Source organism: Drosophila virilis, chromosome 2 (genome assembly GCF_030788295.1).
Source record: "Drosophila virilis strain 15010-1051.87 chromosome 2, Dvir_AGI_RSII-ME, whole genome shotgun sequence".
Lineage (NCBI taxonomy): Eukaryota > Metazoa > Arthropoda > Insecta > Diptera > Drosophilidae > Drosophila > Drosophila virilis.
Window position 1 is genome coordinate 18343682 of NC_091544.1, and position 144179 is coordinate 18487860.

The window sequence follows — 144179 nt, forward strand, 5'->3', positions numbered from 1 at the left end:
CATGTATGCTACTATTGCAGTCGTTGCTGCTGTTTCAGTTGTTGTTGAGCTTTGGCAACTGACACAGCGGCGACAAGTTGTTGAGAGGGTGCAACGTAGAATGAGAAAGCGAGCAAAGCCAGCCAAGAGCAATTGCAACTGTTTTGGCAACAGCACAAAGAAAAAGTAATTATTTACGTTTTCAACAGACGGCGATGGCGGCGGCGACAACAACTTCCGGTCTTGCTGGTCTAGTTGTTGTTGTTGGTATCGTTGTTGTCAGCGATGGCGTCGCGTCAACAGCAATTTATTTGAGTGTGAAAAAGATGAATTAATTTTACAGCATTGTGCAGCACAATTAAAAATTATTTGCTCTACTCCTCTCATCCGACCGCCCAATGGCCGACCATAGCTTAATTGCTGCAAAGTTGCTGTGGCTTAGCGAGGTCCTTGTATCACAGGATTGCCTATGCTGCCACCGTTTCTACTGCTGCTGCTGCTGTTGCTGTCGCTGTTGCTGCGGCTGCTGCTGTTGCCCTGCAGCAATTTATGTTTGCCAACTGGCCCGAGGGGGCGCTTTTGGACTCCACTTGGAGGCATGGTTTTTGGTGTTTTTTTTTTTCATTGTTGGCCGGCTGCTGCTGATGCTGTCCCTTCGCCTGCTATTGTTGGCTTTTGTTTGTGGTTGATGATGAGAAAAGTTTTTGCCTGCTGGCAGCTGAAGTGTTGGCGACGTTGACGTCGACGTCGGCATGTTTTATGCATTTTCTTATGACTTTACTTTTGGCGTAGATTTGTGCGTTTTCTCCCCTAAATAAAAACCCCAAAAATCCCACTCACTTTTGTGGCGAGCAAGGGAGCGGAAGAGCGTGTGAATTATTATGTACATTTGAAATGTGTGCAACTCGCCAACAGCAACAGCAACAACAACAATAATAGCTAAAGCAATAACAACAATAACGAGAACAACTAAAAGCAACGCCGTAAATTTGTTTTGCTGCCAAGTGTACAAAAAGAGGGGCACACAAGAGTGTCTAGGGACAACCGTAGGGTCGGGGTACGGTGGTGCGTTAAGCAAAGTGAATCCCCAAATAAAAACTATGACCTGTTCGCAATGTTGTGAACTTTTTGGGTAGGCGGTTGCCGGGACATTTGTCATTTTGGAGCAGCAAATGAGTATGGCAGGGGGCAGGGGGTCACATAAGTTAATTAAAGTAAATGTGTTCGTGAACATAAGAAGTTGTAATTAGTTGGGTGTTTCCAGAGTGTTTATTAAAAACTCGAGTTCAAATTGTCAAAAAGCCCGACTTTGATTCCTATTGCATTGAAAACACAATAACAAATTACTGTAATAAATGGAAAAGAGGCTTAGCTTGAGCAGCTAATTAGTTGAAGATTACAAGATTGCTCGCCCACTTAAGCAGATTGCACAAGCTTGGATGATATTGTTAAGTGCTTAAATTTGTATCTGGCATTGCTTGCGATAAAGTACTTCATTTGCTTAAGCGCTTATATAATAAAACATCATAATTACCAATGCTTCCGTAAATAAATAATAAAGGATCCCGATATTCACAAGAATTGTATACAATTAAAATCTTATATGAGAATCTGCAAGAATTTTTTTTTAGATTTTCTGGATGATATAACACGTTATACTTGGATACAATTAAATTTCCCAGTTGGCTGAAGGAAAATCACAGTTGGTTTATTTATCAATCGATAGAAAACAAGTAGGAGGTTCTAGTCGGGAGCTCCCGACTAGGGGATACCCTGAACCCCCTTCTTACAATATCAAATGCATATATATATTCCATTTTAGAGGATATATGTTAAGTTTGGTGACTCTAGCTCTTATTATTTACCAAAATTGCCCAAGAAACAGGATATCGATATCGATTTTTATTGATTGCTTGGAAACAGAGTAAGTTATCGATTATTGGAAACAAATTCGATCTGCGCAGGCACTAGGAGCACCTATATCTAAAGTCTCTACATTTCAAGTCTCTAGCTCTTATAGGATCTGTGATCCTTGCGTTCATACATACGGATAGACGGACGGACAGACAGACGGACAGACGGACAGACGGACAGACGGACATGGCTAGATCGACTCGGCTATTGATGCTGATCAAGAATATATATACTTTATGGGGTCGGAGATGCTTCCTTCTGCCTGTTACATACATTAGGATTTTGCACAAATACAAACAAATATCCATTTTTAATGGGTATAGCGTATTAAAACAATGGTGGTCAGCCTAATCAGCTGAATTTGACACTGACCTGAGTGTATTTAAGTAATATAAATTAAATAATACAAAATATGCATTATTTTATTTGAAATGCAGCTAGCGAAAAATTTAAAACATAAATTAATTAAATATTATACAATCGTAGGCTATATGATATAAATTCTGGCATACAATTAAATTGAAAGCTTCTTCAGATATGGAAACATACTTTCCGAGTACTTCTCTAGATAGTTGTCTGCCCACTGGTTGATTGGTTCATTAACTTCATTGTCGCCGCTTCCTTAATAACTTATGCATTATGTCTGCTTCTCTTTCGTGAGGGGGCGACTTCATAAGAAATGCTACACACTTCCGCTTCCAGGACAAGACTCAAAGCTCCAGCGGGGCTCGCCGGTCGGCACATAGTTGTTGCTGTCTGGCGGGCTTTTGTTTGCCAGTTTATAGATTAAATTCTGTAGCAGAAGAAACTAACGTTAAGATGTTGAGCTACAAATTATGAGTGAGACAGGTCGCCCACTGAATATCCTACCGCTGCACAGTGCTCATTTCCTTTTAGGAAGCGGCTACAATGTCACGAAAGGCAAAGTTATTTATTTCATTTCAGTCAGTGTAATTTTTCGAAGTTACTTTCGTTTATTCGTTTTTTTTTCAGCAGCTCTATTTTTTTTTATTTTGCTTGTTGCGTTCAAGTTGACTTCCTTTGCACTTTGGAAACAAGTTTTGAAAAACAGGATTTAACAACGGAAAATTACATTTAGCAGCAGACTTGCTGCGTGGGGCTAGCGACGCGAAGAAGCGCTGCCCAAAAGCAAAAGCGAAGAGCCCAGGGACGACGGACACGAGCTGGCCGCCAGGAAGGTCCAAGAAAACATGAATAAATGAAATGCGCTAACTTTACGGGCCTCAACAAAGGAGAACTAAATGCGGGTGTAAATGCCCAGTTGCAGTGGGAAAAACTTGGTCCAGGCTTTGAGAAATAAAAGAGAGAGAGAGAGAGAGACGGAGTGAACGGGGAAGAGAGAGGGAGAGATAGATATAGGGTAAAAAACGAACATCAGTTCGCTTCCGCTTCCGGTATGCGTTGATTGAGCTCTTTAATAATGCATTCAAGTCGTGTTGCAAATGTTAATTGAAAGTAAACAAATGAGTTGAGCCCTTACAGCTTCAAGAACACAAGCCACAACAACACACAGCTCCGATACACACTCCAAACAGACACACACACACGCACACACCAAAATCTGTGAACCGCAATAAGAGATTGTTGCGTTGAATAGTTTTTAAAACTAGTTAAAATTAATGAATGAACCGTGACACATTAAGAACGTTTAGCTGACAGCATAAAAACAACGCGTGGCCAAGCAAAAACCGCTCAGCATGTGTGAGTGAGAGTTTATTTATGTGTGTGTGTTTGTGTGTGTGTAAGTCTGTGTGATATGGGGACTCACATTGAGCGCATTAAAAAATTATAGCATTGTAAAACATGAAAATGTTATCATTATAAAGTAGACAAAGGGCGCAACGACGCATTGACTAGAGTCAAGGGACCTAAATTGGCGGGGGCTGCTTTCGGCTTGCCAGGGTTGTCATGAATTAGCAGAAATTTTGTTATGCCAGACAATCTACTTCGTAGCACAATGAAGTTGTTAACATGTGTGTGCTTGTGCGTGCACGCCGTATAAATGCTGTGAATATTATTTTTATATATTAAGTCCAAAGTTGCAGACACACATCGCATATAAATTGTGTGTACATGCAGGCAAAAAAGTGTCAAGTCATTAAGTTTATATTATTCATAATATTTATATATATATATATTTATATATGTATATATAGTTAAAGTACAAATAAGCGCAACCCACATGAATGCTGGTGCCCAACCACATGTTAAAATTCCGTTGCGCAAAAATGTTGCTAAAGGGCCAATGGAAAATTTAGTAAGAGGCTACAAAGGGTGGGAGAGACTACACAGATAAAACTGATTAATGGTATTTTTAAGTGATTTATGATATTTTATTTTTACTTTTTTTGTTGACAGTTAAGGCAAAGTAAAGACATAAATGTTGCCTCAGTTTACTTTTGAATTGATATTTAAATATTGCTGGTATTGAATTCAATTCTATTTGTTGCTAGATCATGAACACAATCTTGCCTAAGGGGTGTACTCGTGTTAAGAAATCGACTTAACACTTAATAATTTTTTTCTTTCGAATTTGGCTGATAGTATTTACATGTGAATTACATGTAAAATTACTATCATAGGTCTTTCCTTTCCCGCACTATGTTTTTAATTAATTATTTAACTTCGTTACATTTTTATTTATTGTATTATTTCTAAAGAATACGAACGGATATCCAGTTTAGTTTATTTCTCTTTGCTTTCACCTGATTTTCACATGTCCACACTGAAATGTTGCAGTCAATTTGCTAGCGGGTCTCATGCAGACATTCATTGTACATTATGGCGCAAGTGTGTGTTTGTGGGAACCAGCACGTCAAGCTAAACGTTATTTCACACGCCTCTTGTTTTAAAGCACCAGCACGGTGCCCAGAACCCTTTCCCAAGTCAAGCAGTTACCCTGTGGCACACCCCTCTCCTGTCTAGCGAGACGCTTGCCTTGCCTTTGGCAGCTGCTTGGTGCTTGTTGCTCCCCGCTAACCGCTATTCGCAGCTGCTATGTTAAGCAAAACAAATGAGTTAAAGGGCTTTTACTTGCTGTGTGTTGGCAGCTAACTGGTTACGCCCCCGTGGCCTACAACTGACTCATTGTGCACGGTCTGGTGGGCAACTGCCCCTTCCCAACACAAATACCCCAATCCTTTGCTTACTCTGCCTTTGGCTTCAGTAAAGGCAGCTCGCATAATGTGCCTCAACATAATGTGCACATTAGTGTTCACACATTTATAGACGTGTGTCTATGTGTCTGTGAGACTCTCCTCGTGCATGGGTATGTGGTGTTTTGTGTGCATGTGTGTGTTCGAGTTGCATGTTTATGGGCGTCGCCTTGTGAGCGTAAAGAGCAGCAGCAGAGCCGAATGAAAAAAAATCACATACAAAATATGTGGCAGAGAATCAGGGCATATGTGCAACAGCAACGACAACAACCACAACAACAACAGAAACAACAATATCAACAACAACAACAACAGTCGTAGCAGCTTCCACAGCATCCGCCGCATTTGAGAGCTAATGACATTATAAACATGAAAACTCCATTAATATTTTTTGCTGATTATGATGTTACTGCTTGGCATATGTTGTTGTTGTTGCTGTTGCTATTTTTTATGCTGTTAGTACACTGCTGCTGTTGCTGCTTCTGCTACTGCTCTTTCATTCTGTTTTTTCTCTGCAGCTGCCTGGTTGGCAACAAAATTTTACTCTTTTTGAGCAGCGCATATGAATAGGCCAGCGGCAAGCGCTGGCTGCAACCAAGCGACAAATGTCATTTCTCTCACTTTACTTTACCTTTTCCCTTCCATAATTTATTTGATTTATTTGCACGCACAGCACGCGAATTCTGACAGCCCGTTGGCGGGGTTTGGCTACGATTTCTACTCCTTGAACGCCTTGCGAGTCTATCCTGTCCGCAGCCTGCAGAGCTCTAAAAGTATTTTGATGCTTGACAATATTTTCAAATTAAAAAAGCACGTTTTTTCTGCTGTTACTCAAGACACGTCGTAAGCTTAATTTTTGTCGTAGGCTTCACGTGTAAGTGCTCTGTAGTGTTCCATATATGCGCTGGAGCGTACCAAATACGCGCTTAAATACTTAAAATGCTTGTGTTGCTTAAGTATTTTATTTAAAAATACAATTTTTGGCCAATTAAAAATATAATTTTGGCGAATAGAGAATCAATGATCAGAGACTCTGTTCGCAGCAACAAAAATGTAGCCAGACCTTAGCCATATTAGATTTGATTGATAGCTGGAGCCATTTTCATTTTTATTTACTAATACTTTGGTAGGCAGATAAAAAAAAAATGTTGAACTATTTACTTAAGCCATGCAAATCCCTGGTTTTATTTTTTCAATAAGGTCACATATTTTATGAGTTATGGTTCGGGCTTAAACGTATTAGCAAGGATTCTTATGTTTCATAATTTCGATTTCCACCGATTTTTCGCATAAATGGCAATAGCGGATCATATGTTAGGTGAAAACAAGTTTGCTATTTATCTTGAAGTTTGTCACACCAAGAATGTCTCAGCTTAAAACGTAAATTTTAGATGGGAAGGAACTTTAAAGATGAGTACGTATGCTCGAAAAAATTCAAATTTTTAAATTCATTTCAGCACCCTAACTGAGCCGCAAGCTTGGCTAAAAACAATTGAACTAAGCCATTTAGTATATTATTTAAAAGAAATAATAGTTCTTATGCACATTTAGCAAGTGTAGCTTAAATTTAATGGCTAGCCATTGGCTTAGTTTCAAAAATTGAAACTAAGGCAAGCCAGGCAGGCAGTTAGGCGGCAGGCAGCTAAATTTGTGAAGTGCATTTCATTCGACTACAAATTGAAACTTCCACTCCCACTTGGCTGATGTGTTGGGCTGTGCCATTGGATTGCAAAATGATTGGGACTTGGGATCTGCCTGCCATTCGCTTCGGGCTCAAATCTCTAGTTAGTGGCTCTGTCATGCGTCTGAGAGGGGAGTGACGGTGATAGCGGGGCCCCGGCTGCCTATTGATATTTGAGTTGAGGCCTTCGTTCGTTTGTTGCTTTTGATATCAATGAAAATTTCGGCAATGAGGGCTGCACGAAAATTTCATTGGCGTTTTCATTACATTTTCATTGCATTTCCGCAAATTTGCACATTCAAAGAGACGGGCAGAAATGGATTTCACCCCGGGAAATCTCCAAAATGCACAGGCAATAAGCTGCACTCCATTACGCGGTTTTTAATATAAAAAGCACGAAAGAGCAAATCAGAGATAGACGGGGAAAGAGACAGGGATAGTGAAAGAGAGCGAGTGAGAAGAACGGTCTTGGGGATTTGCAGCATTTCCTTAAGGAAAAAGGCAATTTACTATTTTGAAAAGGCAGCAGCAATGCAGCAGTTGCAGTTGCTGTTGTTGCAGTTGTTGCTGTTGTTATTTTGTGCGTTGTCGATAATAGCAATTGAGTGTTGCATTCGCTTTGATTTGCATTTGGGTTGCTCGAATTTCGCATTTGCCATTTTATTTGTGTGTTGGTGTGTGTGTGTGTTTGTGTATGTATTTTTTTTATTGTGTTGCTCCTGTTGCAAAGCTTTTGTTTGCTTTGCTTGGCTTGCCTTGGCTCGGCTCGGCTTGGCTTGGCTTGTGGCTGTTAGCGGCTTATGCGGCTTGGCCTCGCCTTGCAACGCATTGCCTCGCATCGCCTAGCTCTATGGCAGTGTTTGAGAAATGTTATAGCGACTTGGGGATTTGTGGTTTGTGCTGCTGGCAGGGAGTGCTGCCTGTGTAGCTTTTGTCAATTTACTCCTCTGCGATTCGGCATTTGCCAAAGCCACATTAGGCATACGCACTATTGCCGCGCCACAAAATGAAGGAATTTGAACTGTAACAATTTGCTTTTTTGGCTGATAGCTTTTTGCCCCACAACTCTATACTGTTTGAGAAGTCAGCAGCTGATTTGCTTTTAAATTATTTGACAATGACAGATATTGTATTGTTTGCTATTGCTATTGCAAATTCAAGTGCAGTTGGGACATAGTCTTGCAACATCTTCAACTGGTAATTAATTGACTTAAGGCATAAATTGAATAAATGTACATTAACTTAAGCTCAATAGAAAGTGTCTAAATCAAGCAAGATATACCCTCATAGGCACATTGGTGAGTAAAGTTATATTTATTCATTGTGGCACAGACTCCACAGTCTTGTGTCTGAGCAAGATTCTCTACAAATATTACAAATATGCAATCTCTAAATTGGACGACTCATAGTTAATACAATTCGCACATAAGCCGCACACGCATTGTTGCCGCATTCCACATTACGTATACGCATTTTGGCACAATGAACTGGTATCGAAAGTAGCTGACAGCGGTTGCTGCTACTTTTCACGCTTAATGCAACCCTTCATATTTGACAGTTACTATGTTGCCTTCAGGTGCGCCTTTAATCGGACCGCAATCACGCCTATAATAACTAAGACGCATTGCGTCAGCCACAATCATTAATACCCTTGGAGCTGTGGTATTTTGGCTTTAACGTTGTTGTTTCTGTTGCTGCTGCTGCTGCTGCATTTGTATGTGCGGTCAGGGCATGGCAAGTGCAGCAGTTGCTGCAATAATTGTTATCGCTGCAGCAAGCTGAAGTTATGTCTTGGCTTTAGTTTTTATGTGGCGTTCACTGCTCCAAAATGCTCAACAATTTGTTTGTGATTGTCCTTTTCGCTTTTATAGTATGTGTGATTGCCTATATATCTGCGTGTGTGGGTGTGTGCGCTCTGAGTTACTCACGCGGTCTCTGCGTTGATGGGGCAGCTATTGGAATTCGTTTTTCTGACTGATATGCGAGCAGCATGATAAGTTTGTGTGCTGTTGGTCAGTGGTATTTACCATGGTGATGGCATTGAAAACGAAATAGTTCTGAATAAGTAAAAGGATTGCAATTGCAGTTCATAAATCATGATGGATATTACGTGATTTTTGTATTTATCCAAGTCATTTTTAAACAGCCAATTCAAAATCAAAGCTCTGTTTTATTATATAATATAAATTTGCCATGCTTCTAAAGTTGGTCATTATGATAAAATTGTTTTAAATTATGCTTGCTCAGCAACAAAAATCTAGATGAAAACTCCTGAACATTCTTGTCAGCGAATTGAACGGGGTTTCCATTGTCACTTTATTACAGCCTGCTTGTGAGACATAAATGGCTTTAAAATTCTTAGTAGTGCGTCTTTCCCCAGTTAAATGCATGAAAACTGAATCTAAATCAAAAGCTACTTCATAAAGAGGCCAAGTGACCAAGTTATCTGCACCTACAACTACACCCTGCAGCAGGTCAATTGAGCCTTTCCGCCCTACTTTCTATGCTCGTCCTCAACGCGAGCTGTGGGTGCTCAGTCGCCTTTTATATATATATACATATTTATATACATATATATATATATATATTAATATGTATGTGTGACAGGACTAAATGCTGGACAACACATTTCATTGTGTGGTATGTCCCGCTGGTAGCTGGTGCCAGCCTTTATACAATATCATGCACATCCAACTCCACGCCGCCCACCATCCACAACGAACATTTTTGTTTTTGGTCATACCATTTTATTTATGATTGTGTGGGTATATGTGTGTGTGTGTGTGTGTAAATCTGTGTGTCTTTAATTTTTTTTGACCGCCCTTCTGGCGTTTTGACCATTTTTGATCTGCTGCTTGAGCTGCGGCTCGCTTTGGTTTGCAGCCGTTTTGGTTTTATTGCGCGCTTTTATTTTTGTTTTTCTTTTTTATATATATATTTACAGAGCTTATCTTTGACCACACGTATGTTGGCAGAGCAAAATTGTTTTTGAAATTGAAAAATTGCAATACAAGCTGAGCTCTGGGGTCAGCTATAGAGTCGCTGTAATACAAAATAATGCGACTATCCTGGCCTGTGCAACACTGTCCCGCGACCCCCTTTTTCTCACTCTCTCTCTTTCTCATTCTCGCAAACTCAGCTGCGGCATTTTTCTTTTAGTATTTTGCCTTGCGCTCGTTTTTCGTGGCGGCTTCCACTTTTATATTCTTTGTTTAGCATTTTCATTTTTTGGAAGCGAGCGCAGCGTTTATATTTTTATGGTAGCGTATAGTATGGCATATATAGTATATGTGAGATATGCAGTTGGTGGCTGGGTCGGGTTTTGGCCATAGAGAGGACTGTACTGAGAATGCTTTGTGCGCTGTGCTGGCACTTTCAAGGATCTGCTGCAGGTGCTCAAAAAGCTGCCGCTGCATGCCTTTCTTGCCAGGAAGTTATGCACATATTTAAATTAAGTGCACTGAAAAATATATATACGCATACATATATATATATATAAACACCTATGCAAATATATGTATATATATATACATACAGATAAAGCTAGAACCATAAATAAAAAATAGCTTCAAGCGCAACACTAAAGTGTTATTAGTCGTTTAATGGAAATAAGCACCCTCTACACAAATAAGCCTTACAATTGTTGCCAGTATTGCGTTCTACATTGTGGCTCGGCCATTTCTTGTTGTCGATTTTGGTTATGTTAAGCATTTTGTTGGTAACAAAAAAAAATAAGAGGCTAAGTGCTAGGAAGCTGATATTTTCCTTTTGTATCCAAAGTAAGCACTTAGTTTCATATACCATGATGTTTACTTATTTATTAAGAGCAGAATAAGTATGAAAGTGTTTGTTGGATGATACCGACTGCACAGTACTCTATTTTACGTGTAGGTACATGCAAGCCTTAAAGCAGCGTTTTGAAATAATATATATTTTTTCTTATGAACTTGATGCTACTGTCAGCTGCTAAAACAAATATTTTTATAATTATATACTACAAAGATATTAAAATGAAAACTAAACTTTGTAACATGGGCAAGTTGTACAGTAAGTTGCGATTTCAAATAGATTTTTTTATGACTATTAACGCTTACAAGTTGCTTAGCTTCTCGATTCGAACCAAACAAGTACCCAAAACACGGCCACAATCTCATCACCACACGAAGCGGTCGAGTTGTGCGTTCACCTGCGCAGATAGATCGGGAGCATTGCAGGAAGCAATGTATTGTAAATAAAGACGAGTGGATGCTTGACAACATGAGTTGTGGGAGTAGTCAAAAGGACCAGACGACATCTCGTTTACTCATCTATCTAGATTTAAGTGAACATGCGGCTGTTGTACACTGTGAACCAGCATCTGCAGCTATAGTTGATGAAGATGTTGAGCTGAGAAAATGTCTTGATAAGTTTCTGGGATTAACCGATGCACGTCGTCCACTATACAATCCGAAGGAATCTCTTGAGGCAACGGAACCGTCTGCGCACACTGATCAATGGCTTCCTAAAGCAGTGCAGCCACAGCCAGAGCCCGAGCCAAAGACAAGGCGTAAGCAGCTGCCACGAGTAGAGTTGATGCTATTTGAATTGCTGAAGCAGAAACTATTTGAAGAAAATGTGCTGCGCATCAATGCCAACTACTTTGAGCAGCAAACGCCGCAACAGTTCAAGGAGCCTATCGAACTGAGCGCCCTGCCTAGCGAGGCGAAACGAGCCCGTATTTGCGGCTGGCATAAGAGGCTGGTGCAACAAATCCAGGAGCAACAGATGTGCTACTATAGCTTCCTGAGCTCGCTAAATCGTGAGTAGCTTGTTAATCTGCAATCGGCATAGCTTAGATTATCTCTGTAGCGGACACGCCTCTTGCCCTTTGTCATCCCTTTGCGCTCAGCTATCGCCAGGAGAGCTTTGACAGCTGTAAAGCGCGTTTGACCAAGTCTTTATTTAGCCTGTTTAACCATGTGATTTTCTATTGTGGTCTGCGGCAGTGCATCGAGTGGCAGCAAAACAAGAAGAAACCCAGTAGCTGTGTCCTGAGCCTTGCGTCTGACAGGCAGCGTTGCGCACGCTTTCTGCTCTCGGCAAATATTCGAGAGTCCAGCATGCTTATTGAGACACTGCTACATCAGATGTGCCACGCGGCTGCCTATGTATACAATGGCGAAACTGCACATGGCCACAACACACAGAAGTGGTAAGTGCAACAGTATCATATCCTGATCCGCTGCAGCGAACATTTACGCAGGGCCTATCGCGCCAAGTCCTTGCTGCCGCAGCTGCCTCTGCTAGCTGACTGCGCAGCTAGCTACAAGTACAGCTGCGTCCTGTGCCGCCGCAGCTCCTATGGCAACATTCGGTTTCAGGGCAAGTTAAAGCAGCTGTGCTGCTACCACTGCCAATTCGAGCTGGCCGTGAGTGCCTGTAGCGCTGACAGTACACACGAGCTGCCGCTTAGCGAACAGCAGGAGACGTCCTACATGATCTTTATACGCGCCCACTACTTGAAGTGTGAACAGACCGGGCACAGCTCCAAGATGCGCGCACTCAATGCCGAGTACTTCCAACTGTATAAACTGTAAAGGACATGGCCTAAACGATTTTCATAATCCCATATTTTTTATTTATTTATTTTATTTTTTTTAAGAGCATGTGTATTAAAAATTGACGTTTTTAAATTTATCTGGCTTGGCTAAAAATTCATTTCGCAATTATCAGCGGAAAATAACTCAATTCGTATTAAATATTCTTTCAATCAACTTATTCGCAAAATTCTCTTGTTTAAGTTAGATTAAGTTTATACTCCCACGAAGATTGAAAAAAAATGTGACAAGCCGGACTGAACTTATGTTGATGAGCAAAACGAATTTAACGAATTTTTTATATTTTTGGCTTTGCCCTAAATGCGTATTTTCATAAATGTGTTAGTATTGGGCAAGTTATTTTCAGGCAAATGTCAACGGAAAATTTTAGTTCAAATATAATTGACTATTACCAGTTCAGCGCAAAATTAATTAAATTTTTAAAACAGAAATTTACGTAAAACTCGTTTTTGTAATCGTCCAAATTGTAATGCTTCATGATTTAAAGTCGCTCTAATCGCATCACGTACCACCACATACCCATATACACACACGTAAATACACGTACACACACACACACGCACACATATAGAGATTTGTATGCAGCGAATTCATAGCCTCCTCATCTCCCTTATCAAATATATACCAAATATAGGAAGCCACACGCATTTCGGCTTTAGTGTAAACACGAATATTCACAGCATAAATTTTGGGTAGGGGGTAAAAACGAGGGAAATCAATTCAATAAATGAACGCAAACGCTGACAATTTGTTGATGGTTTTTCGGGTGTGCCGACCATAGCTTAAAATTAATTTCCAATGTTATGTCAATGCTTTTATGCCTGAACCAAATGTATCTGTAATTTGATGTGTGTGTGTGCGTGTAAATTAAAATAATTTAAATTACGACTGCGCAAAAAATCGCGAATTGCAACATCGCGACATGCAACGTGAAACGCCCATAATTATGCAATGATTATTCGATGCGCACATCCGCCAGGTTTGAGGAGCGACCTGAATTCGCATTATTTTCTAAGCCCCGACATTTTAGCAAATTGTAACACTGCCTGTGCGTGTGCATGTGTTTACGTGTGTGTGTGTGTGTGTGTGTGTGTGTGTGTGTCCGAGATAACCATTGACATGTCAAAGGCGACAAAGCATAACGAAATTAATTGTGCGCATTAAAAGGGATTGTGCAAACATTAAAAGGGATTGCACACACAAAAAAAAAAAATGTAACTGCCACACACAAACCAAATGTGATAATAAGCGTTTCTATTTTAGACTGATTTTAAGCCCCTTTTTTGTATTTTGGATCTCTGGATTTGTAATATTATTAAATATGTAGTTAGCAACTTAAGTAATTAATTCAGTTGGTTTTAAATATTAGATTTAAATGTCACAATCTGTTTTATCAACATATTCGATGCTAGCATTTTTATTCTGCAAATCTAATGTTAGTGCCTAGAAGCATATAATGGACTTCAGGGGAATCTTGATACTCTCGCAGCTTTGTGCTCATGATGGAATTTGTATGTTTACCCACTCAAATCAATAAACCCATGTTTCACTCTCTAAAAGCGAATGCATACCCATATCCAATCCAGAGTTACCTTGGCGCCGCCACAAGTTAAATATCTTGGCATCACCTTGGACAAGGGTCTTAGCTTTGGGCCACACCTCAAAGCTACGGTAAAAAATGTCGTCAAAGTCCGCGGTGGCTCAACAATAAAAGGAGGACCTTGCCGCTGAGATGCAAAAGAGCTAATATGGCTTTATAGAGTGCAGATTTTGGGATAGCAGAATCAGGTACTATGACAGATAACCAACTCTCCTTGATAGGTACGTGGTTCTACACTCCATAAAGACCTCAAAGTGCATATAGTTAATGAACAGATTGGAAGGCACTCAAGCAGATACAGCGAAGGATTTCTGAGACACCACAGCCCGCTCGAAAGAGGACTACTCCCTGCTTGGGCTTCAGTATGGGGCTCGGCTCTAAATTACATTTTTTCATCCATGTGTTGTTAAGGTACTAAATTATGATTGTGCAGGTTCTATTCTTAATAATATTATCAAAAAAAACCTAATGTTAAATATATTGACATGGTACCATGTTTTCAGTAGACAACAAGGTTCCCACCTTGCAGACAATAAACTTTCAGTTTGATGAAATAAATGCTTTAAAGTAACAAGTCATCACATTTAATTCTACTTCAGTCCAATAATTTTATATTGACATTGTTTTTGACTTTCTTGTTAAGTCCTTGTTAAAGTTACCAGACAAAAATTCAGTTCAATTATTGATAGTGACTCTAAACCTTTACATCACAATTTATAAGCCAGCTTCACTGTATTCGCTTCCGTAAGTGGTAGACCTGACAACAAGCTCTCACGACTCGTTGATTCCTTGAACATTTGTAATTGTATCTTTCTCTATGGCGGTGAGTTGAGTATCGATTTCGGAAGCTGCCTAAACATCAGTTATCATTCATAGTCAAAAATGGATTATCTTTACATTAACTCTGTTGAAACATAAAGGATTGTAAATGATATTCAACAAGGGTGCACAGTTATTGCTCGAATAGCATAATTGCATGCTGCATTCGCCTGCGGCTACGCAACAGTTGCTTTTGTTCAAACAACAGTGAGGCGATGTGAAAAGGATGCGCCCAGCCGTGGCATATCATGGCCATCGGGAAGGACATAGAGTGCCAACTATAAATGTGAATGGCAGTTGAAACAATGTAAACGTCGGCATTGCAAGACAGCGGCCTGTGGCATAGCCTGCGCTATCCTGGCTTGTGCCCGGCAGGACGCCTTCTGCTGCGTGGTCTGACAATTGGGGCGTGGCCGCCAATTAACGCATTGCAATGCTTCCACTTGCAGTATAATGTGCGCTCACGTCTCAGTATCTCTCTGTGTGCGTTTGTGTGTGCGCATACTATCTGCATTTCTGTGTGCATGTCTCTCTGTATATGCGTGTGTAGACGCCACGCATTGTGTTTTCACAAGAGAATGCAATTTAAATTGCGTTAAAATTGATTGAATTCATGGAACGCAGCTACCACGCATCCTGTCAATGTGTACGCGTGTGTGCTAGCATTATGTGACTGTATGTGTGCCTGTGCGTGAGACGCATGTGCCCATGCGTGGTGCATGTTTGTTTTGTACACCGTTAAGTGGGCAAGCGGTTTTAAAAGGTTGCCCATGCACGTGAGCACACTTCACTTATGTGATGCTAACGAAAAAACCTGAAAGTGGAACCTATTAAAAGTAGCTGCATTCAATTTTGATTATAGGTATCTAGCAACACATTATGTATAATGTATCTTTCATAATGCAAAAAAGATTTGGGTTTCCCAAGCAAATGATTTATATTGCTTACTAGAAGAATGACTTAAACAGAATGATTCAAGTCAATTCTAATTACTGCACGTAGCTCTTAAATTTCCAATATTTTGCTTTCAGGCCTAATGACATTATGGTCATGGTTTATCCTTTGATTCGATCATCAACATAACAAAAGTGAATATTATATGTTAAACTAAATGATCTTACTTGCGGGTAGATTAAATTTATCATTTAACGACATTCTTTGTTTCTTTAATATATATGCATATATCCTTGTTCAATAAGGGCATTCAAATCGATGTTGCAACTTTGTAGCTTTTCGTATATTTGACTATTTTTATTTCTGTCCATTTGTAATAGCAACAGATTTGAAATATTCAAGTCAGAAATTCGCTATTTTTCTTTTATTTAAAATGCTTCTCACGTAGAGAAGGAAACAACAATCTTAGGCCAAAGCTGATGGGTGCATGCCGATCGCAGCATGCGACAATTAAATGAACGCAGCTTAAATACATAACTCTTTATATAAAACTGTTTGTCCTGACTGAATGGCTGACTGACTGACAGACTGATTGGTGATCAAGGTACAGCCTAAACTGTAAGAGCTAAGAAGATGAAATTTTCATTGTAGTCATCTTATGTAATGTGGGTGCACTTTAAGACGGGGTTTCAGGAAATTCTTCCCGCAAGTGTAAAAAAAATAAGCGAAAAACGTTTGTATGCAATTTTTTTGTTTACCATCCGATCGCCATTAAACTAATTTTTAAAGATCTTAGTTCAAATTCATTTGAGGGGTGCTTCGCTCTTTTTGGAAAATCCATCCCTCCTACGGAGAAAGGGGTTTCAAATATTTGGTGGGTGACCTTTCGCCCATTTTATTTTCATTTCCAAAGATCTATATGAAAAATCATTTCAGATGTGTTTCTCACACAGAATTCAGAATCTTCGGAAGAAATGGGATTCAATGATTTTTTGGGCGATGCGAAATATGTGTGTCAGCAAAATCGCTGATCCCATATGGGAAATTTCGCCAGTAGCAAAATTGGCGGAAAATGTTTGTATGTTTGTATCCGTGCCCGCTAGTATATATATGTATAAATATATACTTGACTATATATATAAGTATATACATGTACATATTTATATATATATATATATATATATATATATGCAATACTTTCATGCAATTACTCTCAGAGTACAAAATTGCACGGCTGATAAAATCGAAAATAAAAAAATCAATTGCAATGCATATTAACGGCTCTCTCATAAATTTGCTACTCTAGTAATATAATTTTTTTACCACAACAAAAGCTGCAATTAATTTGCAGGCGTTTGGTTGGATTACAGGTTGATTGGCAAAGGGGTTAATCGGCCAAATGGTTGGAGAGGAGGAGGGGGTCGTTGTCAGCTGTAGAGCCAATAAGCATAAAGCATTTATTTGCTGCTATTCGTTGTGGGTTTTTGATTTTGCTGCTGCAGCGCGACAATTAATGCGCATTAATGAATTATTAATTTGTATGTGGGATTGCATCGGCGCCCGAAAGTATGCAATTAAATTCTATTTGTTAATTTATGGCTCCGCCAAATATGCATTGATTATGCAAATGGAATTGGTCCTGATGACATCGATTGCCGCGTCTGTCCGGTAAATTCGCCATTCCGCAGATCGGCATCGGTCTTAACCAGGCCTTAATCAGCTCATACTTACACGTGAACACTCCTGTATCTGTGTTTGCCTGGCTTTATATTATGTTTTAAGCTTTTTGGATAAACTGTTAATAGTTAATTGCACCTTTGATGATTGTGCCATGCCGAGGCTGCACTTCACTCGCCTCAATGGCCAAAGTGACGTTGCATTTAATTCATTATAATTAGAGTTAATCTCGCGTTTAATTACATTTGATTGCCTTTGTTGCTTCTGCTACTGCTGCACTTGGCCAGCAACAAGATAATTAAGCCTAATGAATAAATAGCCAGTTGATTGGGTGACAATTCGATAACAGCCACAAAGCAAGGGACCCCTTACCAGTAATACAAATTGTTATTGATTTGGTGTTGGATGTACGATATAACAAACAGGAATTTTCGAAATGAAACATGATCTTAATCAGAAACCCTAAATATATAATTGGTTGTATATAATTAATTGTGTCCACATTATTATTAAGCCTTTTTATGCCCCACAATTTTCGCTTTGGTTCTTTGAGTTGAAAAATTGTGCTATCATTCGATCCTTTTTATACCCCCGCACCATATGCAAATGTATACAAAGTGTAAATGTGACTAAAATATTATATATATTCTTTGTTCACATTCATTTGAGGGGTGTTTCGGACGTTTTGGGAAATCCATCCCTCTATGTTGGAAGTGGGGGTCAAAGATTTGGTAAGTGACGTTTTTGAGAACATATATTTAATACGTGTCCCGGGCAAGGCCAGGTTATATCCGCTAGTGATTTAATATATATTTGAGACATAGCTAACTAGATACTTAGCTTGTGGATTCTCGTACAAAATAACACTGATTAAATATATAATTTTAAGTAGGCAATTCGTTAGAATTTCTGATGATATTTTGATTATATTTTTGTTGTCTATCCCATTTTGGTATCTATAGTGTAGCCAGAAATTATAAAAATATTTTAAAAAAGGTTTTGTTTGTATTCATTAGCATAAAAGTGTATTTAAAGTGAGAGACAAGTTCATAATGCTCCGTTTCGATGCTGAATCTCCCTTACAGTAGCTTGGTCCTGGTTAAACCATTAGCTTTTAAGGCGATAATCTTTTTGCAAATAGAAGTAAGCGCAAGTTAGAAAGTTTTTCCGCTAGAGTTGTATCTTTGGGGTGGTTATAAGCTGACACTCTTAAGTGCAACATCGATAACTTCTAGCCAGAGTTTTTAGCTCCTTTTGTCGTCAACGTGGCGACCATAAAACTCTGCCAGCTGCACTGGCCAACTAAAAAGTTCTTCGGTGTTAAAATATTTGTAGGTGTAGCCGGCGTGTCCAATGTTTCTTCTGCAGCTGCTGCTTCTTCGGCTAAGTTACATGTGGTCCGATATATCTACGTATCTCTCATTCGCATGGCCACATTGAAATTGTAAATTCGTTGTTGCTGTTATTCGAGGGAAAACGAAAAACGAGCAGAAAAATCAACAAACATAAGGCAAATTCATGTACATGTTGCTGTTGCATATATCTTTGTGTGTGTGTCTGTGTGTCTGTGTGTTTTTTTTTGTTTTTTTTTGTTTTCGCTGCTGCTGCTTCTTGTTTTCATTGTTGGCCCAACAAAACGGTTACTTGTTTTTTTAGGCTATCGTTTTGCTTATTTTGGGCTTAGCATACACCTACACCTACACCTACAAAAATACGCGCGCCCACACACATGTATTTATAAGGCAAGCATGAACAAGAAAGCAACAGCACAGCAAAGATGGATCATCCAGCTCTCTCTTTTTCTCTGTCGCTCTGCAACTCTCTTCCTTGTTTTATATCTGCCTGGATAATGGCAGCAGCGCGGAACGCCGACTCCTTCACAAAATATATGCTATCCCTATTTGTTTATACAAATTTAATGAATACACATATTGAGATACGTGCATGTATTGCTGATAGATGGCCCTTATTTGTGTGCATGTGTATGAGTGCTGGCCGTTGTGGTGGCAGCGTATTGTACAATGAGTATCAGTACGAATACCCTTGTTCCTTTGCATATTTACAATTCTTAACTGCGAATTCCTGCTGGTCATTTTCGAGCAATTCTAGAGTTATATTTTACTCAAGTGTGTTTGTTGTCTCCCATTTGATGTTTTTCATATTAAACATCGCCTTTCAATGGATTGCCTTACACTTATTGCTTTTTAATTTTTATAATAAATTTAATTTTTTGAGATTTATATTGTTTCAATGGCTAAAATATTTTTTTACTGCAGTTTTGCAGCAGTTTTGGTTAGCCGAAAGACATGGCATAATTTTTCGTTAATTTTCCAAACACGTTTTGTGGCAAGGGCAAAAGAACTAAAAATGTTGCAAGAAAAAACAAATAAAAAGTTGTGGCAGGAAAAAAAAGTAGTAGTAGTAACTAAGAGCGTAGTTTGTTTATGTTAAATGAGCGTCGCAGTTGAATGTGTGTGAGCGTGTGTGGGTGTGACAAAACTTTGTTGCCTGTGCGCAGTTGTTGTTGCAGTGTCCTCGCTTTGTTGCAGCTTTTCTTGCCTTAAACAAAGACCGCAGGCGAATCGAGTTGACTGACAGCCAACTGCCAACTGCGCGCAGCGTGTTGCAAGTTGCGAGAAGCCAGATGAAACTTTGCGTTTTGCTTAAGTGACGACGTGTGACAAGGGGCAAGCCTGGCCTTGCCAAGTATTTGTTTCCTATTTTTTATTTTTTTGGCCAGCTGCTGTTGCTGCCTGGACTTTTAATATTTAAGCAAGCCAGTCACCCAGCCCAGCGAACAGCGAATGAGTCTGTCCGACTAACTGCTAACAGCAATAGCAACACCAACAGCAGTAGAATACACACGTGTGCCAAAAACTTTTTTTGTGGCACTGCAACAACTTGCTACACCTCGTGCATGGATGGATCGCCTGGCAGACTCGGTGTGCGAACAAGGAGTTGCTAGTTGCTGTTGCTTTTTTAAGCCAAGTTGCCACCACCCCAGCTGGCCCCGGGCGACGGAGTTGTCCTCTGCTGTTGCTGCTGTTTCTTTACGGTCCAGCTCACTTGTCCTGTCTATCGAGCAATGCTTTGCTGGCTGCATTGGCCAAGGATATGATTACAAAGCTATACAAATTGCACAATGCCAATATTTCTGGTATTTTGGCAACTGTGTACACTTGAATATCTATGAGTGAAAATAATATATATTTGAATAATTATTCTTTAGTCGGATTGAATTGCATTATAAACAATTGAAATATACTTTTTGTTGCTCAGATTCCATTGAAGTTTTGTCTATTTTTTTGTTGAATTTTAATAGAATTAACGGAATACTTAGCATCAAAAATTTGTTCATTTCTTCAGTATAAAAGTATCTTAATTTTCAGCCACAAGAAAATAGCATCAGGACAAAAGAAAAGGATATGCTTCCGCTGTGCTGGCCAAAAGAAAAACCCCTCCCATACACATACACAACAGCCTCTGTGCGTGTGTGTGTCTAGGTGTGCGTAAGTAAGTTATTTTCTAAGCTGCACATAAATAACTTTCAATAGATGCCTGATAATTAAATTATAACTTCCTTTGAGGTTGTCTGTGTTCTGGCTTTGCCCCAAAAAGTACGAATGGTGGGAGTGCTTGTTCAGTCCAGTGTCTTGGCCAGTTTGATGTGTTGCGGTTGCCATTTGTAGTTTGATTAATTAATGAATGCGGTCAGTGAAAAATGGTAAGTTGAAAAGTGGCGTTATGGTCAAAGGGTTTACCGACTTGAAATATGAGATAGGAAAACAATATTTTGATTTTCAACATGTATATCAAGGATATATAATGCTTGAAGTAATAGCACTTCATCAACAAACTAAAAGCATTTTGGTCGACTTAAGAGCCAATTGTTCCAATTTAACGTTGGTTTAATTGAGTGTTTGATTTAATTATGGACCATTTAAATTCCGCGGTACGCTATGCTGTTGCTGTTGCATCATTAAGCATTGATTACGCAAGTTGATTAATTGGTTGCCAGCCCCACTTTCACACACATGCACACAGACACTTATACACCTGGACAGCAACACACGTGTCTCCTATGTTAGTGCTGCAAGGTGCGTACAATTATATAATTGTTTGTTTGGTATTTAAATTTTAGCAAGAGTTCATGGTTGGGTCTTTCTCGACTAGGAGATGCCATATACGAATCGTAAAGGAAACCCGAAGAAAAGATAAATAGTTACTTAAGCAAGTGATTTTTTCAATTAGCTAAGCCATATTGAATTAAGAAATAAGAAAGGAAAAAGAAAGAACATGTATAAATTGCCTTTAGATTTTAAATAATTTTCTTTTCCTTATACCGAATCGCAAGATAATAGGGTATCTTATTTAAAATTAACATTAACGACCTTACAGGGTATTAAGTATATAGTACTTTGCGCATTTGCAACGCAGTTTATAAGGCACATAGCATGTGAATCGAGTCAACTTTTAATGATAACATGCCTAACAGCGCTTAGCCATTAACTTTCTCCACTTGTCAAATAGTCAATCCTTCAGTCAGTTTGTCAGTCATTCATTTTATCAGTGTGTGCGTGCGTCAGTCGCTGGCCACGAAAACCGCCGCCTCATGATTTAAATTTAATGTAACTTTTGCTTTACAGCCAAACTGTCGCTGGCAATGGCAACAACAACATCCACAGCAGCAACAGCTAACGTAAAAGCTATAAAGTCATGTGCAACAGCAGCGCCACATCCGGCGGTTCGGGACTCAGGAGTCAGGACTTTTGCCAGCTATTTGGTCACTGCACTTAGTGCACTTCCTTTGCTCACACCAGCAACAACAACTCATCGCATTGCTGGTGTTTCAGCGGGGTTTCGGTTGGGATGTGTCTGGCGGGGAGAGTAGGGGGTTTTTTTTTGGGTTTTCTGATGAAATGCCATGCTTAGCGGTTGAGCGTTGAGATTTTCCAGCAGCTGAAGCCCTTGGACACATCAGTCACCACACGACGTGGGATGTAACCATGGGTGCCATATACTCTATATCCATTTGTGTGGGTCTATCTATGTATGTGTGTGTGTGTGTGGAATTTTGGTTAGTTGTACTTAATGTTTAGGCATGAGCACATCTTTTTGTGCGAAGTATACCAAATTAGAGCTCAAAGTAAATTCTTTTGGGGCAGCTAGGGTGCCTATTTTCTTGATTAGCTAACTGTGCTCTTCAATTTTTTATTGTTTCTCCGTGAACAGGGCCTGCAACCGAACGACGGAAAGGTTAAAGGCTAATCAAACCAAATACTAAGAAGAAAAATAACTCAAACGACCGACGCAGTTGAGCTTATCTGAGTGGTATAAGAGCAAAACCGTTACGTAGCGCTCCTAAGTTAAAGTTCAAAATGAATACAATCCACAAAGTTGGCATCCACAGTAGAATATGAGGCGCATGTGCGAGTTCGAAAATGCAGCGAGAGTGCTCGTGGGAACGTTCGGCTCGCAGTGGCTTCGGCTCTTCTTATCGGGCCTTTTGTAAGCCGTACACGCGCTCATTGCCGTAACGGTGGCCAGTCGGAATTACATAGTACAGTAAATGTCCTTTTTTCGCGTACCATTTCGAATAAGCATAAAGAAAATCTTATTAATGAATAGGTGTCTTAGTAGCGCGAACGCCCCAGGTGACAAAAGGAGGTGCTGCAGGGAAGGGTAATATATTAACTGGAGATGTAAGAGATTTAAGTTTAGAGATTGAAGAGTCTAGAGGTTCAGAGAATCTAAAAAAAAAAATACTGAGTTATTGAGTAGCAAAACTGATCAGATTTAATTTAGGCCCAATAAAATAAAATTAAATACAGGTCAGTTTCAAACGTTTTTTAACTCTAAGCTGGCCAATAAAAAAGGTTTTATTTTTTGTCAACAAATTAAAATGCCCATATGCCCGATATTTACACACTGCTCTTGGGTAAGGTCGTGTTCCTATGTGCACGCAATGTTAAGGGCTCGCTTTGATGTCATTTTTGGCGCAGCATGCAATATAATTTTCGACTTATGCACAGACAAGCTTCAGCTGCCGAGTGATATGTTTTCTCTTGGTGCGCGACAGTGAGCGTAAATCCAGAGACTCGTGATAGTGAGAGTCTGTAACATCATTGTGCGTTGTAATAGGTTCCACTTGAATTGTTTCATGTATTGCAATATGAGAACAAATTTTGAATTGAGATAGGCTAGAATTTAACCCAAACAGGCTCGCCGAAACAACTTAGCTAGGCTAACAACTAACCCAAGCTAACTGTGTTAATATAAAAATGCATGCTATTTTTGATTGAATACAATAAGCATTAAAAAAAAAAGGCTAGAATTTAGATATCCGAGATTATAAGAAAATTAAGCCTAGCTAAACCAATAATTTTTGACTTTTTGATAAGGTGATTACTTATTAATAGAAAAGAAAATAAAATATTTATTTTTGAATTTGTATAGAGCATACGCTCAGTAATTAAAACTATGAATTTTACAGAGCTAAGAATAGTTTGTTGCATGGCATTAACAAAATGCCTTAGATTATACATTTTCAAATGCATCTCAAAATTGGTCTTTCAAAAAGTTGAATTATTTGCTAACTTGACACATTTTTTTATTTAAAGGATAATTCTTATAGTTTCTTCTCAAAAATATATGGTTTCAGAGCTTTACTTTATGGCATACCTCTGGGTCTTTTATATTGAACATTATTTTAAGCTTATTTTTAGATCTTTACTTTGAATCGCATTTTCATCATGCACTCAACGCTGTGAAGGACAACTCAACTACAACAACTCAAACTAAAGCTTACATTCCACAAACAACGCTCACTCAACACTTTTTACGGCGGGGTGCTCAAAGTTTCGTCAAGTTGCAATGTAAAGCGTGGCACACTTACAAGCGCCCCACTATGGGAGTGCTAGCAGTACCCACCCGCACACTGAATGCTCTCTCCCGTTACACGATGCGATTCGCAACGTCGCTTGGTCGTGCTTTTCGAACTTGTGCGCGACCCGATGTCGATTGCGAGTCGGGCGAGGGCCACAGGCAGCGGCATACCCAAAGCCGCGCGTCGGCCGCTCGAATTGTACGAATGGCAATGAATGAAAGTCGCTTTAGTACTAAAAAGGTCGTGGATTTGTGTAGTTGTCGTGTGCGCTGCGTAGCGCTGTGTTTGTCGTGCCGTGTTCAACACTCACAAAAGCACACACAGAGACTCCGTGTCAAAACTGTCGTCGCGTCTTTTTACCGTTAAAGCGTTAATCGCTGTACGGAGCTCTGGCCAATAGCCACAGAGTAATTTGTAAGTCGAGTGTGCGGAATCAGTGTTGCACAATCTCAAATAACCATAGTGATTAATTGTTGCATGTGTGTGTGTGTGTGTGTGTGCGAGTGTGTGCACGTGAGTGCCCGTGTCCCTGTGTCGTAGCAAGTGCACGTGCTAAAGCCAAACATTTCCTTCTTTCTTACACTTTTTCTCCGTGCTGTTATGCAAATAGCGTCTGTCGTTTCAGGCAACAATAATAACTGACTGTGCGTGCGACAGTGTATGTGTGAGTGGGTGTGTGAGTGTGAGTGTGGGGCGCGCCCACAATGCATAAATCAAAATACACATTATTGAGTCATAAATAAAGTTCGCATCGCTTGCGCTTCGCTACTTTAAATAAAGCCGAGGGCAACGCACGCCCCAACCCGTAACGCCCCTCCATCGCTCGTGGCCGCCAAAGACTTTGCCATATTTTTTGCTCAATTGTTTGCTATTGATGCTCTACCACGCCGCCTCGCATCCGCGCTCCAACCGACCCATTTGCCTCGCCTGGCCAATTGATGATGCGTGCGTCTCGTTTGTTGCATAAAACTTGCTCAATGCTTACACGCCCTCAAAAGCAGCAGTAACAACAGCAGCACCAAGCATAATAACAACAACAACAACAACTACGCGCAACACACGAGTCCCTCGGGCTGGTTTTATTACAAAGGCCGTAAAAAGCGCCCAAAAACAAAAATAAAAAAAAAAATAAACAAACAAAAAATAAGCGGAGTAAACGCCACTGAAGGGATACAACGCGGCTTATAGTGTAAGTGCATGCATTCAGCAGACACACATATACATACATATATATATATTATATATATATATATATACATTTATTTATGTACATATGCTTAGCTACTTTAGTATTCCAATTTATCCCATCTTTACCATATCGACAATGCTTCCGAATACGAATGTAGCATACATTCTAAAGTTTAATATAGACTAAAAGATATTAGCTGCAAATTGAGTGTTGAAAATCCCTAAAACATAAAGTGCGCGACTTTTGGTCTTGCACAAATCCTTAATACATTTTATGTACCAAATATTGTGCAGCACTTTGAGATTGTTGTGATATACGATCTATCTATGATCTTGAGCAATACAGTCTGCGCATCTGTACGTTTCTTTTGAACTCTCTTAATGTTAAATATATGATGACAAAACAATGCAAATATACGTATTTCTAATGCAGGTAGTGATTATATCGGAGTCGTACCGATTTAAATAGTATATCATTCACACAAGCTCTGAACAAATAGATTAAAGTGCTAAAGTACTATATCATTTATATATATTTGTTTTTATAAAAATTTGAATGTTTAAAAGTTTTTTAACTTAGCCAAAACACACTTATATGTTATTCTACCATATAGAAAAAGTTAAATTACATCACATATCATATGTATAATTTATAAAAATAATAAGCTGTTAATTCATTATCAATGCTAAGATAAGTGTTACTTAATTTTTATTCGGGTTGCGATCGCACGTTAGTGTTTTTTCTGAGCCTCTGGATGTCTGGATGCTGTTGCAAGGATATATATATATATAGCATATGTACCCTAGTACATCATTTAATGATATTATTAAAAATAGATATTGCAAATATTTTATGAAATTTTGTGTGATTACTCGATTTCAGCCATGGCTTTAATCATCTTTATGACTGCGCACACTTGGCGTATGCGCTATTTGTGTGGGTTTCTGTGTCAGTCAGTCACTGAATCGAATGGAGTCGAGGCGAGCGAATTTGTGACAGATATTTTATTTAAATGCGTGAATCGCGAACTGCGAGTCGTAAGTCGTCTGGACGAAAAAGTAAGCCATGAAAATCATATTAAAATGCTCTCGGTGCACAGTCCTACTTTTTTTATAGCTGCTGTATGCAAGTTTTGGTCTGGCTGTGGCTGGTGCTCTCCATAGATTGTTGCTATTTCACTTTTGCTGAGCACACACCCTAAAATACACATACACTACACAAGTTTGCATTGCTGCAGGCGCTTGCCAAATGCGCTTTGTGCTGGCGCCATTGTCAACATGCTAGGGATATTTTTTGCATTTTATTTTTTTTTGGGGCTCAATCAGCGAAACGTGGCTTGGCAGGCGGCCAGCGTCAGTGCCAGCACATGCAGGACATGCGTTGCAACGTCTCTGATTTTGCTGCTTAAATTATTAAAATAGCGCTGGAACTTGCACATAAATCACATAACTGGCCAACGGGAGAACCTGGCGTGTGCGCAACTTTAATACAAAGCTCGGCCAGAGGGTGGCGGGGGAGCTCGAGGCTTAAACTTTGTACCGAAGCGGGGCCCATAACTTCAGAGCAAGTTTAATGCAGCATGTAAATATTGTCGTGGCACACGAAAACTTTCACTTTGCTTGCCTTTTGTTGACAAGCCTCGAGGACGAGGATGAGCACAGTCAAGATGTGTGGTACAGTGAGAGGGTGTAAGAGAGAGAGTGGAAATATATAAGCGTTCGGATATGTCGACACGTGTGCTGACCGAGAATGAAAAGTTTTACAATTAATTTGAATATCTGATGAGCCATGCGAGTGGACGCTATTTAAATCGATAGCCAAACAAAACAGTTGATGAGTCGCCATTCTGCCAGCTGCTTAGCCACTTGACTGCTTAACTACTTAACGGTCTTGGCTATAAGCAACTGAGAGTGCTTTCATAGTCAATTAATTGCCGAGATTATCATATTACACAGAGCCAGATACCAATGACCAAATAATAAAAACAAGTAATTGGTTATATGTAGTCTAGATTTTCCAACAGCAAATGCAACTCGAGCTTCGCGCTCGTCTGTAGTAAAATTGATAAATTAAAAAAATGTTTCTTTGGCAGAGTTCGAACTCGCAAATGACCGCATTACTAGCTGACGACCCTACTCAACAGTCACACCAGCCAAAAAATAAAAGCTTCCCCGGTTAGGTTTGAACTGGACGCCGTCTCTACTTAACAGCCACACCAATATTTGAGTCTCAACAAAAAAAGAACGAATTAAAATAGCAGCACAAAAAAAAAAAACAATACAATCGCAATTGCCATGCTCTTATTAGAATTAAAAACAGATGTGCATGAATATGTGTGTGTACATGTATACAGAAATTCTGCCTGGTACATGTAATTGCACATAAACGTTATACCCTTTTTATCCATTTTCAATAGGTTCAGCGTGTAACAAGTAAGGAGTATGCCAGAAACTTACCTAGCTGAATACTCTGTATCTTTGCCGTAGCACTTCGATTAAGAAGCACATTCGATTAAGAAAACTATTTTCTCGCGTAACTCCTGTATTTATTTCCGAAAAGGGTTTAAATTAGATAGGGCATAAATCATAGTATATATAGAAAATATGCATTACTCAAATATCAAGCCTGTAACTCTTCATCCGATCCAGTTCTAAATTGTTGTAAATTGTTGTCTAATATTGTAGTAATCGCCTGCAAAAAAATATATTAATTGTCGAAGCACTTGTATAAGAAGTTCTGATATTATTTAAGGAATATCAATTAATAACACAAAGTTATCGATTTGATTTTGTCGGTGGGAGCAATCGAGAAGCTTAAGGAGTTTTAGTTGAATTTGTTCTCCGTTTATAACCTGTAGATCTGTTAAGAGGGCGCTTATGGAACGATTGCCATTGTGGGCTGAGCGGATTATCATGGTTAGGAACGATATCTATACAAAATGTATTTTAAAACTAAATTAAAGCAGTTTGCTTGTACAGGGTGTAACAAAAAAAGAAAAAACCAACAAAGAACACCAATAGAAATCAAAGTGGCAGCAGTAAGCAAATAATCCATCAAGTGGCATTTACTTGAAACAATAAATTTCCCACAGCTGCCGTGCGCTTCCCACGTGGGCGTCTACAAAATATGGGCGAGGCAATTGGCTTACTCACTTGCTCGCTTACTCACTTGCTGGATAACTCGCTCAAGCCTTCGCCAAGCTCCTGCAACCTCAACCAGACAACACTTGAAGTGCTTGCCTAATCAGGTTTCAAATGCCTCGGCACACATACCCACACACACACGCACACAGAGTCACAATAAATCCAACACACACACAGTTAAGTATCAGGTGCGACTAGGGAGGTTGGTTGAGGCTTATGTGCGGGTTTTTCGGATTGGTAATCAAAGCTGCTCGGGGCTTAAAATCTGCGCTTTGATTGTAGTTTCGTTTATAATGAGGAAAGTCGTTGGCTTCTCTGTCGGCACTTTTTATTGCCGCATTTGCTTTTTAGTCTAGACAGTTCGCATGTTCTTTATTTCTATAAAAAATGTTTTTTTGAGCTCGAGCTCGAGTTTCCGTTTAATAAAAGTTTCTATTGGCTCTTGAACTTAACAAATTTAAGGGGCGAGAAATGCAGAGGGATTGACATTGAGTCAGTTGGAGGTTTTTTGTTTGAGTTGAACGATCGTATAATATTTTAACATATCCTTATGTAAATATATCATGATTTACTTTTCATGCAGACTGATTGCCAATAACTCGTATTTTTTTCCCACTTACGATCATAACATTTTAGGCATCAATTTGAATTATTGTCAATGGCTACCAGCTTTCTTAAGTAAATAAGACTTATTTGTAAATAAATACCATTAGCAAATTGTTGTAAATATGATTTGCGTTTAGCTGATAATGTTGACGATTAATTATCGATACAAACGACATTCTACAACAAAACTAACTCAAGTGAAAGCAACTGTTAAGATACTCTCAGTTTCTTATTGCTGTTCTTTGAGCATCTCTGTGCAGTTCTCAGTACATGACATGCTTGGCATCGGTTGCTCCTGCTGTAATTCCCGAAATTGTTGCTCACTTTATACACATTTCGCCCCTCGCATTTTTGTGCTTCGATTTCACATGGATTAGCAGTAATAGCTTGTCATTGCCCTAATTTGAAGCAAAAAGAGAGGCAAACGATTCGTCCAGCTGGTCGGTGGTAATACGAATGCTTTCTATACTTGCCAATCAACAATCAACTGGGCTGCGAGGCCTTGGGAAATTAAAGCGTACCACCTGCTCTCACTGCCCTCGCCAAAAGGTTGCTCTATTCTTAATGTTGACCCAGGCAAAGAAAATTGCAACAACAACAACAGGAACATAAAATAAAGTGCAAATAATATGAATTAAAGAGAGAAAAAGGCCGACAGGAGCAGTCAGCCCACAGTCGCACTAGCAGCGGCAACGGCAGCAGCAACTGTAAAATGTGAGCTCATTCAGATACTCGACCCAAATCTCCGCTCAACAACCAAAACAACAAAATACAGAAGAAATACCACAGCACCAACACAAAAACTTAGCCAGCAGGCCACTCTTAAAAAGCTTTCAGTCCAAGTTTGGTAACCAACTTTACTGGTCAGCCGCATTTATACGTATATACATTTGTACCTGATTTCTCGCGAGGGGTATATTAGATGAAGTTGAAGCTAAACTCTTGTGCAATAAGCCTCAGGACAGAGCGTCTTCTTTTTAAACATGTTTTACACTACAGTAAAAAAAGCATTAAAATACTCTTTAAGTCTCATGTAAGCTCTGGAGAATATTTACATATAGCTTCATTAAAACTAAAAGCTTTAAGATTTACTTAAGGAACAGCTAAATAATATCCTTACAGTAAATTAATTTCTGAATTTGCTTTCAAACAAAGTATAATAAAAAAAAATATATTATTATTATTAATACTTATATGTTTAAAAATTTTATATTATTAAATTAAAATATATAATTTATTTATTTCAAAAGAACTACAAAACAAAGTTCTAAAAAGAATTATTGAGCAAAATATATGAAAAATTATTAAAGCATAAAATATATATAATAAGAATGTACCTAATAATAATACTAATAAAAATAATAATAACAATAATAATAATAGGTATGAAAATAATATTGAGAACTGTGAAAGAAAAAAAAATTTAAATTAATGAAAAACCCAATTAAATCAAATAATAAATAAAATGAAATGACAATTTAAATATAATGATAGGCGCAGATATAATATATAATGAAATTATAACAATGTCTGGACAAAATTTGGCGTTAATTGTGATTTAGGTAGTGCCTAGATTATTCTTACTATTTTTTTAGAAGTGAATTTATATGAAAATGTTATTATTTTTATTTGTACAAAAGCTTTTGTTGATAACGTAGGTTTATATCTAAAATATCTTAAGATATATATACATATATTTATTAATTTGCAGTATATCTTTGTGCTTAGTTAGTTAACAGCCCTATGAAGTCCTGCAGAATACAACCGTCATATATCTAGGGAATACTTTTATATAACACATTTTAACCTCGAACACTGCGATACGCTTTAGTGAGCTTTACTTTTTTCGGGCTGTTGCTCCGTTTGTTTTCAGTGTGCTCTTTCTGCTTTGCTTCGCTTCTCTCTGCATTTACCGCTGGCATTGTGGGCGCATAATAGCCTGAAATTAAATCAGCTAGCGCGTGGGCAACTTAAAATAATAGCCATTGCTTGTATATAAGTAGAAAAAAAGATGTGAAATATGTACTTTACTGGTATATGCGAAACAGCTGGTAGTGCTGCTGTTGGTGCAGTGGCAACTGCAATTTCACTTTATTTGAATTTTTTTTTATATTTTATTTACGTATTTCCGTTTCCGCTTGGCTCGACTTGCTGAATTTTTTATGAGTTTTTTATTTTATTTTTTTTATTAACCTTCAAGCACTTTGTTTAAGTCATCCACTTACTTTTTGCTAGTTGCCCTTGTAGTGCCGCCGGTTTCCTATTTTGCTTCATATCTTTGCTTTATATATGAAGCTCCTTCAATGTGTACCTGATGTGCATTTGATTGTCACGGGTTTATATTATCCATATAATTTGTTGTTAGCTTGCAGGTAAACGATATCTGTTTGTATTGGCTGCCAGTTATTTGACACCCGCAGTTATATGCTAATACTAACAATTATTAAAACGAAGCTGAAGTATGCTATATATATATGTGTGTGTGTGTGTTGTTGTGTATTAATGTGTGGTGTTATTGATTAATGTATCTGGTTCTGGGTAATATTGCTACTTAATCTAATTGTTTATATGGATTTTTTTGTTGACGAGGCGTATTTGATTATCATACATACACAACAACACACACACACAATTATATACATGTGATTAGCATACATTTTTCCAAAATTTTATTGATCAAAGGACATGATTAATTATTTATTGAAAAGGCACGTGTTGTGGTTGAATTGTTGATATTGGAAAATTATGTGGTTACATATATAATTTTCTGGCAGTCACTGAATGTCTGCACTTTCATATTTCACGCATATCTTTGATCCCAAGTCAATTTAGTAAACAGATTTTTCTTTAGTGAAGTAATATGGACAAATATGTATTATTATATTTAGTAAACTTTCATAAAATTTTCAAACTTTCAATAAACTTTATATTACACTTTCAAATTCTACCGGCGCCCTACTCAACTATTTTTAATGTATATTGATACGGTAAACGTATGCAGCTAATATAACGTAAACCGATTAAATAATTGTGAGAACTAAATGATATCTACAAATATAATTAGTAAAGACTTTGAAAACACGTTAATCAATTGATTTAATCGCCTTTCAATTAATTTAAAACCGTATTTGAAATCCCGGTAATAAATAACTAAGTGAATATAAACTTGACTTAAAGAAAATTATCAAATATTCATGGATATCATGAAAATGAATTTATATGCCGCAAATGCAAATAAATAGACCGATAACAACGAATTGGCATATGAAATGAGCAAATAATAAAAATGCCATTCAATTATCTAAAAAGCCAACCGAAATGCTATGAAAATTAATTTGACATCTTTGACATTTTGGGCAAACACAAACATGAAAATCAAAGGCGCAACAAGAACAACTACAACAACCATACGTTGGCTAGGACATTTGCCAGAGGAGATGATAAAGTAACCGCTCAAGTGTGCGTGTATGTGCGTAAATAAATTTGTATCAGTGTGACATATGAAGGAAGCCAAGCAAACATTTGGCTGGTAAATAAATATATATACGCACACATAATCCATATGGAAGCAAGCTACAGGAAGTGGCGTGCCGGTCGCTTAACTCTTTAATCAGTATTGTTTTATATACTAATTTCTATCCATTTGGCTTTCGGATACACATTTTCAAGGCGAATGCGTTAATTTTTTTCATAAGGTTTTGGTTTTTAGTATTTTACTGAACGCTTTTGGCATAATTTGCGCAACAGTCACGCAAACTTGTGCGTCTTAAGCGTGTGTTTATGTGTGCTATTGTGTGTTTGTTTGTCACGCATAAAACGCTGACAGCAAGGCAAACAGATGGCTATTAAAAGCAAACACACGTAAAAAACTAAAACCGAGTCGAGCCTAAAAGTATGCAGCAGCAAAGTCGTGCAAGGACGCAGACACGAGCATGTGTGTGAAAAGTAAAAAGCGGTGGATTTGCTCAAAGCAAACAGCAGAAGCCACAAATGATAATCAGCATTGCATAAGCCTCATCATGATGATGATGATGACGTGTATAAAGCGAGTAAAGCAACGTGATATATAAGAGTTCAAAGAAAACTTGGCAATGCCGAAGAGCAAATACTCTTATATTATATGATAACAATATTCACATAATGCTGTTCATTATATAACATATTTTTTTTGCACATAAATGTTTGCCAACATGTCTTGTCTTCTACTTTGTACGCTTTACAAATATATCCTGGAAGTTATTTTTGTTTCGATCTTGAATACCAATAATATATTATAAAAAATTGCGATGAAGTCAATTCTGAAAGTAAAGTTCTACGATTCCTTCTACGGCGAGGTGTAGGACTTCTATCATGTTGCATAAATGTATGTTAATACAAAACTAAAAGTTTGTATCAAAATGACATGTCCATATATAGTCGGTTGCTGATTCTGATCTAGTGTGCCTCTTGCCAAACCTATAATATCCTCTGCAAGGATACATCAGTGATATATACGGAAAAAACAACAAATATTTCCTGTCTGCGCTCTAAGATTTTCTAGACAAACACGCACATGCACACCCACTCTGATACGCATGCTGAAATTGAAAGCGCGTTGCATGTCAGCGACCCCTTGCCACGCCCCCACTCTGGGCGTCTGCTTGAGCTACGGCCATGTGACGAGCATACAAAAAATTGTCTCTTATGAAAATGTTGCCAGCACACGCAGGAGACTCTTTATAAGTGTACGTAGGTGCGTGTATGTGTTTGCTGTTAAGCACATCATTTTGGCCTGCTGCTGCCTTTTGATATTTTGTTTTGCGCAATTTAGCGCGCCATCAAAATGAAGTAGAAGTTGACTATTGCAGGATTGCCAATGGCTAAATTTGTATTTGAGTATGGATTGGTGTATTTTTGAGAGTAAACCAAATTATTTGCCTAACCATTTGACATATATTTCTGTAAATTTGTATGAATTTTATGCTTTTGTTTTTACATTTGTTGTAAGCATGTTTCACTTATTTTTATAGTTTTTCCCACGTTGACTGTAATTATTAGTTAAATTGCTGGCTAGACGGTTTCAGGTTTTAGATTTTGGCTTTCAATTTATGATACAGGCGTTCAAAATTTTAAAATGTACTTTGCATATCAAATAAGGCACAGCCCTTTTTGTGTGCAAATCCCAAGTTTAAGGCTTATTTAGCTCATAAATTAGGGCTATGCTTAGGTATGTAAAAAATATATACTTATATTTATGTAGGTAAATAATCTGGTTGCTCCGGCAACTTTGAATATGGCATATAAATAAAGTAATTTGGGCGTTAATACCAATGAATCGCATATAAGTATATGTATATATATACAAAAAGAAAACTAAAGGAAAAAACGAAAAACTTGGAAAACTTTTCTTAGTGCTGAAAAAAATCGAAGCGTAATCAAAGCGCTCGAGTGCAAACGAATGCTTAAGCCGTAACAAAGTAAGTGTGTGTGCCACATAGTGTACGCGCGCGTGTGTGTGTGTGTGTGTGTGTGTGTGTGTGTGTGTGTGTGTGTGTGTGTGGAGCGTGTGCGCCGTAACCGGAAACGGCGGCTACCAGCTACGTGACTTTTATATTTTCTACGCATTTTGGCTAAGGCCAAATCTCAATGTCTTTGAAAGGATTTGCATGAGGTGAAGTAGAGAAAGGTGGGAAAGGAAGGAAGAGATAGTCAAAGAGTTAAAAAGATAGAAATATGCTCTGTGATATGGTCGTCAAACGTCAACCCCATTACGACAGACGACTTTTGTCAATGGCTGCAGTAGAAGGTCAAGATTGCGTCCGCAACGCATGCATAGACACGACGCTTACCGTAAGGGTATCCAATTATTCGACTAATCAAAAAGTTGTGCGCACCAACTCAATTAGTCCAAATTGGCGTGTCATTAATGTCAATTGGCTCTCGTACTGAGCGCACAGTGTGGCAAATGACAATGAATAGGCGAATTGCAAATGGCAAACAAGAAAATTAGCGCATGACTTTCACGCGTAAAATTGAAAATCATTGCAGCAACACCTGCCACTTGAGGCAAGCAGCTTGCCACACACACATATACACCGAACGGCATTACGTGATTTTCGTTTATGATTTCTGCTTACAGCTTAAGCACTTCCGTTTCCGCCGCAATGAGCACAGCAAGCTGCCGCCATTTTGACTGCATAATACACACACAATCACAACACATACAGACACATACACATATATACACTCGCATACAGTGAGACTTGCCCTTGTCTTTCCCATAAAAATGAATATTTATGCTACACATTTAAGCGACATGAGCATGCGGATATACTTATATGTATGTGTTTTATAAGCATAACCATGATCTGTACGTATGTTTATGTGTGTGTGTGTGTGTGTGTGTGTGTGTATTATACAGTTGGTATGCATCAAATCGCATCGATTATTGTATACGTGGCATTCGGAGCAAAATACTATAACATGCGCCGAGCAGCAGCATCTCAGGGGTTTTAACACGTGGCTCTGCGTCATTTGTCATGGACAACAGCAGCAGCAGCAGTCGGGGCATGGTGATTTATCATATTTATTGTAGATATATACAAGGATAGAATATAGAGAAATAGTGAAATAGAGAGTGAGCGAGAGAAAGAGAGAGAGATGTATTGTTGTGTAGCTTGCAGCTTGCACAGGTGCAAGAGTTCAGCTTCATAATGCAATTTGTTTCTTAGCTGTCGAGCAGCGTTTTATGACAGCACTAGAAGTAAGGACAAAATAGCAGCAGCACAACATATCGAGCTGGACAGCCGAGAGCGAGACGCAGCCTCTCTTTATAGCATGCACTTCGAAACGAAGGTGAGTGTGTGTGTTTAGCTTACAAGCCAGTATAGCTTTATGTTAAAGTGTATTTGTAGTTTGTTGCTGTGCGTGTAAGTGCAAAGTCCCAGTTAAGTGCTTTGCATAATATTTAATGCAGTAAAAACACACGTGCAGCTTTTGTTTATCCTGCTGGCTAACTATAAATCCCATCTTTGCGTATTTTTATTTAAATAACATATCTAAGCGTATAAAAGATTTTGTTCTAACTGGCTGACCGACTGTCAGAGCTAGAAACCTGAAATTTGAACTGAAGATGTCTTTTGATTTATTTGACCTGCAGGTTATGGAAAACGTTAGTGAATGCCGTTACAAGCGTGCTGTCAAGAGTTTTTTGAGAGTCTAAGCGTTGCAGTTATAAGCGGGAGGTCACATGTTTAAATATAGCAGACATTTTAATATTTGGGTATTTAATTAACTTTTATTCATAAAAAAAAATCAAATTATATTGAGTATGCTTTGGCTCCAAGGCTCCAAGAATTCCGTATGGTGAGCACAACGCTTAGCGTTTAGCAAGAAGGCGGAATCTCCATAAAGCTGACACGAATCACAAGCAAACCTTTTTCATTCTCAACATTATTCCTTTGTCCCAAACGTTAAAACAGCGTATTCAATTTTTTGGCCTGCATATATATTAGAGCATGTGCCCTACATAATGTTTTATATAGTCAAAAATATTATTGGATTTTATTACCTCTACCACTGTGGCGTTATGTAATAACCAACTTTCTAATACGTATAAATATGTATTTAGTTCGAATTAAGCATTTCTATTGTCTACACAATGTGCAGGAGATTTTTAACATGAGCCACATACATTTAAAATATCTTTCATCTTATGCAAGCTCTAAAAGCTTTTAGCTCTGAGTTATACGATTAAGCAGCACTAATCGGCACCCACATAAACGCATACACACACGCATATGTATAGACACATATGGGCCCACCAAGGCAAGCACAAAATATATGCCACATGATGATATGGCTGTCGTTTTTGGAATTTGGATTTGCTAATGAAATGCCATTTTAAATTGATTTAAAATCTCAGCTGAAACTATAAATTCAACCACACACAAACAAGCGCACGCACGCCCACACATACAAATACTCACACACACACACTGCGACTAATGCATTGACAATCATAAAAAACAGCAAACAAATCGCATAAATTATTTATGAAAGATATTAGGTTGCCCCTGGGCTGATGCTGATGCCGTTGCTCTTACGGCTGCTTTAACTGCTCTTGCTTCTGCCTCATTTTCAAACGAAAAGCGCACATCAAACGCTTAATTGCGCACACAAAATGGCGGCGAGCACATGGAACCATTTCCTGCAACGCCATTGCTCAAGGCTTTTTAACAGAGCTGCAAAACCAAGAAAGTAAATTCGCTTTATATATGTTGCACCGAAGCGTTGTGAACTCTAAAATAAATAAAAAGTGTTGAAAATATATATGTTAGCAAATTATATCAGAATGTTTTTGATTTAACTTTTGCTTTTTTGCTCTTACTTAACTCAATATGATTATTAATAATAGTTATCATATTTTTTTATATTTATTTTAATGAATTTCCAAAACTATCACAATTAATAGTGTGTAAAATATAAAACTTTAAATATATTTTCGTAAAAAATAAAAGACTGCACCAATTAAAACAATTTTTTCGAAAAATTTGATTTTCGATTAATTGCTGAAATCAAATGGTTAACTAGTAAAATATTTTTGTACATAAATATTTAAATATACTCTATTATTAAACTTTGGGAAAATTTTGAATAATTTTAATAAGCAATATATTTAATAATAGCCAATTATAAAGACCTGTGACAGGTTTTGTAAAATTTAAATAAGTAAAATATTTGATACTGTTTATAACGTATTTAAATAAGTAAAATATATAAAAATATTTTTTTTTTTAAGGGAACATGGAAACAACAAAATACATAATACAATCCTTATTAATAAACGGCAAATATTACCTTAAAAAGTTAATATAAGCGTGTACAACATAAATGTGCTGATTGACTCTGCTGAAGGGTATATAAAAATCAGATATGGCATAAATCAAACAAAATAAAAATGATGAAAAAAGAATACACATAAATAAGTGACTGTAATCGATGGATTGGTATGAGAATAAGCTCCAGAGCTACTCTACAGTTGATTGCTTTATGCGTGTGTGTGCGCGCTTATGTTAGTGTGCGTATGAAATAATATTGACGATTAAGCGCTTTGCATGACACAGACGACACGTACACGCATATACACGGGCTGGCAGTGAAAGACGATGTGTTTGTACATTGAGCGTTTTAGACGATTTGTGGCTTTTAATGTGCCCGCGTGGCGCTTCATAAGTAAACGGTATATGTAACTCTAATACCGATGAATAAGTGCACGTGTGTCTGTGTGTATGTATGGTGGAGTGTATGTAATTTGATCGCCAGGCACGCTTAAATGGCAAAAGCTGTACAATTCCCCGCATGCTGAGGCGTCGTCTGTTCGCCGCTGCTTATTTATTTGCTGTTTGAGTGTGTAGGTGTGTGTGCGCGTAGGTGCTGGTGCGTGTGTTGAGGTGCGTTTTAATCGAATCAATAATTCAATTTGCGGCATAATTTTCGACGCTGATTTTGATTGATTCACACTCATTGCAGTTGGGGTGCGACATATGCGGCGTATGCGGAATGCGGCAAGTGGAATCTAAAGTATCGTATGGCACTTTTTGTTGTCGATTTAAATAATTTTCTAAAGCGGCCCTCAACAAAAATAAATTTGTTTACTTAATGTGATCGATGTTCTTGTCGCAACAAAAAAAAATTAAAAAATAAGATTAGTAGACAAGCTTTTTGTGCGACTCAAGCATTTGTCAGGCTGAGTCGGAAGCTGTAGTAGCTACATCAAAGCACATTAGTTTGTATGGGCGCACAAATTGGTTAGGCAGGCACTTTACACACCAGCACACACTTTACACAGCAATACACTCACACACTTACAGACGCGCATACACCTGCATGCATATCAGCATCCAAATCTGCCGTGCGCTCCATTTTCGTTTGGTAAAAACAAAAGCTGACGAATACAACAGAGCTAAAGTGGGCTAACGTTGAGTGCAAAAGCGCCCTCTCACTCCCCTGACCAACTTATCGCTGCGGGGCATTGCAAAAGCTGACATACATAGAAGGCAGGGGTGTGCCGCGTTAGATAGCGCCTGATATGTCAAGCTGTTTTGATGGCGGCACTTTTTGTCTATGCCCAATCAGGGCTGTAGTCCTTGTGACCCCGGGCCAAGCAGCCTTTGCCGCCGTTTGCTGCTGTCGCTATCATGTTCCACGTTCAACTGGCGGCCATTTTTGGCAGGTTTGACATATGACAAAAGCAACAATTTGCAACATTTCGCCGTTGTCTGCGTCTGTGCGAGTGAGTGGCGAGCGTTAAGCTCATTAGGCTTAGAAGTTACTTGCTTAATTACAAATAGCGGGAAATTCTACGACTTGATACCGTTGCTAGCGCAACCAAGTTGCCAGAGCCACGCCCATTAAAAATAATTTATGGATACGCCCCAATCTTAAGCAAATTATTGAAATTTAATGGGTAAAACTTTGTGCTCCGCCTTTCATAATTGCAAAATCAATGAAAATCAAAACGAATTTTCTGTGCACTAATTACACAAACTTTTCTCCAGGGAGAGGCAGCACAACAGCTGCTAATTAATATCTGCCTAAATCTATATTTGGATTTAATTATAAGATACTGCATAGCACATATATATCATTTATAGTTAAATGGTCCTCAACCTAAGAAGCCTTTCAATCAGTCAGCGCCAAGCCAGCCGATGTTGAACCGCCTGCAAACCAAACGATTTAATATCTCTGACAGCAAACAAACTGCGAGCTCTCTCTTTTCTGCTTGGCAAATAAAAATCGATTTTGTTTTGTCGCTTGTAGCAGTCGGAGGGGATAGCAAATAAAATAAAAGACACATAACAGGCAGTGAGACAGATTGAAAGACAAAGCTAATAAAAAAGGCAACGATAGCAAAAGATGCCAGCAACAGCAGCCACAGTAACAGCAGTCAAGGAACTGCTATACGATATCAGGACTGAGGCATTATTCAATGCTCTTTTACTATTTGATGTTGTGTTAAAGCTTTGCGTTCTGTTTGCCATGCTCACAGATACCAGACAGTGTGAATACACACAAGCACAAACAGCAGCGGCCACTTGAGCTGTTGCAAAATGCCAAAGGTCATGAAAAATATTTATTAGCGATTGCAGATAAAACTGGGCAAAAATGTATTTACTAATTGACACTGACCGGTGGCCGACGAACTGTGGAATATGGCATAGCATTGTTTTTATTCAAGCAATGCTCCAAAGAAATAGAACTAAATAAATGAAAAATCTAGGGTTATGCGGCGATAAAGTTACTTATTCTGGCTTAAAAGTTATTCCGAAATGTTGTGAAAACCATTCATTCAAAGGAAAGTTTTTCGAATTCGCTAAGCCCCAGTTATTATAAGTTAATAGCATCAAAATTGAAATAATATTTTTTTTAAGATTTAAATACAAAGGACTTGTTAAGGATACCGGTTTCGATTGTCAGATATGAAAAGACTTTTATTATAATTAAACAACAACCCTAAAAAATATAAATTTATTTCTTTTTCTTACAAACTAAGCCAAACGTTGTTTAATGGCAAGATAATTGAGCGTGTACACCACGATAAGCCATAGTGATTTGCCTATTGTGCTTGTATGTACAGCCATGACACAATCTACTCATTACTGCTCCAAGAACTGGCGACTGATCAACAAATGAAAGAATGTCACAGAGATTAACGCGACTAATTGCCTGCTCGGAATTTGTTTCGACTCAGATGCGATGCGACAAATAATCAATAACCTCGTGAGGAATGAATTGCTCAAGGGTTGCGTTGGCGTTTACATATTGATCTCTTCATTAACTATCTGATGATTATTAAAGATGATGATTATAGAAGAAGATTATATTTTAGTTGCCTTAGCAAACGCTGAGTATACGGCTTGCAAAGGTTTTAATGTAGATTTATATTCTTGTCAATGTAAGCCTAGTTCAATTCATTTACGCTCTTAGGCCAATTAAAGGTTCCAAAATTACATTATAGCTTCTCTTGCAAAGGCTCAATATGCCGTTTGGCAAAGGCTTGAGGTATAGCCTTGTCAACGCAAGTCTGGAGGACAATCATCAAAGTGCAGCGACATATTGAAACTTGACAAATTGTTTGTTACGCTCACTGATGATGATGGGCAGCATAAAATAGGTTGAGTTCTAACCATCAAAAGTGAATATCGGGCGTGTGTGTTTGTGTGTGTCTGGGTGTAAAGGTGCAATGCAAAATTTGAGCTCAGAAGCGCGTGCCAAGTTTCAAAGGCTTATAACTTGTACTATGACTGCTGTTGCCTGTCGGTGCCCACCAAAATGGATAGGCGTAGTAGGCTGCGGCGGATTGAGGGAGAGCCGCAGATAAAAGCCGAGTATAGATTGTGCATGGGTGTAGCCTGGCACAGCCTCTTGCGCTGTTATAGATAAAAGTCGAACAGGCACTTTCAGCTATTTTGCCTATGCGAAATAAGTTGCGTAAATCCCAACACAAGAACCCACTTGAATCAACCTTTTAAACGTGCAGAAGTCGCTGCAAGAAATTAGGCAAGTAGCAAATAAAATTGGTAAACAGTTATAAAACTAGATAGTGAGCGAGAGCAAGAGTCAGAGAGAGAGAGAAAGAGAGAGAGAGAGAGAGAGAGAGAGAGAGAGAGAGAGAGAGAGAGAGAGAGAGAGAGAGAAAGAGAGAGAGAGCGCGCAGTGAGAAATGAAAATAAAAGCAGCTTAAACGGCTGGCGGCTGCTCAACTATGCGCTTAACACGGAGCGTATGTGTAATAAACCAGCACTAACACATGTCCTACTCCTCCTACACACAGTCACACGCACAGACAGTCGAGCGCTTTCTCTCTCACACACACACACAAAAGTCGCTTTGTCTTTTGGGAAATTAAAGCGTGTGGGGCAAAAAGTGCCAGGCTTCATGTTAATTTTCATTAAAATTATATTAACTTGTAACGTGGCTGCTACTGCTGCTGCCACAGCACACAGGGCCCAGAGCTCAGGACGCAGCACGGCTCAGGCTGGCGACAAATTTTTTAGTGTCCTTGCAAGTTTCTCGTATGTGTGTATGTGCATGCAAGTGCAAATCCTGCGGGACACTTAAAATATTTAAATGCGCAAAATAATAAATTAGCAATTTTCCAAACTAAACGACAAACGCAAAAACTTTGCCACTGCCTCGTTTTTAGTCAGCTGTTGCTGGCCCATGTTCCATGTTCTGTGCTGGCCTGGCCTGGCCCGTACCCTCTACCCAGTCTCATGTATGGTCAAGTCCTTGCCCAGAGCTGTCCGACACATTACATGACAGCCCAGGATCTGAGCGCCTTAACTAGGTCAGATGAACAATTATTCCCCGGGTAATTAGCAAATAATAAAGTCATTAGTTTAATAATGAAACTGAAATCGCTTGAGATATTTAAATATAAATGAGATAAACAACTGTTGGAGCTGGGCATATGCGGAGGATTGTGAATTGAAAATTTAACAAGGGAGGGTTCGTCACAGGCATGAGCACTTACAAGTCAAAGTAGAAAACTTTTACAAGTTATGCATATGTTTTCATTTTAAAAAGGTGATAATACATTTAACAATGCCTTGAATAACAGTTATGGAAAGAATAACAAGTTAATAATATATATATTTAATACTTTCTATACATAATTAATACTTGTGGCATTATTATTGCTAATCTTAGATTTTAAGTTAGTGTAAGCAAGGCAGGGGCAAGTCAACATATATATATAATATATCATTGCCTGCATATGCTTATATGATATTGCACATGCAAATACACGTACTTAAGAAAAAATAAATTTATATATATAAAAACAAATGTTTTTACCAAACATCTATTGGTAAAGATAGATGATTATTCGATTATATTTTTTTTGGAACTAGTTGTGTTCAAGGCTTTGTTAATTGCCAACAATAATATACATTTCTGGTTTATAGTGCAGGTCAGCTAAATCTAACTTACTTGTAAACAAACTTTCTTGTTTTGATAGCAAACACTTTACTTATTTTTTAGTACCTTAAAAAATTGTAAGCCATAAAAGTAGACAGCTGCATTCAACTCATCTGTAGTGATTGTCATTGTTGAGGGCACAAAATGAAACTCTTATGGATAAACACGTGCATGTATCCTGGCAGTCTGTATGACTTTAATAATGTCCTAGGTGTTTGTTTGATGGCGATGACTAACGTGCGTTTTATGAGTCCTTCGCTGGCAATGGCCATTTATTATGTTGGCATATAAACAATATTTTATTTAACATCATTGTCAGCCTGCCAGTGTGTGTGAATGTGTTCTTGTAGGTAGAAGACTATAAAAATTGTCAGCTTGGCTTCTCTGCGCCACTGAGCACTGTGCTGTGAATTATTTCGCGCTTTGCTTTATTATAAAACACTTTTATGTTTATGTCTTCATATAACCCAAACATTTTGAGTGTCGTTGCACACACTCTCTCTCTCTCTCTCTCTCTCTCTCTCTCTCTCTCTCTCTTTCCCTCTATCTCTCATGCACTCAGCTTCCGCGACCGTTGCTAAATACGGCACTGTTATTGCCTGGCGCCTTGACTTTGCTCGTATGCTGTGTTTTCATAGCGCTTGCCACTTGCGCTGTAAACATAAATTTGATGCGGCCAGCACATGAAGCATTTTGTGGCAGCAGCCGCGTGACAATAAAGCGCGTCATAATAATAACCGGGACACACAAACCTATCAAAATCAATGGGCGAGTCGGTCTGTCTAAAAGAGCAAAACGCTTAAGCGAAGCAACACAAGGATAGAGTATATATGTTTATGTATTGCAGGCCTAGAATGTGCGCGGGATCGGTAAAGAGAGGACAACACAGGAAGGTGGGCATAAACTGAGTTAAGGGCAGACGACTGCACATAAAAATGCGAGTTAATTAAAACAAAACATTTTCAATTATAAGCTGTGCATTGCTGGCGGGGCCAAATGCAGCTGCAGTTGCTGTAGCTTGCCATATCTACATACAACAGCGAACTTACCACAGACACACACACACACACATACATATTTTAACAAAACAAGCGGCGTTTACGTTTCGGTGCGCAAGTTTTGCTTGTTATTGCAAAAAATGCAGTATACTTATGTGGGCGACGGCAACGACGACACAACAGATGCTGTTTGCATAGGTATACGTATATGTGTGAGTGTGTGTGCGTGTGCGTATGTGCACAAGGGTGCGTGCATGCAATGCCAAGAGTTATTGTCGTTGCAGCTGTTGCTCACGCTGATGTTATTGTTTTTATTATAGTTGTTTTCACAGCACGATGTCAACAGGCGACAGACAACAGCCCCATGAATACATTTAAATAAAAGCACTTAATGTGCTCGCTAACAAATTTAAAGGATGCTTTTCAGCCAATTTATAGCTATTTAAAATGCGATTATCAGTGAGTTATAGAAGAGCTATGGTTATATAATAAAAGGAAAAAATTATCGATTGAATATTTTCAATGAATTCTAATTGTGAAAAGTGTTACTCTGAAATTACAAAAATAAATATTTTATAAATAATAAATATAAATTATTAAAATTAATTTCAAACAGTTGTCTTTAAAATACAAATATTTCCTATAAATAGTTATTACCAAATAATATTAAACAAAAGCCAATTGATTCTCTACCTTAATTTCATATTGAACTTTATTGAAAATAAAACAATATTATTCAAATTTCCTTTATTACGAGTAGATTTGTTCTATGTAAGCCTAATCAAATAATTGCGGTAAATTGACCAATTTATTTTACAAGAGAATAATTAATTAGAATAATTTATATTTGCCTTTAAAATGCACACAGCAGATAAAGAACATTTTGTAAGACTTTCTACTTAATGATTACTCAGAAAATCCGTCAATTTTATTTCAACTGACAAAAATGTCCCAAATAACACGGACCACAACACAATTACAGCTTGCATGGCAGCTATCTGAAATTGTAACAATCAATCAATCAGTGAAAACAATCAACATGATTAACTCGTATCCATTTTAATTAGATATACACACACTCACACATACATGCAGAGCCACAGTCTCTTATACACAATGGCGAGCGGGAAAAACTTGTTAGCACGCTGTCCGCATACCACAGACAATTGTTTTGCTTCTGGACGTGTGAGCTGCTTAGATTAATGAACTCAGTCAGCCACAAAACTGGGCCACGTCCACGCCTACACCTGTTCACCAGTATGCCGCTTATAAGTTTGACCGTTCGCTCATGCGCCAATAGCATTGAACAAGGAGCAGCTGAGTACTGCCACAGACTCATAATTTTGAACGTACATTTTCGGTTTAATCACAGAAAAGCCCCGAAATAATCCATAAAGAGCCCAAAACTTGCACTCGGATGAATATTATAAAAATAAAAAGACATAAATAGCGCCTAAGTGTGCCATAGATAAACTCTCAGACACAGACAGTCCCTTATACAAACAAGAAGCACCCACCCACTCTTCGCTCGCTTGGTGGCGGTCGCGTTGCCTGTCTGTGTGGAAGACGCAGACAAATTATGGACAAATTACGTCGACCTGGAAATGAGCAACGGCCATGTCGCGGCCATGGAGCTCCTGGTTCATTATATGCGCCGCAGTAGATGCGCCCTTATTGTCGCAATCCCACCCTCGCCCAGCAGACAGCAGACACCAGACGCCAGCCACAACCTCGCCACTCATTTCCCCTAGCTGTGCGTTTAGCGTTTGTCGACTGTTTGGCTTTGGTCTGGCTATATTTAAACCGGAGGAAGTCAGTGCCAGGACGTTGCTGAGCCGGCTGGTTAGCTCTATTTTTTCCACTCATATGTGCGTTTGTCTGTATTCGAGCCTGTGTGCTGGTATACGTGTGCAGGCCTGTGCCTGTGGTGGCCTTTTTTGCCGCAACCATTTCCGGTCGTTTGTCGCCATTTTTATAATGCGTCCCTTTCCCGCTGGCAAGTTGTTGATTTCATTGCGTTTTTTCAACCCTGCCCCCCTTCTCAATAACCATCCCCTACCACCCACTGACAGTTACTTTTTAATTTAACAACATTGCTCATATTTAGGTCGCTTTCGCGCTTAATATTAAAAATACATTTTAACATACATTTCTGTAGTGCATCATGCGACGTAAAAAAAAAAAATATGACTATAAAATTTCGAACGCAACGATTTCGGTATTTTACCATTTTTTTGCGTTGGGCACATTTTTTTTTCTATTATATAGTGAAATTCACTTAAGCGTAGAGTCAAATGAATGGTAGAGTGGACAGGCTGGGCTGGCAGCTCGCAGCAACGGATAAGCCTTGTCGGCCTTTTGCCGGAAATTGAGGCGGCAGCGAAAAAGCGAGCAAAGGGAAATTGTTTCAACTGCAGCTGCAGGTGCAACATTCGCAGCTGAGTTTCGGATTTTTCCCCCTTTCTTTTGGACAAAATGCTTAAGTTGAGTCCATGGCGCGAGGGCGTTGTAAATATAAAGAATGAAATATTTAAGAGACATGCTTTTAAAATATTGCTTAAAATTGTATGCTGTCGGCTGCAGGCAATGCGGGTTGAATTTAATTGAAGTGGCCCTCAGGGTGGTCTCTTTTGTTGCAGCAACTTTAACGAAGAAATTCAATTCAAGAATCAATAAATAAGTCCTTTGCAGTTTCTTGAAAATGTATCAAATTAATTAAATATATAATTTAATTTATGCAATTGATTGAGTTTCAATAAATAGTTTTGAGACTCAAAAGATAAGAATGAATGTAACAATATTGTCTTCTTGTAATAAACTGCGTTTATTTAAAACTCAAAAAAAAGCTATACACAACAAATATTGCATGCAAATGAAATGGAAAGGGACCCAGCGTGGGGATCTACGAAAAGCAAAGCCACAACAAGACAACGTCACGAGCACGACAAACCAATGACAAATCGCAACATTTGTCAGCTAGAAAAGCATGTCAAGTGACTAAATTACCGTTGTATTCCAGTTTGTGTGTCTCGCTCGCACACACACTCACCCTCTTCCTCTTGCTTATTGATTTCGCAATTTTTCAAAAATGTTCCATAGCTTTTCTATGCTTCGCTGTTCCACATAGTCACTTTTTGCATTACCATGTCGCTGACTTTGCTTTGTTATAAAACTCAACCGCAATTCATTTGAATTCAATTGTCAAACGGCTAACAACAAAGCTAAACTCTGTGCGGGCGTGTGTGAGCGTGTACGTGTGTGCTGCGTGTGTGTGTTGCACTTCCGGCATGCCTGCTGGCATAGAAAAGCTATAGCAGCTGTGCTGTTGGCTAAAGGTCTTGCATTATGCATTTTGTTAGCAAAATTTAATGTGATTTAGAAGTTGAGGCAGACATAGAGAAGTAGAAAGAGATGCCAACATATCATAGTCAAAATGCTCGAGGGGTCATGAACTAAGTTTATTGTGCACATTTAAATGAAATTGCTGCGCTCAATTTATGCGCTAAACGCCAAGAGGCATTCACAGGCACTAGCAAGCATTCACAAAACACTCACAGATATTCACTAGCAGGCAGGCAAGCGACTTCATGGCAACAGCAAAAACTACCATTGAAGCAGCAGCAAGAACATTCACCCGATTCTACTGCACTCGCTGCTCACTCATTTCGATTCGCTACAATTGTTTTTTGTTATATTTTTGTTTTATTGTTAGTCGGCGCACTCGTCGCAATAGTTTTATGAATATCGTTTTGGTTTTAAGTTGTTTTTGCTGTTGTTGTTTGTTATTCGGTTTGGCTGAAATGTGTGCATATTGTTGGCATAATTGAATGGTTTTTGCTGCCACCAAGTTGGCCAAGTTTTTTCCCAACCTGGGCAATAGTGTGCTGTGACATTTGTTGACTCTTTAATGGGTGGTTCGAGTGCAATGGGTTAAGTGACTAATTTATTTAGAAAATTAAAACCAAGTAGTTGAATGAAAACTTTTTGTAAAATAATATACTTTCATAAATTGTATAATATTCATAACTCCAACCTAATCGTACTCATCTCATATTATATTTTAAATTTTATAAGCAATTGCTAGTTCCCTTGAGATTTTCCAGAACTTATCAGGTTTAAAGTGCTTTATATTCATATATTTTCACCTAGTTTGCTATCACTTAGAGCTATGCCAGCGGTAATATAATAAATAAAGCGACATTCGTGCAGTTAATTAAGAAACCCTCCCTCTTAATATTTTCTTGAAATATTTAAATATTATTTTAGTTCCACGTTGAAAGTTTCAGTCGCAGGCTGTACTTTGACATTTTCAAAAGCCATCAAATCTCATGCAATTTTAAAGCTATGTTTCTATAGCTTATAATTAAATCAAAAATAAAGTGAGTAACTATGTTTCTTTCGTTTATAATTAAATCAAAAATAAAATTTGTAACTTCCTTGGGAATCTCGAAAATAATCTTTGCTTAATTATCCTTTGGGTTTGAAGTGAAAAGCAGCTGTTAATCGTCTCGGTGCTTGCGCTTATCTTTTTAATCATTATATTTTGTGGCTTTGGTTGAACTTTTGCTCTAGAAGTTCGTACTAGGAGCAGAAAGTAGCACTAGTTTGACACTAGTTAGCAACTAACAACTACTTAGCCGCAAGTTCGCAGCTTTTCGCAATCTCTCTCAATAAACACTTGCACAGCTCTTAATTACCCAATGCAAACTTAGTCACGGCAACAAGCTGTGTCCTGGGGCACTGGCTTGGGTCCCCACCTGACGATGCTTGATGCCAGCTGAAATTTGGGGCTGAGAACTTGGGGGTTGCGACGTGGCAGTCACTGGAATGTCATGCAAGTTTATCAGCTTGTTCGAGCTGCGTGTTAAACAAAAAACGTGGCGAAACTTTCAAGTCAAAGTTTTCATGACTCCTTTGTCAATAACCTGTATTTGGCAAGTAGAGCCTGCCAGGTCGCAAAAATATATATAAGTTGTATATATACATTTATATGTGGCTCATATAGAGGTAAATATGAGAATTTCTCTACATATCTGAGCATAATTTGAACCTATTGACATTTCGATGGCGTATGTCTGGGATAACTTCATCTGGCATGTTAACATGGCATGTCCGACCTCACACAGCCTGATCCTTCCCTACGATTTACTCAATTAATACGTTGTGCAAAAGTTTTTTTGGGCTATTTAATTTGGCGAGCCGCAGCCTGCGCTTGTATATAATTTACGAGTTTTATGTGCGATGGCCGGACGGCTCTAATCCATCATTATTGATTGGCATAAGTTTTTTCCCTCTACCTCTACCCACTGGCATTATGTAATGACCAGCAAATGTTTGGTCAATAATATATAAACAAATTCTCGAGAGAAACTAGATGAATTTCGGTACTAACCACATAAATATTTTTATCTTTTTTAATTGCAGTAGTCGACCGTTGAAAGACATTTGAAGGCATTGTGGCAAACAAATTGCCATTGTCAACATGGTGAAAGGATTAGAAAAAATCAAATTTTAGGCAGCTTCTATTGCAAGTGAGCGCAGCGTACAAAAGCAGCACGTGCGCGCTTTATTTTAAATATTCATAAGCACAAATACAAAATACACCCAAACACACACATTCCGAGTGCGAGTGTGAGTGAGAGAAAGGGGTGTGCCACTAAAGTTGTTTCGTCGCCTCGTCAAATTCTATTAAAAATTCATCTTAACGGTTATGTGTTTTGACAAAAAATAACAACAACAAAACAAACACAACATAAAGAACGAACAACAACATCAGCTGAAAAAGGGCGACTGTTTGTAAATATTTAAATGAATTTATGAGCAGCGCAAAAGTTTTTAATTAAGTGAAAAAAATTAAAGCAACAACAAAAAGGATTCAAGCCAAAGAAAATAAAATATATAAAATAACACCACGAACGGCAACAACCACGTGCACGAATATTGTCACTAAACACACACGCAAAAAGCCAGCAAATCATTTTGCCCATATGTGTTAGTGTGTATGTACGTGTGTGTGCATATTTGAAATGATGTTTGCATAAAGCGAAGCAAATTTATTTGAATTTTTTATGCCCATGTAGCCGCTCACTACCTATACAGTACATTCCACATACATAGAGAATTTACGTGTTACATTTACAATTGCCATTTGGCACAGTCAGAAAAAAGGAAGCCGAAACAAAATGGGGTCCAACATGAAGCAGCAACTGAAATGCACACCGTTCATTTTATGTCTCATCATTGGCACCCTGTACCTAAGAGGGACCGAGACACACGAGCATGTCGATGGGTATAAGCCAGGTAAGCACACGAAATACCTTTTATATTATATGCGCAGTATCTTCAGAGTATATTATATCAGATATTAAAATGCAATTTCTTGACTTGATTTTGGCTCAGATTTGTTTATTAGGATTTAATAATTAAAACAGGCGTATTCAAAAACAAATACTTTTCATTCAGAAAATACTCCAAAAACTTGTATGACAATTTGCTTTTCCATTTAAATACTATATAAAGATTTAATTTTTAATTTGTGTTATTGAATATTTTTTGATAAAATTGTTAAACATTATTATTTCCTATTATCCGAGCTATTATAGCTTTAAAACAAAAAATTGTTTCTTCTCAAACGTTGTTTATACCCTGCTTCAAAGAAACGGGCACACTTGGGTATATTATATATACATATATATATATTTTTATAACTATAAAATATGCGTGTTCAGTCCACTTATCATATAAATACCAGTTCTTACTTCCAGTAGCCTTGGGTACATCTGTGAGTGCATTAAATATAATTTACTATGATGGTTTAGAGTTTAGTTTAGAGACAAAAACACTGGAATGTTGGGTGTAACTAACTGCTAATAACTGCCTCAGATAAGAAAGGTATTAGAGCTATTAGTAGGTATGTATTAAAAGCACAACCTGCATCTCTAACGATGGAATATAAAATCATTCTGTACTTAAGGTATCTGTTAGTCTTATACTCTCCGTTCTCACACGACACATACATCTTAAGACGTTATCATATTTACATTTTAATTAAAACCATTTATTTAAATTGTTTTAGAGTATTTATCCATTGAGTTGCACTTTAAATTTGTGAGTGGCGTATTTTTAAAATTTTTCGGTATTCGTTTGGCTGAGAGTAAAAGCTGTGAGCATTTAGCATATTAATTTTAATTATGCAGCAGAATCATAAAATTTTAATTGCTCATTTGAAACTTTGCTTAAAGCCATTTTGCTTGTCAAACTCTAGAAGATTATGTGGCAGAAGCTTGGCAAGCTGTTAAAACAACAAAATGTTGAAATACATAAGTGGACGTCATGCGCTTAATTGACTATAAAACCAAAACTTTTAAATTCAACAGAACAAGTTCATATCTTGTGTCTTGCATCATAACTGAGCTAACTAGTTAGCAAATAAAATTAAAATTTGTTTATTTGCGCTTATATTTGAGAATGGGATAGACACTCGAGTCGTTAGAGTCATTTGAGACTAAAAACTCAGCTGATAACTTAACCTTAAAAATATATAATAAATAAATATGTAAATACTAGTGCAGTTTTACAAATTGTTCAAGCTATGATAGATCTGCTTTTATTTCGGATCGATTTTCGTTTCGATTTTTTGACGATATTATTTGCTTTATATTTTGCCAGCAATTCTTCGAATTTGCAATATTACCTTTTCCATAATTGAAATACCATTTCTCAATTTACAAATTCTGCGCATTCCATGTACATGTAAGCTGCACTAAATTGTTGGTAGCTGTTATTGAATGCAACATTTAACTGCATTTTACGGTGCAGTGAAGTAAAAGGTTTTTTATTGCTGGTGCTTAAAAATGTGGCAATAATTGTTGTTGTTCACTTTTGTGTGTGTGTGTGTGTGGGCGTGTTTAAATAAACCAAAGTTGAGCTGTGCGAATATGTTAAATTAATAAATATAAAATTATGCAATTTATACAACCTCATTATTAACTTTTTTCCAAGAGAAGACATGTGCGGCACGCTTGTTTATAGCTCTTGTTGCTATTTGTTTTTTCCTATTGATTTATATTTTTTTGTTCCGTAGTCACAAATCCAAAGCGTCACCTGCGTCACCTGCCTCATTGAGCGCCCATTGGGCTGGGCCACGCCCCTTTTGGCCTTATCCCTGCGGCGAGTACTTTTCCGAGCTGCATAAATTCTCATTTTTATGTGTCTGCGTTGGACTTTACATTAGCTGCTGCTGCTGCTGGCTGTTGTTGTTGCTGTTGCTGTTGCTGCTGATTATCCCCAGAGTGCTATATAAAAATTTGTGCTCGCATTTTGCTGTTGATCTCTTATTTTCGTTGCATGTATAAATTTATTGCGCTGTACACATTTTCCAGCGTCCAGGGAATTTATAAAATGAAATGAAGTAAAGAAAATTGAGTTGACCAAATAATTTCATATAGAGCGGACGCATAAATAAAATGTAGATTGCTGTTGTTCTCATATATGTATTTCATAGAGTATTAGTTGAGCCTGCACAAAACAGCTGCGCATTTGACAGATCTGGAAAAAAGCTTTAATTTCATTACACAGCGCTCGTAGCTCGAGCGCTTACATAATAATTAGTTAAATAAATTTCACCTAAATACACAGAAACGCGGAATAGACCCAGAGGAGGCGTGTGCCACGGCAAAGAGTAAACACAAGCAAAGCTGGGCTAGGCAAACAGGTAACCAACGTCGAGGGTATCCCTGGGCAAAAACGTGCAGCAAATGGCCACGTCAAAAGCACGTTCGGGCTCAACTTTGAGTTTGCTTTAAGTCTTCAACGTTTGCAAATTATTTTCCATCATTTTTCACGCAAAAAGCGCACAAATTTTGCAGATACCAGTACAGTAACGGTGTGTAGGGGAGGGCTGAGTGGGTTAGAGAAAAAGACGTTAACGTCGACAGAGACACAACGTTCTTGTCAACAGGCCGCATCGGTGTCGACGTCAGTGTCCGCGTCGTTAGTATGGCACGCGGCCGGCCGGCTGGGTAAGACAGCAGCTGGCAGCTCTAAGAAGACACGCTCTAAATGAAATCTAATTAAAATATGCACTAAACGTGCAGTCGGCGTTGCAGTTGAAGTTGCAATATATTAAAAATACTTCACATGCAATGCGTTTTCCCTGGCTTTTAATGATACACAAAATATTTTCCTATTTAAGCTGAGAAAATTTTTAAATAAACAAATAAAAAAGTTTCAGTTCGTACCAACTGTACTATTTATGTACACAGATGTACAGAATTTAATGTTAACTTAGTTTAGAATTTATTTCTGTAAACTAAATAACTTTCAAAGGTACTGAAATAGTGGAAATGAATATCTTACCTTTTTTAAGACCATTCGTCCATGATAATCAACTTCTGGCGTCGAGTCTAATCGTTTCGATAAATTTGATGGCATGAATCTTAATCATCTATTCAAAACCATAAGTGGATGCAATTATTGAATTGCAAAATAAAAACAATACAACATGAGTTGTGTATTAATATATTATTAATTATATTATATATAAAATAAATGTGAAGATAATTATGCTACAGGATTTATTAATATTAATATTATTATTAACTCGATTTGTCTCCACAAGAGCAACTTTTCTCGTAAGTCAATTCTGTGTCAATTTCAAGTGTCGTATTTAACATGTGACTCTAACAAAACAAGAAACAGATTACAGAGATAATTAGTTATATAATGTACATTTGTATATGTATATATATAAATACGCGTGTGTTCATGGAGAACGTACACGTACACACATGCCGCTGCATCCATATATATATATATGTTTATGGTATATATTTTTGCAAGCGAGGTCTCGGCGGCTGCGTTTATGCTAATTTCTTGCGCGCTTAATATCGTCACTATTCTACATATATACACATATACACACACTTTATATGTGTATGTATCCATATAATATATATAATGTATATATATAATATAATTGCCAATTCTCTCTCAATATATAAAATAAATATAAACACTATCAACAAATGACTGTGGAACAATAAAAAATAAAATGATTTAAAGTTGTATCCCTTATGCATCCGTCATTCACACTCAGTCTCATAAGGAGATGAATGTTGGCTACATGCACTGACCACATCAATTTGAAATGTTTTAGAGTTTCATAAAACAAACCGAAATCCACCGAAAATTACTCACACAGCGTCGTTCTATAGATAGATTGGGATAGGGATAGCTATAGCTATAGCTGTGAAGACTACCTGGGGCAGCTGGCATAACATGCGATTTCTAATTCAATTTCGGTGACAGCACATAAATAAAAGAAACATTTTAGAGTTGAAGTAGCAGCCAAAAGCAGCGCAAACGAACCAAAAACTGTAAAAGCAATTCCTTGACAAAATAAAAGGCGCACAAATGTCACATTTCCCAGGCCAAATACGACCACAACTACAAAATGTGGTACAGCATAAAGAGTAAAAGAAGAAGAGAATTGCGGCGAATCGTTTACCAATTTTCTGACTGCTGCAAATCAAACAAACACTAAAAAGAAAAGGAAAAAAATTGAAAATACAAAAACCAAGAAACAGAATCAGCAGCAGAAGCAACCGAAAAACTTTTTAAATTAACTAAAAAAACACACACATACCGAAAGAGACACAGAAAACCGAGTGAGAAAGAGAGAGATAGAGAGAGGGAGAAACAGAGAATGAGCCAGAATAAGAACGCGACACGTTGTCGCTGGTGTTGGCATTTGGTTTGAGTATTTTAGAGGAAAGTGGAAAACTTTTAGTGGCATGTTTACAAAATAAACTTCAACTTGCAGAACGACATAAAAGAGAAGCCGAAAAAACATAAATAAAGAAAAGCTGATTGGTACGAAAAAAAGATGATAATATTGGGGCCAGGTTCTTAGCCAAGTCAGCCCCATTATTATTGTATATGGGATAACGACTATGACGGTCATCCGTTGACACATATTTTCGTTGCAAGGTAAGACACACACACACCCAAAAAGTTTTTTGGCAACTTTTGTTTGGTTTGTTGTCATTGTGAACCAAAAAAAAGTTACATTTTGTTTTGTTGCGCTGTCGCTGCTGCTTTTTGTGCTGACAGTTGGCAAACAAAGCATAATTTTTAATCTGAATCTGGCCATGCAAACATTGTTACATATGCCAACGACACATACACACACCTTCACATACACACATGTGCATACACCTGCTGGCACACCTGCAATGGCTTTTAGCCTGATTATTAACTACCGACAAAAAAGTGATGTTTACTTGGCATTGCCTGCGATTCGCCAAAAACAATTTCGCAGCATCCTACAAATGGCACATACGCTGCGTGTGCCACCCGTACTCACGGTTTCCTCAATATGTTTGGACTTTGTTTTTTGCTTTTTTTTCGAACAACTGATACGTGACAATATCATCAAGTGAACACCTTTTCTGGTAGACTACTGCTGCGTGTTTGTTGATTTTGCATTTAAAATAGTTTTCGTGGAACTCGCACGTATTTCAACAATTTAAGGCTTGTCACATAAATCAGGCATGAACCATAAATTCTCAGCCCAACAGTTGCAACTTTCTAAAATATTTATTTATTCAATATGCTATGCGACAATTAATATCGCTATTTTAAAGATTATGTAATAAATTCCGTAAAAGAATCACAATGAACAAGGATGTACTAAAATACACTTTTAGGACATTAGCTGAGAGCCCTCATGAATGCAGAGGGAATTGTTTTAATGGATTCAATTGCACCGTTAAACTTGACTTATGCCCTGAGCTATACTTTGGTATTGTCAGTTAAAAACAAAAATAAATATTTATTTTCATAATTATAAAACTAAGATTCTCTGTAAGCAACAGAAAAATTTGAAAATATTATAATTTGCTATAGAAAGTTATATTTCTTAAAGTTAAGACGCACTTAAGTTGGAAAAAGTTTATAATTATCGTGGAAATGTTAAAGGCATCTTCAAAAAAAATGATCATATTATTACCTATAAAAGAATTCACGTGAAATTTTCCTTTCAACTTTGACAGTTAAAGGCCGTGGCGCAGTCATCAAACTGACAGTTATGAAGGTGCCTTCATATCGGGGGAGCATTTGGGTATATTAATATGTAGTTTGTGTTGGAGCAAGCGGGTATTGTTTGTGTTCAACTGACATTTAATGACCGCACATAATATGTTATTTGTGGTGCGGCAGCATTTAAAATTCAAGTTCATCGTGTGAGCGCTGCATATTTAAATCGACAGCTGTTGCTGACAGCCAGTCAGAATCACAGACCCGAACCCAAAAAAGCGACACAACCCAGTACCTTGGCCAAACATTAAAAAGCATTCTGAATTGGCCGTAGGAACCAGAAACGTATTTGATATGTATCCGGCCGAGCTGCATTAATCAGCATACGACGTGCTAGATAGACGCTGTCAAAGCTTTTCGTATTTGCAAATTTCTTAACACGAAATTAGTCGCAATAAACAAGGCTAACAAACAAGGCAACGCTACGTCAAGGAGTGCAGCTGGCGGCATGTCGCAGGGGCTGATGTCTAATCGAAAGCAAATAAAATGCATTGCATACCTGCATACCATAAACTGTCACTTGCATTGTGTGGCATACACAGCCAGTAGACGGCATGCAATCCAGACGAGACGCCTCTTACCCCTCTTACCCCTCGGCCACACCCAACTAACCAATGTCTGGGTTACTGTCTGACAGTCCGTATAGCTGTCTGTCTATCTGTTCGCATGTCTATCTGTCTTTCTCTGACAAGGGATGCGTGTGTTTGCATGTATATCTGTATGTTTGTGTGTGTGTGTGCGTGTGGCATGCCAAGCCCTCGTTTTGTATGCACCATCGCCTACCAATACCGGTTGCAGCCTTGTGGGCCCGGGGCACGGCTATTAGCCGACCTCGCTGTATGTTTTACCATAATTTGCCAGCAGTTTCAGTTCGAGGCGACTGACACTGGCATGCGGCATCGTTTGTCGTCTCTTATCGAATGGCATACGAGTGCGGTTTGCATGTCGCACTCCACTGAATCCATATCGCCAGCACCCTAACCGCTGTCTGTGGCAATTATAAATGCAAAACTCAGCCCCTGAGCTGCATGCAGAAATTAAAATTGTTTACCCAAGACATTACTACGCCACCTATTAACGTATATTATTGAATGCGCCGTCAAATAGTTACAACGAATTGCTTTTAGGCGACAACTGCCTCACATTTCATGTAATTGTTGGCACGGACAACAAATAAATTAAATTTTTAAGCACAGTTATGAGTTGTCTTAATAAACAGGAATGTGGTTTTATTGTTTTAAAAATGATTTAAAGTGTCTTTTAAATAATCGCCAAAAACATTTAGGCTTGGCATGCATGTCAATACTGTTCATACAATTTCTATTGGCCATCTAAACTGGCGCCAGCAGCGATAGCTTCTTCAAGCTGTGATTTTAAAAGTATTGAATTTTGAAACCGCACGGAAAATAATCACTGGAAAACCAGATTTTTACAGTGTTTGTTTATTCTATTCACTAGCATATGAATTCGTTTATTTACGACTCCCTGCTATTGGAAATATGCATTTTATTAAATTTATAAAAAACTGTGCATTCAATATATATTTGATGTAAATTGACAAGCTATGTATACATAATTATTAAATTATTTGTTTAATTATATTACATATATATTAAGATATTGAGATTATATCATTCAAAATCTGACTAGCTCAATTTATTTTCTCCTATCCTGTTCTATAATTTGTATATCATACCCTATATATTATTATTCTATTTAATTCGTTTATTAGAGCTGGATCCTTTTTTACGATGTTAACCTAAATCTGCTCGTAGATACGAGTACGAGTATGCTTAAGAGCCCACTTTAGCAACACATGCACTCGCAGCTTACACCTCGAATGAATTGCTCTTAGTTGCCATGTGCACACACGGTTTTCAAAAAGACGAAACAACAACAATGGGGAGTTGGGTGCCAAGAAATCACCTGGACCAAATACATGGAAAACCCAAGCAACGCTAACAAAAATAATTGAAAAGGTTTCATTGTGCGCACATTTTCACGTGTACTGCTGTTCGGCTTGAGTGGGTGCGGCACCAGTTTCATTCGCTATGTGTATGCACACACACGCTCACGCAAAACACATAAATAACATGGATCAAGCCCTAATCCCATGGCAGTGCCAAGGAGCGCTGGAAAAGGGGTACGCGTTGTCAGAGGCAGCATTCAATGTCAGCGAATGCGGCGCTTTAAATGCTTTGATTTCATTTTTCATTTCAGCTAACACTCACCCACACAAATTTACACAGATATATATGTCTGTAAGTGGGAACGACAATTGTCAGGTGTGTATGCGATCCAAATGAGATGTTGGCAGCTGGGTTGGCTGGCTCCTGGCTCAATTCAATCACAAGCTACTTACAGACAAAGCCATTGCTCGACATTGCTTGTGTAATGAATTTGAGAATGTGTGCTTGTGTGTGTGTGTTCGTGTGTTCATGTGCGTGGCATACCTTTTTGGGATCGAGCGACAGCTTAGCAATGCGAGCACACCTTAGCTCACCTTTACACCCTGCTACCTTTGCATTTTTGGTGTTGCGGTAGAAATAAGCAGGATTAACTGCGCTTAAAACCAACTCTATGAGATTTTCATACGCAAAAAAATAAGTGTATCCGAAAGATATGAGCGCATCAGAAATGGCGGGTGGACAGGGATGTTTAAGTTTAACTCACCCAACTAAATCTCGTGTATAGTGTCGTGTCAGTGTTTTAGCTAAGGCATGTGCCACCCTCATGGGACCATTTCAAGCTGTGCACATAACGTATACGACACGTGGTATTTTCAAAAGCCACATTAAAGCTTGGACACATAAATCGAATAAATATATATGCATATATATATTAAATGAGGCATGGTGTATGTGCTTCTTTTGCGACCAGTTGTGAGTTGACGAAGTTCTTTACAGTCATAAGCTAAAAATATACAAAAGTAAAATCTGCTTGAAAAACTCGATGAAAACTCTTAGCAAAAAAATATCGAAAGATCGAAAAACTATAATAAAATACCGAATTATTATTGCATTATATTATTTTTGTTATTATTATATTCTAAGATAATACCTAACAAGAAATATTAAGTGCCATTTAGTTTGGCAAGCAGCTTGAAATATGGGCATTCAAAAAATAATTATTTACTTGGGCATTGCTACTGCCTGAAGGATGCTGGTACGTCCGGTTCGCCAAGGATTCTCTGATTCCGCTGAGTCCGCTGCTCCGCGATTCGATGCCTACTTAACGGCGCTAATGCGTGCGAATAGCCTGCGGTGCCCAAGCGGTGGCAAACAACAAGCACAAGTTGCCGTTACGCGCTTCGGTTGAGCAGCTTAAAGCTTAAGTCAACATAACCAGCATGTGCCGAGCACAAATTCCTCGAAGCCTTTGTAAAGCGGAATAAAAATTGTGTACATTTTTCTTTTGCTTGGACTTGTCGGCATCTTAAGCATTTTTTGGCTGCTTCTTAAAGGTGCTTTACAGGTGTGTGTGTGTGTGTGTGTGTTTGCGAGCCTACCAAAATTGCTTTCAGAGGCAATTTCTGCTGTTTTATTTCATTTATTTACTTGCCCCCCACACACACACATACACACTGAAAGACTTTGAGTGTAGGGTGGGCTTTGGCTGTGTAATAGGTGAGCTGTGCTTTTATTGTGGTGAGCTGCCCGTTTACTGATTGAATTTTCCAAGTGAGTAATTTTTAAATTGTGCCTTGGTCAAAAGATAATTCAATTTTAGTTTACAATTTCTATTACACAGAAGTTGTTGAGCCGATCAAGATTTTTTGCGACTCTGTGTGTGTCGGCTGTAATGTCTATTTATCTGCATATTTATTCCTCTGGCTGCTCAATTTTCAGTCTGATTTATGTGCAAGAAATTAGAACCAATTGTTGCTGCAGCCGAATTGAAGCGAATGTTAGCCAATGCTCTGGCCTTGGGCCAATAAAAGTTGTAAGAGGCAGGTAGCTGTTTGGGGAAACTATTCAAATTTCAAAATATTTAAAATGCTTTTAAAAAATCATCGTATTTAAGTTAAGGCTCAAAACGTTTAGCATACTTAAACGAAGCTTTTTACCTGGCTTGTCTCTTACAACAACCCGGAATCCCAGCTGGAATTTCAACTTGCAGCATTGCAATTTTATACTCTGGCATTGCTGCAACATGCCCTTATCAATGATAATCGTTAAATGTCATGTTCAATGCTTAAATGCAAACCAACCCACACACATATATAAAATTCCACAATTTGTATGCATTATGCTTGCCTGGAGATATAGCCTGAGGAAGCAAGGGCGGGCGGAGTAATAGCAACAGCAGGGGCAGCAGCAGCAGCAGCAGCAGAAAAGATACTCGAGCTACAAGCGTCAGTTAAGAGCTGCAGACTAAGCCAAAAATGCCACAAAACATTTACCATATATCATGCATTTTTACGTACACTTTTAGCCACTTTTGGAGCGTGTATCTGTGTTTGCAAGGGCAACTGCCTGAATAGCACTCTGCTAGCTGTCCTTGCTCAATGTAGCGCTCTGGCTGCTGTTGTTGTTGCAACTTTTGTGCGAAACTCGTAATTTACACATGTACTCGACGCCACAGCAAACAACAACAACAGGAACAACAACTGCACTGGCAGCTCTCTTCCCATGGCGCGTTTATCTGGCAAAAGCTATGCGAGCTGAGCTTGGCCCTGAACGATGCAGTCTGGATGCTTGCCCACGCGACGTATGCGCAACACGCAGCTCAAGTTGCTGTTGCTGCTGCGGCTGCAACATTTTGCCATTTGTCTCCGTTGACATACCATACTTTTGTGTGCCACTATAAACTGGGTATGACACTGACTTGGGGCTCGTATATCATTTATGTATTTACCTATTTCGAGCTGCTCTAACAACAGATTAAGGCATAATCGATTTCTTTGCCAGCCTCAACAGCAAATTCTACTCTCAGGCGCTTTTATTTGCTATCCCAAACAACTTTCCGCTTCATTATATGTGTGTGTAAAGTTGTGTGCATGTATTAGTTAAGCTGTTTATAGTCTTGCTGCTGTTGTTGTTACTGCTCTTGTGCTGTATTCTCCAAACAATTTACTTCTAAATTGATGAAATAAATTTTCCAACACACTTATTTCTGTGTAGATTTTTTTTCGCTGTGTTGGTGTCTGAATTTCGTATATTTTAAATTTTCTTTGTTGCGACTCAACTTTATTTTATTCGCTGGGCTTTCTTTTGCTTAACTTGCTTAATGACTGCGGCTATTTTAGGGGCCCGTCCCAGTCAGCCTTGCCTCCGTTCATCAATTTTCTATTTTTAATCTGAGTTCAGTGGTAGTTGGTATTGTTGATCAAGCCAAGATCTATATTGGAATTTTCTGTTGAAAAATATATCTGTACGAATATTTCAGAAAACTATAAATATGCATTTTCCGAAAAATAAAATAATTTCTTTCAACCGATCAAGTAGATGGTGTCCAAACAGAAATCACATTTGGCACCTGGCTTTATAAAACATAATTTATATTTATTTAAAATACTTTCAAATCTCTCTATGTATACGCCAATGGCGCCTAAGCAGAGACATCTTACGTTATATAGGTATTAATATTACAAGAGTAACCGTTGACTATTTAGGATAACCCATGTCTTACCGCATGTCTTACGCTAATTCGTATTAGCTGTGCTTCTTACACTGTTAATTGTTTTAGTAACTTTATTCTGTACTCTTCTCCAGTCATTCAATTTCATTCAGAGAAAGTGCCAGGTTCAACTGTTGCATGTTGATGCTTTTGATGGGGATCTGTGTTGCTTAGGCAACAAATGCCACTTGAGAATTTTTAATAGCTGCCAGTGAGACAAGTGCGGATATACATTCTGCTTATAGAGCTTCATTAGCATCATGGCCTGAGTTTCGAGTACTTGGCCCACTTCAGCTTTGCCTTTCTAAATGTAGGCAGTTGCTCATTGCTATTGCAGCTGCATCCTTGGTTGCTTGCAGTTTTTGTAGTGCTTATAAGTTACACTTAAGCGACATAAGTCTTCATCATCGTCAGTAGTTTGTGGCAATAGGAAAAAACAGCTTACTGGCTATGTATATTATTTTGCCTTATGCTCTGACAGTTCCGTCATACTACCACCTTGTATATATATATATTTTCTAACTTCTCCAGTCCAGAGGACTGCCTACCATTCATCTTTAAAAGAAGTAAGCTGTCCTCTACTGTCCTCCACTTTTGTATCTGCAGACATATTAATTTGAACTGTGCTAAATACACGTCACCTTTCTATTTATGTAAGTCTGTCTCGTCTTTATCTGTAGAATTTTTAATGATTTTTCGCACATTTGCCTTGGACATCTTTTGTTGTCAGCTTCTTTGTTGGCAAACATTTTTCTTGTCCTACACTTTAAGCTGGCCATTATTAAAATACGAGCTGATAACAATTTAGCTGCAAGCTTAAAGTCAAACACAGGAAAACATACACACATACACATACCCGCACACACCGATTTACTTAGACACATGCCGGCATTTTCTTGGCTTTTGCTGTCTGGTCGTGTCCTTTTGGTGCGTTGAACTTGCCTTCTTTCTATGCATAAGTTTTCGGGTCTACTTTTGCAGCGTTGGCAAATTTCAACTGCCTCTGGATATCTGTCTGAATGCCTTTTGCAAGGTCAGCTGAAATGCTATTCGCTTGCTCCCTTTTCCTCTAACGAACGCTTCCGGTCTCATTCGCACTTAAAGTTGCTTTCTTGCAGGCCCTTTAAATTGGTTTTTAGTCAACCGCAAAACGTGATTAAACCAATAACTGAGCCAATTTTCCCAATTTTATAAAAAGGTATGCATATATATATATATAAAGTATGGATACATAAAAAGTATATATGCAACAACAAACTCACAAAATTGTCAATTTCAATACTTGCCTGTTGGAGCGACGGCAGTTGCCTGTATCCGGAATATATGCCTCCCTTTTTTACCCTTTTAATCAATTGTGGCGCATTGCATGCTTTTAGGCTTTGCACAACCACAACAAAGTGTTAGACAGGTTAATTGATACGTAGACACCGAGAACAAACTGCCAACCACGAGAACAACTCCCCAACTCCCACCCTACACATTTGCTCGTGTTCGAGGCATATCTTTTGAAATTTTAATGAAATCAATTTCGGGGTTAACGCTGGAAGCTGCCACAGATTGCCGAAGGGCATTGCCACAGAAAGTGAGCATGTCACACTCACTGAAGGTGTATGTGTATGTATTTGTTGCCTGATCGGGTTGTGCGTGAGACTATATCAAAATACGATTTGGACATGATTATGGCACTCTATGTCCTTCTTGGCTGTTGGCTTAGGCTTACAACCTAAACTCATTCAATGGTAAGCCTTCATACCACGATTAAAGGTCATCGTGTACTAATATATGGACATTTTGCAGAGCTATCATATTTGATATTGGCTGCAAAAACGCAAAATATCAGATATTGAAGAACACTTAGGGAATATAACATATATTTATCTAAATACCCACAGAATAATTTTTTATTAAAAATTTAATGCTAATATAAAATGTATAGGGAAGTCTTTCAATTAATTAAAATATCCAAATAAATATGTTTCATAAAACTAACCATACTTTTTGGTCTGAAACGCATAATCAGAATATCTTTTCTTTAATTTTCGGTTATTCTAGGAACGGCTCGTAGAAGAAATATTTAAAGCATAAAGATGCATATATTTCTATCAGTCATTGAAATAGAATATTATGTAATATGTATAAATGTTAGATCTTCAAACCATTAGATGCAAATTCAAAAGAAATCTTTGAGGAAAAATATGTGATACATAAGTACATATACAAAGAGTCTTTTCCATGGAAGAAGTTAAGTTTATGCTGCTTTAGTTGCGAAACTATAATAAACTGTGAGCTTAAAGTAAGGCAAGGTCTATTGTTACGCTTGGCTGAGGGTCGGTGTGCATTCCACAGTTGTTGGCTGTCAGATTTATGCTACTTTTGTGTGTCCTCACCTTACGGTTGCAGTCTCCGTTAAACGCAATAAAGAGGCTGTTTTGGATGTGTGTGTTTGTGTATGTGCGGGTCTATGTGGCATAGATTCTCAAGGTTGCACGAGAATCAAGCACCTCAAATAAGTGCTATTTATCAATGTGGCAGAAAGCGAAAATGCGGACGTATGTTTACCCGCAAAATTCCATTTAAAAATGGTCAACATCTGTTGCCAAATTAGCCACAGCCAGCGAAAGAGTGAAACAGAAATATAGAGTGGGTTGAGAAAGGCACAAAGTACAGAGTACGAGTGATGAAAGCCTTTCACATTGAAAATGAAAAGGGGTTGCCGGCTGTGGCAAAGTGGCCACCAACGCAGCTGGTGCTGTGGCTAAGCGCAAAATTAAGCAAATTAAAAGCCGCACACAGAACACCAGCTGCATAAATCATGTGTGTGTCCCGTCTGACCCATCTGTATGTGTGTTTCATGCGTTTTGCAGTCCGTGACCTAAGTTGGTATGTGAAAGGAACCGCAGCTCAGGGTCACCTATGGCCCTCAACGAAGCACAAAAAAATGCCATTGAAAAATGTTCGCTTTGCTGGCCATTTTCAGATTTTTATCAAGCCGCTAAACTCGTATGCGCCCAGCTCCACCCACTAAATTCCGTACAAAATCAGCGCTTAAAAGCCGTTGACGTGAAACTTTTCCTTTTTTTTTTTTTCAAGCAACCAAAAAGGCTGCCAAAAACATTTAAATTAAAATTCAGCGAAAATAAAATGACGCTCAAAAATAACAACAAAGTAGAAAATGCCACGGTTAAAGCACAACGAACTTTTAATGCTCTTAGTGCGATTTATTGTTTTGAGAAGATGAATATATAAAATGATAAGCTCTATCTTTGAGCTACTAAATGCAACACAAATAACTAAAAGGGAATTAATTGTTCAACTGGTTATTAATCTATGTAACTGTACTTCAAATCGCTTAAGAAGAGTGCACAAAACAGAGTTTTAGAGAAAATAAGCATTTGCGAGTATGGTACACATAAGGCCATATCCGTAAAACAGACGAAGAAATGAGAGTGAAAACAATTCTCATCTGAATTCAATTCAGTTCTCATATGAAAGAATATGAGTGTATACGCATTGTAAGTATTCTGACTGATCTGCAGTTAACCTTCATTCGAATCGCTTATATATAGTGAACATTAGTTGATATTACGCTTGTCCCAATTCGAGTCTCACTTGGAGTAGTTCGGGGTTAAAATGCAAAAACGCTTTATAGAATTGCGAATACTGTTGCCATTGATTTATAGCCAGTGTTACAGGCAGATTAGAATCAGCGACTTAGCCCTGTGCAAGAGTAGGGTATATTAAAAAAAAAAAAATCCAGAAAGAGAGTAGAGCTCTTTACATGGCCTTGGATGTGGCAAGAGCAGCGGCAGCATTAACTGTTATTGTCGCGCGTGGGCGTGAGCTTGGCGGCGCACATTTGGGCATGGGTCGCGGATTTTGGCCAAAATATGCGCAAAGTGTAAGCCGTTTAGCGCTCTTTGATGGCCTTCCAGCAGCAGTGGATAATTTATAGCACGCTTTTGGGCCGACTGTTTGGCAGGGGACAGCAATAGCCAACAATTGGGCAATTTCGAGAGGCAGACGCCTAACAAATGACAGTTTAAAATGCGTGACACACACAAACATACACACTCGCCCACAAACACAAGTCTCCTGCTGCTAGTTGCGCTGACTGCAGGCAAAGCACTTTGGGTGCATGTTTAATGGCATTTGTTGCTAATCAATGAATAATTTATGGGCCAAGGTTTTGCTGCCTGCTGGCAGTAAACCAACAATCGCAACAACTGACACACACAGCTACGCACACACACCCTCACGTGCTCGCACACATTTGCAGCTCTGACTGCTTGTGGTGCGTGCCCTGCGCTAGGCAAAATCATGCTTTAAACTATTTGCCAGGACTTTCGGCTGGTTGTTATTGCTGCTGTTGAGTGGTCGTCGTTGTGTTTGTTGCAGTTTGTGTTAGTGTTGCATTGCCCTATGCTGTTCGTGTTACTGTTTGGCGTCGGCTTACACATTCCCATCGCTTGTTTCAGCTAATGCCTTCAGGTTGTTGTTGTTTTTGCGTTTGTTTTGTTGTGTCGCATTTAATATGCAATTTTTAATAGCGCAATTATAATTTGCATGTTGTAATAGTTTTTTTTTTATAACATAGCATAGCACTATAAAACATTTATATATATTTTCTTTGCGCGTGTGCACTTGTACTGGAAATGCAAAAGCTGTACGCCTATGATCGAAGGGGTAGCTGAGCAGTTTATATATTAGTTATATATATTTGCCAAAGTACACAATGTTCACAAAAAACGGTTAAGAACAGCATGCCACAAAAATGTTTTTTAATAAACATACGTAAATATTTTTGTATGCAAACGAAAATATTTTATATATAAAGTTTTTAATATATTTATTTACTTTTTTTTGTAAATGCTTTATTGTTATTGGATATTATTTACCAACACAGTTTAAATACTTCACACCTCTAATTTATTTGCTTATGTATTTATAATAATTATTATTTTATTGAACATTTTTAATAAACATATTATTAACTATAACTAGCACAACTTCATGTTTAACTGATTCATTGTTATTACTATCAATGAAATTTAAATATGATTGCTAAACAAGGCTAATTGGGAAGTTGCAATTAGTACACATAAAACGGAAATTTCAGCAGAAATAACAATAATTTAATATAGAATAGAATGTTATTAAATGTATACCTATTAATTGAACGTTATTTTGCTTACTTGTCTTGCGCATTGCATAGCTTGATTAGAGTTCTTTGTAGTAGCTAATTTCGCTTAATATTTTATGAGCTATGAACTTAAGAAAAAACTATTAAATAGCTCCCTGCACGCTTCGATTGCTAGGCCTGACAACGGCCCATTAAAATGTACACTTCTTTCCATTTAAATAATGTAAATTCTATCGATCGATTTGCTGGCATTCGCTAAGACCTGACAAACTAGTGAGTCGATTCAGAACTTAACTATGCCACATGCCACAAAGTTGACTTGGCCACAAATTTAATTCGGTAATAAGCGATGACATTGGCAATTGGCATGCCCTGAAAGTGTCACTTGTGGTGTGCATAAAAATTTTCCGGCAATTAATCTTGATAAGGGCTTTTCAGCAATCGCAATAAACACGGCAATAATCATAACTAACACAAAGACAACAAATGTAGAGCCAACTACAAAACACGAAAAATTGGCCAAGTCGAAAACAAAAACTTTTGGACGGCATGTGGGAAGCCATAGCAGACATATGGGCCATATAGGGCATTTAACCGTTAGATAAATGCTGACGAGGTCAATGGGCGTAAAGCGGAAGTTATGGCCGGGAACCAGTCGGGCCCAGCGACACGTACAAATAAAGTAGATGCCAGCGGCAACTTTGGGCCATTAGCTGAGAGTAGACAAAGGGGGACTTGGCGGGGAAAGATTGAGAGTTGGGAAGAGACAGCTTCACGGGCATTACGTGCCCAGCCAATAATCTCTGTCAACATCAATTTGGCCGGGGCCTGAGAAACGGAAACTAATTAAATGGTGTCCCATAAATTGCACATTAAAGAAAATTTATTGCATGCCCAAAATCGAAATTATTGCCAAAGTCGCGAGACGTTTAATAAACTTGGCCACCAATTTGCCTCGCAACTTGGCAAACGTGTCGCGATCGTAGCATACTTTACAGCGCAACCAAATTGTGATTTATGCACCGGCTTATCAGATGTAAGGCTAAGAGACAGACTTGCGAGACGTACAGAATTAAAGCCAATTTTTTTGACCTGCCCAAATGCGTGCTAGTTAGCAGCTTTCTGGTTAACTTTACCTTTTTCTCTGATTTGCTAAAGTTTTCGTTTCGTCATTTAGCATTAGCAAATCTCTTGTTAACTCATACAACAATTTGTGCTAACGATGTTCGCGAGCTATGAAAAAAAATTCCATAGAACATGGCATGTGGCCGCGCTGATCCGAACCTTCTTGTTGTGCTTGCTATCCACGTGTCACTGCAAAGCTTGCGCATTTGATTCTGCACTTTTAGTGGTACGCACCAAATTGTTGCTGTGGCTCATACTGATCTTATTATTACCAAATATACTTTTAAAATTATTATTATTATTATTATGTTACCCTCATAATTTGCTTGTTGAGCTGCATTCAACTCGATTTTCAGCTTGCTGCAAAAGTTTAGGACGCTTAGCTTAAAATCTAATACGAAAGTTTTGACGTTATCATTTTAATGCAGCCCTTCGTTGGCTGTGCTGCTACACTTCTCTTTCTTCTGGCGCTGTCAGTGCTCGATTCCTGTGGCAGTCAATTGCTTTCAGCTGACAGGCTGACTCCTTGACTGCCAGCATTTATGGCATTCCGATAATGGTGCAGCTGAAGTACTAATGCATTAAAAATAGAAAATGCATTATCTTTTTAAAACACAATAGAGAATCGCCCTCACTTGACATTTGATTGAACATTATTTGCTGTTTTTTTGTGTTTATCAGCACATTATCTGTTTCTCGTGGCGTAAACATAATGCCTGGGAAAAGTAAATTAAGAGCTGCGCTGTATACGTTGTATGAGATACGCAATGTCTAGCACAATTAAATAAAGAGATCCATTTTATACGTTATATATATCCATGTTGTCCATGTTGTATACGTTATATATATATTTTTTATATATTTTTATATTTTAGCAAAAGAGAATTGAATTGAAAAGAATTGAACAGAAAGCAATATAGATCCTTTGCACACTAAGCATTGATTAGATGTTTGGGATCGATTATTTTGCAACATGTGGGCCGTTTTAATTGAAATATAAGTGAAATAACTGCATTTTAATATAGAGCAGGCTTCCTACAGAGCCACCGAAATATATATGTTTTTTAAAGTCTCATGAGTTGAATTTCTTGACGAAAATATACACTAAAACAACCTTACTCTAAAGATTTACATGCAATTGAGTACACACTTTCTCCTTCCAGCTGTTGAGCAGAACCTTAAGCATATTGACTTTGTTTAAAGCCAACATATCACGCATTCGGCTAGTTGTCCAATATTTGCTGTACGTTGTCTCTTTTTTTTTAATTTTTTGCCTTGCATCGGCATTTGCTCGGCTTGATGAAGGCTAATGCGGTTTGCACTACGCCATGTGGCAAATGCGACAAATACGAAAGTTGCTGGCTGCTGCAACACCCGATAGACCATACACAAGGCTACGGCCTTCTTTTTTTATTGGCAAATCCCATTTGAAATGTTGACCCATACACGTTGTTGTTGCTTTTGTTGTTCTGAAAACATTGTCACGTGGTTTTTGTATTTAGTTGCACCGCCTGTTAGCTATGGACTCACGACTGGCAAGGGCGACCATGTGAGTAGGAATAAGGGACGTCATGGCCAGATTGCATACCTGACTGCCAGTCGTTGCTGATATTGTGTGCGGGCGAGTGTTTTTTCTTCCTTAACTGCAGCATAGCAGCAGGCAGGCAGCTGTCCCCCCTTTTCAACGCTCCTTGTAGAGCCAATGCAATAAATTCCGAGCTACGATTCGTGTAGCATTGCCAGACGTGGGAGCTATTGTGCTACAACTTTATTTTGTTTTTGTATGCGTGCAATCGATGTTGTTGTTACTGTTGTTCGTGTTGCTGCTGCTTTGTTGTTAAGGAAATTGAAATAAATGTGTGTGTAAATGCGTCAAAATGAAGTTCTGAAAATGTTTTTGCCAGTGACAAGTGTCAATTAGAAAATGTTCAATTACATTAAAGCAGACAACAACAACAATAGTGCGCAGATATAATAACAAAATACAACAACAACAATAGACATAGCAAGTGATTCTTTGTAAGAGGCAGCCACTACTTGAAGCCATTGTTGTTGGCATTTTCATTGTTGTATTGGGCATAGCATGAAGATAAAGGAAAGCAAGCGAAGAGAGAAATGGAGATACAGAGCAGGAGACGGACAACTTGCCAGATAAATGTAATTAGTGGCACTCTGAGTTAACTGGAACAAAAGTTTCGCCCGGCCAACGTAGAGTATAAAGAACATTGGCAAGTAATGTGGCGCAGCATAAATTATACTTTCAATTAACATATTTAAGCAAGAGCTTACATGCTGAAAACAGAATCTCAGATTGAAAATTTAAATTTTCCTAGAGAAATATGAAAGATATAGAAAACATAAAAACTATTTGGAACAACGTGTTTCTCATAAAGTATATATTTGAAATTGTAAGAAGATTTGTAAGAGGTAGAAACTTTCATAATTAAAAAACAATTGTATTCAAAATAATATAATGTTTATTGCAGAAGTTTGTGTTTTATGAAAATGTATGAATATTGATTTCTAAAAATTCTAATTTATATATTTAATAATAATAATAATAATACATTTGTAAGACGTAAGTCAGATAAAAGGAAAATGTAAATTCATTACAAATTATAATTCACTATTGCTGCTCATTCATATTAAAGACCATTTTGCGCTTAAATTTCTAAATTCATTTGTTTACCTTTAAGTTTAATAAATTAATTACTTTTTCATAATTCCATTTATGAGGGTTTGTTTGTATTTAAGCATACTTGTTTGGCAATATTTGTCTTACTTGGTGGTAAGCATGGCGTAGGCTTTATATGCTACACGTACACTTAATAAACTGTCTGCTAATTAAATAAATTATTAATCATCAAATGTAGAGACAGCAGCAGCATCAGCCTTAAAGCTGTCGTTGTCCTGTTCCAAGCCAAGCAATTAAGCAAATGATAAATCTATCATTATGTGGGCACTGTGTATGGTGGGGCCAAATGTAATTGCTGCACGCGGTCAGTGGGCCACAAGTTGTTCGCCGTTGTAGTTGGCAGCGTGTGGGCATGTTTGTGTGTGTGTGTGTTTAGTGTGTGTGCAACTACGCTGAACATGGCGTATGCGCGATAATTTCATTCGCCTCCCCCGCACACTTTTGAGCTGCCTGCAACGATAACAACATATTCGCTGGCATTTATAAACTGCTCATTATTTGTATTTAAATAGGCACCCCACAAGCACCGTAGCCCCTCAACAATTCCATCTATTGCACATCTGTTGTGTGTTTGGTTGCTGTTGTTTCTGTTGCTGTCGTTGTTGCCCGGCTGCTTGGTTGGCTAACAACAAATTGAAGGGAAATGATTCCATTTCATGCTAGATTAAACATGTGTCCACATAATTTATCGATTATTTATCATGTGGTCGCCTGTTTGTTTGTAGACAAAGTGACGCAGTGCCTGCCGGGCACAACCAAAAGTAATATAAGTGTGTTTATCTGAGTGTGTGTGTGTGTGTGTGTGTGTATGTGTGTGTGTGTGTATATGGATGCGTGTTTGTATGTAGACTTTTGGTTGGGAGTGTGCGTAGGCCTTAGCGATTATATTGCGCACACAAGTGCAAAATTAGAAACAAAAGCCCTGCCCAAGGCGCTTTCTAGCAGTTTGCTTTATGCTATTCCCAACGTAGTAACCAACTCACAGTTTGCAATGCGCAATTCACAGTTGTTGTTGTTGTAGTTCTTGTTGCTGTAGTTCTTGACATCGCTGTTGTGGTTGCCAGCTCTTCTAGTCTTATTTTTTTACGTTATACGCATTGCATTTTTACCGCATACAAGTATACAAACACCCGCACACACTGTACAAAAACATGAAAATGGCAGCCATTTTGTAATCCGCATGCGGCTGGGTAATCACCTCATCCAGCTTCCCTCACGTGCGGCAGCATTGGCCGGGTTTTTGCGGCACATTGGCGCATTATGTGGCCGCCTCCATTGATGTTGTGATTTTGTTGTTTTGTTTTTTTTTTTCTATCTGCCATTTTTTTCTTTCTTTTTTTTGATGCTGGTTACACGTTGGTCAGTCGATCGATATTTTAAAGCTTAGCCAAATGATGTGGCCGCGTTAGGTGTATAAAACTATTTCAGCGAGAGCACCACAATTGCCAGCTTTGCCTGCTTTAGACGCATTAGGGCACAAGCAAGATAGGAACCGTGCACAAAGTCTGGCCACATCTGTCAGGGCTTTCCTAGTTTTCCAACAATTAATTTAAATTGACGAAAAGTGGCTTATTAATAATGCGGGGGTCATGAATATGATTTGTATTCATTACATTTAAAATAGGTAACATACTTAATTAAATGGATCGAAATATTAAAAATCTCAAATCAATAGTTATCGAAACCCAATCAATTTCAGAAACGGTCAAGAAATTGCAGAAACATTTGCTTGTATTATTTATTAAAATTCAATAAAAATGTACCACATTTTATTGTGCTACCTTTTACAGATGGTGACATTCTGCGCGTGCTCGTCAATAATTCGGCACAAATCAAATGCGATGTGGGCTCTAGTTTGCCAGAGGACAAGGTTCTCCTGGTTGTTTGGTACAAAAACAATTTGCCAATTTATAGGTAAGGTCACAGAGTTGAACTTTAATATGAACTTTAGAAAATGTGCCGAGTTTTCAACAGTTATGATACGCGTGGAGCCCATGCAGGAACACCCTCACATTGGCGTGATGAGGAGGTGCTCGAAGATCGGGCCGTCTTTCGCACGCACAAGGAGCCAGCGGAATTGATTATAAATCCGGTTAAGGTAAGTCAACCCAAATGGCCATAGCAAAAGCTAAAGTGTCAACAATACAACAATCCATAATTGAATTTTTGTTACCCACCACAACAGGAAAAGGATGCGGGCAACTTTCGCTGTCGTGTGGACTTTAAGCTATCGCAGACCAGAAATAGCAACGTCAATTTGGAAGTTGTTGGTGTGTATAAAAAAATTGAATTTTTGGGAACAACATTTAGGTAAAGACATTTCAAAGGGACCAAAATAATTTGAGGCACTCGCGGCGTTCGCGGCTCAAATATAAGAGCTCTAGACGGGATTCCCCTAACCGTTGAGGTCTAGCTCCGAAAATATTATACAAAAACAGGATTTCCATACCAATTTGTATCGAATTTATAAAAATGGCCTTTTTTATTGATGATTTGCTTCGGGCCCTGTCAACTGTTTTATTTATTATACTTCTTTTTTTTTGCGAAGCATATTAAAATAAAATGTAATAGTACATTATCGTAATTAAATGTTTTATACCCTGAACCAATTAAAAATGGGTATAAGGGTGTATTGCATTTGTGCAAAATCCAAATGTATGTAACAGGCAGAAGGAAGCATCTCCGACCCAATAAAGTATATATATTCTTGATCAGCATCAATAGCCTAGTCGATCTAGCCATGTCCGTCTGTCTGTCCGTCCGTCCGTCCGTTTGCTGTTGGAAGAAGAGGGTTCAGGGTATCCCCTAGTCGGGAGCTCCCGACTAGAACCTCTTACTTGTATATAAATAATAAAGTATAATACATTTATAATTAAATCAATTTTGAATGTGAACGCAATGCAACTTAAATTTATTTTTATTCAAATCATAATCATTAACATTTTTATTTTTATTATTTATTATTTTAATTTAATATATAAGACATGCCTCAATATATTTCCTTTCAATCCAAATTACATGAAATGAAAAAATAAATGCATTTCATCAAAAATAAATTTAAGTTTACCGACAGCAACGCTTTAAGCACCTAGAACTCAGAAAAATATATTTGTTTTACCACATTTATTTTATGTACATTTTTTGCCGGCTGTCACGCCGAAATGTAAAAAATGCAATTAACATTTATTGGCTTTTTTTTGCGTGCTGCACGCATAAATTAGCTCAAATGATTTTTTGGTTAGCCGCAAAACATACAATTTAATATGCAAATATATATGCACATATATTATAAATATATGTGAATATGCCCGCCGATATAGGACCCATTTGGTACATTCCCTTTGATGTTTTACAATGTACAAATTATATGTGATTTGCGGCTGGCGAATGTTTAAAACTGTCGAATTTGGTATTTGGCTAAGACCTAATTGATAGGGCAAATGTATGCCATATAACTAATTGGCCAAATCCCTTCCCTTTCTATAGTGCCTCCACATCAGCCGAACATTTATAATGATCGTCGCTTGCGCATTGATTCTCGTGCGGGTCCCTACGAGGAGGGCGGCAGCCTAGAAGTTACCTGTGTCGTCTATGGCGGTAAGTAAACGAGTTTTAGCATTAAGCAGCAAATATAACTTTCCCCGGGCTGGTTTTATGAAATCCAATCAGCAATTAAAGTTTACAGGGATCGTTAAAACATAAATTTTCGGGCACGAAACCTATCAGAAATTAAAATCGCGCTAAGAAATGAAAAACAATTCGTTGGAATGTTGTCCGCAGTGGCATGGGGTGGTCTAGGGTGGTCTGGGGTGGCATGGCGTTGCCTGGTGTGTACGCGGCCAAACAAACAATGGGTCGCGGCATAAACAACAAATAATAAATAAGGTAAATAACATTGGAATTGTAAGAAGCGAACAACAAAAGTCACCGAACAAAAAGCCAATTGAAAGCGAACGGCAAAGAGAACGCCAAAGTCAATTTCTCAAATATATACCAAGCGCACAAAAGGATTAAAAATTATCGGGGTTGTTGGCAAAGAGAAAGGCACGGGGAGAGGGTGGAGAGGCACGTTAATCCAAAGAATGAAAACGTTGCCTTTGAGCATAGCCAAGCAATTGTTAAGCAAATAAAAGAGGGTAGTCGGCAGGCACATTCCAGCATTAAAAACATGGGCGACAACTTAACAACAATTTCTTCACATACACACACTCACGCACACATTCACATACATATTTGTATGTGCAATATAACACTTGAGTCAATTGTTGATAACGAAGTTAAAAAAAAATTGCCGACAGTGAGAAACAAAACTCAACGCTGGGCATTGTGTGGCAATACGAGCCTTGTGTTTCAAGCCGGGCCAAATAACAATGGCTTACACTCACAGTAAGTATGTCACACTTCACCCTAACAAGAACAACAACAACAACAACAACAACAGGAAGAGCAACAAGAATAAGAACAGCAAGCACAGCAATCGCGTGCTTTATCGCTGCGGACTGCGAACCACGAACTGGTGAAACTCTCTGGTCAAAACGGAAGCGAAACCACTTTGAATGGTTTGACATGTCAACGTTGACATAAAATAAATCACCAGCAAGAAAACTGCACTCTAGACTGGCAACTGCCTGGGCGGGCTTAATCTAACGGGTTGACTGACCCACCCGAACCCACTTGACGGGCTACAACCACAAAAAATTGGGCACTCAAAGTGTAGTATGTGCCAATTAAACGGGACCAAGAAATTGTTGCTAAATGTACGACCATATTAAAGTACAAATGTGAATACAGATGTACACTTGCCCACTAACTTGCTGACAGGGTCGAAAACGATTGAGGGCTGGCTCGTATGGGTTAAATGTTTCCGGCAAGTAGTTGGTCAAGTCTGTTGACAGCTAAGCGATGGCACTTTCTATTGCTAGACTCAAAAAAAGAACTGTATAATTATTGGTGGAACAAATTTTAATTCATAAAAAACTTACAAAATGTATTAGCAAAAAATACATAATTTATTAAGTTAAACTATCTTTTTGGACCTATTAAGTAATGCACAATTTCCTATATAAGGGTGGCCTAATCAAAAATAGATTTATTTCTAACTTGTTTGATATCTCGGCCACACCCTTAATTCACTTCTTATATTCGTTCAAAAATTATGTGTCAATTTGAAAATCTATGGAATTAAATGCTAAACAGAAGCCGGAAATAAATTACTAGCAAATGGCGGGCAATATGCTCAGCTGGCAATCAGGAAAGACAGGACAAAGGGAGCAAATTTAAAACCGGCACTCAACATGCAAAGTCCATTACAAAAATTGTAATTGTGTGGGTTACAAAAAAAAAAAGCCTAAGAAAGTCAAAAAAAAAAAAAAAATACACTTGCCACTCAAATAAGTGCAATCAGCAGAAGTAAGTCAAAGCGGAGAAGTTGATGGGAATGGCAGTGAACGCGCGCCTATGCCAAGTAATTTGGCTTTCTTGGGTAACCTAAGGGTGTGCAAAATCGACAAAGAAGCACCAAATTTTATTGCAGTTAGGCACCAGGGGAAGGGGCACCACGGACGCAACTGGCAACTGTTGCAAATGAGCGCGACACGCCAACATGGCCAAATGCTGGAATAGAAATAAAGTTATAAAGCCGCACAGTCTGTGGTGCCAGTAAAAATTACCACCCTCAGCAACCATAAGGCAACATGGGGCAATATATAAATTCGGTGCTTAGCATTGTGACTAGATGGCAACGTCACTAAAAAGGACTCGCCTAACCCTGCTACTAATACATAATATTTCGCGTTGCACGTCATGAATTTCACAGGCGGCGGCTTTCGTTGGCCAAAACGTTGGCACACATATTCTCCCTACTACCTAGAGTTGGCTAGAATAAAAAAAAAACGGCAACAGCCAGGAAAGTCTGCGTGTGTGTGTCAAACGGAAGTGCAGGCGTTTTCCGCTCTTGCCAAAGTGCGCCGCTGACACAGTAAAAATATTCTTTTCTTATATGTTTTTGTTGTGGATATTGCCCCTACTTTTGCGTCTCCCCTTGTTTGTTGGTGTTGTTCCTGTGGCCAGGTTACAAAATTGTGTGCATTTTTATTAAAATTTTTCTGTTTTTTTTCTCCATATTTTGAGCTCGGAAATGTAACAATACGTGGAACCTGGCATGAAATTGTTTGCCACAAAGCGAAGGGAGCTAAAAAAAAAAAAAGAAAGAAGCATAAAAAGACTTCGTTGTAAAATGCATGCCACAAATTTCGCAACTGTTCTTGCTGGTCTTACTGCTTTGCATAATATTTTAGTCATTTTGCACTTACTGTGACGGCCTTTAAATGTGGCATCTTTTTTATAGGCAAATTTTGTGGCGCTAGCCGCACGTCAGTTACATCCGCCAAAATGGGCGTGCAGCACTTTGTTGGATGTCGGCAAGAAAGTTAAATACATTTACTTTATATAGATTTACTTGATGAGGAGCTGGTGTAGTAATGCATTAGCACTTAGCAGATTTTATTTTGTATTTTCTGATTGTAAATCGATAATCATAGTTTATGCAAATAACATCCTGATAAGAGACTACGAGAAAGGAAATAATACGGCTCTGGTGATATGCTGACACTTCAATTTTTATGACTTCTTACCTTTCATATACTTTTATATAGACATTTCAAATTTGCTGAGAAGACCTTTTTCGCTGACATAATTAAATAAAAATATAAATATTTCGAATTATCAACAATTTATACTTCGAGCTAAATTTGTTAATAGAGCCTTTCGATGCTTTTTTACACAAATATTTAGAATGTTTAGAATACCCAACTGAGCTACGATTACTTTCTTATTGGTATAGTTAGCCATTTAAAATAATTATCTTTTTCATTTTCTTAAGGCTCTGTTGGAGGTAGTTTATTTTTCATTAAAAATATGCATTATTATGTTGTACATTGAAGAGATCAGCTCGTATTACAATATTTGTTCCAGCTGGCACTTCTGTTCGCTGAAAATTCATATGAAAATTCGTACGCTGCGCCAGCAAAGTTTTCGAGCCATGCAGATGTTTGTTATTTGTTCCAACTAAATGTGGTAACACTCACTGAACAGGAGGACGCCGAATCGTCACAGCCCAGCCCCCCAACTTTCTAGAACAAATGACAACTTAGCAATTCAAGAAGAGATTGAATGCAATTTGTTTCCTGTTTTTGTTTGCTGCTTTGCGCGCAGCTTTTAAAGAGAGGGCACCAGCCAGTGGCAGTCCTTAAATTTATTTTACAGCTTCCTCAATGGCTGTTTGCTGGATACAAAAAGCCAAATGCCAAACACCAGACAGGCTCAAAAATACACTTGCACAGAGTATACAGAAAAGGAAGAACTGAATGTGTAGTAAAGACAACAGAATAAAAAATATTTATGTGGCTGTGCATTTTTGCAACTATCAGCAGCAGACGTGCCAGTTGTTACAGTCGCTGTTTTATCTTAGACATACATATAAACATATATACATATTTATATATATATATATTTATACATATATATGTACTGCACTATGTGTTTTCTTCACTCGTCTGCTGCATGTATCACCCACACAGCAGATGCAAAAGATGCAAAGATATGCAAAAATACACAAGCAAATATTTCAGCATTGCATAACTAAGCCAAGTCCAAGCACACACATGTACCACTCTCAGTCTCTCTCACTCGCACTGCATTAGGCTCTTTCGTATTCTCTCTAAGAGCAAATAGCACAATGAGCAACGAGAACTCAGTCAGCCGACGCGTGCATTCGCGGGAAAGGTTGGCGCTTAAAAGTATGCTACGCCTTTAAGTTGGCACAAAGTCAGCCGAGAAGTATGAGTACTAAAAGAGTATAAAAAAACAAACTAGCACGCATGTGAATGCTGCTGCTCATTAGGGAAGGGGCGCGCTGGCAACCGAGTTTGGACTGGGCGTGACAAAGCAATGTTAAATTGTCGCTGCTGGCACAAAAACCCCTTTTTACCCTGCTCGAAAATAGCGCTGCACTCGCAAAAAATAAAAGTAATAAAATAATAAAAAAGGTTTTGTACAAAAATAGCACGACTAATAGATACTCTTGTAATTTATTTATTATAAGATGCTATGACAATACATTTTAATAATAAATTAATAAATAACCTTAGGTGAAGCTTTGAACTTAATTAAGCATTTTTGAGAAATTCTATTTAAATAATTTATCAGAGAAATTATCATTCACAATCCAGCAAGGCAACAACTGATTAACAACTCAGTTCCCTTCTGCCTAAAAAATGCATTGACACATTTTAATTTTACAGCGTATAATGCATGTAAAGCTGCATACAGTAAATATGTGTGTTTCCAGTGCAAGACAAGTTAGCTGCTGCTCCAGTCACACAAAAAAACATATAGAGCACATATTTGCTCATACGTATGTGTTTGCGTGTGTGCTTGTCTATTTGTATGTTGGCACCTTGTGATTAAATGAGAGAAGAACAGCTGGCACTACTTTAAAGTGAAAGCGAAAGTTGAGCCAAGTGATAAACTCGGCAAACGGTTGCAATAAAAGACAATGACAAAGGGGCTTGCAGTGGGCGGAGGCAACATCTGGACGCTAATTAAATTTTGGCGTTGAGCGAAGGCCGGGGAAAGTTGAGAAATAAAAGCGAACGCGGGGCAAATTAGTTAAATTTATGAGCAAACTGCACGCACATTGCCACAGCACAGCGAATCACTTGGCGAACCTGCAACATTCGCTACAATTGCTTTAAGCTGCGTGGCAACTGGGAAAAAATTGCAACTCCAAATCAAATTTGGCCCGTTCGCCAATTTTTGGTTGTTTTATTGGACTCTGGCTCTCTGCTATCTCCTCCCCATATCTCTCCCTCTTCTGCACATTCTTTGCTTGTGTTTCTGCGAGGCTAATAAATCACAGGCGACCATTAAGCCGCATGGTACATATGCGCTAATCTACTGACACACACATACACCTACGTGCATACAAACGCGGACAAATGTTGCGACCCCAAAACACATATATAGGTGTATAGGTGTATGTGTGTGAATGCATAGAGAGTTGCTCGTTTGAGTGTGTGAAATATTTTTATAAACAACATAAAACTCAACCAAATGGCAGTTATTAATCAAAGTAATGTGCGTTTGTTTGTATAATATATGTATACACATGAATGTGTGTGTGTGACATTTTTCATAGGTATAAACTACAGGTAGTTTTGCCGAATATTCTGGTGGATTTGATGGCACTTGGTAGCAACATAGAACAGCAACATAATATTTCGTATAAAATAAATATACTTGAATAATATGAAAAATATAATGATAGCCATATTAACCTACTCTACTATAAGATCTGGCTAAACTACACGCAGCAAAATAATGATCAGAAAACTCGCCAAAAAATAATAATAAAATACAAAATAAACAAAGACTACTAGTAGAAGACAAGCAACTGCAGCTCTTGTCAACTTTCAGTTCTTCAGTCCAGCCAATTATTTAGATGTACAAAGTGGTATAATACCTTACCAAGTTCATAATAGTTATAGCACTGCCAATTATAGAGCGCTTACAACACACAGCAAATACTCAGCTAGGCCCTTTGGTGGTTTCCCTAACAAATCACTGACTCAGCTACCTTTTGGTTTCGCACAGTGTATTTATTTTGTTTTCTTTTTTATTTGCACCTCGTAGATCTGGCCTACCCGCAGCTATTAAATTAATGTGCGCTCATATACGCACACAAAAGCTAATTTGACTGCTCGATTAAGTTGAAGTCGTTAAGAACGGCCAAGTACCACACGCTGCGTATGAGTAATGTGTGTTAATTTAAGTGCCATGCCAGGTATACAACAGCGACAACAAAAGAAAAATGAGCAGCGACAGTGTTTTTAGAGTCTAGTTAGCTAGCAAAACACAAGACTAAGCGAGAGACTTATATCGATGAGTACTTGCTGCTAAATATGTGACGCTTACTGAATAGGAATTATACTGCGAAATATTAAAATGGAATTGGGACTCCTTTCAGGTCTAGGGGTTAGCATTCAATTTGGTAAAGTGAACTTATTGGAAAATGTCATTAATTTGGTTTTCTTTTAGGAAGGGATCATCCCATTTCAGGAAATAATAATCAAACCCATAGTACACCCAAAGCCCCAAGCTCAATTCCAATAAGAATAACGGCAACTTTAAAGAATTCTCATTTGTATACATGTTCTCTGGTTATCCCTCACAGGCTCGCCGCCGCCGACTGTCACATGGCTGATGAATGGACAACTTCAAAATAGCGTTGTCGATTACACATACGACGGCACCATCAACAGCAAATTGGTGGTGCGTAACTTGTCACGCATCCACCAGCATGCGGTCTACACCTGCCAGGCGAGCAATTTCCACAAGAAATATGTGGCCACCAACATAACGATTGAGCTCTATCGTAAGTATTGCCCAACTATAGTGTGTAACTTTAACTTGAACTTTAAGAATATATATATATGGGTAAACCCTCGGCTCAAATTGTGCTCTGATTTGATATGTCGACTTCGTGTTCGTGTTCTGCCACTTTTAACTATGCATTAAATTGAAAATTTTAAATTGAGTTTCAAGCGTTTGCAGACGCCTGCAACAACAACAAAAACAAAACAACAACAGCAACAGCAACGAAATATGGTGCTAAAAACGGTTTGGCAAACAGTTTATTTATTTATTTCTTTTTTTTTGCTGCTGACCCGACCCGCAGCACGGTTTTAAGCGTTGCGATAAAAGTTTTAACAAATAGCTGCGCAGATAAACCCCATTCACAGGCAGCAACAAACGGCACAAAAAATATAATAGATAATAAAATAGCTTATGCAAATATGAAAAAAAAGAAATCAGCAACAGCAACAATAGCAACAACAAATGCAGCTTTGAAATTCTGCGCGCAGCGGCTGTTCAATAACGTCCTGACCCGGTGCATGTCCTGGCTACAGCTGCTTTTACTTTGAACATATTTTATTTTGGCAGAACATTCGTCGCATTTAACGCATGCACACACCCATACAGACCCACACACATATGCACGTGCATAAATTTGTGGTATCCAAGTGCATTTTCAAACGGATTTATTATTTTGTGAACATTTTTTTAATTGCCCTTTCGCGCGACACTGAATTGCTTTGCAAATTGTAAAATTGAATTAAATTGCAGCCAATTTGTGTTTGTTTTCATCCGTACGTGTATGCGTTTGTCTGTCTGTCTGTATGTGTGAGTGTTCAGTTCAGGGCTTGATCCCTTAAGCCTTATTAGTATTTGCTCGCTTTGATCCAATCAGAACTGTGTAAAATGCTGATGTGCAATTTGCTTTTGTGCAATTTGCAAACTCCATTTTCCATTTTCTTATTATCCAACATTGTACGTTTGTATTTCCCACCAGAATTAAGTTTTTCACTTACTGCATCGCATCAATTGAATTTTCATTGAGCATACAGTATGAAATAAATAACTATTTATTCTGTAACATTTGAACGAAGAATGAAGAGTTAGTCTCAAATTATATTGGAAACAATGAAGGTTCGCATTATTAAATGTCTTCTCTAAAGTTTTTCAACGTTTATTTTAATTGGTTTATATTTTTATTATGCAGGTTTTATTTTATGCTTTTCTTCACTATGCAAGTTAAAATCTTGCATAGAAAGTGCATTTTTCGCCTTGATATTCGTAATAAGTATTTGGCTGATCATAAAACAATTGTAAATTTGCAATTGAAATAGTAAATTGAATCAAACGTAACAAATGGCTACGTGTCTTACTTTTGAGCTTATTGATTAAATTTAATTGATATGTGTGTATGTAAGTTATATATTCAAATTATGTTTATCTCCAAGCCAAATACTGATATTTGATATAAAAAAAGATGGGATATTTAAGACGTTCGAGTTTCCCTTTTGTAGCTTTTTTCATATTTTCTTAAATTCCTGAAACGTTCAGTGCATAATATTAGTTAGTCATTAACTTTGCTAACCGCCAACAAATGCCGTTTATATAGTCGCGCGATGGCAGTTTTGACTGGCGTTCTATTAACAATAATTTCTTGTAAAGTGCCGTTATTTTGCCTAATAAATAAAGAAACTTTTGCAAAACAATACCCAGAGCTCAGGTCGTGTTGCATTGCGTCAGATCCAGCTTCAGCTTCAGCTCCTGCCAGCCAGTGCCATTGCCAAATATTATGCCCAAGGCATTGCGCTAACAGCCAAAGATTGGCCATTGAATTTTATGGCACTTAGGCTTCCCTCCCACTCCTATCTATCCGTCTCTTACCGTCTGCTCTCAGTGTCCCCAAAAAGAAAAGCAATTGCTGTCAATTTTTACTTAGGCTTGGGCCAATAAAAGTAAAAATGTTTTGCGACAACAGATGGTGATGCGCATATTTGATATTATTGCGCCACACACACGCGCATACACGCATACTTTTATGTGTGTGTACGTGCAATAAGAATGTCGCACTTAGATAGCATGAAATTTAACACGCCAATAATAAACGCGCTGAAATTATTGGATGAACGCGTTTACTAAAGTGGCCAACAACAAGAACAACAACAACGACAGAAGCACAAACAGCAGGAGTGTCATTGACTCTTTAAGTCGTGTTAATTAATATGGCAGACAACAGGTATAGACATGTATACCTTAGACATCCATACCTTCCGAAGTATGTTAGTGTTCTGGGCCTTAACCTTGGCCAACAGGGTTGGGATAGTGAAAAAAGAGAAAGGCGAGTGTGTCGGTTTGTTGCGTGGCCCCAAATATTTGTTTTGCTGTGACCCTGTGCGTGCCGCAGGCAGGCAAAAAGTTTTGAATAATAAGTATGACCTTAATTAGGTAATTTTATGGCCACTAACAATTAGATTACTAATGTCACGACTCTCGCACAAGCATCAAGGGTCATTAGCGCATATTTTAAATAACTTGCTTAAACTAGTTGGCAGTGCTAATAAAAAAAGCCAACATTGATGGACTGTCAATTGCTTTGTTTATACCCTGAATTAAACATTTGGTTTATTTTGTTTTAGTTTACGATTAAAACTTTTACTTGTCGGTAATTTTGAATTGATATCAACGTTTTAATATGCCTGCGCGTGCATCGGGGCGGACTTTATAATCAACCAGTGCGGCGCTACTAAAAATTTAGATTTTTTCATGAAGTTTTGTTGTGTTTTTGTTATAGGGTATTTCATTAGTAATTATTTTACGTTTTGAAAATTCTTACGCAATTCATACTTGAGTTAGTATTCAGTTTAAGCTCTTAGCACTTTAATATTTAATAATTAAAAACGTTCGTTTGCATAAGTAATGAAACTCAGGCATTGGATGCGCTATTGGTTTTTGTAGTATGTTTAATTAAACATTTAAATGGTTTTCCAATGCAAATGGGCATAATTAATTTAATTACAATCAAGTGTAACAGAAAAAACCACACACACACACACATATATGCAAGTGTTGCTTCAATAAAAACATAATAATAAGAATATTGCAAATACACGCACACAATATCATACATAAAAATGCGGTTTGAATAAATAAAATGTTGTAGGTTATTATAGGTATACAAATACATATTTTTTTACTTCATATTCATTTCATTTTGGCTTAACTGAAATGTCAAGCCTTTAAATTAATGCATAAAATTCGCGGCCAACCACAATAAATGAAAAAACAACAGTAACTGCAGAAAATTGTAGCCTACCAAATGCACATAAAAAAATAGAATGCAATCGAGATCCAGACACAATGGGCATGGGCATAATACCCTTTTATTCGCGGGAAATTATTGATTTAAATAAGACCGGTGCCAAAAGACTTGGCACGGTGTTGGATGTTTTATTTAGTTGCATACAAATTGTCTATTGTTTTTAAGGCAATCTTATCTAGTTCATGATAATATATGACCACTGACTTTATTTAACTACAAAATTCACTTATTTTCAAGCAACTATCAAGTATATTTGATTGTCTGATTTCGTTTACCAAGTGATATAGAAATGTCCAAATAAAATGTGATATACTCCTGTAAAGGGTATTCAACCGAAAAAAAAAATGAATAAATAAAAAATTAATGTTATGCCTATAATCCATCCGAAAAAGGAGGTCTGGTAGAGAACATTTCAATACGTCCGCGAAATGATATTTATTTAAATAACGCGCTGAATGTTGAAATTCGTTATTTATAATTGAAAATTGCATTTTCATTGAACACAGCAAAAACAACTACGAACGAAAAAAGTAAACAAATTTGTTTTCTAGGTAATATTATGACAACAATGTGTAAACTCGATAATGAACCTGGCCACATTACGTGACCGTGTTTTTATTTATTTTATGAACAATTTTAGCAAATATGTGTATACACACGAACACCCAAATATGTGTGTGTTCGCTTTTTTATTTAGCATGTAAACAATGTGCAGCCACAATAAATATTAACAAGATTTCACATTATATGCATGTTGTCTGAATGCATATACAGCTATTCAGATAAATATATATGCATATTTCATTGCTGACTTTTTGTTTTGATTTGAAAATGAACGTTCGGGTCAAAATATTTAACGTCAATGGACAACCGGCAATTATTTTGAAGCTACACTATGTATTTATTTTAACTATTCAAATGATGCATTAGACATCAAATTGCAGTTACAAATTTGTATTTTAGTTATTAATATTTGATGATTTTTTTGATTGGCAGATTTTAAGCCCATTGGAGCCATTCAGCTTTGGCCATTGCTCATATCGCTTTGTTAGTTATATATAAAAGCTTGAAATAGGCAAAAGCAAACACATCATACATCAATAAATAAAATGTGAATATGATAAAATGTATATTTGAATATTACAGGTTTTGGGTATTGCAGGCACAATACAAAAAGTGTCTACGGGACATCATGTAAAATGTCATTGTATTTAAAGCCAATATAGATTTACGCATGTGTGCGCATGCCTTGTTTCTTTATTTGTATGAGCCTTATATAAATATGTTGATATTACTACCATCAATGAAAATGTTGTTGTTTTTGTACAGCTGTTGAACGACCGCTGCGTTCGTAATTCGTTGCAATTAATTTTAATTGCATTGCTTGTCCATTTTCATTGCGTTTTCGATTTTTCACACGCAATTTGAATGAATAAACAAAAATGGTAAAAATAAAGAACTAAAATATACAAAAAAATGCTTAAACGGCATTTAAACACATAAATTAACCATAAATATTAATGTGTACAAATATAAACGCACGCACACATACACACACACACACACACGCTTGCATATTTGCAGTTCGTCCGCTTCTGGTGGAAATCAGCTTCAACAATCAGCCAATGTCGGCTGACCGTAAATATGAGATTGAGTGCCAGGCAATTGGATCAAGGCCACCTGCAAAAATAACCTGGTGGATGGGCAACCTGGAAATGCACGGCCACAGTCAGAAGGTGAGTGACATATCAATTGAGCCAAACCAAAACCCCCAAGGCGATCACTTTTACCCTCGCAGGTATCTGAGGACGGCAATGCCAGCACCTCAATACTCTCCATAGCTCCGACAAGGGAGGATCATGGCAAGGCGCTTTCCTGCCGAGCCACCAACGAACTGGTACGCAATGGTATACGAGAGACCGCAATGAAGCTGAATGTGTTCTGTAAGTAGAAGAAAAAATTTGCACTCACATATGTAGAAATAAAAATAGGTTGGGGTACAGATAACTAAAAAACTTAAAAAGTTAAATGAATTTGCCAAAGTAATCCATGCGTTGTGACACTTTCTGAATACTGTGAATTTTTTAATTTCAACATTTTGTTAGGTTCAATAGCCAAAAGTGCTTAATAACCCAAAATGTATTAGAAATATATATTTTGATCAATGAGGAACATTTACGCAAATAAAAAAAATAGTTTTTCCAAACATAAATTATAAGATTTGAAAGGCATAAGATCACCAAATTCTAAAATCTAATTATTTATAAGTTATTTACTTAGAAAAAAGAGAACAAAAAGTGAAATGAAAGTTTAAGAAGACTGCGTGGTAAAAATATTAGTAACAACAGCCTTCAAACTAAAGGGTACGTCAATATACCGCAATAGACAAAGTGCTAAAATTGCCCCGAACTTGAAGGAAATTACGTTCATATAGGACATTACACAAAAGCCACAAACTCATCTCATATTGTGAATTACAAGTTGCTTATCCCAAAATAAAGAGTATTTCAAAGGAAACAAAATCTTGAAAATACATGCTAAATAGAAATACTACGTTTTAGGGTTGTTAATGGGCGCGTTTTCAATTAGTTTTTCACCTGAAAGCTTTAACACACATGCATTGATATAATTAAAGGCAATATTAACTGACATATATATTGTGGCTGGCTTTTTGAATCGAGCTAATACAGTTAATCAGTAGTCAGATGGTAAACGACAGATGCAAATGTGACAGTCGGCTGACCTGCTTTCAGATAGATATTATTCAATTCAAACAAATGGGACAACCTGGCCCCAGTTGAACACAAAGTCAATAAAACTTGTGGGCTTGCCAAGGGGTAGAGGGTAGCTACCCCTGTCAAATAATTACATGCATGTTGAACACGCGCTTTATTTTATGGCTGTCAGTGGGGCATAAACTAGCTAAGGTGCGGGGCCTGAGCTTGAAGAAGCAGCGGCAATGCCATAAACTGTGCCAAGCGCTTATCACTCGTGTCGTCGGAATCAATACTGATTTGCATATAAATTTCGTAGACATGGGGATTTTTCTTCTGTTTTCGCCCGAATTTTTTCAGCCCAAATGTCAAGCGCTTATTTTATGGGCTAAGTCAACAATATGCGCTCAAAGTTTGTTAATAAAATGTCTATGCTAAGATATTAAAACGGCCATCTTGCGCTTTACCATATGGCTCAATATGAGTGTTTTTGGCATAGTGTCAGCTCAAAGACATTGACCTACGCTCACACCCACACACAAAGTATATAGAAGTGCTCTCGTTTATGTTTCAATAGTCTCAAGAATTTTGCCAACGCTATCGTTGTCGCTGCCGTTGTCGTTGTCGTTAGGCAAACAGTTGCCACGTCTATTATCCAAGAGTTTTTGCGCATCGTTCCCCAATGCCAAGGAAACTTTTACTCCTTTCAGCAACAGCAGCAGGAGCTGACGCAGGAGTAGCGCCCGCGCTAGCGAAAACCAAAGCTAAAGCTGTCTGCGTGGGCGCCTCGAAGCAGACTCTCAATTTTACGCGCGTTGGTTGCTGATATAAAAAATTAGATAACAATTTCAATTTCCATGCTCATTTACATGTTTATAGCGTGCTTAAAATATTTTGGTCTCCTAACCTCCTCACCTTCCCCAGTCCCTCTTGCTTCCTGTGATTTCCTCTCGCATGCTTGCAGGATTTTGTGTCTTCTTTAAGCGCGGTCGTTGTTTGCATTGGGGGGGTAAATTGAAAAGTTCTCTGCAATTCGCTGCAAATGAGCAGCCAATAATTGTTCCATTATTCTACATTATATAAGAACTGTCATAAGAACACCTTATCTGAAATCTTATGAAATTTCGCTGATTGTACCTTGGTTCTTTCTTACCTTACCTAAAAAGAAAGCGTAAAACTAAGCAGAGATTTAATTTTCCGCCCAATCAACTCGCATTAACATTTTAAATTAAATGAAAAGGAAACCACTAAAAATTTAAGTCATATCCGCAATGAAAATAATGACGCAGCAGCTACCTAAAAGCAGCTACTACCAAGGTGGCAAAATATGGACAATGTCCAGGCAATAAATAAGTGTGTTCACACTGTTTGCTTGTAAAGAGGGGAGTTTCGCCAAAGCTGACTGTAAACATGTGCTTACTGGGTGAAAAATATGTAAGGTCATCGAGCAGGGTGGAAAATAATGCTATAAATTAAAGATACATTAAGGTCTACAGCTGCTGAGCATATCTTTAAACAGCTTAATTTGTTAAATTCGATTTTAAGAGGGTTGAATTCTAAAGGCCATAGAAGGCTACAAAGTCGACCTAGTCTAGGGAATAGGCTGTATTAAAAAAATAAAAATTCTATATTCCAGATTCAATTCTCAGCTGCTTGGCCGAAAATAATAAAAGGGTTTTAGTAAACAGTCTAAATGAACACAAATGAATTTGAGCCACAGCTTTTCGAAATCATTTAAGCACATTGTACAAGTAGATCCTAATTGACCTACTCCTAATTTCTTTTTAGATTTTTGCCACGTCATAATATATTATCCTTGCCACAGAAGTTGCGAGCAAGTTTCGATGCACATTATTTTCAAAACTATTTAGACTGCACAACTGCCGTTCGCAATTAATTTTACTCTAAGCCAATTTCTCACAGTTAACTTGGCCGGGCCAGGACAGAAGTACTTTTTAGTTAATGTAATTTATATGATCAGTGGCAGAGTCAAAGCCAGAAGTAGCAGTAGCAGAAGCAAATGGAATCAATTTAAGGGCTGCTAACGAGCAGTTGTTCAACTTTTTACCCAACAGACAATGACAGGCCTCACACACTAGGAACAAAATGAGTAGTAGGACGAGCAGCCACAGGGGAGTGGCAGCCACTGGAGCACATTGCCAATGTCTACTACAAAGTGTGGCAGCGGCATTCAAAAGTCGTTACGTTAAGCTGCAGTTACGGGTTTCGGGTTTGCTTTGCTTTTGTGCTGTTGCAGTTGGACTGCGTGCCATAAAATGCATTAGCCAAGTAAAGTTGGCCAGTTTGGGCGAAGGCTGCTGCTGACCAGCTTGGCCAGTGACAGTTATTACCACTTAAGCCCATCTAACCGCAACAGTGTGGTCAGCTAGCCAGCCAGCCAGCCAAGTAGCTACTTTCCAAAGCCAGAAGCGAGTATTGTGTTTTGCTTGCTACAAACTGGGCTTAAAGTCAACGTTAATGAACTTGTTGAGCAGCAGGCAAAAAGGTCTTTAAATTATGCAAACAACTTTTGTCAATGCCTTTGCCTTTGTCTATGTCTTTAACTGTCTCTGTCTCTGCCTCTGTGTCTGCTTAACGTTTTTTACTCAATTCTCTAGCTGGCTGTCATTCGCTGGGCTTAGGCGAGCGATTTTCATTTTCATTAACAAGTCTTTGCAAAGCGCAAAATCGGCTTAAAGAAACTTGTTTATAAAACGTGGCAAAAGAAAACAGTAAGCACATCCCAAGACCAAACTAAAAGGAGGAAAGGCAACAACATTGGGCAAATGAAGGTAATGGTAAGAAATGTGAGGCGGGCACGTACTCCTTCGAAGCGACACTAATCACAGATGAGCGCGGATTAACCCCAATTCCCTTTTTTGTGTCCGTTTCTGGGAATTTTCTTTAATTTTATTTGTTGTATTTTGTTCATGTTTTTTTTTTTGTTTTTTTGTACTAAACTTGACCTAAAGTAAAAACTATAGCAAATTGCAGTTGATAGGCTGGGCCATGTCCAAAAGCAGGCAGCACATAGGAAACTTTACACAGCACAGATAAACAAAATGCAAATGCATGTTTGCATAGATACATATATAGTACATATTTGTAAAAAGACGCAGCTATATTCTTATTATTATCTTATATTGCAGTTATACCCACCTTACAACTGGACTTGGGCTCAAATCTAAATCCAGAGGATATCGAGGAAGGCGATGATGTTTATTTCGAGTGTAAAGTGCATGCAAATCCTGCTGCTTATAAAGTTGTCTGGAAGCATAATGTAAGTAACAAAAACACTTTTCAAATCCAAAGATTTATCAAGATTTATTCACTGGTGGACGGCGAATGCAAAAGAGAGAAAAGCGTTAGAAAGTGAAAAAAAAACTATATGTAAATTCAGCTTCTTAAAATACCTAAAGCTCCTAAAATATATAAACATATATTTAAAAGTGGTTCTCTTTAATATTGCATGTTAAAGGTTTCGCTTTTATAATTTATATATGCAAATGTCTACAGCTCGTTTTGAGTTGGCCAGAATATGATCTAGATAGATTGACCTTCAAGTGCTCTTCAAATTTGCCCGAAACATTTGTGAATACGGATACGACGTTGTACTTCCGGCTATTCCCCAGGCATTGGCGTGCCGTTAGTGTGTGCGTGTGAGTGTATGTGTGAATATTGGCTGAAAGGGCAGAGCGCCACTAAATTATAATGAAACCAAAATTAAGTGGTCATTTTTACTGAATTATTGGCCAATTATTTTAAGGCAATTGAGTCAAGTGGCCCAGCTGAGAGCGGCTTAGGGCAATTTCAAAGGCCCCAAATGTGCAAAAGTTTGCGTAGCAAATCATTTGTTTATTAGTTTTACAAGAAGCACACAAAAACTTTAGCTGACTTGCATAAGTAAAAAGAAAAGATAACAACAACCCGAACAACGAGCAAATAAATGTTATTCAATGCGCCAGACTCAAAGCAAGTGAATCAAGTGTATGAATAATATGAATGCTAATTGAATTCATTAGAAGGCAACAACAAGGCCAACGAGAACACAGCTGAGTACAAGCGCAAACAACAACAACAATAACAGTCAGGCATAACTTTGGCAAATGATTATAATAAATAAACAACAACACGGCCAAAAAGTTTTTGGGGCCCATAAGCAGCGCACAAGACAAGGCAAAACAGATGTTCCAAGAACTTTAACTTCAGCTAGCAAAGAGACACCAATTTTGACTGATGGCAAATGATGGAAAAATCTAAAAGTGCACAATTTTTTCGTGAAGAGCAACAACACCCAAAAAGTTGTTATGCCTGAAATAAAAAAGTGCAATAAAATGGCTGCCAATCAATTTTTAGACACGGCAAAAATTCAAATATTAAATGAAAATGGAGTATAAAGAAGCGAATACCCTGTATATATTCAACACTATCTGCCGAAAGTAAAGCTTTTTAGACGTTCATAATCGAATGATCAATCAGAGCTAGTATTGGATCATTTTTTGATTCTGCAAGCAAAAACAATATTGTCAAAGAAATAACTTGAAGACATCACAATACTTGACTATAGTAAATATACAATCATCAAAGTCAAAATGCTTACTACATTGTGATATTTATTTTAATTTCTAAGACGTAAGGCATTGATATTTCCCTGAAGTATTGCAAATGAAAGATAAAAAAACCATCAGAACAGTTATACACAAGAAGCTTCTAGAAAAATGCAATTCCCATTGCTTTTGATAGAAAGGCTTACAAGCAAAAAGTGTTCGCACATATACATGCAAATTGCAGCTCATGTCTCTGTTGACGGGTCTAACAAGAAAACTAAACAGTTAGTTAGTTGCCAGCCAATTGACTTGCTCAGTGTCATAACAATAAAAGTTGAGTGCGAAGCAAAAAGCGCAAGCGGAAATGAAATGGAAGCGAAAGAGAGGAACAAGCAAAATAGGGCGAAATACAATTGGCAATGCAGTTAGTTTTTCCGCGTGTGTGTCCGTCTGTGTGTTTGTGCGGCTCAGATGGCGTATGCGTAATGAGTACAAGGTCTAATGGCAAAACTACTTTGTGTGCGCCAGCAAAACAGAATTTTCTCAAGACAAAGGGAAAAGTCAAGTGCAAGTGAAGTGTGCACAAGTCAATTGGTAATTGGTTATTGGCGTCAACAATTTGTGTGCATTTAAAATACGAATTCAATTAAATAAACTTTTGTGGCATCTTTTGCCACTGTTGACACAGATCAATAATAAACTAGATTAATGGGTACATTGTTTCTCGTAATTGCAGTGCATGCAATTCACTTCAATAAAAGCAAAGCACATTAACCACAACTTATTTTATGCAACATTCACCATGAAATTGCTGCTGCTGTTAAGGGTTTAACCCGAGACATGACAGTGCGAACACATATTTGAAATATTGCTGCAATATGTGTGTGCAAACAATGACAGAGGACAACTGAGCAGAAATGTTGTTTCTGTTGCTTTGCCTGCGTCAGTTATTATTCAATTATGCATGCCAAGAATTAACGACGAGCTGGCAAATTAAATTAACAATTAGTTTTATTAAACTTAAAGTCATATAGCAGCAAAACTTTCACCCCCCTTTTAGTATGTGTGTGTGAATAGCAGTGGGTTGTCTTTACGGCTGTGCATGTGTGGTAAACTTTTGCATGCTCATTAAGAAGCTGGCAACAATTTTGATGGAAGACGTTGCCAGCGCAACCGACCAGCAGCACTCGTTGCGCAGAGGGTAAAAACGCAAAACCCGACTTCGGGATGCTGCTGGCAGTAAAAGTTATTTAACCCATGCGCATATATGCGTGTGTGAAAGTGTGTTTGTATATGTGTGCTTTTCTTTGTGTTAATGGAAGTTCTGAAATAGCAAACATAAACGGTAAATTTGATTAGAGAGCGAGCGGGCAAAACTTCAATCACTCTGACTACACACAACATTTTTAAAGTTATCCAACCATTTGACTCTAAATTGAGATTTAACGCGGGCGGACACTTTTCGACATGACGAGTTCGTATAGATAGATATTAATGTTCGATAGTTCGATTATGAATGGCAACGTTTCCCATACAAAATTCAATTACAGAGCTATGTAAAATGCACGAAAAACATTGTTTAAGGCGATTCCAAATTGTACAGATCCTGTAGAAATTTTATGGCTACGCATTTTTGCTTCACTTTTGCAAAAGAAATTTAAACTAATTTAGATTTAGATTTAATAAAAATAATCATCAATAAAATGTTTGGCTGTACACCAGATAATTTTGTTTGCTGGCATGAACAGATTTTCAGTATAGCTTGCTTTCTTTGCACTATCAAAGGTCTTGAATGACATGCGTCCAACTCCGATTGACAGTTACAAAATACAATTTCCAAACTTCAAAAACAATCTGATTCTCAATGGAAAATACGTGTGCTGAGAAAGTTTTTGGTGACTTTTCAAAAGACCGGAATATGGCACAAATCTAGTTTAAAGACGAACAAATGTGTAGTTGATTTGTGGGCAAGAGAATGTTATTGGACCCGAAGAAGCCAACACAATCAGCCAGGCCATTAAATAAATGGTCAACACTAATTGGGTATTTATTGTAGCAGGGTAAGCAGCCCAGCAGTAGCGAGTGGTAGGCAAATACAAACATGTCAAGGCGCTTGTCTCTGCAGACACACAAACAAAATGGTAGCGCATAAAATGCGCCATTAGCAAGGAGAGGCTGTGCGGCAAGCGGCAGTTGGCAGCTGCCAGCTGGTTGCTGGCAAAAGGGTTGTGCGGCTGGTAACAACCTGGGCTTTAGTTCTGAGGCGAAACGGAAAAGCCAGTGCGGAATAGCTGCAGCGGATGTGCCTTCAACTATTGAAATAATCCTCAACTGAGACGAAACGAAGCAAAACCAACTTATTTTTACTTATTTACTTTTATTTTATTTCTGTGTGACAACCTTGAACTTTGTTTACTTTTGTGAGCTCAGCAAATGGCTGGCATCATTTTAGGGGCTATTTAAGTGAGCCCTACGGGAATAGTGGCGGGGCCACGGGGCCTGTACGGTTTCGCTGAGTGCTAAGCAGGCTTCAAGGTCATGACTATTCGAATGAGTTTTTATCTGCTTAAGGCTGAAGTTGAGCGCCGTGTGCTTGGTCTTTAAAATGTGCTCATAATATATATCAAAAATACGCCTAGTTAACTCTACCAAGCCAAGTCAGCATTTTTTTTAAAAGCAAACAGTCAAAGACATTTGATTTGGAACAATCACAAACAAGAATACAAATAAATAACCATTGGACAAACATTGTGTTGTGTGACGAACTCAGTTGTTAGCCCGCCCCTCCGTACAGCATTGTGGCTCCATTGTCATTGGCATTGTTTGGCCTGGGCCAAAGAGCTGTGGCCAGACAAAAGACGCGACGCGACCATACGCACACACAATTAGAGTCAAAGTTGTGGCTCAGTTCGCACAAAAGTAGGCAACACTATTATCAAAGTGCTGCCACATTGCATTGTTTGCCCTTGCTTATTGTATGCTATTTGCACATATTCTCAAATGTATTTGTACCATATTCTGGTTGTTGCTGCTTTCTGCTTGTGCTTATGCATTCTTATGGGCACAAGTGTGTGTGAGTGTGTGGTTGTGGGTGTGTGCTAAGGTCATACCGGCTTTGTTCGACTTGCTGTTGTTCTTGTTGTAATTTTGCCATTTTGACTTTTGTCGACAATTTATACACACATTTTTATTTATTTCAATGTTGCCATTGTTATTGTTGTTGTTGCTGCTGCGCAAGCCTAAGTGCGAATTTGTTTTGCTGCTAAATGGCACAAGGCTCTGGGGAAATGCGTCAAAATCTTGTCGAGTAACGGCGCACTGGGACCGCCAAGCAAACAAACACAGGCATAGCCAGTCCCCATATATGCTTATAAATGAACGTGCTGCTCATGAAGGTCAACTTTGTGTGTGAAATTTAAGTAAATATTGCCTGATTTTCTGCTCTTTGCAAATGCCAAACACGTTTCACACACTGACGCCCAATACTCTAATGAAGCGCCTCGCTTATGAGTGCGCGTTTATGAGCGAACCATTTTAGAGGGTAAGGTCTTATAATAAATGGAGCCGCTGCTGACCTTGCGGCCAAGCAACGGCCGCAACGCAAAATGTGCTAAGCTGAATGGCAATTTTTTTGGACTTACGCATGCATTGCATGAATAATCTTTTAAAAAATTGCAAGGCGATATAATGAGTTGACGTAAAAAATGTTTAAGCAAATGTTGGCATGAATAAAAGATTTAATTTGATACATTTTTTAATAATCTTTAGCAATATAACTCAACTGAAGTAATAATAAATAAATAAATGTTAGCAGCGTATACAAAATATTTGAATTTAAAAATATGTTATTGTTAATATTAGAATTTAAACAATTTTAACTTGTTTGATTTGTAGAAATGAGCCTCCAAAAATTTGAGAATCCCTGAATTTACTAGATAACTATTAAAGCAGTTATTTTCCGTGGTTCACCCATTTTCCGCCCGTATATCATTTAAATCTACCCATACTGTATTGGACTCAACGTAATAAGTAATAGTTGCAAAGAAATTTGAAAATAATATACAAGTTTATCGAATAAAGTACCAAAAGTTGTAATCAAGGGAGAATTTTGGAGTCGAAAATCACACTTTCGTTCATAAAACCTAAGTTGTATTCGTACTTTCCATTTAAAAGCCATAGATCGTAGTCTTACAAATGTAGTCGAGACTTCATCCAGAAGATGATGTAGATATTTGTAATTATAATTTAAATATATAAAAACATCAGTTATTTTCATAAGAAAGAAATTTAATTTCCTTAATTAGCTTTACTGGAGTGTTCTTTTGCCTGTATGCGGCTGTGCTAGTCGAGTGTAGAACGTTTAGAAAATAAGCTAATTAGAGCTATTCAGCTACAAAAAGCCGTTGTGTATATACGTCATGTACATAATCCTACTAATTGCCATAGATTTTTCTGTTTGATAACCATCCACCTGTAGCATCTATTGAGCGTGTGTGAATGACAGACAGAAACAAAGGAAAACGCTCATTAGCACAAGCAGAGTATAATGATAGGAATGCATTAATTGCTCATAATTCAAGACTAATATTAATATGCTATTTATATTTCGTACCACTTGCAGCATCAAATCATACAGCACAACCAGCGAGCCGGCGTAATTGTCAGCAGCGGAGATCTGGCGCTGCAGGGCGTCACCCGCCACCAGGCCGGAAACTACACCTGTACCGCTTCCAACGTTGAGGGCGATGGCGACTCTAACATAGTCGAGCTGAAAGTAATGTGTAAGTACAAGTGCTGCATGGATTTGTTAGACTTTAAATTATGGTCGGGGTAGCTGGAGTCGATTTTCGAGTTGAACTGCGCCCCATTTATTTAGGATTTCATTGAATTGATTGCGACTATATAAAAGCTTTGTTGTTGTCAACGATTGCGCCAGCAGTCGCATGTCAAGTTTTATAGGGCACGTGTTGAGTTTTATTTAGCACTTCAGAAAGGAAAGAACTGAAAAACCAAACCAAAAGTTATAGCTGTGTGCAACGCTGCGCAACATTTTAAGCTTGGCCCACATTTGATATGTGTGTGTCGATTTGCATGGCGCTCGGCATTGTTATTGTGGCTTGGGTCATAAAAAATACGCGCTGAATGGTTTCGATTGGCGTTGCGTTGGGCCATCATTCTTTTAAAACATGACCCAACGTTCGTTTTCAGCCATTAACAAACATTCGCAGCTCTTAAATGCCAACTGACTATTAAATCGAATCCCGTTTGGCTGCTGCCTCCATCATATTGACAGTCTGCTTCGCCAGCCGTAACAGCGGTGGTGGTTGCACTGCTTAGGCTTTTGGTACAAACCTTTGACACACAAAAAGGCAGCATTATTGAGTGGCCGAATGGTTAGGTGGTTGGCTGGTCGAATGGGTGAGTGGTTGGTGAGAGTGGCGCATTGTGCGGCCGTACGGGCTTCTAGCAGCTTTATTGCGTATACGCCCCGTTATTGTGTTACACTCGAAAACCTTTTGTACTGTCGCTCTTTTGTGCTTGCAACTGAAACTGCAGCAGCAACAGCAGCAGAGCTGGAGCTGGCTCGGGCTCAATTTTGGCTTTGGCTTTGCCATCTTGGTCTCGTATAGAGCTCGGGCACTTTTGCGGTTGCCAACTATGATTTCTGAAAACCAACCCACAATAAGCACATTATGCTCGAGTCCAACCAGCCAGTACCCGGCTTCCTGCCTTTTGTTGACGTTTAGGTATTTTACTATTGACTGAGGGCATTTCCTTATTATTATTAGTCAGCCAACAACACAAAAACCCGTTAGACGAGCTAACAAATTATTGTCAATTTATGAATTAGTTTTCACAGATTTAAATGGTTTCAAGTTTCTAATTTGATTTCAGATTTAATTATGGTTAAATAATATTTAAAAGGATCCAAGAAATTCCATCTAGAAGGTAATTAGCAATATATATGCTGTAGAGATTCGTATAATTCCAAGTCTTCTAAGCTTCAATCATAGTCAATTTAGGAAGTATAGAGTTTGTATTGTCCAAGCAAAAACAAACTTAGAGTTAATTCCTATCCAGATATGAGACTCCTAAATTACAGTCGTAGGTTCGTCTCAGTCATCAAATATATTCCTGAGCTCAAATCTTCTGCCCAATTTGCTTACAAATAGTGTTGAACCTGTAATTAAAAAGAAAGAAAAGGTAGCTCCTGTTAATTATTTTCTCCTTTTCAAGCAATTTAACACACAGATATTTATTCCCAGCCCAATTTTGTGGCTGCCCTTGTTGTTGTATTTTGTTGTCGCCTTATGTTTTTATTTCCTGTGCCATTTCCTGTTACAGTGTTTTCACTCAGCATTTATATAACCTCTTTGATATACTCTTGAATAGAGTAATTTAATTCCTTCACGAAATGTGACAACAGACATCTTTGTACAGTATTTATATTATATACTGTATATCTTTTATACACCCAGTCTGGCTGGCAAAATAATCAATAAGTTATTATATAAAAAACTCAGTTGTGTGACTGAGTACAGTAATAAATCGAACATCTGCTAAATGTGTACAAGGGTATTCGGACTCTTCTACGTTGTTTTATTTTCTGTATTCACAACTTTAGCTCTTTTTGTTGCGTTCACTTTGTTTTAAGTTAAACTCCGCTTGATGGCCGGCTCTCCCACTTTTCAACAAATGCATCTAGCGGTGGTGGTGGTGCAATGTTTTTTGTCACCCAAATTGTGGCCGCACACCACTTCGGCCCAGTGCAGATTGAAATAGCCACATTCAAAAACCCAATCTGTAACCCAATGCCTGTCGTTTGGACTTGGTCTGTGCCCTGGTCTGCTCAATGGAAATTTGTTTACAGCATACTTTTGGCTTTGGCTATGACAACAGCAGCAACAGCAACTCGAACAACATTGGGAGTTGTCAAACTGTACAATAAATTGTGTGTGCACTTGCAATCTCCAATGCAGTTGTAGCTGAAACTGTGCCTGGCCAAGGATTAGAAGAAATTGAATTTTCCTAGATATTCCGTTACGGGCTCAGAACTTAAGTTTCGGCTAAGTTTTTCTTTCACTTAACGTTTGGTTAGATTTTTCTTTTGCTTAGCTCTGCTTTGTTTCTGTTGTTATTGCGGACTCTGTTTAGTTAGTTGCTTCAATGGGCAACAACGAAGCCTGCATCCACAGGCTGCACGGAATGCAAAAGGACTCTCTTGGTGCTTTTTGTGCTTTCAAACTTTTCTACTTAGGATTTGAGTGTGGTTTTCGGGCCTGGGCGTGGCATGCAAAAACAAAAACCCCGGCCATCCTCTTTAGTTGGAGAATGTGCACTCGAACTGCTCGGGCTTTATTGCATTAAGTTTGGGCAAGCAATGCGATTATTGATTGGCAGCAGCAGCCGCCGACGAACAGCAAAATGCACTCGACAAAAATCAAAGTTTCTAACTTTGGCTTACCTCCTCTCTTTTTTTATCTATCTATCACTCTCTACAGATAAACCAATTTGCCGGCCCGATCAAAAGAAAATCTATGGCGTGGCCCGCAGCGAGTCAGCCGAAATCGTTTGCGAGGTAGATGCCTTTCCGCCGCCCGAGAACTTCAAGTGGTCCTTCAACAACACTGCGGAGACCTTCGATATGCCACAGAGTGGCTTCCGCCCACATTCTGCACAGGGCTCCACGCTGACCTATACGCCAGTTAAGGTAAGTACGCATTGTTATGGAAATAAATGTCATATATCTATATTTGACCTATTTGATGGGACACACAAGCCCCTGACCCTTAACCCCTTCAACGGTGGGTCTGCTTTGCATTTCGCTTGCATTATGAAAATTACAAATGACATGGCGTTAAATGCTAAACATGGGAACAACCGATAGAAAGGCCACATGGGATGTATGTGGGTATGTGTGTATGTGTGCGTGTTATAATGGCCGGTTTAGTGGTGCATACATACACGGGTGGTTGGGGCGGTCAAAGCTTGTCTTTTAGGTTTGATTTTTGGCTGACTTCAATTTAATTTCATGTCTTTGATGTGATATTGCTATTGACATATTTGACATTTGGCCAAATGGTAGACGTAGCAGCTAAACGCGCGGCTTCCAATTAAATGGCAAAATTGTAATTAATAGGCAGCTGACGCGTTGTTGTTGTGTCTCGTGTGCGTGCCACATTGTCAAGCAAAATGTAAAACCAACACGAGCCGGCAATGAGAGTGGTGGGCGCGTTGAGGGTTGGCGTTATCTGGCTTTCGGCCAGCGCATGAGCCATTTTTAATTAAAAATTCTATTAGTGCTTTCTAATTAAATGCGCTGCCAACAACAGTGCCAACAGCAAAGGCCAGAGACAGGTTCATAATATTAAAGGCACTTCCACTCTGATTCTAAGTTGCAGCAATCCTTGAATTGCCGGCAGGAAAACAACGAACCATTCAATTGACTCGCCATTTGCTATCGCTATATGACTGACAATTGGCCAACATTTCCACTTAAATTGCCAACGTTATCGTCATCGATATAGCCCATTGCTATGGCTATAAAAGTGTTTTCACATTTTAGATTTGATTACCACCCTGCCAATTGGGCAGCCAATTGACCGTCAAAGAGCTGCATTCCTATCAATGCCAAAAATTAGTAACCGAATGCGCTTTCTGCCCAAAGCGCCTTCTCCTTCACCATCCAACGCCAATAGAATTTTATTCACTGGGAGCTCTGGCTGTTGCAGCTGCTTTTGTTCACTTTAATAGTCTGGCAATTCAAAATGGAATATGCACTGCAATTATGGACCAGCTAAATGGATTTGCTTAAGGCAACCAATCATTATATGAGTATTTGATTAAAACTTTGATCTCATATTTATTTAATTTATATAATGATTTATTAAATGGTTAACAAAACGAGTGTCGTGACACTAGTATAATAGAATGTGTTAGTTAGTGTTCTTAGAAATAATCTGTTTACTATATTATTTTTGAAAATAAATATGAAAAAAGAAAAAAGGATTAATTAAGTAAATAAACGTATACTAGATATATAAAGTTTGAAGTAGATAGGGGAAAATTTATAGCCTGTCTGGCAAGCTATGCCCCTGTTTATAGCTGGGAATGGTCAGCAAGTTCCTGAAGGTATCCTGAAAACAACGATTTTTTTAGAGGTAGAGAAAGTTCGGCGGGGAAAAAGTTACAAAAGCTATTGTAATTTTTACTTAACACGAAAAGAATTGTGCATATCATAGTCTGTTGTGCACGTAGATAAGAGTAAGGGGCGATAATTCCTGGTAGGTCAAGACGGAACAGAGAATTGAAGACTCCCTAACAAAAAAGAGGAATCCACGTGGCCAACAATCAATTTATGAGGGAATACAACACCGAGGCTTAAACTACGGTTGGCTAACGACGGAAGACTAGAAAGAAGCAGCCTGCTAAAATAGGATGGCAACCGATGATTGGAAACCTAATTTAAACCTTAGATCATCCTTTAATGAATCCAAGTACACCTTTTGGCACATTAACGATGGTATCTATATGAAGATTGAAGCAGAGTTCAGAATAAAAAAAAAACGCCTAGATCCTTAATTGTTGCTAACAAAGTAAGGTGTGGTTCGATCGAAGGTCATAAACATACACTTTGAACAGTTTAGAGGCAATTGATTGGCTGAACTCCAAAAGTGCATAGCGTTGAAATCGTCTTGTAGACGAGAATGATCTAGGGGATTAGTGTATAAGAGATTAAGTTTCACATCGTTGGCATAAATAAGTTAATAAGCATTTGATATAAGCGAAGGGAGATCATTTATAAAAAGAGTAAAAGTAAAAGACTAAGATGACTACATTGAGAAACACCAGAAGTAACTTGACCCTGTTTTAAGGTAGTCAGCCTCAGCATTATTCTTTGGGTCCTGCCGTTTAAATAAAAAGAAATCCAATACAAAACAGATGACGGGAAACCTATACGGTCAAGTTTAAAAAGTTGATGTTCTCAGTTTGCATTTTAGAAAGAAAGGCATCATTTATTCTAGAAAATTGGTTGTAGTTGACCGATTCTTTACGAACCCATGTTAAACAGGGAAGACAACTGATTTGCAGAAATACTGCAAATTCAAAGTTATTATTTTTTCAAATAATTTAGTAATAGTGGACAGTTTTGCAATGCCCCTGTAATTTTGTATATTATACTTTCCACCTTTCTTGAGGAGAGAGATTCTTTCCAAGGAAATGGAAAAGATAGATAGGGGAAAGATTAGCGAGCTTAAGCAATGGACAACTAGGAATATTAGGAATAAGTACATCTAAGAGGGCTTTATAAAAAAAGATAATAGCGGTATTCATATTAACCGAGTCATATAAAAAGGACCCATCGGTCGCATGAATAAGTTGATTAATCAAGGGATAGTTTCCTTAGCAACGGCGGGGATTGTTGGTAGCTGATGAACGCGAAGAGAAAGGATATCAATTAAACATTTATGCAATTATGCAATTATACATTCATATAAAAAAAATAGAATACGACGTAATCTATGAAAAGCAAATATTTTTAAATGCAGTTAATTGAAAATGTAAGGTTAATTTCAGATGTGGAAATAACTCAAAATCATTATTTTAGTTAATTTCTAGTCATAAATGCAAATCGTTTCACTGACATTAACTAGTTTTATTTATTGAGGCCATCAACCTGATAAGTACCAGTGTCAGCTTGTCGTTTGTGAGGTAAAATAGCTGTCATTGGGCTACAATCAAGAACAGCAAAAAATTTCAATAAATGTAACGCTTGGCGAGCCACTCATACAACGTAGTTGTTAAGCCGTATGGTGGTTAGTTGCTAAACTGACCCATTTTAAAGTGGTGCACCACCCGCCCTATCCAACATTATTTTATATGAGCAACATGAAAGTAGCCTTTGGCTCTGAGGATCGAATGTTCTGTCTAACTTGCTGGGCTTACATTTCAGTAGTCAAAGAAAAATGTTGCTAGTCAAACGGCATTCAAATGAGTTCCGTTCGCAAACAGTCGCCCAGCGCTGATTGCACACACACACACAGAAACACAGTACCACACACAAACACACACATACACATTCGAAGTCACTCAAAGGCACACACAGATCCACACATAAATCATTTAGCTCAATTGAATATGAAAAATCCTTTCCGTTCTGTTGTCATATATGCTGTTTCCGGCTTCCGTAACCGCAGCTCAAGCTACGCTGACATTGTAGTCCTTTGGGCTGATTTTTCTTTCATTTTTTTTTTTTTATATATTTTCCATTTTGTGTATGTGTTTTGCTCAAAGGCAGGCAACAGCCAACAGCTCATTAATTTTTCGCCATGCTTTGGCATTTCCCTCTCTTTCTCTCGACTCGTGTCGGTCGGGCTTGGCTTTTCCTACTAGACTCATTCTCCATAGAGATGCAAACACGTATGAAAATAGCTCACGAAATTTGTCGAAAATCTTGCACACAGAATGGCTGGCCGAAAAACTCATTAAATTGTCACCGAAATGTTTAAATTTTAATTAAAATACATAAACAATAACATTTATTTTTCGGGCTGTCAGCACTAGGCAGGAATGCAATAAAAATGCAAGCAACAGACGAGCCATAGATGGGCAAAAAATCAGACAATGCCTTAAAGCAAAATTAAATGGGCGTTTGCGTGTGTGTGTCTTTGTTTTCCCAGAAACAATTTAGGCATTTGTGCTTTTTATCTGTGCGCTGTACAACTGTAATAATATTTACGCTAGTTTCAGCAACATTAAAATAATATAAACAACAGTACATAATGATAATTTATATTCATAGTTGAGCATAAATCTGCAGTACCCACACAGACACACATACACACAAGAGAAAAGAGCATGTGAAATGTAGTCAAAAATTTGGTTTTGGTCTGGCAACTAAAACTTTGGAATCTTCTTGGCTGACAATTGCAGCAGCCCCAAAAACTATGCAATGATTTTCACAATGCCTTATTCTCATCACTATTTTCCGAGAATTTGTGTGTGTATATTGCAAATTTATTATTACTTAACATGCAGCATATGCGCTTGCCGCAGTCAGTGTGTTGCTTGCGGTTACATTCACACACAACACACACACACACCCACACTGTTGCGCAGGTGTTGATGCGAAGTGCTGGCAGCTGCCAAGTTACCGCCTTTGTGATAGCACTTTTGCTTAATACAACCCGGCAGAAGTGTATGTCATATAAATAATTCGTATATATGTATATATATATATTTATATATATGTCCATATTTTAATTTTCATAAATTTGTCATAAATTTGCATAAATACTTTGCCTGCACCTGACATAAACGTGCATAGCTGGTAAATACCCCATTGTCTATATGAGAAAACGCAGCACTTTCATTCTCAAATAATTCAAGTGCTTAGTTGCTTTAAGCTTAAACAAATACTTACCATTTTTTTAACTTTATAGTTTAAAGCGTTTTTCGAAATTTTTTTAACAAAAGTGAATTCTTCACCGCAATCAACCAATTATAGTTTTTTACACATTTTCTTTAACTTTGAAGAGCGTGCTTCAATTAAAGAAAACTTTAAACGTTTTTATTTATTTTTATTTTTTTTTCTGCCCTAATTAAAATGACAAGAACGCCCGGTTTTAACTTGGCTGGAAACTCGAGAGTTGGGGTGTAAAAATAAGTGCCGCGCTCCAACTGATAAATAAGCTGCACTTTGCGTGACATTTTGAAGCGTACTGGGCGCTGTAGAAGTGATTTTAATTTTTAATGAGTTCAAGACGCCTAGCGCTGATTAAGTGCGTTTATTTTTCCAGCTAACAATTCCCAAGGTAAATAGACACAGTCATGGCAAGCTGCTATCTGAGTATTTGCGCGCACGCGCCTGTGTGTGTGTATTTGTTTTTGTGCAAACAAATCAATCGTCTTGAATGTTGTTGTTCATTTGACCGTAATAGAGTTGGAGGATTTCATTAGCACAACATTTGACACAACACAAACACACACAAAGAATCAACAATGGGCCCGCAGGGCGTGGCCACTTATCAGGTTCAACATGCCCGAACACATGGCATACATTAAAGCCATGTTAACATAGTTTCCTTGTGGCCCCAGCAATCACAGACTCGAAGAAATATGAGCCCAAATAGCCAACCACAAAATGCTTCATTTGTTTTTACTGCCAAATTGGGAAAACTTTCCCTTCTTCTTGACCGCCCTTATCACATATTGTTACTAGCTGCATGTGTGCAAGTGTGTATATGTGTGTGTGTGCTTTTATTGACATGAAATTATATTAATGAAAGACTTATTGACAGCTGCGATCAATCAGGCGGTCTGACAAGCACATTACGCATACGCCACCGAGCCACAGTACTGTGCCGAACGCAACTTTAACGGTTTTATTGTGTATTTAATTTATAATTTAATGCATTAAAATCATATTACAATTACATAATGCAACATTTACCGATATAACAATTAACTGTTTAAAACAACTTGATATACGTTGATTAATTTATTAAAAATAATGAAGATGGTGGCATAATAATTTGATTAAGTTTTTTAAAAGGCATAATAAAAACGTTTTTATACAATTTTTTTGATATACTTTTTTAATTTGTTACCTACAGGAAATGGACTTCGGCACCATCATGTGCTGGGCGGACAACAATGTGGGTCAACAAAAGGAGCCCTGTGTATTCCATTTGATAGCAGCGGGAAAACCGGAAGCGCCCACCAATTGTACCGTGGTCAATCAAACGTCCGATTCATTGGAGGTTTATTGCCTCGAAGGTAAGTACAGGGCCACACTCAAAGGCTGCCAGAAATAGCCAGCCAATTGAGCAGCTTTTATAATTGCTGATGAGAAAATCAATGGTCGAAAAAAGATATATATGTGAGCATACATATATGTCAGAATATTTGTATGTGTGTGATAAAAAAAAAGTTAGCCACAACTCAAGCAATGTGCTGCATGGCTAGTTAAATGGCCAGAAGAGAGTTTGAAGAGTATGTTGAAAATCATGGTACATGTGTATGAGCATGCTGTTGGGTTTCCTGCAGCGCTTTTCAGACTCATTTAAAATACATGAGCAACTTAAGTGCACTTTGGCAGCAGGCAATGCGAATGAGAATGCGAGTGTGTGGATCTGTGTATCTATGTGTGTCTGTGTGTGTGTGTAACTTCCTTCGAGATACAGGCGAATAATAAAAATGCAATGAAAGCATTAAACTAGAAAAGGCAACACGCTGAGAAATAGCCATAGTCCATACACAGAATGCTCTAGCGTTAGAGAAGATTGTAGTACTTGCTGAAAAAGAAAACGGCTGGCAAATGTAGCAAAGTTTTAACCGCCAAACGGTTCATGGCGCAATGTTACCAAAAATAAATAAAGCCGGAGTATAAAATGATGAAGTAGTCGCACAGTAGCACCAGAGCACAGTAGCAAAGCCAGCAATAGAGTCAGAGACGTAATACAGTGAGCGCCAAAAGTTAAGCACAAATTTGAAAATACAAAATGTTTTGGCTTGTTATGCAACTTGCTTGCAGTAAAGTAAAGGCAAAAGCGCAAGAGCAAAGGCAAAAGCAAATGCAAAAGGCGAAAACTTTAAATACAAATTCAATTCGCATATTTTATGCGCTACGGAAATGCAAAAGATAGAAAACTGCCAGCAAAGCGCAAAATAAGAAGCACAAATTGTTGCAGCCGAGCTCAAAGTTCAGCTCCACAGCGTTGCATATTAGCACAGAGTAGAAGGCAGCCAGAGGACAGAGGACAGCAGTCGAGAAATGTCCTCACAAATTGCGACTGTAGAAGTAGAGTTTATGATGCATTTATGCAGCCCTCGAAACGCTCTCAAGTGCAAAGCAAAGCGAATAACAGAAGCAGAAGCAACAGACGCATAACGAGGCGGCTGCTGAAAGTTCAACAAAAAGCGCATAATAACTGCATACTTAATGCATGCCCTAATGTTAGCCTTCTTGACAAACCTATTCCTAAGGGTAACCAACCCCGTTCTCGAGGCGACAACCCTTTTGTTTGTCTCAAGCCTTAGCTCAGCTACCCCGCCAGACGCTGTGTATGCTTAATGCGATTTTACAATTTGAGAGACAAGTACACGAATAATCATCAAGAATATTTCACAAATATATTTAAATACGTTTTAAATTATATTTTGTTTGTCGAAATCGCGATCTTTAGCCATTTTCACTGCTGTGCACTTTATTAATTTCCTAAGACTTAATTTAATTTTATATAAGGGTTAAATATTTTTGTAATCTATTATTAAATGCTTAAAGCTACATAATTTAATTCAATTTTCAATTATGTAAAAATACATTTCTCAATATATTATTTTCTTTTTATACCCTGAACCCATTAAAAGTGGGTATAAGGGTATATTGTATTCGGAAGGAAGCATCTCCGACACCGATCAAACATCCGTTTGATGTTGGAAGAAGAGGGATCCCCTAGTCGGGAGCTCCCGACTAGAACCTCTTACTTGTTCCCTTTGCAAATTTGGAATAAAGAAATCTGAAATGATTAGGGTAGCTTTTGGCCGGCTTTGTTCCAGTCAGTCAGTCAATCTGTCATTCTGGAAGAGACAGTTTTTGACATGGAGATATAAAACAGTGAAAAATGAGGATTTTTCAAATATTTGTTTCTACTATGTTTAATTAACAAAATTGATAGTGAGGCACAGGGCAACGGGACAAGAAAGCATATGCAATAACCTGCATACATGGAAGTGGTGGAGAAAGTCTTACCAGCTTAATCAAAACTAGTATCAAATATTTTAAAATGTTCTATTTTTTTCGATTCAAATAATAAAAAATGGGCTCATTTCAAAGATATTCAGTAAGTTCTATCTTTAAGGTGCGTTTTACGTATACGCTCTTTATTGTGCAAGCTACTCGCTTTGAGCATTTTATGTACATTTCGTAAAGACTTGTAGCCCGCATGCCTGCTAATTTAGTGGCTGCACATTATTATCATAGTCATCAGCATCATTAAAAGTTTAACGCAAGCTGGTAAGCAGAAACAGCAACAACAGCGGCAGCAACAAAACGCGATACTTCTTATATTGCACTTTACATTAAAGCAAATGACGCGCGCCCAACCCTGAGAAAAGCCCGTCCACCGACGCTGGCTTTTTTTTTTTATAATAACGCAACGTTAGCTGCGGTCGCTGCACGTTTCGACTTTAATAAGCCAGCACGCAAGTTGGCCAACTTGCCGCCCCAGAAAGCGAGCACGAGGATGAAAACTTGCTTCGAATTCAATTCAATGGGCGCTGGTGTTGCTGCTGCTGCGGTTCACAGACAACTTGAGGGCAAGTCGCCTGCCACAGGCTGCCCCTTAGCCAACCATTCCAGCTGAAACTCTCTCTTTCTCCTTTCGCTCTCTTTACCTCGTTTGCTCTCTGGGAGCGACAAGGCAACGAGGCAACGGAGGCAACTAACCAAACTCATCAAGCGTCGGTTTAATATAATAAAATTTCAGTTTATAACATTTTGCTCGCTGCCGTCGCTGATGCCTCTGATTCTACTGCTGCTGCCGTTGCTTTATTATTTCTGCTCGAGTTGCGCAATTTCCATTGTAGCCTGGCCCAAGTAAATAAAATTAACCCATTACAATGAAGTTTTTGTTGTTGCCTGGCTTGTCTTGGCCCGATGCTGCGGCAAATTTCATTAGCTAAACGTTTTAAAGTGCGCACAAAATGCTTTGGATATAGCCATGGCCAACCAACGAGCGACCCCTGGCCACAAACAATGATGCCACACAAAGGCCTTTGAAGCAAAGGCGAAGCACATTCTTTTGACTCTATTTCCGTGCAGCCTTTGTGCTAACAACCACCATCAGCAACGCCACTGTAGCTACCACCGTCTACAACAACAACAGTTGGCTAAAATAAGTACAACAATGCCGGCTAAATTCATAGCAACATATAAAACATTTTGCACAACAATTTCTCCTCTGGGTGGCACGTCCCTCTTGCCATCGCTGACCGACTCAAGTTGTAGTTGGGCAGGAACCTTTTCAAGCGCCGCCTTTATTACAAAATATTTTAACATTTTTCGCAAGTGTTTTAAGCCGACTTTTGTGTCTAGAACGAAGTACCATTTGAGCAGCAACAGCAACAACAAGGCCGAAAGCAAGAACAGCAACTTTAGCCGCTTATTTTTTGGTAAAGGGTGCCACATTTGCAACTGGTGGGTGGGGCGAACAATCTCCATTCAAGTGGGCGGCCAGTTCTTTTGTGGTGTTATTAAATGGCATTTAAAATGAAGCTTTAGATTACTTCAAGTATTTTTGTTAACTTCACTTAAACCACCCTCAAGAGAAGGGCACGACGACGCTTCCTCAGACAAAATGTTTGCATTGGTAATACCCAAATAAAGGACGTCAAGCTGTTAACATATAATTACGGTGTTTAGCTGCAAATTCCATTAAACTGGCTTTCAGAAGGCATTTACTATGTGTATTCAGCTATAAATAAATATTTTGATTTTTATAAGAATTTACTTAAAGCATCAGCCTTCAATGACTTGTTTATTCCATTATTAATCAGAACTTTATGTTTCTGGTATTTGAGGCATTTTAAATAAATGCAAATTTCAAATCTTTTTAAACAGCTACTGCAACAAACTGAGTCTAGCTGTACTTTGATAAGTCTTACAAATTATTTGCTTTTCTTTCATTATAGGCTTCGATGGAGGAATGCGCCAATGGTTCCTTATGGAAATCTTTGATCAGCACAATGGGCTGCTGCAAGCCAATATCAGCGCTAAGTTTTCGGTGTTCAGTGTTAGCGGACTGGACGCGGGTCGTCTATTCCGGATCTATATTTATGCGGTGAATGGACGTGGACGCAGTGAGGCCGTAGCCGTCGATGGATACACTCTGAAGGCAGCCGAAAAGCAAACTGGTAAGTAGTAAATGTCTGCAGGCGGCAGGGAACAGTTTTTCGCAATCCCAAATATTGTGCGAACCAGTTGCCAAAGACTTGTGAATTTTTAATGGATTTTTATGTGGCGCATGTATTGGCCATTTATGAATTTTTTATGATAATGTTGCTCGTACTCGCAAAGTCCGAGAGTCATGGCAGTTGAATATTTTTGCATACGATTTTCTATGTATGCATAATTGGGGCTCAAAGTCAGGATAGAGAATTTTCCCAGCTATTATTATCGTGCCGTCTTGCAATTTAATTACGCTAAACTGCTCAACGAATTGTAAATTCCTCAGCGCTACACAAAAAGTTTTTCCCTGCAGTTGCCCCACTCAACAGAAATAATAAAAAACTGGAAAAAATGATGCAAGCGTCAACGCAAAAAAAAAAAAAAACGAAAAGAAATTATATAAAATGATTAACATTAATGAATTGTCTTTAGGAGGTTTTCGCCTGGCACGAAATGAAAATGCCGCCCAAAAGCAAATTGTAATACTAATTAGCTGAAACAAAATGCCGTAAAGTAAAGTTTAGAAGAGGTTTTTTCCAATGGCTCGGCCAAAAAAGCGGGACGGGCCATGGCAAACTTGGCAAAGACAGGCACATTTTTGGGTAAACAACTTGAGTCGTCGTTTTAATTTTTCATAAAGTCACAACAAAAGTGTAAAAGGAAAATGGTGAAATTTGATGTTGGCGGCAGAACAAAAATTATTTTTATCGAACGCTGAACACACTTCACAAAACTTGTTTATGTGAAAATGTTATGTTATTGTATTATCATTCAGATATAAGAAACAAGTACAACGAAAATTTGTTGAAACCATGCAACTTAATATATGCAGTGATTGTTTTTACTAATTTTATTGTAAAAATTATTATTTTTTTATGCATATTATTATTATTATTATTATGATTATTATTATTATTATTATCATTAGTATTATATTATTATTATTATTACTATTATTATTATTTTTATTATTATTATTATTATTATTATTATTATTATTATTATTATTATTATTATTATTATTATTATTATCATTATCATTATTATAATTATTGTTAACATTGTCAATTTGATCCATAAGAGAAGCCTTTTGCGTATAGAGTATAAATTAAATTTGCATCCAGCCGTGTTATTAATGGGAAACTGTTTTGGGAGACTGCTTTGCGACGCAATGTCTAATTGGGCATTAAAAAGATTCCAAATTAAACATGATTTACACATCTCTCGTTTTTTCTCGTTTACTCCAACTCTCTCTCTCTCTCTCTCTCTCTCTCTCTCTCTCTCTCTCTCTACCAATCCTTTCAGTTGCATTAACGTCTTATAAGGGCAGCGCCCAGGGCGCAAGCAGCTTTGAACTGACACCCATTCTATCCATTGGCATCTTTGTGGGCATTCTGGTGGCTCTGGTCTGCATTGCGATTGGCACCATCGCCGCGCTGAAGCTGCGCTCGCACAAGCATCAGCAGCAGCAAAAATTCGCACATGCGAATGCGAAATTCTCACGTCCAGGCAATTTGCAAATTAAGGATAAAATCTCATTGCCATTGAGCCACTCCGAGGAGATGTACGACGAAAAGAATCCAGATGTCGTACCCTACAACGAGGGTAAGTGCAATTGCAATTCTGTCTAAGCTCCCGCTTCCCTTAAGATAAATGCGCCGCTAGTCTCTGTCTACGTAATTTATGAGCATTAGCCAAACGGGCTTCGGCACAAACAGTCTGCCAGTCAGCCAAGGTAAACAAACACTCTGAAGAGCATGTGTAGGGTCGGGGCTGCATTTTTGTGCCACGCTTGAAATATTTAAATGACAGCTAATTGCTAGCAGGCAGGCCTAACCTGCCTTTTCCATGTGTCTGTTTGCTCATATGTCTGCAGTCGAGAGGCTACCCCACCATCACGCACTCTGCGCCTTAAGCTATACAGCACTTAAAGTTTGTACCAGTGCACACGTTTTTGGCTTGATTAATGGCAATAAAGAAATCAGCGACAGCCTCACAGCTCAGCAATTTAATCAATTTTCTGAGCATACGGCAATTTCATGGCAAAAGCCGAAAAGAAAATTAAACGTTGCGCCACGAAAATCGCCAACAGATTTCCTTGAAAAAGGGCGGTGCCCGGCAGCTTGGGTAGCAAAAAACTTTTGCCTTTTGCGCCATTTAACAACAACTTTAACTTTCTCTCCCTGCCACGTTCTCTTTCTCGCATTCCCTTTTCTCCCATCCCTTCTTCCCGCTCTCGCTGTCTCCCAATTTAGTTGATGGCGAATATAAACAAAAATCAGCAACACAAACGCCATCGGGACATCTTTCAACAACCAGCGAGGTGGAAATCAGCTGTAAGCCTGGCGTCAGCGTCAGCGTCGGCGTTGGCGCCGGCTGCCCAGCAGACAGTGGCGCTTACCAGAGTAGCAAGGTAAGTTGCCGTTAGCGTCAGGGCAAACTGTCAGCCATGTATATATAGCCGGCGCTAAGGCGCACTTTTAGGACTGCGAGTATTTCAATGGCTGCAATATTTTTAAATTTATCCTATTAAATTTACCATATCCGCACGCTGGCAACCCCTCTCAAGGACGATGAGCTACACTATGCCGAGCTTTCGCTGAACAGCGCCACTTGCAGCAGCTCCAAGAAGAACCAACCCAGCCAGAACACAGTCCAGCAGCAGTCGCAGCAGCCGCAGCCGCAGCAGTCGCAGTCGCAGCCAGCCATGGGTGGCACCCTGCCACATGGCTCGAGTATGCGCAAGCTGTTGCCCAACATACCGGCAACGGCGACGCTGCAGCGCCACAAGCCAAATGCGGGCGGTCTGCAGCATCCGCATCAACATGCTCCGCCGCCCACATACGATTATTTCGAGGAGCCCACGATATATGCGCAGATTGATGCATATAAGACACGAGCTGGCGCTGCGGCTGCCATGCAGGTGGACACAGTGGCTGGAGCCGCCTTCGGACCATGCGCATCATCGCCAGGATCGCAAGGGACGCCCTCAACCGTGTCGCCGGGCACGGTGCAAATGTATACGTTACCCCCCCATCCGGGCGGCTATCATACGCTACCGCATAATCACCATCAGCAGCAGCAGCAGCCGCACAACTCCGCATCCATGATGCAAATGATGCATCAACAGTTGCAGCATCATCCAGCTGGCAACATGCCCATGCCACCCTCCTACCAGCAGCATCAGCAACAACAACAACAACAGCAACAACAGCAACAACAGCAGCAACAGCAGCTAGCACATGGCCAAATGCTCGTCTCGAGCAATAGCAGCGGGCTGGCCTCGACTGCGGCCATAGCCAGTCCCAGCAGTTCCCTCTCTGGACTCTCCGGTGTTGGTAAGTCCTACTCGCGCGAAATAGTCACAGTACGCACACCGCTCATGTATTCACAGCAGGAGAGCTGCGTCTAAGCCCAAGTCAAGCGGAATTGTGAGCTCTTTGAGGTTTGTGTCTAGGCTAAGCGTTGCCAAATCGAATTGACAGCTAAAAATTTAACTGTAAAATAAATCTACACGAATTGCAAGATCTAAAAGAAAAATTGATAGGCTAGGCGCCATTTGCCAGTTTCATTTACGATACAAAATAAAACAAGTTTTAAATCAATGTCATTATAAATGTCAGTGCATACAAATATTTGAAAGCAACCCATAAATTTGCTTCCCTCAGCAAATTGTAAAACCATATTGATTAAAGCTAAATAACAGTTAAGCGCAGAGCTACAAAAGATACCAATGCACCGATTTATCAGATTTATTTGCCATTAACGTAAATACTGAAAACATACACGATGCAAAAATTATTCCAATAAGAGTGGACGAAGTTGTAAGTTTAAAGCGTTATTAAATATACGCTAGCTAAATGAACAACAAATAAAAAACTACTCAAAGGCTTATAATTAAATTAAAGGCAGCGCAAAGTATTTCCCTAACAGATACTGACTGAGCTTCACAGCTTATTGGTTTATTTATATTTTTATTTTTGTTTTTATTTTAAATCTATTCTACAACAGCAATAAAGAATTCCAATTAAAAGTGCATCACAAAAAGGTTCCTTCCTTAAGGTAAGTACTTATTCTTGACACCGCAAACAGCAGATATAATCTATATAAACAAGAATTTATTACAAGAATGCAACTATTTTCCAATTTAAATTTGTAAATGTATGTAAATGTTAAAAACAATATATAGCTACCCAATTAGTTGCAGTATAGTAATAAGTATAGTAAGCAGAACAACAACAATTTATAGGAACTAAGCTCAATTTGGATAAACATTTAAGCATTACTATATATTAATAGAAGTTCACAAATCACAAGAGATACACACAAAAAGAAACATTTTGGCAATTATATACAAAAAATTATTAAAAATAAATTTTAAAAATAATAATAATAAAATAAAGACACACATATACACACACAAACTAGCTACAATTAGCTTAGAATAAATGATTAGTAGCTCATTACAACTGTAAATAGCAAAATGTTAAGCAAATAAATATGATTTTTTTTTTAAATGAATGTGTCATAAATTAATGTGAAATAGTTGCATATTGAAAGATAAAACTCAAAAGACTAAATACTTCAAAAACATTTTTTGAATAAATAAAATTTATTTGTATTTGAAATATATATAAATGTAACTTCAAACACTCTGTAAATTAATTGTTGCAACTATAAATTTACTTCATTAAATTGAGAAAAGAACCTTTAAACTTATTAGGCTAATTGTAAACAAAGTAAAAAGTGTTGTAAAAATCTGTTTGTCGATTCAGAAAACGGCTTATCAAAAGTTAAGAAACAAAAAATTATAGCTATATCAATGTATTTTCAAGGTGATGTCTCTTAAAATATATGAATCAGAATCAGAATACATTGACTATGTAAGCATACCAGAATGAAGTTAGTTTAGCTAATTAATGATAAATTAATTGAAAGTAAATGTAAAATTATAAAAATTATGAAAGGAAAAACCAATTAAAATAAATAATTAAGATTTAAATGTATGTTATCTAAGCCCTAGAAAATAACATGGAATCCAAGATCCAAGTGAACAAAGAAGAAGTCCCCCCAAACCAAAATACAAGGAATACAATAAACAAACTGAAAAACTAAATAAATTAAAAAATAAATTCAAAAACTCAAAAAATAAAGTATATCAAGGAGAGTAGTTTTTACATTTGTTAACCTTTGAAATATTTTCAACCATAGACTTGTGTGAATAGCACAATTTGAGGACTCTTGAGGACAGGCAAATCGCATTAGGCAAGTCTAACCTTGCCAGGCATAAGGCTGCTAGCATATTTTGTTACAACAATTTGCCCATTTAGGTCCGCCATTTGGCAACAATTTTAATGCTCACACAAATTGACATTGCAACGTTGCCATCGTCGTAGGGACTGTCGCCTGCATCTTCGGCTGCGTCTTGCGTCGCGGTTTCTGCACTTGCCTCAAGGGCAACCCGAGCCAAATAGCCTTTTGAAATTGTGCACTCAAATGGACACAGCGAGGACAGCCACCCACGACGAGGTGGCGTGTGCATGTGTCTACGTCTCTGTCTGTGCAAACATAGCGTATAAGTTATTCTATATGTGTAATGTGTAATGTGTGCGACGAGAGAGAGGGAGAAAGAGAGACTTGGTAGAACATTTCATTTGGCTTCTTTCATTTTGCTCCTTTTTTTTAATATTTTGGCCAGAGCCGTGGTGGGACAAACGTTTGCATGTGCACTGAGGCGTAGATCTAAAGAAATGAAAAAGCAGAGCAGGCACAGACATCACTTAGATTTGTGACTTGAAAACCAGCTATGGCAACGACAATGCCAAATGGTCATGTTTGACAACATTTCATGCGTTCTCACTTTTCCGTACATACGCATATCTCTCTTTTGCACTCGCTTTCTCTTTCTTTTCAAAGCTCTCTCTAGTGCGTTTCTTAGGCGTGCTGGTCGGAATTAAGAAGGAATCTTAAAATGACATACTGTTAGACGAATGGCTAGCGCGAAAGAGAGAGGAAGAGTGAGAGAGAAATAAAAATCATTGCAGCAAAGCTTGTAACAAGCATCTGGGAATGTGCACTTACTGCTCATATGTCACCTCCTAGACATTACTCCTCGTCTTTCCATAGTCACAGAAGTTACTGCTGCTATTCGGTAGTAATTATTGTGCCTGCTTTGATGTTTTTGGTCCTTTTACAGGCGGTTGACTTCAAATTAAAATTTGAAATGTCCGCTCAATTAAGTGTGCTCCCTGATCATTTGTAATGTCTGTTTAATGTCCAGCTCTGTACAATTTTTTTGTTTGTCTATCAAATGAAGGAATCATTCTCCAACATTGTGAACAGAAAAATGAAACGAAATGGAGCATGTTTCATGCGTGCCCTTTTTATCTGAGCCACATAGAAATGGTTTTAAAAATTGTATAGAAATTTTTATTAAGCTTTAAGTTGAAAGATGTTCTGATTGTTTTTTATTTCCACAAAATTATTGCAGACAACAAAACTGAACTTTGCTCATAATTGATGAATATTAAAGGAACGAAATATTATATACCTACCCTATATACAAATGTTGCACTTTTCTGCATGCTGTTAGAAACTTGCGACAACAGCCAAACTTTAACAGAGTTACTCTTTACGGTTAAACAAGGTACATGAATTAAAGAATTTGTCTTTTATATCAATCAGCTACAGATATACTAGCAATTTTGGTGCATATAACAATCGCTGAATGCTGCAGCTGTCCATCAATGTCAGACCAGCAACACCAACATTTTTTGCTGAGTGCACTCCGTAGTTGGCTGCTCGGCGTAACTCATCCATTGATATCTGCTGGCCATTTGTTAAGCAACGTATGCAGCTCAGTCTGGGGCTCATGCATCAAACTGTAAATGCATAATACGCTCGTATTTGTTACATTTGACAGGGCATCAACAAAAACGGAAACACGCGGCGTATGCGCAATATTCATATTTATATGCGTACTAATAGATATCAGGAAGTTGGTTGGGATATTGTAGTTGCAGCAGGTAAGTGACATCGCAGCTGGATCGCGCTCGACTTGCTTGTGTCGTATCAGCGTCTGAGGCAAAACAATTTCATTACCATTATTTTTAGCAGCAGCAAACTTTCAATCAACTTCCGCTGCAATATCCGCCAGCCGCATAAGGCGCTCAGTAAAATCTCAAGCAGCGGCTCATGTGCAGCGCCTGAAAATGCACTCAACACACTTTGTGCCAAAGCCATTGTTGTTGTTGTCATTGCTATTGTTGCTCTTACTGTTATTATTGCTATCCCGCTGTTGTTGCTGCCGTTGTGTGTCAGCGACGCCCAAGTGACAGCATTGTTTTGCGCCCTGACGCAGCTGATGCTACAAGAAATGCACGCTTTGAAGTAAACAAGCAATTTTGTAAAGCAGCAACAGCAGCAAACTCTGACTACCCCTAGACCATGCCCTGGCAACCCAGCACGTATGCATAGAGACTAACTGGCAACATGGGCTGCGTCTCAGTCTCGCCCATTCTCCTTGCTGTCAACTGTCAATGCACTCTCGACTCGTCGACTTGCTGCTCCTTTTGCTGCATTTTTTATGCTGCATCGCTCTTTGACTTTGCCGCTTTTGTTTGGCTGCTGCTGCCTGCTGTCCTATCAGCCATGAATTATTTTTTTCCATTTTTGTTGCATGCTGACAATGATGGGGCACATCCCAGACGCTGACAACAATGTCATCAACATAATCATCAGCCATCAAGTTAAGCAGCGTTTTTATATACATACATCGACATCCTTTAAAAATGTGTCCAGCCACCCTCAACCCTTGAATGCGACTTTCACTCGGGGGCATAATTAATATTACGCATACGAAAGGAGGTGCGCAGAGCAGCAGAGCTGCCTGTTGACTTGGCTTTACAAAGCGTCGAGCTTTGCACAGGCTCCGGTGACAAATGTTTGGCCATAAATAACAGTTATGCATGCTATAAATATTCAAATAACATGACCAGCACCCAAATGCTTTCACAGCAACTGGCTAACTAATGATCTATTAGCCAACACTGGAAGTTCCTGTTCGGTTTCGTTTCGTTTTGCTTCTCATCTCCGCTGCATGTCTTATTAGTTCACAAAGGCGAGCACGTTTCAAGTTTTATGGCAGCCAGAGTTTGACAGCAAACATTTGTCTTACTGCTAACTGGCAATCCAGCAAAACTGAACATGGCCAACATTTTGTCCAATCTAAACGCAAATATGATTGAAACAATTTGTTGACCCTTGTGACCAAAAATTACTCAATTAATGGTGCTCAGGAGGGTTCGTGCTGGGATTTGGCTTAAAAGACATGAGCTTTTGAAAATGTTTTTCACAATTGGCAACGTTTCCTTTTATCAATAAATAGCTTATTGGTTAAAAAGAAAATTATCCAAATTTATACCTTTTAATTAATCAATTTAATTTTGATCATATAAATTAGAAAAAGTTTAGTTCCTTAAGGTAAAAGAGAAACGATCTCTGCCTAATATATTCCCTTTCATCAGTAATTCCGATTATATTCAGTATATTATTGTTGTTAGTATTATTAAATTAAGTTACCATAAAACACTCTTTTTCGCTTCAATCCATAAATCTTTTAGAATGTCACTTCGCAGCTTCAATTTATTTTAAAAGTATCTAAAAAATCGACTGGCTGATTCTTATTTCTTTACAATCCATAAATCAGTTTATATTTTAAAATCGTAAACGATGCTGTACAATTTAAACAGTAACTTGATCTATTTCGTGTCCAAACTTGCCGCTGCGTTTATAGTTGAGTTAACTGGGGAAAACCCTTTGGTAAGTTGAACTGCCAGCTGGCAATCATTTATCGCCAGCATTGCCAGAGTATCTAATGGGGCATGGGGCGACAATTTTGGAATATGCCCGAATTACGTGTATCATGCCGCAGAAGCTGGAGCGAAACAAAAGTGCAAATCTAACTAAAAACTCGACAATAACAATGAGCAAAAGTATTTCAAAAACTTTGGTGATGCCGAAGCAGTAGAAAAGTTTTGCGCAAAACATTTTATTGCACTCTACAGAAAGTGCATATATGACACAGACACAAAAGAGACAAAAACTGGCTAGCAAAGTATGAGGCGGAGCGTGCCGCCAAGTGAGTAGCTCCCAAAGCAAACGTAAAATATGAAATATATTTCAACTTTTGCAGAGCAAACAAAACACAAAAATATGTGTGGCATCACTGGCGCAGCGGATGCTCTTACAAATATGCGGCAAGACCCGCAGTTGCAGCAACAAGCGCGTAAAGCATCTTAACCATGCAGCAAGCAGTTGGAAGCATTGCGGAACAGGAGAAACGCGCTGCTAGATCCAAAATATGCAATGACACAAAAACGTGCCGCACACCAATGAGTGATGGAGAATTACAAGACAATTTGTTTTAACAAATTCGACAAATTTTATAATTTTTGAAATGCATTGGTAAATGATATTTTACCATATCTATACATACATTATGTGTGTGTATACTTTAAACTATAATTGTGGACAGGTAAGCCAAGCGTGTTTGTCAGAAGTTAAACTGTAGCTGCCAGACATTTTAGGGCCATTTAGCCCAAAGGGAAAACTATTTGCACTCTGTCATTAGTTTTCCCAATTCTGGTTCCAGTTTCAATTTGGGTTCGATCTTGAGCTTGGTGTGGGGATGACAAGTGCAAGTGCCAGCGCCATTGGGGATTATAGCTTCTAAAATTTCAATGACGCTAATGCACCACCTTCAAGACAGTGGTGCTGGCTGTTGGCAGGCTGTTGACAGCGTTCCCAAACAACAAATCGATGAAGTCGTGGCCGTGCCAGAAAACTGGCGTTGTTTGGCCCTACTTCAAGGACAAGTGTCAAAAACTTATTTTCCCAAGAACTGAGATTTGGAATGGTATGACACAAGTCGAAGTGGAACTATTAAGTGAACTATCACATAAGCTGACAGATTTCTTTGTGTAGTACTGAGTCAGAAAATTAAAAAGGCTGCGGCTGCAAATCACAGTGTAGGCTGTGCTTATTGTGCAGGCAAGACTCTATTTCTTCTGTATACATAACCTTTAGGCAGTTATTGTTATGAAAGATAATGAGTTTTATAAAATAACAAATCCTTAAATGACACAAATGACAGTACCTTTCGCTCGGTTGTCAAACTTATTTTAATAGATCGCTGTAAAACTGTATAAACATTTATAATATTTACTCATCACTATTTCTTTAAAGCTAACCACGCCGCGCCCAAAAGCATGAAATATCACACATCTGCCTCTTTTCACTTTTCTTTCTTTTAAATTGTGTTCCTTTTGTCCTTGTCTACCTCTATCCAATAGTCTATTTCTTTTGTTCTTTGAGCGATGTTTATATGAAGAAGTCAGTTTCTATTTTTTTTAAATATTTTTAAAACATTATAAACCTATATCTTCGTTATATCTCTCTCCTGAAATTAGATCTTAAGACTCAAATTGAAGTATAGACTATAGCATATATATTTATATATATATATATCATATATTGGTTGACATTACTAGAGAGCACTTTTGTGGTCTTCATTAAAAAATATATTCGCATAAGAAGCTTGAAATCGGATGCTCCAGCTACAATACAGTGCGTATGCGTAATTTTAATTGATTGCCAACTTCCGCAGCTGACAGTGTGCATTAAATGCACTTTTAGCCACAACTCTTGCAGTTTTGCGCAATGTTTAATTAATTATCAATTAATGTGTTACAAGCCGCAGCATTAAATTCATGCGCCGCGTTGCACAGCCACAGACGAGGCCACGGCAACAGTAGCAACAAGCACCGCAGCAATCGGTTGCATCTATCAGGGTATTGCTATTTATCGATTTCTTATTAAGGCTTAACTGTCTGCGTGAGTGTGTGTGTGTGTGTGTGTGTGTATGTGTGTGTGTGTGCTTGTGCGTGTGTGTATGGATGTGTTGCGTGAAAATTGCTTGCACTAGGACCGCCAGCAAATAGACAATTTGGCGGATATGCGCATAAATATGTGGGTCAAGCAGTGATAATGCGTATATTGGGATAACTCTTAAACCCGAGAAACCAATTTAATACAAGGCAATAACAGTTACGTTTCCTCTAGAACATGCCATTAATATTACCTGGAACAAAAATATATACAAAATAATTGAAAATAAGCTTAGATTAAATTTCCCAAAATAAAAAAATTCTTTTAGCAAGCCAGCCCAACATGTGAACCGTTTCTGTTCCTGTTCAATTTCCTGTTCAGTTCCTAGTATTAACAGTCAACTTGATGTAGAGTTAATACGATGCTTGTTGCTGACTTTGCGAGAAGCCGAACTAGCCCCAGATATTTATGAATGCCCCAAATGTCCAGAGATGCCCCACAGCTGAAATGGTGTTGCTTTGCTGTTGTTTTGCTAGTGCTGTGTGGCAGCAGCACTTCTCAGTGCTTTTGTTGTTGTTATTTTAACTCAAAGTCAACTCATTTTTTCTCATCTAATACTCGCCTGGGATCAATTTGCTATGTAAACAATTTATTGACTGTTTTGTTTAGTGCGCTTTTGGGAAACTTGCGCTTAAGTTTCGTGTGGCCAAGTAAACAAGTCCAAACTCGTTTATATCAACCGAAAGTGCGTTTAAGCTGCGCTCTATGAATTTTAAAGCGTAAAAATTCATTAGTACGAATTCATTTTTTGTATCTGGGCGCGTTAATTAAGCGCCACACCGACTCAGCTTGACCGCAAGAGAAGCCTCCAATTAATTTTAATTACAGTTTCGCATGGGGAGCAAAGGCGCAAAGCGATAAATGCTAAAGATGCAGCTATATAAGCAGCAACAGTAGAGAGAAGCAGCTAAATGTTTGTATTTTCACACCTTTTGGCCAGCAAATGCGCTGTGAAGATGCTGCCGAGCAGCAACAACAGCGAGACATCTACTTGTCCTAACCGCAACTTTGTGCACAGTTTGAGTCTTGGGTTTTCTTTGAATTTTTTTTTTCTTTGGGTCTTTCTCGTTTTTCATGGCACGTTTTCCTATTTTACTTCTCTTTGCTTGTCTTTAGCTGGGTCTTAGATTTCTTTTCTACATTTGCTTACACTAATTATGACCCCAGGTGACTGCCGGCTGATTGTTCGCCATGGCAGCGGTGCATGTAATTAGTGATTAAATGGCCGCCCAGAGGTCAGCACAAGCGGGGGGCGTGACGTCCGCTCTAGGTATTATTGCGACATGCTCATTATCAAGTGGTTGGATTGCAGTTACAAGGCTGCTCAGCTGTTTCGACACCAAGACCCAGCCAGATGACACCAACGCCCCGCAGCTATGTCAACCATTGCGCTCCCTCCCTTTCCAAGTTCTGAATGAACAATGTTAAGTGATTTGAAATAAGCGCAACTTACACGACTAACAAGTTTTCTTCAAATCATTTCAGAAAAAAACAAGGTCATGCATGCCCTCTCCTCATGGAAAATGGGTTAACGTTTTAATAAAATGGTATACATTTAAAATATAGATAAATTTAAATTCACTTGTTTTATTGTGCAAAAGCTAGATAAAACTTGAATTTTTCATGAGAATTTGACAGTGCTTTATAAAAATACGTTGAACAACTACGCAACTTTTTAAAGTTCTCACGCATTCAAAGTTCGTACTTTAAATTAACATTTCACTCCCATAAAAGGCATTCCTCAAATATATTTAGTGATTCGTGGAAAAACAATCTGTCCGATGGCTTAATTTGGGAGAATTGCCAATTATATAAAAATTAAACTTCAAATTCACGTAAAGCTACTTATAGAAATATCGCTCGCTACATAGCTGACAAAGAACGCGCAGATCATGCACAATTATCAAACAGCTTTGACGGCCATCAAACACAAGAAGTCCAACTGATTGCTGATAGAAAAAAATAAATAGAAAGATATCAGCGTCATAAGGCATTTTAATTCATAAGCTGACATTTGTCTCGGTCGCCGCCTGCTGCCTGGCTGACTGACTCCGAGTGAAATGAAAAAGATATTTTATGCTCATTTACATGAAATTTTCATTATGCGCCGCACACTAAAACTTATGCAATGATGGGGAGAAGGGCGAGCAGCAACGGACTGAAACGAGTGACGGTTGCGGATTTGGCCAGCAACGGAGAGAGGGAAAGCTAACAACAAAATCACGTTCGTTTATCATCGCGTCGGAGTTGGCATCATGCTCAACTATGATGTTGATGTTGATGAGCAGGCAGACTGACGGGGATGACGACAAGAACGCGGACGCGGACGCGGACGAGAACCCAAACGCGAACGTAAACGGGAACAGGACGACTGACGGCGACAAAGCGTGTGACAGCATTTTGCATACGCTGATGAATCCATCATCTTTACTCAACGTCACATCATCAAATCCGTGGCGTTTAGTTTTACTTTGTATTTGTGCGAGAGCGGGTGGGAATATGTGTCTTTAAGCCGCATTGCAACCGGCGTATTGCATACGCTGTGGCGCAGCCAACGCCCGCATATATGCAAATAGAGAGCACCATGTCGATGGCATGCGGGCCTCATCAAACACTCTACAACAGCTATCGGCTGGGCTGGAAATCTACTGGCAGCTTCCAATGGTACATGGCCAGTCTATGTTTGGGCCCATGGGCAGTCGGTTTTGATTTGCAGCTCACGGCATCTAGCGTGTTGTTTACGCGGCGTATACGTGACGGCATTTCAAGTGCATCCCTTTAATTGTTAAACGCAGCGCTTGGTCGGAGGGTCAGCACAGGACTCTCAGCTATTGTCCTTGTCTATGTTGACAAAGTGGCCGACAGAGCCCCCCACGTACACGCCTTGGCACTTAAGGGGATTTGCTTAATTGAAACGAATGCCGGGGCGAGAGTGGAGGTAAAGGCAGAGCCAAAGAAAAACGACGTCGACCAATGCCAAAATGAAAATGTAAAGCTCACATAAAGACAACGAATGTGAAATGGGGGATTGGGAGGGAGGCTTAAATAACAAGTCTAACAAATAAACAAACAAAAAAATGCACTTGAGCAACCATTGAAAATAGCAGCAGCCAAGAGAAAGCCAAGGGCATGGAGAACTTGGCCAATTGTTTCAATTGTTTCCTCATGCTCAATGCTGTCACAGCTGTCTAGGCTTTCTTTTTAACACCTTCCAACGCACACCCGCCCGTAATCGCAGTCATGTGCTTCGTGTTTCGACCCAACAATTTCGGGCCATTTGCTTAATTAGAAAGTGCTTATGGATTGTCGGGTCTGTATAAAGACAGATCTATCCACGCAATTGCCAGTCAGTCATAATTCATTGTCCATCCAGCATAAGATTTGTTAGGTGAAAATTAATTATTTATCTACATATGTATATAAAAGACTTTGTCCTGGCTGAACGGCGACATATGGCTGGGTGGCTCTGATATCTGCGCGTCGAATTTACAAGCGAGAGGTCACCGGTTCGACTTCAGAAGCATTTGTAAATTTGTATATTTGTTTATTTAATTTGCTATTATAAGCAATGGAAAAAGCAATGATATTTTTAAAGACAAATATCAATAGAGTATCACATATCCTATATAATAAAAGGTCAAATGCAGAACAGCTTTGAAATTGAACTTGGCGCAAGATTTAAATGCCACTTACCCAATCTCTTAAGCCAGCGAATTGGCATTATGACTAATTCAACGTAAATTAAAATGTCCCAAAAGTCAACCAGCCCACTTAATATGATACGAATACCATGGCAAAAAAAAGAAAAGTAAGAAAAAAATTCCAAGCAAACAAACAAATATCTGGAAGACAACAGTGAAGAAGTCAACTTGATGACTGAAAATTGAAATTGAAACCGTAAGACGAAGCGAAGAATGAAAAATCAAGCCAACTGACGATGAATGGACAGACATACACAGCACAGTCGGTTGGTTGTATGTTTGGCGGGCTGTTAAGTGGGTTTTTGTCAGTCAGTTGACTGGTAAGCCTGGTCAGCTGGCCAGAGGGTTGAGTTGCAATACGCATGGACCAATGTGTATGTGTGTAGAGAGAGTGGGCCAAAAGCAGAGGTCTTTTAATTAAATTACAAGCAATCGGGGGGCAGGCAAAGGCAACTGTGTGATCCCTTTTATCGTATACTCTGGCTGACTTGTACCCTCAATTACTCTCTTGCGCCGACGCTCGAAGAGTATTAGGCGAACTTGTACAAGATATTTGCGTTTGTACATTTTTTTTTTTACTCTTCAAGAAAAGTTATTCCCCATTTTATTTTTCTTGCTGCTTGTTTTTATGCTCAGCCTACTGTGGTTGGCTTTTCGTTACTTCTGCTGCTCGTCAGCTTTGCTGTTTGCTAGTTTCTGTTTTCGTTTTTCACTTTTGCTCAGGCTGCTTTTCATTTATGACAACCAAACTTTGCAAACTTCGACGAGTGACGTGAGGCCGAAGAAAAGTGCAAAGTGTAAGTGAAAATTCGTTCGCTCGCCAAATGAAAGTCAAACGGCATAAATAAACAGCACAGATGTCACTCCACAACCAGCAGTAAATGGTACACGGTCAATGGAAACCAAAGCAACGAGAAATGAAAATGGAAATGAAAAAAACAAAGGAAAATGCTAATGTCACCTGACCAACTTTCTCTCTTAATTGCAACGCTAATTAATAACCTGCAATCGTATTCAACTAAAAACTCGTAGCAGGGCCCTTCCGCACCGAGCTCATTTGCATAATTTTGCGTTCTTTTGCATACCATTAAAATTAAACATTTGTAAAGCAATTTAACAAAATATGCGCCCTAGTAGCTGTAAATTAATTAACTTGTGTCTGAATATATGCTGAAATACCCAACTAGACAGTGAGAGAAGAAAAAGTAATATTCTCTCAATTGTCTGCCCAGCAAAACTGATACTATAAGATTGAAGAGCCATTGATTCACAAAGCCAATTTGATGCGCTTTTTACAGTGCCCGAAGGTCTGAATGCATGCAACAAGCTGTGGCACCTACCACGGGGCGTATGATTTACATTAAGCTAAGAGCAGCAGCAACAGACAGTGCAAAGTAGCATAAGACTCAAATGGCAAAGCTGATTGCAGCATTAAATGGGATTGTAAGAACCGGGCAAGCGCAACCAGGCCAGGCCCATTCATTCGGCAACCATCACCTCCCCCCCCAGTCCATTTCAGTTCAACAAAGTGCAAATCGAAGAGCACATAAACTAGCAGAGGCAGATGCCAAATGGAGTTTAACAACATGCACAGCTCTTTAAATTTTCTCCTTTTGCAACTTTTTATTGGTTTATTCTCGATTTCTTTCCACACAAGGAATTCGGGGTGTATTTTTGGAAATAGCTAGATGTATGAAATTATAATGATCAATTAAGAAATTTATTAATTTTAATATAATATAATATTATTAATTAATAATTCCTTGATAACGTAATGTTGCTTTCTTACTTTTTTTATATTTACCTTTATACCTATTTTTAAGTTTGTTAAATAGTAATTTTGCCTAATAGTACTTTACATGAATTGATAACATTATTTACTGCTATTATAATATCTACTTTATATTATTAGTTCTATATAATCTTTATATTGGTCTGAACATAAAAGCATTATTCCCTTTTACATTTGCCAATCATTTATTGAAAAGCCTAAAAAATGAAATTATTACGACAGGAATTAACATTCTCAATTTTTAGAGAAATTAACCAGAAACCACATTCAATTGCAACTCATTAATTAAGGCTAAGGAAGACTTCGGCTACAGTGTTCTCTTATTATGCGCTTCACTTAAAGGGTGTCCACTTAAAGCAGGAATGGGCGAATGGACAGAAATACTGTCGGTGCTGAAAGACAAAGGGAAATTTAAATAAAAAATTCTCATGCCACACATATAAAAGGCACATAAATCGAAATCTGTCACAAAGAACATGCGCAGCCAATAAATTTTCTTATCTCAATAGCAGCGACAAGCGTTAAGGAGAAAGAACGCGCCATTGGGGTAAATGGTTTGGTTTGGGGTTTGGGGGAATGAGGCGTGGCCGGTGGCTGCAATTGAACATGTTGCATATGCAATGCTCTTACATTCAGCCTTGCTCTGTGTGTATGTGTGTGTGTGTGTGTGTGTGTGTCTGTGTGTGTGTGTGTTTTATGCTTTTCATCTGCTGCTGTGTTTGTTTGCTTTTGTTATTGTTGTTGCTGCTGTCACATTGGCGCGCAAATTGAAATTATTGCGCTGGCATGAACTGTGATTAATATTTCTTTTTGAATATTTGCATTTATTTTCTGTTTTCTTCTGTATTTTATTAATTTCTTTATTGTGAAACTGCCAAATGTCTGCAATTTTAATGCCATTAAATAATAATGCCACTATTTAAATAATTTAATTCATTAGAATTATGATATGCGGGGGAATATATTTAAACGACTTTTTATCAAACAACAATCAAGTTGATATATTATTCAAATTTGTGTTTTTATGCATATTTCTTATTGTTTTTGTGTACAATAAAAAAATCTAGTTTATATAATGCGCAAACAAGAACTTTCCACAAATTTTGTTTAATATGTATTTTTTATCGTATACTCTATATTCATACTAATATTCCTGTCAAAAAACTATACCTCCTTTAATTATGCCTAAAAATGCTTAGTTAAAATAACAAACTAATAAATTAAACAGCTACACACTTTCAAATCCATAAATCACACATATAAATATGCAAATCTGAAAAAATATGGTTAGGCCAAGTTGTAGGCTTCATCATTGCCACAGTCCAACCCTGCCTCTCATGCCTTACCCCCTAACCCACAAAATAGCAGATAAAACTGCAAGCTGAAACTCAACGGGAAATTCAGGCACGTGTTCGGTTTGCAGAAATCTACATAAGCTGGCTGGCAGCCAATTTGGTAGAGGGCTAACTAGCCAGTAAGTCAGACAGTTTGGCCAACGTCCTGCCAAGAAATGTGTAGCTAAACGTTTGGCTCGCTCGCATTAAAAAGAAAAAATGAGAAGGTACAAAAAAATCCGAAAAATAGCCGGTTAAAAAATCTGTTTTGCCAGCATTTGCATGGCATGCGTCGTCGTACTCGTAGCTTTGTGCGGCCATTTTGCATAACTTGGCAACACACTCTCACACACACGCATCATACATTTAGTTATTGGGCATAGCAAAAGGACTAGATATGTGTGTATGTATATGTATATTCCAAGTTTTTGGTTCGTTGAGTTTCTGTGATTTTGACAGCCAGCCACAAGTGCCAGCTTCACAAAAAAAAAGAAAACATGATATATGCAAAAATTCGGATATTCCATGGAATAGGTAGAAAAAAAGTGAAGTCCCTTTGTAGGCATTGGGCCGGCCACTTGACTGTCAGAAAATATTAAAGCATTTTTCAATGCATTAAAAGATTTATGTTAGACACTGTAATATGGTCAAGAGTGCGTAGATACTCATTCAACAATATTATTTATGTTGTTGTTTTTTGTTGTTCATCATCATCGCATTGTTTTTTACATTTGCATATTATTTATTATTTATTTACATTCGCATATATATTTTTATGACTTCCTTTTGCGGCTACGCAACACGCGCTCTTCAGCTTGCTTTGTGTGGATGTGTGAGAGCTTCTAGTGTGTTTGTGTATGTGGCCCCGCCTAGAGACTGCCCAGGCACAAAAGCTGCCCGTCGCCTTGCAGTGCTTATTTCATTAGCTATTCCCTCGAATATTTTTTTAAAGTAATCAAGAAGGCCCACTGGAAAATATGCTACAAAAAAAGAAGGAGCTGCTGCGGAGGCAACGCTTTAACTACCGGAAATTTCTTTGTACTGCTTTTCATGCTCATTTGTAGACGGCCACGCCCCCCCTCACACCACTAAAACCAAGCGCACAGTCAGCCAGCCGAAACACGCGCACCCACACTCGCAGCCGCCCAATTTTTCGCTGTTGACAATTTCGGCGGTTGTTGTGGCAACACGTGACTGGGATGCGTAACAGCAACACCAGCAACAGCGCCAAAAACAACAATAAAAACAACAGCAACAACAACAACGCACAACTGCAAAAAGTTGCTCCAAGTTGAATTGAGACAGCGACTGGGTTACTTTTCTTTTTTGCGACTCAAATTATTTAGTCTTGTGCTGGTCCTCGTCCTTGCCATCACTCTGCAGTTGGCTCGTACTTTAAACTGGCTGCCATGGACCGTTGATCACATTGAAATCAGTTTCGAAAATAATTCGCCGCTGAAATTCAATTTGTTATTTGTACATGGAGCCATTACGGTTCGCTCGCTTTGTTTGTGATTCTTCTTTTTTCTGGTCTCCAAAAGGAGACATTTTTATTTAGTCGTAAGTAAATTATATCATTAGAGCTTATTATGCCTATCAATTCGGGCATTTCCGCTACCTCAAAGTGTAAGAAGATATGAATATATGCATTAAATATGTAATGGTGCCCAGTGGCAGTTGGCATTACGAATACGTCCAAATTATGCTCCATTCAATTTTTATGTATTTTAGTCGCCTTCAATATCAAGGCTTGCTTAGAAATTGAATTGTTTTGCTATTAGACATAAGTGGAGAAAGGTTGGCATCAGATACCACTTGGATGTGAATATTTGTGTCCCTCACGCTGATTGTTTCGAAACACGCATAAATTCGTTAATTCCTTAAATCTGATGCGGAACCAGAATTTCTTGTGCCAATTCGCAAATCCACTAATAAAATGTATAAAATCGCACCTTTCGTTGTTTAATATAAGGATTTAACATCAACTTGCTAGTTATTTTTGCACATTTATATCTAAAACTTCCACAAGGGAATATATTCATTTTATTTATTTAGTCATTTAACTAAGAATTCCTTTTGATGTCGTTTTTACCAAACAGTTCAGATTTACTTATTACAATCTTAGCATAACAGAATCAAGTTTGCCAAGTTGTTGGCTTCATGAGTTTCTAAGCAGCTGCTTTATGGCCTATTGAATTGCACAACCGTTTCACACATTGTTATAGTTACACTTATGATTCTCAGTTTGATTACATTTATGGTAGCTCGTCAAAAGATCAAAGGTACATTTTAAAAATTGTCTATAAATAATCGAGATCTTGAGCAGCTCATTGAGTAGGAGCCTACACATATCCCTGGATTCAAAGTATCCATATTTTCTTGCTTTAGCATATTGGCCATATTTCTTGATGGGTTTTAAATGATTACCACCTGCTGCCTTTGGTAATAGACGACACGTCTAGACAGGAGTAAGACTTTTTTGTGAAATTGTTCGATTTTCATTTTATCAGCCAAGTTCGAGCTGTGCATTGAACCGCAAAGCTAAGGTTCTCATTCAAATCGTATCAGCCCCTGGGTCACAGTTGTGGTAAGGCAGCATACTTGAATTGGTGCTACAGTCGAGCGTTTAGTTAACTGTTAACTGTAATTGGCCAAAAGCAAGTTCGGCCAAACAGTTTGTTAAACACGGACAAACCGATGCTAAGACAGAGACAATGTACGCATAATTTATGGCTTCAATTGTCTAGTGGTTCTGGGCTCGTCTGTTGGTAACTAGCTTAAGGGGCCGCTGCTTGGACGCACAGATAAGGAGACACGTCAATTCTCGCTAATAAACTCAAGAAGGATTAATTTTGTGATTTATGAGCAGCAGCGAAGACATTGCCCCAGGCAGGCAAAATGAATGTCCACTGCAAGGTCCAGACTGCGCCCTCCACAAAAGTCGCTTAGCAACGGCAGCTAGAAGAAGAATGTTGCATATTTTCCAACTGACACTTTTACATTAATTTGGCAGGCATATTAATTAATGTTGCCATAAATCTTACGAGCTAAAATTCTGCAAGTATTTCATTCGTTAATTTAAGTTAGCTGACTTAAATTACTCGTGATATTTATTTTAAATATATATATAATATTACAGGTAAAAAGATAGATAAATCAGACCGACTAATAATGTCATAGCATAATATATGAAAAATAAATTATATATTATTTTATTGCATATCTTGACTAAAATGTACAAGAAGTAAATTGATTGAGATTTATATGTTTAGTTGTTTAACAAATGATAACATTGTTTAAGAAAGCGGTACAGAAGAGAATTGCAGAAGATTCCAAAGATCTGTAATAAAAAGTTCATCTAACGAATCAGGAGCAAGTATTAGGGAAAATTAATTCTGATATATGTAAACTTATTTTTGCAGCTTTCAGCTTTAATTTTTCACTCTCAACTAAATTATTTTGAGCAGAGAAACAAGGGCAATTGCCTTGGCAGACGTGTTTCGTATTCAGCCAAGTATTTATGCCATTCCATAGAGTATTGAGACTCCATATATATATATAAAGATATATAGAACAAGCAAAGATATGTAAAAGTGTATAGAAAACAAGCTGTTAAAACAGGTGCCAGCAGCTCAGCTAGACAAGCTTACTGCACTGAAAGTAAGGCAGAGGAGCTTCAGAGCTCGACCTTTCCCGTACCAAACTGACAGTTTCTTGCCTTCACTATAAAAATTGTTTGCTGAGGCATTAAATTGAATGAAAATTTATGATCTTTTCATATTTACTTATGTGGTGCGGCGGGGCCCAGCTTGAAAGGAGCTGCGAGTGGTGCCGCTGGCAAAAGCCTGTATGTGGTCTGTGCTATATAATGGGCGCATGTAGCAGGGTGTATGTGGGTGTGAGTGTGTATGTGTCTCTGAGTATATGTGCGTGTACGTCTGCTTGTGAGCGTGTGTGCTTTTATTACTTATATATAAGATATAAAAGATTGTCATATTGAATAGAAATATGATGCTGCTTTAAAGTTGCACCACAAATCAAACAAATTTTCCAAAGTCTACATGCCATCAATCAAACCGAACAACTTATATGCCTGATGCTATATTGATACATATATTTCCAATAACTGACCTATAGCTGATGTCAAAGTGCAGTCAGCTGTCATTTATCATAGCAAACGGCAAACAAAGTTATCCACACTGACAATTGACTATAGAGTGGAACTGAATCGCAATCTGGTCAGCAGTTAGTTCAGCTGCTAATCATTTCCATGATTTTTTGTTCTGTTTATTTTATTTTTTTTTTATTTTTTCTTATTTTTCATTGGTTTTACAGGTGACAACATTCATGGAATTCCAGGAATTTACTGCAAATCGTGGCGCCTAAGGCACTGTGAGAGCACGTGCTGGCTGCGGTCCTGGCCGCATAGACTCCTTGACAAGTCCAGGCCCAAGTCTTGGCCTTGGTCTGCTGGTAAGAAAGATTAATGATCTCTAGTGTTGTGGCAAAGCGAAGAGCATTAATTTTACCGCAATATGCAAAATACTACGTGTACAATATACTTGTACTGTCGGGGTGTACATAATTTGTAGTTTGTCAGCGACTTAGCATTAGACATTGTCTATAAAAAGACCTTGAACTGGAATACGTTTTTAGATGGGGATGCAAGTCGTAAGATATTATCAGCATAATTTCAATTGTTGTACAGTCTAAGGCTTTTGGCTCAATCTCCAATAAATTTAATTTTAGTGTAATTAAAAGTGCAAAATGATCAATTAGACGTCGTCACAGCTCTATATAATTTCAATTTGGACGACATTCTTGTGGATATGGCAAATTCATTTATGGGTTCAACGCAATATAAGCAAATTGCTGAAGACTAATTGATTTTCTTTATAAGTAATACTTGTTCCTGTGCTTGTTCAAGCAGTGTGTGGGCGAACCCTCTTGAGTGGTTTAACCACATAAGATGCTGGCAATTTCTTATCTACATAACACAACTCAACCCAGCAGCACACATAGAGCCATAGGGTGAGAGAAAGTGGAGTGGGGAGAGAGAAATTGAGAGAAGCAGAGTGGCAAGTGGGTCCATAACTCTCTGTGTTGTCATGTTAGACATGAAAGAACCTGCCTGCCCGCATATTGTATGAGTCGAGCTGGAGCCGGAGCTGCAGCTACAGCTGCAGCTTTACGTTCAGTTTCAGCTCGGATTTTGGCTTGGCCTGTGCATGTTCACTTGTCAAAATACGTTTGTTGCATGTAACTCAATGTCGGTTTAGAACAGCGACTGCGCTGAGCTGCAGGCAGTGACTGCGGCAGCTGGTTTATGCGCGCACCAACACAAATGCAGTGCGACGCCCCATGCAGCATGAAAGACAAGCGCAATGTCAAGCAAAATAATAGCAAAAGACATGAGCAATGACAGCGACGACGACAACTAGGACGAGCTGAGGTGGTGCACCCAGCAACTAGTAGCCAGCATCCAACATCCAACATCCTACATTCAACAGCCAGCAACCAGTATCCAGATGCAGCTGAAGAAAATGCCCCACAGTGATTTATTGTAGCACTCAGGGCGCTGGCGAGGAAGCTGCCACTTCAAACGTAACGTTGCGGCCGCTTGCAACCGCATCATCAGCTACCGCAGCACATCATCTTGATCATCAGCATTTTCATCAATGTCGTCATCAACAAAATCATCAACATGGATTTGGCCAATCGATAGCTTGTTGTCAACACACAAATAAATGTAAAAACCAAAGACGTCTCAACATGCCGTCAGATGCTGACTAGCTGAAAACCCAACAAAATACAATTCCTTGAGATGCGGAACAATAGGGAATTCATTTTAATACAAAAGCATGGTTTATAAATTGAGCGCTCCAACCCAATGCCTATTAATTAATATATATTTATTCATCTGCAACTTATCCAGTAGTTTGCTTTCAGTAATCCAATGGTGCAAACTCTATATTCCAGATTTCACTTTAGCAATATTATACTTGCTTTCTTCCAAAATCTTATTGCCCGTTTTGATATTCTTACTGGTCAGAGTGATTCTTAATAACAAAATCGAATATAAAATGCAAGTAATACATTTTTTTATACAAATCGGACAGTTATACCAAAAAGCTGCTTTTGAAACAATTGATATTTTATGTAAAAAATATCAGTGAGTTATAATAAGTACATTTTTTGCAAGAGCTTTAATTCAGTTTGTGCGTTATATATCAATTCGGCAAAACAAAGGCGTTTTACACTATTTGAAACTCTTCATGATTGCACTGTTCACGAGTTTTTCTTAAATAAAATGCAAATGCGTTTACACGTTTCTATAAAATATAATGCACTTTTAGTTGGCGTCTTATTGATTGGTTGCCAAAGCAATAATACATAAGAAGGAAGTGCACTTGCTCATTGTAGTGCAAAGAAACTGACGAGTTAGCCTTTTCCACTTGCTTTATACTGGCAAAAAATTCGCTTTTTTCTTCTTCTGCCGTTTGCAGTCCTTTATGTGCGCACGTCTTTCAAGTCTAATCAACAGCATTTCATCAGCGCAAAGTTTAATTAAAATAAATTACAACAACAGCCAAAAAATTCGCCTTTCCAACGAGCCCTGAAAAGGGTTTTGTTCGCACAGGACAGGCTAAATGCCAGCTAATCATATTTTAGGACTTTAGCTCATGCTGGGAAAGTACGCGTCGGGATGGGTATGAAGAAGACATCTTTAAGCTGCAGCCCGTCGGAATACTCTGTTATTAGCAATGTCATAATTTCATTACTGTCAACGGTCGCTTCTCGTCGCGACGTCCTCATTCACAATCTCCTTCGCGTTGTCGGTGCCGTGTTGGTTCTGTTCTGAGTTCCCTCTAAATTACACACGCGTGGCAGGTCTATTTATTACCGTTAGCGGTAATCCTAAGCCACGTCGGCGGCAAGTGAAACAAAAGCAATAAGCGAGAAATGAGCAAAATTCTGTGGTGAAGGCCATCAGATACCCTAAATTAAATTCGGACTATTCACAATTAAGATTTTCTTTTAGAATTTAAAGAAGTACATCAGTACTGTTATTGATAATTGAAGACCACAAAAAGTGTGTCCACATTTTTAAGAAAAATCGTTATTCTCTGCAGGAAACCACCTTCACTTGTCCCATCATTTGCGACCAGCTATTCCACCTCTATGTGACTTTCATGGTGTATACATATATCTCTTCCATCCATCTCTTGTGTCTAGTAGGCAGATCCGCCATTAGGCGTACGGCAAAATTGTTGCCGCTCTCCTTTTTCAGTAGCGGCTGTCGCGCATTTTTTTCACAGCCAATATATCATTATAATTTGCATTTCCGGCGTGGTCGGAAAATTGAGTAAGTAGCTAACAGAAGCCAGGCGGAACGGCCGGAACAGCCAGAAGCCGGTTACAGTGACAGAACCCAAGCAAAAAAGAATCAAGGCGAGAGAATAAAAAAAAAACGCTTTCGCTGGCAGCTGTTGCCTCACAAATGTCTCAAGTGGCAATCAAGGCGCTTCCATTCAAATTTACGTCGCAACAAATTACCGAGCATTTGTCAAGTTGTCACGTCCCCCACCTTAACACTAGTACCGCCACAGACTTGTGCTGTGTACGCTCCTAATCCACTAGTGTGAAAAATCTATGCGCACTGCAAATGTGCCGCGAAATGTGTCCAGAAATGAAGAAAAAGAAGAAAGCAACTCACGCACTTTGATAAATTTTTGTGAAACGCTTCAGCCAGAAAGTGTTGACAGTCGACTAATGTGCTTATTTATATTAGCCAACACTGGATAAGTTCATTAGCGAAATAAATATATAGAGAGCTCGCCTAATTAAATGGGCTGAGTTGTTGGGACGGCTGTTAGGAACCATAGCACATGATATTTTGGACGGCCTTGCTGCTAAATTAATAATGAAAGAGAACTACCTACCCCATATGTATGTACATGCTTGCTTGCTCATATTTACTTTGTTTTGGATTTTTTCAACATGTATGGCACAGATTTTCTGCCTGTTACGTTCTTACACCCTGAACCCATTAAAATGGATTTATGCAAATGCATCTAACAGGGATAAGGAATTATTTCGATATAGGACATATATTCGTGGCCATGTCCGTCTGTTTGTCCGAACATGTAACGCGTATGTATGAACGCGTCGATCTTAAAACCTATTAGAGTTAGAGGCTTTTTGAAATTTTGAACGTATGTATGTATGTCCCTTCAGTGCCTGCGCAGTACGACTTTATTTTCGATAATCGATAACTTGCCGTGTTTCTAAGCCTCGTGTTTCATAAGAGGCATGGGTATTTAACCCTTTACCATCATCGTTAATCATTTCTTTGTATTTTTTGTTCCAATATCTATTTCTCTGTATGTCTTTTGTATTATATGGGGTGACGTTCACGTGCAGCTCGTTGTGCTCTAACACAAATAATTTATGCTTGTGCTCCTAGCTTTTTTTGTAACAAATACTGTGAAAATTAAGTTAAGTATATTTCTTTTAAGATATAAGAAAGATTGTAATAATAATATAAGTTTAAAACAAAATATAAATGAAGTCTGTGAAAGCTCAAGTCTTAGTTGGGAGTGTAGTTAAATTAAAGGAGTTTTCGTTAATATTGAATAAAATTAATAAACTAATTAATAGCAAAATAACCCATTCTACACACTTGTTGCCACAATTTGTTGTTCCTTTTGTTCGAGAAAATTGAATTTATTTGACTAGGTTATCGTTTCCGTTGCCCAACGCAACTTTGTTTCACGTCGAGCATAAGCAAATTTTAATTGCAAATATTTTGAAAAATTGCGTAAGACCGAAGTCAACAACAACAAAGTTGCAAAATGTGTGCCAGCGGCACAAACTATTTGGTGAACAGCACTTGGCACTTAGCACATTTAAGCGGCTCACGCTTGACGTGCCCAAGAAGAGAACCGCAAGAAATAATCAAGAAGAAGCAGCAGAAATGCCAAGATGTGGGCAACAATATTGCCGGGCAAGCTTCTTATTGCCCAAACAAACGGTAATTTCTCACCTATTTATGGGCGTAATAAACGTTTATGATGATGCCTTGGTCCCCCGTGCTTGCCGTATGCCGCATGGCCAGCCGCCAGTTGTTACCTGTTACCTGCTGTGTACGCTGCCCTGCACTGACAGCTAGACAGAGCCGGGCCAATGTTAGATTACGCATGTGTGCGTTTCTGTATAGGTAACAACAATGTTGGCAACACACTAATTTTAAACATTACAGCACACATGCTAAAAATGAGGACCACCTTGCCAACACTGCTCAAACATTGTTCGGTTTCTCGGGTGCCAAATGATATAAGGTCAATGCTGGAAATTCGTGTTCATATGTAGTTTGGCAACTTTTCACTTGAACTTTGGCCGTTGCTTGTTTGCCATAAACTAACAGATATGGGTACGGGTAAACTTCTCTTGCGAACGCTGTTTCAATGTAAGCAACGGATATGTGAAAACGCCTACACATAATTACAGGTATACTTAATGAACCCAACAGCAACATGCCCTAGATGACGCTCAGAAGTTAATTTCTAGACATTTATTTATTAAGATACATCTGAGCGTAGTAACTTTCCGCGTGAGAATATTTGCATGTGTAAATGAATATATTTCACACAAATCACATTGCGAGCTATGTCTGAACTAATTGAACGCAGGCAACGAATTGTTTGCGTTTTAATTGAATTTAGAGAGTTTTGCAATGCACATGTAAATAATACAAACGTATTTATCTATGAACTTGTATACATAATAAATCTTAAAAAAATACACAAAAAAATGTAAATGTACAAATTGGAATTCAAATGCATCAAATTAATAAAATTTGATTATTGTGAATCTAATTATATTGAAATCGAATCCGTAACAAAGCCTTAACAATGCTGTGTATTTAATACAAACAATACCCGTTATTGCAAACGCACCGACTCGCTTACAGCCTAGAATGATAGCATAGCAACAATTCTCAAATAACAATATCAAAACTTGCCTAATCGCTATTTAATAAACATTTGACTTTCTGTCGGTCGACAGATACAAAAGCATTGCGACAAGAGCAATCAGCAAGGATCATGATTTCTGACCATTGCAGGGACGACCCAGACAGGCGTTAAGTAATTAAAATTCATTGTTTTCCAAAAGGTTATAGGGCAGACACATCAAATCACAACAATCAAATAGCATATTAACTTACTTAGATAAGCACAGGTAGTGACCAGTATATGCAGGATAGTCGTCGCTGTGTAGGCAACAGCCGTTATTGTTCTGACCTATGTTTGGCTAGAGCTTGTTGGCTTATGCATTGATGGCTCTCATATTGTCTGTCTGCACGTCTCTTTCTCTCTCTCTCTCTTACTCTCGTTCTCTCTGTCTATACAAAACCCACAACCGTGTGCCTAACTAATGTTTAGGCATACCATATTTGCCCAGTTGCCAAAGCAAAGTAACATGGCAACATTTGATTCCGTCACACAGCGACAATGCCTGCAGCTACCTGATTTGTATACATATAGAACATACAATAAATGCCCAACATTCAGAGACAGCCGGCCTGGCTACACAATTTTTAAGGAGCTGCTTCTTTATTATGCGACTGATGGCTTACTGCAAGTTGCTACAGGCAAATTGGTCTCCATCTTAAAAGCTCGATAATCGCAGTTGCAATCTGTTAAGCATCTCATAACTGAATAACATTAAGAGAGCTATTCATCCAGTTTCAAAAATCAAAGGTTGCCTGGGTTTAGACAAGCAGCTTAGACCCTGTAGCTTAGTTTAAAGATTTTTATACCTCGTAAATATTGAAGTGTAAATTGTACACATTTTTTTATCGTAAATTAAAAAAAAAAAAAACAACACAATACTGTGAAAACTTTCCTAATGGACACTGCTATAAGGCGGATAGCCCACTCGGGTGGAATTTTCTTTGCAGCTTGGGTTTCCCGAAAAATTTAACATCTTTTGGACATGGCGTACATTTAACTTACATTTAACTTCAAAAACAAATTAGGTTAAAGGTTATCCCGAAATAAATATTGAGCATTAGCTTGACATTGATTGGACAAATATCAATATAATCGACGTAATTGACTACAGCAATAATATGGATACTGCACCTATGCGTATCTGAAGGTTGTTGTCAGGTGTTCTCCAGTGGCACCATGAGAATATGTGTTGTAAATTCAAAGCAATTAAAAATGGCCAGCTATTAATTTAATGAATCAATATTAGTTTGCATACAATATACAATACATATGTTTTTAAAAATCTATAAATCAAGCCACTCGCATATTCATATCTAATGCCGAACATTTTTCAAGCGGTCAAAAATCGCACGACGCTCTTGCAACCAAGGACTTGGTCAGAGGAAATCTCATAACAGCAAAAAATTTTATTTCTGATAATTTCGCTAATCAATTTATTGCAATTACTAAAACCGAAAATCAGAGAAATATTAGCACAGAATGTCGATAAAATCGTTTCTCCAAAGAGCAGTCAAAAGCTGGTTTATTAAATGGAAATCGAAAAATTATGCTAAAGTATAATAAAATGCAAAACTAATTAATCTAACGTAGAAATTGTGTTATTTTCAATTGACATTTATTATTTTTATTGGCATTTGCTGAACCGTTAAATTATGCGATATCCCAGTTACATACCCAAATAGGCTGGAAATACTTTTATTTCAACACTAATTTAGGCAAAATTTTAATGTTGATTTCGTCCATGCCCCATTTTGGGTCTATTTTCTGTACGGGTTGCTGATGATTGTTAAGCATGAAAGGCAAACAAACCCAATTTTGCGACCGTGTTTGTGATTTTTGGCTAAAATTTTAATTATTCATGCAGCTGTTTTCGTTGCCCACACAATTAATCACATGTTAAGAAAATCCTTAGGTCCCATAAACACAACAGTTGCTAACTCGAAATACTCGTACCCGACACTTTCCCATTGCTTCAACCAACTTGCAACCAATACTTAACTGAATTTTGTGCTGCCTTGAAACATAAATTGTCACAGGCAAAGGTTTCTGGGGCTGTGGTTAGCCTGAGATATGGGCCACCTACATTTATGAGCCATGTGCGACAACTGTCGAAAAAGCCAACAGGCGACGTGCCTCGCACCCAAGTCAAGTCAACGCTTGACATGTGATTGAAAACTTTGACTTTGCTGCATGTGGCAGCTCTAAAAATGGCCACAAAAAAAGAAACAAGTAAAAAAAAAAACAAAAGTGTCAGGCAGGTTGCCAGGTTGCCAGCAAACAAGTACACAAAATCACTCTGCGGTTGTGTGAGAAAACTTGTCAAAGACTTGAGTTGTGTGTATCTAGTTTGTGCGTGTGTCTACGTGAGTGTGTGCGTGCGGTTAGTTTTGATTAAAAATGCTTCTGTTTTATGAGAAATTCCAACCCAAAATATTAAGTGCCGTAAACACAAAAGGAATCAATTAAAAATTTGCAATTTTGCACCAGTTTCAGATAAAGGTACTAAATGGCAGTCTGGATAATTAGGCGTGGACCATCAGAGAGAATCTTTTCTTTACGTACAATATTAAACAAATATGCGAAATTGAAAAGCTATTGCTTTTAAACTAAAATTTAAAAAATCTAAAGACCTTTACATAGTATTTCAGACAAATAATTACGTATGCGTGTTTTACATTTTCAACTAAAACATTTTACCTTATTTGTTTTGATGTATTATAATTACTTCGGAGAATTAAAAATAATTTCCCAATACCCTCTCTCACTGCTAACATATCTTTCAGACAATACAAAACCACAATGTTAATTCATATATACTTTTTCCAAACCTAGTTTGTAATAAGATAAAATGTTGCAAGATCTATTTCTTTTTTATACGGATTCTATTCGTATTGTATTTAGCTTAAATGCTTACAAGGATTACATACAAATAATAAATAATTATTTAAGATTTCATTAGTTATGAATTACTCTTTTATTTAAAAACTTTTAAAAATAGATTGTATTTTGCCACTTACGAAGTTAAACAATAAATGGCAATTAATTCTCTGCCATAAATCTGTCTGACAATTTGTCTGAATTGTATGGTCGTGGATATTTTAAACAAAAGAGCTGTAAAATAAATTCAGGAATTAATGTTGGGTAGCATAAAGGCGACTTAAGCGACTTTAATCAAGTTGATTTAAATAAACAAAAGAAGATACTGATGCGTGCATATTAAAAAAAAAAATGATTACAACCAAAATTATGTAATTACACTGAATGCGACATTTAACTGCAATGTTTATCGAGGCGCAATTACAATGACAACGATGTCTCCAACAGAAACAATAACAAAAACAGCAACAGCAGCAACAACAACATCAAAATGAGCGACGACATTGGCTGGGCAAGCGATTCGCATTAATGCGCATAAATATGAAATCATGCGTTAAGATCAACAATTCAACAATTAAAACTTAATTGCATTAACATGAAATGTGCATCATCCACAGCGGATCCCAACGAACGAGCCCAAAACATTGACCATTGGCATTCTCACATTTATAGTATCTCGACTCCAGTCCTGTCCCGCCCGGTGCGGTCCAGTTAAGTTCGGGGCAATCACTTGCAAAAAATTATGCGATAAGCCCGCGGCCAGACGCTCAAAAAGAAATTTTCAATTATGCAGCAAATGGAATAAATTGCGAGTCCATCTATTAAGCTGATGTAGTCGGGTTGTCCGCGGTTGGCGGTTCACCCTGTCATAAAGGGTGCCATGGATAGGTGGCCCAACATCTTCAGCAGCGCTGCTCTATTAGTTTAATTTATATAAAATTGTTTTGTGCGGCATTAAAGCCATAAAAAAGTTTGGCTCAAAAGGTAACACACACTCGGGTATATATTAAAAGGGATCAGGGATATAACACATACCTCCACATACACACGCGCACTCACATACGCATACACACACTTGCTGCTCACATGGAGTGTGCGCTATAAAATTGTGAGGTTATACTCGTAAAACCAACCCACGCCCACATCCTGCCGGCACCTAAAGGTAAGTTAAGAAAAGCAGCCCAGCACGGCGCAGCTGGCGTCGCTGTCGCTTGCGGCGTCGCCAACCTCAAAATGCTTAAATGGCTTTTTTGTTACACGTAGCAAAATACTTTGTTGTCTCTGTCTGTGTGTGTGTGTGCGTGTGTGTGTTTGTTTGTGGGGGGCGAATACCCTACTGCGTTGCGTTTGGCATTGGCGTGCTGGTGTGAATTTATATTACAAACTATTACTGTCAAAAAACACGTTTACATAGCGCAAATACACACACACACACACAGTCGCCAGACATACACACACACCCCATGCACACCCACACGTCCTTACATGGCAGACAATGGTGCACACCCCCAAGGCCCCTGGGACAGTCTCGAACCGAATACCTCAACTCTAGACCGCCGGCTGTGTGTGCCTCGGGTCTGCTGTACTTGTAGAAGGTTGTAGCATCTCGGCGGTAAAAATGTGACAAGCAACTAGTGTGATAGAATAACGAATACCCAGTATTAATGTCAGTTAAGCTTTGTTTTTCCAAAATTTAAAACAAACGTGGATTTGGCAATTTGAACATTTATCAAAAGCATTTATTTGCATAATATTTTATATACTTTTATTATACATTTCCAGATTAATTGAACTTTATACTCTCAATTTATTGTTCTTAAATCCTTCTTACATCTGATATACCCATAAACACACATTACATTATTGCTGGGTACAAAAATTGCTTTGCTGACACAGTTTGTGGCAATGGTTCTGAGCTTTGGCATTAGGCAACATGGACGTGCCTGCTACAAGGTGTTAACGGGCGGCCTTATGGACTTGTCCATAAGCTCCAGTCTAAGACTGTTTGTCACTCACACTGCCGAACTCCCAACACTCTTCCTTTCACTCTTCCTTCCTGGCCCGTTCATCTAGCGCTCTCACAGACGTCGCATCAGCATTAGTTTTAATGCGTTTTCTCGCTAGGGGCAACAAACTGCGCAGCAGATGCACACGCAGTGTCCCCTCTTTAAGGCTACTCCACTGCCACGCCCACGCCCAAGCCCAGTTTGGTGGGCTGTAATAATTTACATAAATTTCATTAGCACAGCCGGCAATCTGCAATGCCTTCAGCTACAGCATTCCATTCATTGCTACAAATGTGTGCGTGTGTGTGTGCTTGCGTGTGTGTGAATATAAAATTCATTTAATTTGCAAGTTGTTTAATTTATTGCATGTTTACAATTTGCAATTTGTACAATTCGATTTAAAACAAAACAAACCAAAAAAATAAAAATAAATAAATACAGACGCACGACAAAGTTGCCAAATGAAATTAAATGAGAAACAGAACTCAGTTTGGCCAAAAAACATGTCAGGCTTAACTGTATCTTGTTATTGTTGTTACAGTTGTTGTTGTTGTTGTTGTTGCTTTTATATTGCGTGTCAGCGCTCAACGCTTTCACTTAACTGTCTGTGTCATTTGGGGTCACGCCCCATTTTACCCATTTCGCATAGGCCATGCCTCCTTGCCACTTGACGTTCCGCTCTCCGCCTTCCACTTTGCCTATGCATCTGCCTGCGGATTGTCTGCCAAACAAACTAGCTGCCCCTATACCCTAGCCCGTTGGCCCTAGCACAGCCTACGTTCATACACTTTAACTAGTTTGTCTGTTTGTTCGGCTTGTTTGTCTCAGAGCCCTCCTCGACCCCGCTGAGCTGCCAACCCCGCTGTCGTGCTTGTCCCTTGTCGCATGCAATTTTTGTGCATGTCCTCTTTTATGGTAGAAATCAAATGTATTTACCTCATCTTTAATTAAATTGCCAGCACAACTGAAATTTCAATGCTTTATTTGCAGAGTTAAGTATTTGCGTGCGCATTTTGTGCGTTGTGCATGCTACAAAAAAAAAAAATAAAAAGTCTGTAAACAATTTTTAACAATACTTTCGGTATTTTGCTTGTGGTCGAAAATGTTGATATAGCACTTGCATATAATTGAATAATTTTTTATAAGAAACATATTACAAAATATGCAAATCATAAAATTTGTATTATAAATTGTCAGAATTATAATTGAGAACAATTTTATTATAAATATTATTGCTATAATTATTCATCTAGCATATAGAAAAAAATCTAAAACAGTGTGATATAACTGTAGCTCATGTGTGGTTGCCTTAAAGCAAAAGAGAAAGGTCAAGAAAATATTGGGCGAGTTGGGGAATGAGTGTTTCGTTAAAATATGCAATGCACATTTTTTTGGTTCCATCGCAAGCTTGGCAAATAAGCCAAGAATTTCTATCTCATTGTAATTTGGCTAATTTAACACAGAAATAGCTGCCAATCATGACCCGCTAACCTCCCCTCATTGCTACGAGAGCTCTCTTAATTTATCCCTGACCCGAAGTTGCTTTTGTTGCTTTATGCAGCATGAACTTTGGCCCAAGCAACAATTTATGTGCACGTATACGTAATTTATTTATTAACCCCTTGAACGCCGAGTCTAAGCCTGAGTTCGAGAGGGCTGAGATCAGGGGTGTGTGGACTGTGCCAGACATGACAGAGACCCGAAAAATGTTATTCTGCCCGCCGCAGCATCTTGGCAAATTTACAGGAATGAAATAAATTTAAATTAGTT

The 144179-nt window shown here is 38.2% G+C and overlaps 2 protein-coding genes and 1 long non-coding RNA gene across 5 annotated transcripts; 2 read left to right on the forward strand and 1 right to left on the reverse strand.

Annotated features, from left to right (window-relative positions):
* The first annotated feature begins 10702 nt into the window (after positions 1-10702).
* Positions 10703-12425, forward strand: LOC6630658 (uncharacterized). The gene is made up of 4 exons (XM_002053401.4): positions 10703-10797; positions 10856-11548; positions 11599-11941; positions 11993-12425. The coding sequence occupies exons 1-4, from the start codon at positions 10761-10763 to the stop codon at positions 12324-12326; spliced, it is 1407 nt and encodes a 468-aa protein (XP_002053437.2). The 5' UTR covers positions 10703-10760; the 3' UTR covers positions 12327-12425.
* Positions 12426-24394: 11969 nt separating this feature from the next.
* On the forward strand, positions 24395-114868 carry side-VI (sidestep VI). Of its 3 annotated transcripts, none has more exons than XM_070207069.1 (17): positions 24395-25412; positions 49546-50421; positions 72587-72710; positions 72771-72894; positions 72982-73066; positions 74283-74393; positions 81028-81228; positions 86110-86261; positions 86324-86468; positions 90389-90519; positions 96408-96567; positions 99289-99497; positions 105403-105565; positions 109481-109702; positions 111042-111341; positions 111992-112149; positions 112306-114868. In XM_070207069.1, exons 2-17 carry the CDS (start codon positions 50304-50306, stop codon positions 113146-113148), a joined length of 3246 nt encoding a protein of 1081 aa, XP_070063170.1. In that variant the 5' UTR covers positions 24395-25412; positions 49546-50303; the 3' UTR covers positions 113149-114868. The 3 variants fall into 3 exon arrangements, with proteins under 3 accessions (XP_070063170.1, XP_032291226.1, XP_070063171.1); XM_032435335.2 differs by having other exon boundaries at positions 49549-50421; XM_070207070.1 differs by having other exon boundaries at positions 24395-24637.
* LOC116650748 (uncharacterized) lies at positions 69159-69992 on the reverse strand. The gene is made up of 2 exons (XR_004303801.2): positions 69690-69992; positions 69159-69633 (listed from the first exon to the last, which is right to left on the reverse strand). It is a non-coding gene; the product is annotated as an uncharacterized lncRNA (long non-coding RNA).
* Positions 114869-144179: the final 29311 nt, after the last annotated feature.

Coding starts and splice junctions, on each gene's coding strand:
- side-VI (XM_070207069.1), top strand. CDS start 50,304: ATGGGGTCCAACATGAAGCAGCAACTGAAATGCACACCGTTCATTTTA. Junction 50,422..72,586: donor TGTCGATGGGTATAAGCCAG/GTAAGCACACGA, acceptor TACCTTTTACAG/ATGGTGACATTCTGCGCGTG. Junction 74,394..81,027: donor TACCTGTGTCGTCTATGGCG/GTAAGTAAACGA, acceptor TATCCCTCACAG/GCTCGCCGCCGCCGACTGTC.
- LOC6630658 (XM_002053401.4), top strand. CDS start 10,761: ATGAAAACTAAACTTTGTAACATGGGCAAGTTGTACA. Junction 11,549..11,598: donor CTTCCTGAGCTCGCTAAATC/GTGAGTAGCTTG, acceptor TTATCTCTGTAG/CGGACACGCCTCTTGCCCTT. Junction 11,942..11,992: donor GGCCACAACACACAGAAGTG/GTAAGTGCAACA, acceptor ACATTTACGCAG/GGCCTATCGCGCCAAGTCCT.